General features: G+C 39.4%; 12 protein-coding genes and 2 long non-coding RNA genes across 19 annotated transcripts; 8 read left to right on the forward strand and 6 right to left on the reverse strand.

The window, feature by feature from the left end:
* The first annotated feature begins 1527 nt into the window (after nt 1–1527).
* prdm11 (PR domain containing 11) lies at nt 1528–10359 on the forward strand. Of its 2 annotated transcripts, XM_037768007.1 has the most exons (7): nt 1528–1737; nt 2829–2892; nt 3060–3319; nt 3564–3631; nt 4738–4925; nt 6494–6988; nt 7287–10359. In XM_037768007.1, exons 2-7 carry the CDS (start codon nt 2865–2867, stop codon nt 9437–9439), a joined length of 3192 nt encoding a protein of 1063 aa, XP_037623935.1. In that variant the 5' UTR covers nt 1528–1737; nt 2829–2864; the 3' UTR covers nt 9440–10359. The 2 variants fall into 2 exon arrangements, with proteins under 2 accessions (XP_037623935.1, XP_037623936.1); XM_037768008.1 differs by lacking the exons at nt 1528–1737; nt 2829–2892; nt 3060–3319; nt 3564–3631; nt 4738–4925 and adding an exon at nt 5071–5231.
* Nucleotides 10360–14597: 4238 nt separating this feature from the next.
* cd59 (CD59 molecule (CD59 blood group)) lies at nt 14598–24576 on the forward strand. Its single transcript, XM_037767993.1, has 4 exons — nt 14598–14906; nt 19625–19694; nt 22210–22311; nt 24201–24576. Exons 2-4 carry the CDS (start codon nt 19640–19642, stop codon nt 24407–24409), a joined length of 366 nt encoding a protein of 121 aa, XP_037623921.1. The 5' UTR covers nt 14598–14906; nt 19625–19639; the 3' UTR covers nt 24410–24576.
* A 1188-nt stretch (nt 24577–25764) lies between these two features.
* Nucleotides 25765–26841, forward strand: LOC119487269. The gene is made up of 2 exons (XR_005206675.1): nt 25765–25907; nt 25983–26841. It is a non-coding gene; the product is annotated as an uncharacterized LOC119487269 (long non-coding RNA).
* A 2146-nt stretch (nt 26842–28987) lies between these two features.
* On the reverse strand, nt 28988–45300 carry LOC119487270. The gene is made up of 3 exons (XR_005206676.1): nt 45290–45300; nt 43741–43746; nt 28988–29145 (listed from the first exon to the last, which is right to left on the reverse strand). It is a non-coding gene; the product is annotated as an uncharacterized LOC119487270 (long non-coding RNA).
* kcnj11l (potassium inwardly rectifying channel subfamily J member 11, like) lies at nt 29141–34939 on the reverse strand. The gene is made up of 6 exons (XM_037767987.1): nt 34803–34939; nt 33478–33640; nt 32295–32534; nt 31943–32212; nt 30494–30701; nt 29141–29674 (listed from the first exon to the last, which is right to left on the reverse strand). The coding sequence occupies exons 2-6, from the start codon at nt 33634–33636 to the stop codon at nt 29232–29234; spliced, it is 1320 nt and encodes a 439-aa protein (XP_037623915.1). The 5' UTR covers nt 33637–33640; nt 34803–34939; the 3' UTR covers nt 29141–29231.
* On the forward strand, nt 37210–42686 carry LOC119487266. Its single transcript, XM_037767991.1, has 4 exons — nt 37210–37351; nt 40041–40134; nt 40222–40309; nt 41523–42686. Exons 1-4 carry the CDS (start codon nt 37324–37326, stop codon nt 42588–42590), a joined length of 1278 nt encoding a protein of 425 aa, XP_037623919.1. The 5' UTR covers nt 37210–37323; the 3' UTR covers nt 42591–42686.
* Nucleotides 45301–45412: 112 nt separating the features above from the next.
* Nucleotides 45413–57534, forward strand: LOC119487258. Of its 2 annotated transcripts, none has more exons than XM_037767982.1 (13): nt 45413–45996; nt 46735–46828; nt 47148–47235; nt 48057–48393; nt 48536–48629; nt 50095–50182; nt 51252–51600; nt 52061–52154; nt 52818–52905; nt 53850–54168; nt 55630–55723; nt 56088–56175; nt 56758–57534. In XM_037767982.1, exons 1-13 carry the CDS (start codon nt 45936–45938, stop codon nt 57325–57327), a joined length of 2364 nt encoding a protein of 787 aa, XP_037623910.1. In that variant the 5' UTR covers nt 45413–45935; the 3' UTR covers nt 57328–57534. The 2 variants fall into 2 exon arrangements, with proteins under 2 accessions (XP_037623910.1, XP_037623911.1); XM_037767983.1 differs by having other exon boundaries at nt 51294–51600.
* Nucleotides 57535–61801: 4267 nt separating this feature from the next.
* Nucleotides 61802–64222, forward strand: LOC119487262 (nuclear factor 7, brain-like). Its single transcript, XM_037767986.1, has one exon. The coding sequence runs from the start codon at nt 62467–62469 to the stop codon at nt 63859–63861; it is 1395 nt and encodes a 464-aa protein (XP_037623914.1). The 5' UTR covers nt 61802–62466; the 3' UTR covers nt 63862–64222.
* Nucleotides 64223–65953: 1731 nt separating this feature from the next.
* LOC119487264 (muscarinic acetylcholine receptor M4-like) lies at nt 65954–70201 on the reverse strand. The gene is made up of 2 exons (XM_037767988.1): nt 70080–70201; nt 65954–67517 (listed from the first exon to the last, which is right to left on the reverse strand). Exon 2 carries the CDS (start codon nt 67510–67512, stop codon nt 66211–66213), a length of 1302 nt encoding a protein of 433 aa, XP_037623916.1. The 5' UTR covers nt 67513–67517; nt 70080–70201; the 3' UTR covers nt 65954–66210.
* A 4511-nt stretch (nt 70202–74712) lies between these two features.
* LOC119487259 (nuclear factor 7, brain-like) lies at nt 74713–76820 on the forward strand. The gene has a single exon (XM_037767984.1). It carries the CDS (start codon nt 75391–75393, stop codon nt 76789–76791), a length of 1401 nt encoding a protein of 466 aa, XP_037623912.1. The 5' UTR covers nt 74713–75390; the 3' UTR covers nt 76792–76820.
* Nucleotides 76821–79000: 2180 nt separating this feature from the next.
* Nucleotides 79001–80347, reverse strand: LOC119487267 (muscarinic acetylcholine receptor M2-like). Its single transcript, XM_037767992.1, has one exon. The coding sequence runs from the start codon at nt 80339–80341 to the stop codon at nt 79106–79108; it is 1236 nt and encodes a 411-aa protein (XP_037623920.1). The 5' UTR covers nt 80342–80347; the 3' UTR covers nt 79001–79105.
* Nucleotides 80348–87112: 6765 nt separating this feature from the next.
* Nucleotides 87113–89184, forward strand: LOC119487260 (nuclear factor 7, brain-like). The gene is given in 1 exon segment (XM_037767985.1): nt 87113–89184. A coding segment is annotated over 1 exon segment (1398 nt). The 5' UTR covers nt 87113–87412; the 3' UTR covers nt 88811–89184.
* Nucleotides 89185–90774: 1590 nt separating this feature from the next.
* On the reverse strand, nt 90775–92508 carry LOC119487265 (muscarinic acetylcholine receptor M4-like). Its single transcript, XM_037767990.1, has one exon. It carries the CDS (start codon nt 92484–92486, stop codon nt 91185–91187), a length of 1302 nt encoding a protein of 433 aa, XP_037623918.1. The 5' UTR covers nt 92487–92508; the 3' UTR covers nt 90775–91184.
* A 5479-nt stretch (nt 92509–97987) lies between these two features.
* On the reverse strand, nt 97988–132390 carry ambra1b (autophagy/beclin-1 regulator 1b). Of its 4 annotated transcripts, XR_005206480.1 has the most exons (20): nt 132063–132390; nt 124695–124900; nt 122478–122536; nt 121980–122163; nt 120894–121066; nt 120045–120111; nt 118451–119967; nt 117031–117117; nt 116438–116623; nt 114822–114902; nt 114542–114642; nt 113310–113420; nt 112535–112723; nt 112197–112351; nt 110984–111123; nt 109780–109884; nt 108351–108538; nt 107749–107889; nt 103376–103518; nt 103003–103141 (listed from the first exon to the last, which is right to left on the reverse strand). XR_005206480.1 is itself a non-coding variant. In XM_037766087.1 (19 exons), the coding sequence occupies exons 2-19, from the start codon at nt 124824–124826 to the stop codon at nt 102624–102626; spliced, it is 4134 nt and encodes a 1377-aa protein (XP_037622015.1). In that variant the 5' UTR covers nt 124827–124900; nt 132063–132390; the 3' UTR covers nt 97988–102623. The 4 variants fall into 4 exon arrangements, 3 of the variants coding, with proteins under 3 accessions (XP_037622015.1, XP_037622017.1, XP_037622016.1); XM_037766087.1 differs by lacking the exon at nt 103376–103518 and having other exon boundaries at nt 97988–103141; XM_037766089.1 differs by lacking the exon at nt 103003–103141 and having other exon boundaries at nt 103448–103583.
* Between the last annotated feature and the right edge of the window lie 3412 nt (nt 132391–135802).

Genomic DNA, 135802 nt, shown 5'->3' on the forward strand with positions numbered 1-135802 from the left:
ATATTATATTGTATTGTATTATATCATATTATAATTTATTGTACTATATTATATTATATCATATTATAATTTATTGTACTATATTATATTATATTATATTATATTATATTATATTATATTATACTATATTATATTATATTATGTTATATATTTTATAATTATATTGAGTAGCAGCAGGTCTCCAGGTGAGGAGGTGAGCCCTCAGGTGAAACTGTCCACATTGACTTATTATATTATATCATATTATATTGTATTATATTATATCATATTATATATTTTAAAATTATATTGAGTAGCAGCAGGTCTCCAGGTGAGGAGGTGAGCCCTTAGGTGAAACTGTCCACATTAACTTGTTATTATATTATATTATACTATATTATATCATATTATATTATATTATATCATTATATTATATTATACTATATTATATTATATTATATCATATTATATTATATTATATTATATTATGTTATATATTTTATAATTATATTGAGTAGCAGCAGGTGAGGAGGTGAGCCCTCAGGTGAAACTGTCCACATTGACTGTTGTTATTATATTATATTATATTATATTATATTATATTATATTATACTATATTATATTATATTATATTATATTATATTATACTATATTATATTATATTATATTATATTATATTATATTATATTATATTATACTATATTATATTATATTATATTATATTATATTATATTATACTATATTATATTATATTATATTATATTATATCATATAATATATCATATTATAATTTATTGTACTATATTATATTATACTATATTATATTATATTATGTTATATATTTTATAATTATATTGAGTAGCAGCAGGTCTCCAGGTGAGGAGGTGAGCCCTCAGGTGAAACTGTCCACATTGACTTATTATATTATATCATACTATATTGTATTATATTATATCATATTATATTATATTATATCATATTATATATTTTAAAATTATATTGAGTAGCAGCAGGTCTCCAGGTGAGGAGGTGAGCCCTTAGGTGAAACTGTCCACATTGACTTGTTATTATATTATATTATACTATATTATATCATATTATATTATATTATATAATATTATATCATATTATACTATATTATATTATATCATATTATATTATATTATATTATATTATGTTATATATTTTATAATTATATTGAGTAGCAGCAGGTGAGGAGGTGAGCCCTCAGGTGAAACTGTCCACATTGACTGTTGTTATTATATTATATTATATTATATTATATTATATTATACTATATTATATTATATTATATCATATTATATTATATTATATTATACTATATTATATTATATTATATTATACTATATTATATTATATTATATCATATTATATTATATTATATTATATTATATTATATTATGTTATGTTATATATTTTATAATTATATTGAGTAGCAGCAGGTCTCCAGGTGAGGAGGTGAGCCCTCAGGTGAAACTGTCCACATTGACTAGTAAAGTGGAGTTTCTGCGCACCGTCTTTCCTCCGTTCTTTATGTCATTTCCTGTGATGAAAAATGGTGGTCACAGCTTCATGAGGCGACTGAGTCTCTGCAAAAAAATTAACGGGAAACTTTGCATCGGCGGGCGGCCAGGCGCGGAGCCAGCGGCTGGGACTCGGTGCTCGGCGGCCGGGGAGGAGACAGCGGAGCTTCGCCCGGGACGGAGGGTCCGTGTGCCCGCTGCATCTCTGCTCAAGGTGGGTGTCTGTGTCGGTAGCCACTGTGGCCAGCGAAAATGGCTTCCGAAAACAGCAGGCAGATTGCCAGTATGATGTCTGCAGAGCGACGGCGAGCAGAGAGACGTGGCGCAGATTAAAACTGAGTCCCAGTTCACATCTAATCCGAGATTATCTGGAGACACCGAGTCTTTAAAGTTAAACACAAGTTTAGTTTCAGAGTGTTTGACAAGTGTTTAGTGTTCACACTGCAGACAGGAGGAGGAGGAAGACCACAGTTCATAAACCCTCAATATTCACATTTATATATAATAAACTATACAACTACACATTAACAGTCTATGTAAGGAGGAGTCTTATAATAAGATCTATAACTAGTTATTACACATTAACAGTCTGTGTAAGGAGGAGCCTTATAATATAATAATATCTATAACTAGTTATTACACATTAACAGTCTGTGTAAGGAGGAGCCTTATAATATAATAATATCTATAACTAGTTATTACACATTAACAGTCTGTGTAAGGAGAAGACTTATAATGGAATAAATTTACAGTTACCCCAGAGCTCCACTGGTGCTGTATCTATGAGTGAAGGCTGATATATAAAATATAAAATATACTATGTGTATATATACAGAATATATAGGTTCTATACTGTTTGTTTTTACATAAACGTCTTTGACTATTATTATTAGAGTTATTAGAGTCACAATTGTGATATTTAGAGCTGAAACAATTGGTAGATTCACAATAAAAAAAATAATCAGCAGCTGTTGTGATAATTGATTCATCATCAAAGTATTTTTTCTAATAGAAATAATAAACAGTCTCTGGTTCCCAGTTCAGAGTTTCTGTTTACACCCAGGTGAGAATAATCACACACAGGAGAATCCCAGGAGAAACCTGTTTTAACACTTACAGTAATTGACTTATTATAATTTCTACATGACACAACATGCAGCTTTTCTTCACATATATACATACATACAGTATATATAGTTTATATAAATATATATATACAAACACCTTCATCACTGTGATGAAGGTGTTTGTTGCTGAGCTGTTCCAGCAGCACTAACTGATGGTTCTTCTGTTGTTGTTCTGCAGAGCTGATGTGCTGATTTCTACCAACATGGTTCCACCATGAGCGATACGTTGTTGGACCTCTGGTGTAAGTTTCACTGTGAACCAGCAGTAAACCAGTTAACCAGACTGAGTCTGCAGCCGGTTACAGGTTTAATGGGTTAAAAGTCTCTGTATATTTAATAACTGGTACATTAGAGGTTGAACTAAACCGTGACGTTGACACTTGGTAAAGATGAGATGTTTGTCCTCCAGTCTGCGAGCAGTGCCAGGACTATTTCCAGAAGGAGTGTCCGTCCCACGGGCCTCCGCTGTTTTTCCCCGATACACCTGCGGTGCCGGGGTCGGCCAACCGGGCGGCGCTCACTGTCCCGTCGGGCCTGGAGGTCTTCACCGTGGGGGACGAGGTGGATGTTCGCTGCCTGGATCCAAACATCCCCAAGGGGGCGGTCTTCGGTCCATACGAGGGGGAGCTGGTGTCCAAGGACAAATCCTCCGGCTTCTTTTCCTGGATAGTGAGTTCAAACCGTCCCACACCAGTTTAGAACCAGTCTAAACCTGTTTAGAACCAGTCACATACCAGAAGAAACCAGTCCTACACCAGTTTAGGACCAATCTAAACCAGTTTAGAACCAATCCTACACCAGTTTAGGACCAATCTTAACCTGTTTAGAACCAGTCCCACACCAGTTTAAAACCAATGTAGACCAGTTTAGAACCAGCTCTGAACTAGTTTTCTGTGTTTTTGTGACGTTCCAGATCGTTGATTTTAACAACACGTATCAATCCATCGATGGCAGCGATGAGACCAAAGCCAACTGGATGAGGTAATGCTTTTTATTTAAACGAACTCTGCATGTGTCTCTAATAAATACTGATAATAAATAATAATACTGATAATAAATAAAGAGTATGAAACCATCAGTCGATGGACAGAAAATGAACCGCTAACAACTGTCAAAATGTACCTTAAAGGGAGATTTGTCAAGTATTTAATACTCTTATCAACATGGGATTGGACAAATATGCTGCTTAATGCAAATGTATGTATATATTTATTATTGTAAATCAATTAACAATACAAAACAATGACAAATATTGTCCAGAAACCCTCACAGATACTGCATTTAGCATAAAAAATATGCTCAAATCATAACATGGCAAACTGCAGCCCAACAGGCAACAACAGCTGTCAGTGTGTCAGTGTGCTGACTTGACTATGACTTGCCCCGAACTGCATGTGATTATCATAAAGTGGGCATGTCTGTGAAGCGGAGACTCGTGGGTACCCATAAAACACATTTTCAGTCACATATCTTGAGGTCAGATGTCAAGGGACCCCTTTGAAAATGGACATGACAGTTTTTCCTCGCCAAAATTTAGCGTAACTTTGGAGCCTTATTTTACCTCCTTCACTGATTGGTACCGATGGATTCATTAGGTTTTTCTAGTTTCATATGATACCAGTATCTTCACTCTAACTTTAAAACTCAGCCGCTACAACCTTAAAATCACAAATTATGTTAATGCATTAAAGAAATTAGTGGCATTAAAACAAAGTTTGCATTAATGCATTATTAACGTGTTAACTTTGACAGCCCTAATTCCACTATTCCACCGTTGTCTTCCAGCAACACGTCACCTCGCCAGATTTCAAACGAGACTTCTCCTTGAGCGAGACTTTTCCCATAACGTCAGACACTTATAGCAACAATCAGAGCCTGTCATGGCAGAAACAAGCACTTTTAGTAAATGGCTATGCCAGCCTGACCCAATAGGATTACATTACAGCCTGTGAGCAGCTGCCGTCTACAGCGCTCTCCCTCAGTACTGGACCAGTTTCAGATGTTGTTGTCCCCATTAGTCACAAAAACATGAGAACATAGGGTCCAGTTAGCCTCTAAGTGTCCCTGCTGATGTTTGCAACCTGCAGGTTTGTCCGGACCTCGTCAGAGGAGAGCGACAGGAACTTGACGGCGTTTCAACGTGGTAAAAACATCTACTTCAGAGTGAGTCGGACGCTGGCGGCAGGAGAGAAGCTGAGGGTCTGGTACAGCGACGACTACATCCAGCGACTTCACTGTGTCTCTCAGGAGAGCATCGACCGCAACCTGGACTCAGGTGAGCCGGATGATGGTGACCAGGTGTCCCACTTTATGAGGGACTGCACAGCATTTTTATCCTTTGTCAGACGCTTTTTAAAATCTGTCTTTTATCCAGTGGCTGTGAAGAAAGCAGGGAAGGCTGTCATCATGTTTGCTGTCAAACTGAGCACACATGGGTCAAGTGCAGGTTAACATTTCACCGTCTTTGCTACGCTACGCCCAAAGGAGAAAACTACGAGTCACCACAAAGTCACAAGCTATGCAGATGTTATTTTTCAATTTCACACACAGGCGGAATACGACATGAAGCGACACAGTTCATGTGAGTCTCACAAGAAACGTTTGGCTCAAAAAGAGATGTACCGATCTCTGGATGCATTCAGGCATTGAAGCATAAAGATGTTACAAGATAAGGGCCAGAATAGAAATGTTTATTATTTAAGTTAGATAGACATTATATCTAAATAGTAGACTAGCTCTCAGCCTTGGTAATATAATATGACATAATATAATAGAAAATAATATAATGAAATATATTATAGCATAACATAATAGAACATATAATCATATTATAGAACATAATATAATATAATATAATGTACAATGAAATGACTTCCTCCGTTTTAGCGATCATGCTTTCAGTCTATAGGCTACCACTAACACTGCTACTGATATTACTATTATGTACATACTAATAAGAGCAATCAGAATAACAGGCAAATAGTAGTACATAAATAGATAATGGTAACAATAAATATTAGTATAATAATATTAGCTATGATCTGAATTCCTTGAAATAATGGTGATAATACAGCAATTATAAAAAACGAAATAATCTAATAGTGTAGTTGTTAACGACATACCATCAGTTTTATTGTTTGCGATATTAGACACATTGTTTTTAATACGTATTGTACATTTCATGTTTTAAACACGATATTATGTTATATATAAACATCAATAAGTTAACATTAGTTAACAATAAGGAACGTTAGCTAGCTCTTATTTGATGTTACAGAAGAAAACGTTTTGTAAAGATGTAACGTTAACTTGAACAGTTGATAATGTGAAATATGCTTAAAGGAAAATGTGATATGATAGTAGGGCCTACTAGTTTTTAATAATTACCTAATATGTATACGTTAACGTATTTAACAGTTTTTCACCAAAATCTTTGGGAAAAAAAATAAAATCGTAACGTTGACTTATGTTACTCCTCGTAGATCATAAACGTTTGAATATAAAACGACACGTTGAAATCGGTTGAGAAATGTAGACGTTATAGTGCTTTTTATCCAGAAAAACAGCAGCTCCCCCGTTCACTTCTATAGGGTTACAGGCCAGTCTGGCCAGGTCCAATATGGCGCCCACGTTTACGTACGATCCAGGGGTCAATGCAGCATCTATGTACAGTATTTATGTCTATGTATATACTGTACGTCTATGTTGACTGCTTGCAGAGTATTTTACATGTTTGACTCTGATTTGAGAGGAGGAAGCAGCTCATTGTTTTAGTCAAAGATCGGCTCAGTGGGATGACATGAGTTGCAGCTTTCTAAAGCTAAGAACCCTGTTTTGTTCCAGATACCAAGACGCTGTCGGTCCTGCCCAAAATTCAGGAGGACTTCAAATCTCCAGCTCTGCAGGGCAAACCCAGCCCCAGTAAACAACCCAGTGAGGAGTCAGACGGCCAGCCTCCTGCCAAGAGGAAGAAGATCGACCTCATCTTCAAAGACGTCCTGGAGGCCTCTCTAGAGGACTCCTGCCAGTCCAGGTCCCAGTCTTCCCTCCACAGCGACTGTAAAGCACCAGTCGGCTTTAACCTGTCTGACGGCAGCTTTACGGTTCTGAACCTGAAGGTGGAGGAGAAAGAGGAGGAGAACCAGAGCATCGAGGAACCCTCCACCTCCTTCTGCCCCAACTGTGTCAAACTGAAGAGGAGGATCCAGGAGCTGGAGGAGGAGCTGTCCCGTGTCAGAGGACAACGGGGGGACCGGGTTGGCCCGTCAATGTCTGGACAGACCCAACGGGATCAGGCCCTCCCCCATCCGGAGCAAGGCCCCGTCGAGGACTTTCAAGGTACGCTCTGAAAAATGTAACCCTGTCCTTTCAAAATGACGCTCCCATACAACTAAACTACACTGTGAATGTTTTTTGACGTATCACAAATACGTTTGTAATGACAATCTGCATCCTGAGGGGACCACGAATGTCTTTACAAACGTTCATGGCAATTCATCCAATAGTTGTTGAGATATTTTAGTCTGGACCAACAGATGTTACCATGTTACCCTCCACAGAGCTGTCCCGTTAGCACAGCTAAAAATGATGTGACCGTAAAGCTGCTATCAGAAGTTGAATGTGTTTCTCTTTGCAGGTATGGAGCCCTTGACGCCCACTCAGGTGGTTCTTGATGAGGACGACCAGGACGTGGACTCGGCTGATGAGTCGATTGCTGCAGATCTGGTGATTTCTCCAGAAGACCCGTTGAAGCTTTCCTCTGTAGGAAGCCGGCGGATTCGTCGCTTCAAGCAGGAGTGGCTGAAAAAGTTCTGGTTCCTTCGCTACTCGCCAACCCTCAATGAGATGTGGTGCCACGTCTGCCGCCAGTACACCGTCCAGTCATCCCGAACCTCTGCCTTTATCATCGGCTCCAAGCAGTTTAAGATCCACACCATCAAGCTCCACAGCCAGAGCAACCTCCATAAGAAGTGTCTGCAGCTATATAAGCTGCGCATGCATCCAGAAAAGACAGAGGAGATGTGCAAGAACATGATGATGCTCTTCAACGCAGCGTACCACTTGGCCCTGGAGGGGCGGCCCTTCTCTGACCTCCGCCCCCTGGCAGAGCTCCTGAAGAGGTGTGAGCTCAAAGTGGTGGACCAGTACATGAACGACGGAGACTGTCAGATCCTCCTCCACCACATCGCCCGGGCTTTAAAAGAAGACCTGGCTGAGAAGATGCGGCTGTCTCCCTTCCTAAGTGTCATAATGGACGCCCAAAATGACGACCTTTTCTCAGACATGGTGGCAGTCTATGTCCAGTTCATTACCAACGAGGGCTCCCCGAACACAGAGTTCCTGTCCTTGCAGAGGCTGAGCATGGCAAGTGTGGACGGATATCTCCAGGCTATGGATCGGGCCTTTGGTGTCCTTGGCCTCAGGTTTCAGGACTTGCTGGTGGTGAGTCTGGGAGTAGATGGCACCAACATCTCTTCAGGAATGAGAGCCAATCTGTACATAGCTGTACAAAAGACTTTTCCTTGGATTCTCTGCCTTCCTATCATGATCCATCGACCCCATCTGGAGGTGTTGGACGCCATCAGTGGGAAAGAGCTCTCCTGCCTGGAGGATCTGGAAAACAACCTCAAGCAGCTCCTCAGTTTCTACCGCTACTCCCCTCGCATGATGGCCGAGCTGCGATCCACTGCTCCAACACTGTCGGAGGAGACAGAGTTCCTCGGAGACATTAGAGCCATTCGATGGATCATAGGGGAACCAAACGTCCTTAACGCGCTCATCAAAGATTACCTGGAGGTCGTGGCCCATCTGAAGGAGATCAGCAGCCAGACGCAGAGGGCGGACGCTGCAGCCATCGCCCTTACCCTCCTCCAGTTCCTCATGGACTACCAGTCAGTGAAGCTCATCTACTTCCTTCTGGACATCATCGCTGTTCTCTCACGATTAGCCTTCACCTTCCAGGGAGAATACCTGCTGGTGTCACAGGTGGAGGCCAAGATAGAGGAGGCCATTCTGGAGATTGGCCAGTTGGTGGACTGCCCCGGAGAGTATCTGCAGGAGTTTGAGGAAAACTTCCGCGAAAATTTCAACGGAGTTGCTCTGAAGAACCTGCGTGTTGCCGAGTCCAAGTTTCAGTCCATCCGAGAAAAGATCTGTAACAGGAGCCAGGGCATCCTGTCTCAGAGACTGGACCTGCAGAGCCGCTCATTTGCCAAAGCCTGCAAGGTCTTGGACCTGTCCACCTGGCCTCACAACCGGGAGGACCTACAAGCTTACGGGGAGGAAGAAATCCAGGTGATATTCAACCATCTGGAGTCCATTCCCTCTGGGGGTCAGGAGACCAGGACGGAGGCCAGGGGCAGCTTGGTGGTGGAATGGAAGGATCTGAAAGCGGACTACTACAGTATGAACGGTTTTAAAGAGGTCATCAGTCACATCTGCAGGTACAAGCAGCGTTTTCCTCTGCTGAATCGGATCGTGCAGGTCGTCAGGGTCCTGCCCAGCTCCACAGCCTGTTGCGATAAAGGCCGGGGGTCTCTACAGAAGATGTGTAAGAACAGTCGTTCGCGGCTGACTCTGGAGCAGATGAATGACCTGCTGACGGTGGCAGTTAACGGACCGCCCATCGCCAACTTTGATGGGAAGCGAGCGTTGGACAGCTGGTTTGAGGAGAAGTCTGGCAGCAGTTACTCTCTGTCAGCTGAGGTGTTGAACAGGATGTCAGCTGGTGACCAAAAGTCTGTCCTGCACAGCGTTGACGTCAACACGGAGTTCTACCCCGACGTCTAACAAGCTGACCCAGTGGTGTAGTACTACTACAACACAACACCAATACCAACGAGAATGACACCAGTGATTCCCAACCAGGAGGTTTTTCTGCAGTTACCAGGGTTACAGGGAAAGATTTGAAGCTCAGCAAATTAGAAACTAACATGATTTGAAAATATATCCACATATTTATGTTTAGGAAAAAAATCGACACACACATTTGGATTACAGGATTGCACAATGCTATTTAGTATAGTTATTGTCACAATAATTTACCAACTATGGTGGTCTGACTAGTCAGTCGTAAGTCGATTAAAACTGCAGAAAAGTTACTTAGAAAAAACACAAAAAAGCTAAATGTAAAGATTCTGTAAATGGTTGAAACATCCAGTTTCTGGCAGTAGTACAAAAGTAAAAGACCAAGCCTAAACAGAAACAATTACTGTATTGTATTTCCCTGCAGTAAAATACTATTAATACCATGAAGCCATCCCATCTATGAGACGGGTATGAACAGGGCTTACTGAGGTAGTAGGGACTGGGAACCACTATGCTGCACCACTGGGCGAACCTCTGTCTATGAGAAACTCCCATTCAGCTGGATGGATCGATTACAGAACGGGCCTACCAAGGGGTTAGCGTCCCCTGGGCTTCACCTGCAAAATGTCTCTAAGAGAGACACAAAACGACTACAAAGAGACGCAAAAAGACCACAAAGAGACACAAAACAGCCACAAAGAGACACAAAATAACCACAAAGAGATGCAAAACAACTACAAAAGAAACAAAACCAACTATAAAGAGACGTAGAACGACCACAGAGACACAATACAACCACAGAGAAGCAAACGACCACAGAGATGCAAAACAACCACAAAGAGATGCAAAATGGCTACAAAGAGGCACAAAACGACCACAAAGAGATGCAAAACAACTACAAAGACTCACAAAACAATTACAAATAAATGCAAAACAACCTCAAAGAGACGCAAAACGACCACAAAGAGACACAAAACAACTACAAAGATGCGCACAACAACTAGAAAGAGACGCACAATGACCACAAAGAGACACAAAACAACCACAAAGATGCAAAATGACCAGAAAGAGGCGCAAAACAACTACAAAGAGACGCAAAACAACCACAAAAGACGCAAAATTACTACAAAGAGACGTAAAACGACCACAAAGGACGCAATATGACTGAAGAGACACAAAAAAGCTAGAAAGAGACACTAAACGACCACAAAGAGATACAAAACGAACAAAGAGATGCAAAACTGCTACAAAGAGATGCAAACCATCAACCACGAGACACAAAACGACCACAGATGCAAAATGACTGAAAAGAAACAATATAGAATCTCAAAGCGACCACAAAGAGAGACAACGTGACCACAACAGCCACAGAGACGTAAAACAACCACAAACAGCTGCAGCTACCAGCTACTACGCAGCCGTGTTGTCGTGGTTTTTCTGCTGGTACCGTCTCAGAACCCGTCCATGTTCAGCTGGATGTTGATCTGAACTCTTCGTACTCGGACTGACTGATGAACATTCTTAAAATGAGCTCTGCTGAGTGGCCTTGCTCTCGCTATAAATATAATAATAAAGCACTTGTTGCCAGAATAAAAGTCAGTTATACGTTGGGAACAATCAGTTAGTGTCAAACTACACGTCTATTGAGCCGCACTCTGCTTCAGCTTATTTGCCAGTGGGATAGTGAGTCATGTAGTGCCTGACAGAGAGTGTACGGATGTATAAAGGCTTTATATTTCTATTAGAAATGCAGACATCCCTGCTTCACACTGTATATATTGTATAAACTGTATATATTGTAAATGCTTTTGAGCCTGTTTTTAAGGAGAGTATTTTTCTCTTGAATTAGATGATTGTGCCATAATGATCGAATGCAAGAACCGAAAGAAAAAGGTGCTATCCTGCTATATGCCATACTGTATTTTGCCATATTTGTTTAGATGTTTACTGCTGCGAGTTCTATATTTGAAATATGTTGTTTTTCACCGATGCATCGGCTTCATGTTTGAGTGTTTCCAGCCAAAGCTCAGGCTTAAAATAATTCAAATAAGTTTAAAAAACTGCATGATGATACTAAACTGTTGCTTTTAGCTCACACTTCAGTAGAAGTTTATAATGTTACGATATCTGTATTTAATAAATGTAAGATGGTGGGAATACAGTGAGCTGAGACAGGAGGACCTCAGTAGGCAGACAATCACGTTTTTTGTTTTTTTTACAAAAGTTTTGTCAAATCTGCTAGTCAAGTTGTACATTTTGGGAAATACGCTTAATCACTTTCTGACGGAGGGTCTGATGAGAAAATCTGTATTAGCGTCATGTCATTTGGACCGAAATTACATGCAGCCAAACAACTATTCAGCCTTCCACTTGTAATCCTGACTAGATTTTTGACAGCAACAATATCTCCAGAGGTGGAAGAAGTACTCTCTTTCACTCTTTTACTTCAGTAACAGTACAAATACCACAGTGTAGAAATACTGTGTTAGAAGTAAATGTCCTGCATTCAAATACTAACTTAAAGGAATAGTATGTAGCATTTAGGGGGATCTATTGGCAGAAATGGAATATAATATTAATAAGTTTTCTTTAGTGTACAATAACCTGAAAATAAGAATCGTTGTGTTCTCATTACTCTAGAATATAGCGTTGTCACGATACTTGAATTTCTAACTTCGATACAGTACCTTGAAAAATATCGACATTCGATACCATTTTCTATACCATGGGGAAAAATTGACACAATATTGAGGGCATAAATTATTTTATTTTTATTTAAGATGAACAGCAGTATGTGTGTGATCGAAAAGTGGCTGATGGTGTGCCACTGTGGTTCAGCGGCACAAGCCGGTCCCTGTCATACCAGCACCGGCTCCTGATATTTGTTTCTGTCTTTATTAACAGCACAGTGCCGTAAATATAAATATATGAAGTAATACTTGCCGACCAGCCAATGGCTCACGGCTAGCGTTAGCCAGCCGTCTACTCCTCCTGAAGTAGTCTCCAGCGGTGTAGGGGTCGGCTAATCTGGTCCCATTCGTTAATGTTAAATTTATCTACTAACACTTGTGATCCTGGAGAGAGAGTGACAGCACATATTGAGAGAAACTAGTATTTTCTTCAGCCATTGTTAAAAAAAACAAGCCAACAATACTTGCTAGCCAGCGTTAACTAACGTGTTCAGAGAATTATTCTGCCTCCACTTAAATACCTCATCATGGTTACTAACAGAGAAGAGGGCTATACTGCTGAGTAGTTTAATCTATAATAATATATCATCATTTGTTTTAATAATCTGAATCTGCAAAGTAATAAATATATAACAGTTTCCATGATGGAGGTGTTGGTCAGAGCCAAGATAGCCATTTCCACCTGCTTCCAGTCTTTATGCTAAGCTAAGCTAATCGCTCTAGCTCCACACTTCTTCTCTAACTTTCAGCAAGAAAGTGAATAAGTGTATTTCATACATTTCTCTAAACTATTTCTTAATGTTTGCTGTATGGTTAGCTCTAAGCTACTTCATTTCACTGAAAGATGAAACCTGTATGCCTTTGATTTCGTTCATCCAGTATATAAAGTATAGTGCATGTCTGTATCGTATGCATGCAGTTATTACTTTTTCAACCCACCTGTTGTTGAAAGCATCATGTCAGGATGCTGTTGTCAGACTGATGATGGATGATAAATGATTGATTGATCACATTTCATTTCAATCCAAAAACATGTGACTTCAGAATGCCGACATGTTGTGTTATGCCTTATTCTGTATCAGTGTTTTAACGGCTGTTCATGATCTTTATACCGACGTCTGGCTGATTGTACTCTGACTCCAGAGCTGAGTGGAGGCGCCTTTAACTTGTTCATTTTTCACTGCTGGAGTTGAACTTTGGTTACAGATGAAACACAAGAAAATAAGTGGTGACTTGATTTCCCTGTTTTCTTCTGTTTCAAATGCTTTAAAAAAACAAATACACTTTAAAAGACATTTGATCTGAAGTAGTTTTGTCAGTTGAATGAATTCTGTTGCTGTCGTCAACTTTTTTGGGAAGTAAAAAATAGGCTTGTTTTAGCTGGATGGCACTGAAGCTTTGACACAATCCAAAGTGCTTTGTCTCAACTGAAATTAAAAAAACTTTAAAAAAGTTTCTATTCTTTTAATTTTGATTTTAATGTTTATGTTTTAATGCATTAAGATTAGATGAAATAAGATGAGCCTCTACTGATCTCCAGAGGGGTATTTCAGGTGTTGCACCAGCAAAAAGACAGAAATAATTTCAGACAGAGAAGTGAAAACATATATAACGTAAAAATAAAGACTATACAAGCAATTAAAGACAACATTAAGAGGTAATTTATCTCAAATGTGTCTGAAAGCATGAAAAGCCTCCAACAGCAGAGCTTCTAGACTTTCACCTGAAACTGCTGTTTGCAGAGTGTTAGCTCAGATATTAGCATGTTCCTCCATTGTTGATAGATAGATAGATAGATAGATAGATAAATAGATAAAAAGAGATTGACTTTATTGATCCCCGAAGGGGAAATTGAGGTGTGAAAGCAGCAATGTACATACATCCCAGAAACGTCACTCATCGTTGTATATGAGTCCAACCATGACATAAAGCACAAGTCACAATATCCAATAAAACTATAAAACATTTTTTTAAAAAAAGATTACCGTATGATTTTTAGCTAAATCGGGAATATCCAATGTTACTATTTAAAATTGTTTTTGAGTGTCCACTGGTTCTCAACATAGTAAACATCATTATATGAATGTAGAGGAGAGTGTCAGTAACAGGAATATAAGAACCATGGTGATGAGGCATTCATAGTATCAGTAATGTGTATATATATATATATATATATATATATATACTGTATATGTAATTAATTATAAAATAATATTAATTATAAAATAATTTTACTGTATATATATCATATTCTACCGAAATGGCCTGTGTTGAACAATAAAATAAAATAAATATAATAAGCGTTTTCAGTCCAAAATGGCGGTGGAGTTTCATCTGCTCGCTTCTATACTCTTTGAAATATCTACGGTGTCTAGAAGGTAACTATGATGTGTAGATCTTATTATACATACAGGAAGGTAACCCACAAGTTGCGAAACTGTCGCGAAAGAGTCTCGCGAGAGTTTCTTCTTGACACAGCCGTTAGCTGTGGTTAGCTGTAGCCTTACTACATCTTCAACCCCGTTATTTTTTAGCCTGTTTACATCTAGTCTCCATTAAAAGTATGCCGAATAGTCTATTAGCAGCTCCTGTTTGCAGTGTACTCATGGATGTACAGACAACTACCACTGGATTACTGTGATACCGAAGAAAACTTAAAAACACGACGATTCTCAGGCTAGTTCTGCAGCGTCTCTCTTCCTCTGATTTCGGGGCGAATTCGTGGACGTTTACTCAAGATAAAGATATCCTCAGAAAGTGTAAGTCACACTAAATCTAAAATATCTGTGTATCATGTCTGTGTGTTTGGGTTGGACTGAGTTTAGAAGAAGTGGACTGTCTTAAAGGTCCCATATCATGCTCATTTTCAGGTTCATATTTGTATTTTGTGTTTCTACTAGAACATGTTTACATGCTGTAATGTTAAAAAAAAACTTTATTTTCCTCGTACTGTAAGCCTGAATATACCTGTATTCACCCTCTGTCTGAAACGCTCCGTTTTAGTGCAGTTCAATTGAATTGCAACAGAATTGCGTTGCTAGGCAACAGCTTGGGTCCATGTTTACATCCTGTCAGCTGGTTTCATTAACATACACTGCAACCAGGAAATAAACTGGGACACATTTAGAATGTTTACGTTTAAAACCGTGTAATGGTCTAAATATTGTATATTTGTGACATCACAAATGAGACAGAAACGGCTTGTTTCAAACGCGCAATTTCTTAATAAGGGCTGTGTGTATTTCTCCGTATATTGAGCGTTTTGATAATTTAACAGTATTGATATAGCACTTAAACCTGCTTTATAATGTAAAAGACCTGAAAATCTCACTTTTTACAATATGGGACCTTTTAAAGGGACTGTTTGTAACTTCTTACACGTATAAATAACCCGGGTCGGTGTCCCATGCACCAAAACCGCTAAGTTATATCTAGTAAAGCCTGTCTTGCAAAACAGTGTTGGCCGCGGTGTGAGGACGTGGGGGAGACCGTAGCTTTGGTCTCCAGGGCCGAAGTCTCTGCTGTTATCTAATCCTCTGCCTGCTTGCCTTCACTCAGCTCACTCCACCTGACGTGCATGCGCGCACACTACACACTGCAGAAGAGTTAGTAGCTCTGAGAATATCTAGTGAATGTACAGTGGACGTTTGTGCAGAAATAAATGCTGCAGCTCCTCCAGACCAACAGAGGTTTTCCGTGTCTTGTGAAGTGATGGGGCTGCGCAGCAAGAAACGTTATCGTCTCCGACCGGTTGCCGGTGTCTTCCCTGTTCCCTCCGGCCGCGGTCGGGAGGCTGAAGCAGGAAAAGCCAACACTAGGTTCAGCATTGATTCATGGAGAGACCTCCGTCTGATCAGCTAACATTACTGCCAAGCAGGTGAAATGTAGAGTGATATTTTGGTTTTAGCTGACGTGTGTCGCCTCACTGTTTTGAGAGATTCTCGTTCATGGCTATTTAGAGCGAGTACAAGCGCGAGCCTGACGTTGACTTTCGTTGACTTAACGGCCACAAGCATTTCTGATTCTTACAAACAGTCCCTTTAAACAAATAAGAGTATTTGCCAAAATGTTGAACTATTCCTTTAATACAACCCACAGTCTACAGAGGAAGCCAGTAGGAGGTAAAGGGGGTCAGGAAACAGACCCCGGGTGGGTCAAAGGTCACAGATCAGGGTGGAGAGGCTGTTATTTAATGGTGAATTACCCAGTTTATGCATCACAGCTAAACAGTTTATCCCTTTAAGTTATTTAGTGTGAGGGAGGAAGTGAGTGTGAAAACAGAAAGTGTCTCCTGCTGAGTTTAACAGCCGCCTGGACTCAAGTCTATAGAGACGGAAGGAAATGTGTCCTCTAGACTGGATGGATCAACTAGCACAGACAAAAGAGGGCAGCAAGAGATCTGACACCCCATAATATACTCTGAATATGTTCATGTATTTGGAGCCAAAACTGCTTTTCAGCTTAACTTTTACAACTGTGGAGCAGTGATGTGCTGCTGCTGCCATCTCAATGTGTCAGAGAGTGAATGGACGCTGGCTGGTGGTGAAACTGTGACCTCTTTGTCTGCTCAGTGTTGACCAATGAAATGACCTTTTGTCTGCTGGCGTCTGGTAATGTGTTGTTGACCAGTCTGCAGCTGCCTGAGGCTGACATCACCTGCTGAACCGACACACTGCATTCACACTTGTATACATATATATATATATATATAGATATACATACTGTATCTATATATATACATATACTGTGTATATATATATATATCTATATATATGTATACAGATTTATAAAAAAATTGCATTTGATTGTGCTTTCTCTATTTAACACATGCTCATTAACAGAGGTACAAACTACGATGGAGTATTAGGGCCACATTGAGGGAAAAACTAAATCTCAGATTTCGATGAATAAAGTCATAATATTACGAGAAAAAGTCGTAATTTAATGAAAATAAAGTCAGACTATTTCAAGAAAAAAGTCGTAATATTATGAGAATAAAGTCATAACTTTACGAGAAAAAAAGTAATCTCCTCCTCCACAAAAGAGGCAGTTTCCCCAGCAGGTCCGTGTGGTTCTTTCTTCGGAATAAACATAGAATCTTGCACTATCTTTTCAAAGTCCTGATACTTCTGATAATCTGGCTGATGTACCAAAAGATGAACTATTTTGTTATTTGTGAAACCTAAACTAAAGTATAACTTCACAAGAAGCTCCTCGTTCCTCATTTTCACCCTATTTCCCCTTTAAAATAACACGTAAAATTACTTCTTTATAATACTAAAAATATAAATAATAAAACAACAGTTGTCAGTGTGTCAGTGTGCTGACTTGACTATGACTTGCCCCAAACTGCATGTGATTATCATAAAGTGGGCATGTCTGTAAAGGGGAGACTCGTGGGTACCCATAGAACCCATTTTCAGTCACATATCTGGAGGTCAGAGGTCAAGGGACCCCTTTGAAAATGACCATGACAGTTTTTCCTCCCCAAAATTTATCCTAAGTTTTGAGCGTTATTTTGTATCGTCACTCTAGCTTTAAAACCGATCCTGCTAGAACCTACAAATTGCAAGTTTTGTTAGTGCGTTAAATAAATTTGTGGTGTTTAAATGAATTTCCATTAACTTTGACAGCCCTAATGGGATCGTAATTTTGTGGGAGACAGGGTTGGTTGAATGACGTTTTAGCTCCAGAAGGCGTCCTGATGGAGGATTAGGGGAAAAGGTTCTGCTGTGTATTTCCCAGATCGGTTCTCTGGTGACTTAAGGGAAAGTGAAGTAGTTTAAATGAGAAACAAATGTTTGGACAAACAGGCGTCCATGCAGCTTCAGACAGCAGCTGGACGCAGACACAGTCGCTCCTCTGTGTGACCGTCCCGTGTGTCACAGCCTGGGACTGATTCACATCCATCCACACCAAACCCCAGCACAGTGAAGTCTGATTTTACTGTCTTCACCACACAAGCTTATGCACAATGTGATGCTCTACTAGACTGTTTTAGATTTCATTTAGTTAGAGATCTCTGCAGTGTATCAGAAACAGAACACAGCAGTTAGGGTTCGTTAATGATAGTTTGTTTAGCACAAACTCAGCTACAGTCTGACGTCTCATTTTGTCCAAATATTATTGTAGAGCAGTTGAAGGTTATACAAATATTGGGCCTCATGCTAGAACATTTTCTTATTCTTAGTCTTAACTGTCTCCTAACTTCAGGTAACTGTGTAAATGACCTGCATAAACATGATGTTTATCATACTTTTATTGAATTTTATTGATGAATACTATGAGCGTTCGTTCATGTGGATTGAACATTAGCATAATTAACGCCCTAATGATACCATATATGGCTACGCATCCTGCCCCATTCATCTCTCTCTGCCAATATATCAGCACGCCATCTAAAGACGCGCTCTCTTCATGACGCTCATGGTTACACTTCCTGTTGATCTTATTATGTAAAGAGACAAATTAACCTCCAATTAGTGTGTAATTTATGTTGTTTTGCGGTTTGAAATGTTCATATTGATTTTGTATACAATAGCATCAATGGCCAATTTAAATTAATGATGATATCGTTAGGTTATATGGATACATTTGGAATTATATTATAATTCGAATTGCAGATACAGCCTTTTATTATTATTAAATTAAATTATATTAAATTATATTAATTTAAATTAAATTAAATTAAATTATATTATATTATATTATATTATATTATAATATATCAATTATAACAGTCAGTCTGCCTATAAAGCAGCTGTAACTTCATATCATTAATATTTAGTAATGATTGACTCAGCAGCTAAACCAGCGTTAATGTTCGACTAGTTGAGTTTCACATTTAAAGAGAAGTTAATGTTGGACTTTGGTTGAAGTCCACTGTTGTTCTGGTTTCTAATGTCACATTATGTGATGGAAGGTAACACTTTCCATACCCAGTACCCATGAACAACAGACTTTAGCTAATGTGAGGCAGCATGCTAACACCTCTGTTAATGACAGTATTAATAGACTGTCATTAATAAAACCTGAACATTGAATCTGTTGTAATTCTGCCTTTTTTAACAAATCAGATAACAAAGGCTGGATTTTAGATTCAACTTTAAAAAATTTGTAAAATCTGGATGAATTGACAGAGTTTCTATAGTCTAACTGTAATATTTTTATATATCTGTGCAGACTATTAGAAGGTTAATTAGGGTCAGAGACAATAAGAGATAACAATCATCATGTCCATAACTATACAGCAGAGACACAATGTGACTATAAAAGACCTTTAATAGATGAAAAGCAGCACACATAAACATGATAAAGACTCAGTGAGGCGGTGGCCAAGTGATTGTTGGAGGAGGAGGAGGAGGAGGAGACAGGGAGTCTTTGTGGTCCGCTGGACAAAGAGCTGTCCTCAGTTTACTGCCGCCTGCCTGCTGGAACGCATCGCACGCCAAAATCTGACTCCTGTCTCTGGTTTTAGCCCTGGTCTGACAACATGAAGCGCTGCCTCGGATTATTCCTGCTGGTTTGTTGTGGGATGCTTCATCTGGGTGAGTGGACCAGGACACATCACAGACACTCCTTCAACATTTATATTCATAAGTAATATCAGCCCTTATAAGCTCCATATATACATTTTATAAATACTTTATAATACAGATAGTTAGATTAAAGAGTCAGCGGGCCGTTTATCTCCTCTGAGGACCTCTTCAGAAAAGATGTCAGAAATCAGGCAGGAAGAAACACATGCAGCACCAAAACAAACAAAACTAGTGGTGGAAGAAGTACTCTGATATTTTACTGCAGTAAAAGTACTAATACCACAGTGTAGAAATACTCTGTTTCAAGTAAAAGTCCTGCATTTAAAATTTAACTTAAGTAAAAAGTATTTACCAAAAAATATACTTTAAGTAGCAAAAGTAAAATTCTGCAGAATAATCTATATCATATTATTGTATTATAATTATTGATGCATTAATGTGTTCATCACTTTAATGTTGCAGCTGTTAAATGTGGAGCTACTTTTAATTCTTTTTTGGATATTTTACAAATAAGTTTTTACATATTTGACTAATTTGTGTCTGATAATTTATTAATATTTGTTGATATTTAACTTATATTTTTATTTTGTTACTTTTCTGATATTTTACGAATGTTTAAAGGATATTTTACTAATATTTTTGGAATATTTTACCAATATTTTAAGGATATTTTACTCAAATTATTTTGGATATATTACAAATGTTTGTCTGATACTTTACTAATATTTTCTGCTATTTTACTAATATTTTTGGGATATTTTATTTGTTCATCACTTTAATGTTGCAGATAGTAAAAGTGGAGCTACTTACGAATTACGAATTTGTGTCTGATCATTTATTAATATTTATTGATATTTAAGTTATATTTTCTGATATTTTAGTAATATTTTACCAATATTTTACCAATATTTTACTAATATTTTTGGAATATTTTACCAAGCTTTTTAGGATATTTTACTAATATCTTTGGAATATTTTACCAATATTTTTAGGATATTTTAATAATATCTTTGGAATATTTTACCAATATTTTAAGGATATTTTACTAATGTTTTTTGGATATATTACTAATATTTTATATGATATTTTACTCATATTATTTTGGATATTTTACAAATGTTTGTCTGATATTTTACTAATATTTTGGGATATTTGTTAAACTACTTATAATACTAGGTCTAAATGTGTTTCGGAGGTCGTTGGGAGTTTCTGGAGATTTGCTGCCCCAGAAGGTGGCAGTATAATCAAAGTGACACTGAAGTATATCAGCCAGAATATTTTAATGGTGTACTGTCTATCAGGGATATACTGTAGATGTGTGCTACGGCTTCTCCTGAGAGCTGATAATCTCAAATACAACCTGAATTAAAGCTGCAAGCAGCGATGAACAGTTTAACAACTTTCTGAGCACTGTAAGGCCCTCAAACATACGATTCATTTTAATAATAATGATAAAAAAAATATGAATTCTTTCAGTTTCAACAGGGCCTTCACTGCCCGACGTTGTCGGTGCTCAAGCCGTAATAATAATAATTACCAGCAGTTTTTGCTGCTATTTCTGACTGATCTACTTTAACTAAACGTTCTGGATATTTTCTTTATTTTGACTAAATACAAAAGGAATGGTGAAGAGATCTTTTATTTATGATGTTAACAAAGAAAGAGATCACATGAGCAGATAGATTATTATTATTTAATAAAAGGAATATGACTCTACCCTAATGGACCAGAAAGCATCCATTAACATCTGCTTTTCACACACTAATGTAGCTGTGAGCGGACACAAGTGTTTATTAATGTATGTGTGTTATATATACATTTATATGCTGCTTAATGTAAAGTGTTACCCAGCCCCCCTTTAAAATAGAGTTGTTGTTTTTTTTAAACAGATATTTATTGATTTTATACATTTAACACATTGTACATACAACACCAAACCTTCCCCCAAATTGAACATATGGCAGTGTCTAAAATAATAATAATATAAAAATGATTATAAAAAGATCTTAATTGAAAGTAAATAGCTAAACATTAAGTTAAAATGATATATATTTACAATTAAAATATAATTAAGTAAATCTAATAAAAAAAACGAAATAATTAAATAAAAATAAATAAATAAAATCAATTAAATTAAGAATATGGTCACAAACATAGAACAAAGCACAGCACACATTCCTCACAATAGATTAGTCATTTTTACTCTAACTTCACCCTTCTAGTAAGGGAGTTATTAATGTTGGATAAGAATACATTCATTTTACATTATCTTTTAAATAACACCTTAATGTTTGTCATATATATGTTTGTCAGTGAGCGCACAAATGGACAATAAAGTAAAATGTTTGTTAAATGTTTTCAGTGTTTGAAGGTTGTCTCACTTTCAACATTAAAAGTATTGTTACTGTTTTATTTTGTAATGATGAGAAAATAAAGCTGTTCATGACTTGATGTGTATATGAACTCTGAATGAGCTGAATACAACCTTCTTCTTCTTTTTCTTCTTCTTCTTCTTCTTCTTCAGGTTCTGCACTTCGCTGTTACAAGTGCTCTGATTACACCGGACGCTGTCAGAATGTGCAAGAGTGCACGTATGAAGACTCCTGTATATCTCTGAGTGAGAGAGGTGAGCTCAACCACTGATACTCAAGTATTTAAGCTGCTGTGTGTTGATTTATATGCGATGGAAGTATTTTTTACTCAGGTAAAAGTAGTAATACTACAGTATAAAACTACTCTGTTTCAAGTAAAAGTATCAGCATCAAAATGTACTGAAAGTATGAAAAGTACTTGTTATGCAGAATGAGCCCACTCAGTGTATTATATATATATATATACTATATACATTATTGAACATTATTATTGATGCATTCATATAAGTAGCATGAAGCCAAGGCTTTTTCTTTTTTTAAATCATGCTTTTTATTGTTTCCTTAAGAAAAATGACTACAACAAACCATAACAAAGTATTCAACAACAAGGGAGGAGAAAAGAAATGTAATAATGATAATAATAATAATAATAATAATAATAATAATAATAATAATAATAATAATAATAGAAAAATAATAAAGATTCTAAAATAAAATAGTTTTTTAGATTAATAATAATAATAATAATAATAATAATAATAATAATAATAATAATAATAAAGCCACGGCTAATTTATTTCTTTTTAAAAAGCATGCTTTTTATTGTACTTAAGAAAAATGACTACAACAACCTAAACCATAACAAAGTATTCAACAACAAGGGGAGGAGAAATAATAATGATGATGATGATGATGATAATAATAATAATAATAATAATAATAATAATAATATAAAAAATAAATCTAAATAAAATAAACATATTATTATTATTAATAATAATAAAAATAATAATAATAATAATAATGATGATGATGATGATAAAGCCAATTTTTTTTTTTCAATCATGCTTTTTATTGTTTCCTTAAGCAAAATGACTACAACCTAAACCATAACAAAGTATTCAACAACAAGGGAGGAGGGAAATGTTTTATAATTATAATAATAATAATAATAATAATAATAATAATAATAATAATAATAATGATATAGTTATAATAATAATAATAATAATAATAATAATAATAGAAACAAATAATAAAAAATCTTAAATAAAAATAAATAAAATAAAATTGTTTTTGAGATAAATAATAATAATAATAATAATAATAATAATAATAATAATAATAATAATAATAATAAAGCCAAGGCTAATTTCTTGAACTTTGCATGTTCCACTTTGCTCAAGTGTGTTTCCTGAAGAAAAATAATTCCTCCTTCTTCTCTCTTAAGTTTTTGGAGTATCCGCTTCCTTTTTATTGGATGATTTAGGTCCATTTGTATTGAGAGAAATTAATTTAAGGTTCCCCATTGCAATTACTTGGATGAGCTTTTTTCACTATTTGACTATTTAAACAGTAACAAAATAAGAGTTTTGTGTGCAAAACAAGCATGAAACCCTAACAAAACAGCCAACAATGAGCTTAAAAAGCATCCCCTGTTTTATGGTCTATTTGACTCTAAATGGGACCATAATTTACTAAATGAACATCATGCTGTATTGAAGAAGACTTGAAACTAGCGATTGAGTCCATAAACTCATGTTTACAATGTTTACTGAGGTAATAAATCAAGTGAGCAGTAGGCTCATTTTCTCATAGACTTCTATACAATCAGAGGAGTCGCCCCCTGCTGGCTGTTAGACAGAATGCAGGTTTAAGGCTCTTCAGCATTGGCTTCACTTCTCAGACCCGGAGGTCGACCACTGGTCATATGTTCATCCACTCAGTGTGTGTGTGTACTTGTATATCTATCTTTGTGAGGACCAGTTTGAGTTTTAAACCCTCAGATTGAGGACATGTTGGTTGGTCCTCACTTCTTCAGAGGTTCAGACTTTGTTTAAAGATCAGGTTAGAATCAGGTTAGGTTGTGGTTAGGATAAGGGTCTAGGGGGAGTGTCCTCACTGTGTGTGTGTGTCCTTCCAGGTGGGAAGACCATTCGTCAGTGTATCAGGTACACCGACTGTGACAACTCTCGTCTCAGCCAGATGTTCCCGGCGATCTCCGGCTTCACCTACCGCTGCTGTAGTAGCAACCTGTGCAACTCTGGCATCACTAACGCGGCCCCGCCGGTCCTGACTCTGGTTCTGGCTGTGGCGGGATCCCTGCTGAGTGTTTGGTGGTTCTGGGTCTAAAATATCGGTTTAGTGTTTCAGGATTTAATGACTGTAAAGTTAACATGAATTAAACTGAGTGTTTGTGTTTAGTCTCCTGTGGCTCGTACAGGTTCTCAGGTCAATAAGGAATGACTTTTTCATTTTATACTTTTCCCAGTTTAACAATAAATACAAGAAGAAATAAAGATGATTTGTTTTGTTTTATTTTTGCATCAATTTCACATTCTAGTCTCTTCCTGTAACAACTCAGGCAGGGCTCTAAACTAACTTTTTTCACCTTCCTCCCAGAACCGTCCTGAGATACAACCTAAACCGTCCCAAATTTAGAATCTTTGTTTTTCTACATCATCTTTAGTTATCCATTCAAAGTGACCTTTCACATAAATAAAACATCAAAAGTGGTTTATTTTTGTTAATTAAAATATAATTCATCCCAAAACATTTTTTTTTATAAAAGTAATTTATTGGTTTGTTATTTATAAATTTTTTTAATTTTTAATTTTGATGTTAACGATGCAGCTAAGTTAAATCAAAATATTTTTTTGTGTGTAAAAAGTAACATCTGGTCAAAAGACAAGATTTTGCATATGGCCCCCCCAAAAAAGCTGGAACCGGCCCTGCTAGCTGGAACCGGCCCTGTTAGCTGGAACCGGTCCTGTTAGCTGGAACCGGCCCTGTTAGCTGGAACCAGCCCTGTTAGCTGGAACTTGGAATTTTCATCCTTCCGACCCTATTTTTTTCGTCCCCGGGACGAAGCCCTGAGCCCTGAACTCAGGCCTATTTAATGATGACTTAAAACTTGAGACGGCTCTGCACGAAGTTAGCCGCCATGTTTCTACAGTAGCCCAGAACGGACAAACCAAACACTGGCTTTTACGCATCAGGACATTTACGCTTTGGCGTCGGCCACCGTAGTTCTCCTACATGTTTGGCACACGGGAGGTTTCAGTTGGTTGCAATCTGCAACCTCACCACTAGATGCCACCAGATCCTACACACTGCACCTTTAAGACTCTAAACATGGAGTCTGGTCCGTGTCAGGACCCCTCCAACAAGGTATTTGCCCCATTTTCTAATAATATACATGTTTGATTCAACTTTAAATAATGTGTAAAATCTGGATGAATTGAAAGAGTTTCTATAGTCTGTAATATTTGTGTATATGTGCAGTCTCACATGCTGTATATACTGTATGCTTCTACCAGTTTATTTATTATATATGTGAGTTGTTGGGTCTGGCAATTTAATCTTTTTATCTTGCTTTTATTCTTTTTTGTTAGCGTTGGCCAAGTGATTGTTGGAGGAGGAGGAGGAGGAGACAGAGAGTCTGTGTGGTCCGCTGAACAAAAACAGCCATCCTCAGTTTACTGCTGCCTGCCTGCTGGACTCCTGTGTGTGGTTTTAGTCCTGGTCTGACCTGACTCCTGCTCCTGTCTGTGGTTTTAGTCCTGGTCTGACAACATGAAGCGCTGCCTCGGATTATTCCTGCTGGTTTGTTGTGGGATGCTTCATCTGGGTGAGTGGTCCAGGTCAAAGTTTCAACAGACATGAATTGATGTTAAATGTCATCAGTCTCCTTCTTCTTCTTCAGGTTCTGCACTTCGCTGCTACAACTGCTCTGATTACACGGGACGCTGTCAGAACGTGCAAGAGTGCACGTATGAAGAAGACTCCTGTTTATCTCTGAGTGAGAGAGATGAGCTCAACTACTAATACTCAGATATTTAAGCTGCTGTGTGTTGATTTATATGTGATGGAAGTATTTTTTACTAATGTAAAAGTAGTAATACCACAGTATAAAACTACTCTGTTTCAAGTAAAAGTGTCAGCATCAAAATGTACTGAAAGTATGAAAAGTAAAGTACTCATTATGCAGAATGAGCCCACTCAGTGTGTTATACATATATACTATATATATTATTGGAATATTATTATTGATGCATTTATGTAAGCAGCATTTTAATTGTGGTTGTTATGTAGAGCTAATTTAACTACTTAATTCACTGTTTTATAGTTTTATTTATGAATTTATAATATGTTTATAATACGTACAGGTTCTCAGGTCAACAAAGAATGACTTTTTCATTTTATACTTTTTACCAGTTTAACAATAAATACAAGAAGAAAATAAGATATTTTTAGTATTCCAGTATTGTAATCATGAACTTTTAGATATTCTATATACCTTCTATATCTCTATATTGACTGTCCTTTAGGCTGACTCCAGGTCAGTGTCCTCCCGGCTCCACAGGTTTCACAACTCCACATCTGGTGTTCATCGAGCTTTGTGTTGCTCAATGGACACACTGATGGCTGGGAGGGTCTCAACTCACACAACATCTGCCTTCACACATATAATCAGTCGGACGTGTTCTTGGCAGATTCTCTGGTTGTTCTTTGTACACGGAGACTCCGTCCACATGTGTGAATAAATCAGCCTGAACCAAGAATCTCCTCGTTGCCTGATTGATTTCAACTTCCTCAAGAAATCTTCCTTTCACTACACTATGCTATATTTCCCTCTGAGATGTCTGAGAGTAAAGTATTAAGACCAAGTACCTCAGCATTATAATTACGCAGAAACAGGGCCGGCTTAAGACATAGGCCAAATAGGTGGTTGCCTAGGGCGCCACCTTCTAGGGGGCACTGACTGCCCTCTAAAAAAATGCAGGTGGGCGCCCTTCCTCATTTTCTGTATTGAGGTAACAAATGAAAAAATAAATAAATAAAAATAAAATAAATTTAAAAAAATGACACTTGGCACAAATGAGGTCGTTTTGTGTCCCTGGGTTATTTTTGTCTCTTTGTGGTGGTTTCGCGTCTCTTGGCTATTTGTGTCTCTTTGTGGTTGGTTTGTGTCTCGTTGTGGTTATTTTTGTCTCTTTGTGGTTATTTGCGTCTCTTGGTCATTTTGTATCTTTGTGGTCGTTTTGCATTTATTTTATATTTATTTTAAATGTCTGTATGTATTTATTTATTTGCATTTCACCCCTTATTTATTTCCCCAAACTTATTTATTTCTCTATTCTTTTCTTTATTCATTTGTTTTTACATTTCTTTATGCACTTCTGCCTCCTTATGCAAATGAGGGGGCTGTCACTCAATGTGTGTGTTGGGGTCACAATAAATAAATACATTTCAAAATTAATAAAAATAAGTACATAAATAAATAAAACAGAAAATTAAACAAAAGAGTAAATAAATAAGGGAATTAACACAAAGATAAATAAATAAAGAAGTAAATTAAAACAGAAATATCAATTTATGTCACATTTTATCAATTAATTAATGGCTAAATTAATTTGTAATATTATTTCTGCTACATTTAATGACATTTGTTTATTTATCAAGTCATTTATTCATTTATTTTTGATTTTGGCAGCATCCGTCCTCCATAGTGTCCCAGTTGGTCTGCATACTGAGGAACACTTGATTGTTCAATGTGCTGTTAATGGACACGCCTAACATGCAATACACACAGGAAGTGTGTGGGAGCGGTTCACAGCTGGAAAACATTAAAACAAACTATGTAGAAGTGGCTCACAGCTGGAATACATAAAAACAAAACAAAACTGGAAAACAGCCCCAGGAAAAACAAATAAATAACTTTAGTTTCTTTGTAGTTTTTTTCCCTTCTTTTTGGTCGCTTTGTGTCTCTTTGTGGTTGTTTTGCGTCTCTTTGTTGTTGTTTTGTGTCTCTTTGTAGTCATTTGTGTCTCTTTCTGGTTGTTTTTGTATCTTTGTGGTTGTTTTGTGTCTCTCTGTAGTCATTTTTGCCTCTCTTGGTAATTTGTTGTCTCTTCTTGGTCATTTTGCGTCTCTTTGTGGTCGTTTTTGTCTCTTTGTGTTAATTTTGCATCTCTTTGTGGTTGTTTTACGTCTCTTTGTGGTCATTGCGTCTCTTTGTGGTCATTTTGCATCTCTTGGTTTTGCCTGTCAAAGAAATAACTTTTACATCCTTGAAGGATCTCTTTGTTTAGTTTAATCGAGTGCTGGAGGGATAGACCAACAGAATGTGTGATCATCTCCCTGGTTCCCTCCACTAACAGGAAGTGATCATCTCTCTGGTTCCCTCCACTAACAGGAAGTGATCATCTCCCTGGTTCCCTCCACTAACAGGAAGTGATCATCTCTCTGGTTTCCTCCACTAACAGGAAGTGATCATCTCCCTGGTTCCCTCCACTAACAGGAAGTGATCATCTCTCTGGTTCCCTCCACTAACAGGAAGTGATCATCTCCCTGGTTCCCTCCACTAACAGGAAGTGATCATCTCTCTGGTTTCCTCCACTAACAGGAAATGATCATCACCCTGGTTCCCTCCAAGGCCTATGGAAAGGAGGCTGGGTCACGCGTCATCAACGCGTCATATCTTAAGGGGTACAACACATGCGCAGTAAAATCCTGCCTGCACTTGCCGAAATTGAGCCAATTGCAACGCACGACCGCAGCTTCAGTTACACTGCGCTTGTGTCATACCCCATACCCAAGACCAATGTCCGCCCGTGACCCATCCTACTTACCATAGGCCTTGTCCATTAACAGGAAGTGATCATCTCCCTGGTTCCCTCCACTAACAGGAAGTGATCATCTCCCTGGTTCCCTCCACTAACACCCAATGGGATTGTTCCATTTGGTTTTAGATTATTACAGAAAATAATCTCTGTGGCAAACACACGTTTATGACACTGACATGTTTTGTTCAGTAAAATAATCTCCACTAATAAACATCACTTTATGATTTATGAAGTGTGAATCTGAATGGGGCTGAAGACACTGAATGTATTGTATATAATCCCAGTATGAAGTGTGTTACTGGGACACGCTGTCTGTTTACTAGTTCTCAGTCGCTCATCTCTCCAAGTACGTCCTCTTCAATCTGTCGTCCAATCACCTCCAGCTGCACCTTCTTCTTCTGCCCTCTCTGCTCCACTTCTCTCTCCGGCTTCTCTGATTGGGTGTACCAGGGCTCAGGGGCGGAGGTGCCATCGCAGGCCCGGCCTCCTCCTCTGCGGAAGCCCCCTCTGCCGGCTCGGACCAGCCCCCAGCCCTGCAGGTTGACGGGGTCGGAGGAGCCGCCCTCCTGGACGCCCCTGGTCTGGTCCAGCTCCTTGGCGCTGAGAGACGACATCCTGACGGGTACCGTGTTGCCGAACTTTGAGTAGTCGACGCAGTAACGGCCGTCCTCCTCCGTCATGATGGAGACGAAGCGCCTCCCCCACAGGATCTCCTCAGGAGTGTAGGAGGTCCGGGCCTGCATGGTGATCCCAGTTGTTTCCACCACACCTAAAAGAAGAGAGAAACTGATGATGGCGACCGAAATTCACTTCCTGTCTCAGTGTTTCCAGCAAATACTGAACACACGTTGGATAAAACGTTATATTATACTTTATTATATTATATTATACTATATTATATCATACTATGTTGTATTAAACTATACTATATTGTATTGTATTATATTATATTACATTACATTACATTACATTATATTATATTATACTATATTATACTATATTATATTAAACTATACTATATTATATTATATTATACTATATTATATTATATTATATTATATTATATTATATTATATTATATTAAACTATACTATATTATATTATATTACATTATATTATATTATAATATATTATATTATATTACATTATATTATATTACATCCTATTATACTATATTATATTATGTTATACTATACTATACTATACTATGTTATATTATATTACATTATATTATATTGTATCATATTACATTGTATTATATTATATTATATTATATTGTATATGACATGATAATATATCACATGATACTACATCAGAGCTCTGAGTGTTTCTGCTCTCTAGTGAACAAAATTACTTCATGCGGCCTTAAGCTTATTTTAAAATTTTCAGATGAATTTTCATCTTTTGAGTCGACACAAATATTCTGTTTGTATTTTATTCACAGTAAGTCCTGTAAAATGTGCTATTTTCATTTAAATTTGTATTTATTTGTTCATTTTCAAGGTTTTTATATGTCGACATACTGTATCTCTAGAAGAACTGTGTCAGTATGTATGTTCGTTAGCAGGAGGTCTGCGTGGTTGCTGACCTTCCAGGACGACGATGATCTCCAGGTCCTCGGAGGCCAGCGACTGGGCGGACAGCTCGTACAGGGGACTCCCTCTCTCCATGGTGTGGCTGATGATCAAAGGGGAAACCAGGAAGATGCCGTTGCTCCTCAGAGGGTTTTCCACCTGGATGTCCAGCTGGCACACCGGGATCACTTCGCCCTCTGCTGTCACCGTCCGCCGGATGACCTGGAGGGAAAACGTCCAAACAGAGCGTGAGTGTCTTTAACAACCTGACAGCTGGACGGAGACTCGCTGGTACAAAATAAGCTTTGCAGACTTTCTGATGAACGTTAAGTTTTGAGTTCTGACAGCATTCAAAGTTTTTAAAGGAATAGTTCAATATTTTGGAAAATATGCTTCCTGGTGTAGAGTTAGATGTTCAGATTGAGACACTCTCCTGTCTGTAGATAAATATGAAGCTACTGCCAGCAGACAGTTAGCAGAGCTTAGCATAAAGACTGGAAACAGGGGGAAGGTAGCCTGCATCTCTTTGTGGTCAGTTTTGTCTCTTTGTAGTTGTTTTGCATCTTTGTGTGGTTGTTTTGCGTCTCTTTGTAGTTGTTTTGTGTGTCTTTGTCATCGTTTTGTGTTTCTTTGTAGTTGTTTTGTGTGTCTTTGTCGTTGTTTTGTGTTTCTTTGTAGTTGTTTTGTGTCTCTTTGTAGTTGATTTGTTTCTATTTGCTGTCATTTTTGTATATTTGTGGTTGTTTTGCATCTCTTTGTAGTTGTTTTGCATCTTTGTGGGGTTGTTTTGCGTCTCTTTGTTGTCATTTTTGTATCTTTGTGGTCATTTTGCATCTCTTTGTAGTTGTTTTTGTCTCTTTATAGTCGTTTTGCATATCTGTGTAGTTGTTTTGTGTCTCTCTGAGGTCATTTTTGGATATTTCTGGTCATTTTGCGCCTCTTTGTAGTAATTTTGCATCTTTGTGTGGTTGTTTTGCGTCTCTTTGGAGTAATTTTTGTCTCTTTGTAGTTTTTTTTTCATCTTTGTTTGGTTGTTTTGTGTCTCTTTGTGGTAATTTTTGTCTCTTTGTGGTCGTTTTGCGTTGGACTTCAGTATTTAGTTTAACACTGGAAATGAAGAGAGGCTGTCCAAAGACAATCCACTCTAACACTCCTCTGAATGATATTAATGCTAAAGCTCACTAGACTGAATACTACAGGACATCGCAAAGAAGCCTGAGATTCCGCTGCCTTACTGATTTTGTGTAACTGTAATGTTACTGCAGTCTGCTGTGCAGCCGGAATATGAAATAAACAACAACAGATATTGGATTGGGTTTGATTGAGAGTTGCTCAAATGTTAAAAGACTCAGATCAGATCAGGAGCACAACCACACGATGAGGACGTCCCTACTTTTAACTGAGCTCTGGGACTTTCCATGAAGACATGTTAATCACTTCACTTCCAGTGTGTCGGGCGTCACCTGCAGCTGGACGGTGGCAGAGATGATCATACTCTTCCTCAGGTCTCCAACTCTGAACATGAAGGTCGGCCGGCCGTTTCGAGAAGCGATGACGGCGTTTCTGGAGAAGATAAGTGTCTCTGCTCGGCGGTTGGCCTGCGCCGTCTTCATGAACACGCAGCCGAGCATCACGGCGTTGATGATCAGCCCCAGAATATTCTGGATGATCAGCACGGTGATGGCCAGAGGACACTCCTCCGTCACCATCCTGCCTCCAAAACCGATGGTCACCTGCAGCAGACGGGACGTCAGCGTTCACACCACAACCAGAAACAACAACACCTGGATCAGTGGGACCAGCGACAGCTCTCACCTGGACTTCGATGGAGAAGAGGAAGGCCGAAGTGAAGGAGTGGATGGCGGTGACGCAGGGCACGGGGCCCGGCTCGCCGTCAGGGTCGCGGGGCTCCAGGTCTCCGTGAGCGAAGGCCACGAGCCACCAGATCATAGCGAACAGCATCCAAGAGCAGAGGAAGGCCGAGGTGAAGATGAGGAAGGAGTGCTGCCACTTCAGGTCCACCATGGTGGTGAAAACATCCATCAGGAAGCGACCCTGAAACACACCCAAGGAGAGGAAGGTGAGTAGAACTGACCACAAGGAAAGAGGGACTGGGTCTTGAACTTGTGTACACGCTGTATGTGCAGAAAGCAAATTGTCTAAAATGTACTTTTCTCGATTTTATCAGCTCAAAAGCATCTTTATATTTCAAAGATAGATGGGAATCATTCATATTATTGGAGAGTAAGCGTTGAAACAAGTTTGCTTTCATCGAGCCTGGACACAGAGAAACCACAGGATCTGTACTGATTACCTTTTTTATCATTCATATCTTTAATTAGTGTGATTGACAGTTATGCTGAATGAAATATGAAATAACTGTTTGTGTTACTGTGTTTGGGGTGATTCTTGTTTCTTTGTGGTAGATTTGCATCTCTTTGTGGTTGTTTTGCATCTCTTTGTGGTTGTTTTGCATCTCTTTGTGGTTGTTTTGCATCTCTTTGTGGTTGTTTTGCATCTCTTTGTGGTCGTTTTGCATCTCTTTGTGGTCGTTTTGTGTCTCTTGGTCATTTTTGTCTCTTTTAATTAGTAAACAAATAAATGTTTCAGATGATGTCAGGATATGAAGTCAAAGTGATGAGAGTTATAACATACTGGTTCAGGAAAGGAACAACACTTTATATATCTGTTAATGGCTGTAAATGTGTATATACTGTATATACTGTATATACTGTATGTCAATGATGGAAGACGTATTCAGATCTTTACTTAAGTAAAAGTAGTAATACTACAGTGTAGACATACTCTGTTAAAAGTAAAATTCCTGCATTCAACATCTTACTTAAGTATAAGTACAAAAGTATTAGAATCAAAATATACTTACTTCTACTTATACTATACTCATTATGGAGAATGTTCCATATCAGAATGATAACCTACTGTATATGTTGTATTATTTGATCATCGTATGTTTCTGTATGTTCTCCCTCTCCTCTACCTGCTCCCTGATGTTCTTGTGAGCCACATTGCAGGATCCGGTCTTAGTGATGAAGCGGGCTCTCTGGGATCTGGAGCGGCTGCGGTTCGGCTGGTTCTGGTCCTCCGCCAGACGGGTCAGCAGGAAACCGTCCGGCAGGAGGCCCTTCCTGGCCAACATGATGCTGCATACACACAAACATTATTATATTAATATTATATGATAATGAGTTAGGCTTGTATCTGAAGACAGAAATCCTTTTTCTCATTAGTGCAGTAAGTATTAAAACTGTCTTTGATTTCACATGGAACTCGTTTAAGGTCAAATAAGTGCATCATGTTATTAACCTGTTTTGATCTATTAAGTCAGACTGCATGTCAGCACCAGGTACTGTAGTTTAGGCCTGCATGTCCCTCTACACCAGTATTACAGGTGATATTATTGGCACTAACGCTGTTATCCAACTAGTTTTCGAGAAACTTCAGCTTCTGTCAGGAGGCCAGATGTAACGAAAGCTGCTTTTTGTAAATCATGGGGGATGAGGGGATGCCAACTCAAAATAACAAAAATCAATAAATATCAGCAGTGTAACTGTGCTGTTTATTGATTAATCCATGGTGCCGTCTGTGGCGCTGAAGTAGGAGAGTCCCGCCCTTCTGTCAGTTTCATCTTGATTTCATCTATAATATTCTCTAAACTATAGACTATAAATACTCAATTATATACTATATCTTAGCCTATAGCCACTTTCTACACTATTTTATAGAGTATATAGGCTATATAGTTATAGATATTACAGCTGCTGCTGGTAGTCCTCCTGTCTGTGGTATTTAATGTGAATTTATTTCATAAATGTTAATATATAGTATGATTTATATAATATGATTTAATATCTGACAGCGTTTCTGGTCCACGATCTGTCTTCTCAGTTGAGAGTGAGAGAACAGATTTAGATAAAAGGGTGATCATTTATTTATTTATTTTAATGAATGTCAATCCAGCAAACAGTGGAATATTTGAGCCATAATTGTAGTTTAAGGAATAATTGTCACCAAAATTGTGCTATTTTTTTTTAGCAGGATATGCCTTGAGGTATGTGTAATAGCAATATAATAGTTTATTATATTACAAATTATTATTGAAGAGACAGAATGAGGACCAAAAACGTCAAATATCATTATATAAATCATACTATATATTAACATTAATTAAATATATTCTACCAGCAGCAGTTGTATAATATCCATATCGTTGCCTCAGAATGATCAACATGGAAGGTGTTTATTATCAGATGAGCGTCACATGACGTCAGAGTAAACGCAGGTGAATAAACTCAGTAAAGTTACCTGTTCAGGAAGCAGCAGCTCCAATAAAAACCTGATTTATCTGATTTATTTACGTCGACGTGAAAAACAACAAGGACTCCATCATCCACCCATCAGGTTCTTCATCTAACCTCAGCACCAGGACCAGGGTCAAGGTAGAACCGGATACCTGGCACAGAATCCGGTCAAGACCTACAAAATAAAATGCTAACACACCCTTTTTTTTCTTCCCAAGTAGAGGACAGATGTCACATGCGAAAGCCAAATGTTCAAGCAAAAATACATAAATTAATGAAGTAAAATAATAATAATAATAATAATAATAATAATAATAATAATAATAATAAATAATAATAATAATAATAATAACTAAATGAATTGTAATGTGTCTTGCAAATGTATCTTTATTAAACATGCTAACAATTGCACTGAGTCACATTTAATTAGGCTAGTTTGTGTTGAGGATAAAATAAAATAATAATAATAATGATAATAATAATAATAATAAAAAGAAAAAAAGAAAATTATAATAAATCAAATTATAATAATAAATTACATTTTCATGTGTCTTGAAAATGTATCTTTATTAAACTTTATTAATTATACTAACAATTGCACTGTGAGTCACATTTAATCAGGCTAGTTTGTGTTTATACTGTTATTGAAGTGGAGGGTTGCCAGATCTGGTGGAATTTGTTTTCACTCCTTCTCAATGACAATTTCATTTTTTCGTAATCCAGGTGCTGCTCTGATGCGGACAGGTGAGTCAGAGTCTCTGCTGGCTTCCAGTTTAGTTTCAAGGAATTTAAATAAAAAAATAAAAATACTTTATTGTGAAATATTTGACTCGTTTCCGGTGTTATGTGATCGGATGTTTCGATCTTGACAGCTGCTCGTGCTGCAGGATGCTGAGGTTCACACTGCAGAGGCTTCCTGCCGCCCATAGAGGGCACGAGAGACCTGTTGACTTCCGGTAAACAGTGAAATAAATCAAGTTAATTATTCACAGAAAAACTGAGTTTGAGTGATATTTATTTGATAAAAAAAAAATCACCCTTTATGAATTTTAATCAATTAATTAATCAATTCATTATTTTTCACCATCAGAATATGTAATTTCCATAGAAACCAGATGTGTTTGGTGTTGAATAAAACTTTTACTATGGTATTTGTTCAGTGTGGCGGTAAGGACTCAGAAGTGTGGGACAGGTGCATTTAGATGAAACAAAATCATATAAATAATTAGTAAACAAATAAATAATGTTAATATGGTTTAGAGTAATGTGAATATGAAATAATGTCATATTATAATTGAATTAGATCATTTATCTCAGCATTGAAAACACAGTGGGACATGAAGAAAAGTGGTGTTTGGACCCATAAAATGCTTCATAATTTTTATTAAATCACAATATTTAGTAATTATTTATTTTTTATCAAGATGGGTAATAACACGGTGTATATATTTATCAAGCATTGCACTGCAAATTTAAACATAAAATTTCATTCCTGGGACTTAAAGTTTTTCTCAGTCGCTTTTGCTCATTTTCTGAAACAGTCTTAACTTTCTCTAAACTGTACATGAAATTATCACAACTGTTTGATGGGACATCACAACTCTATTGCATGTCTGCAAGACGTAGTAACTCACCTACAACACTTCATTCATGTTTCAAAACCAGTTATTGTGTCAGTAAACTGACAAAATGAAAAGTTGTTTTGTCATCGTGTGAGCCGTATACTGGTCAAAATGTTTATATGTTTTTTCACTACAACAGTCAACCCTGTAAATGTTTCTTATCCGAATCTTTTTTTTATTGTTTTTTTATTTTGCAGACATGGCAAAGGTCATCTCATCAAATGCAGAACATTACTCAGTGCCTGTGACATGAAATAAAAACAGAAAATCTGTCATCTCTATCAGTCCAAACATGTTTGTGCAATGGATTGTCAAAGTTGTATTAACAAAATTCAGAAATAAACTCTGTTTAAAAAAAAATAGTAATAAAATAATTTTAAAAAGTAAATAAAATAAAATAAAATAAGATAGGATAAGATAAAATAAAATAAAATAAAATAAAATGAGATAAAATGAGATAAAATGAGATAAAATAAAATAAAATAAAATAAAACAAAATTAGATAAGATAAAATAAAATAAAATAAAATAAAATAAAATAAAATAAAATAAAATAAGATAAGATAAGATCAAATAAAACAAAATAAAATAAAATAAAATAAAATAAAATAAAATAAAATAAAATAAAATAAAATAAAATAATACTGTAAAAACGCTCGGAGTTGCAGAAACACCGTAATATATATATATATATATATATATATATATATATGTATATTGTATATATATATATACTGTATATATATATATATATCCGCCTGTAGGTGGCGGAAAGCGCCGCCGGCGAGTCTCAGCTGCCGTTCATATACAGAAGAAGAAGAAGAAAAGCAGTTCCTCTTCCGGTCTCCACCGGATGTTTTGGTGTTTTGGAGGGAGGAACCTGAATCACCTGAAAGCGTGAAAAATGGCAAAAATGGAGAGCACATACAGAAGTAATGTGATTTAAACATATTTATTTACATATTAAAGATGATGTTTTGTGATAATGGTTTGTGAACAGACTCACAGATGTTTAATTAAACATGTATTTTGAGTCGTTGGTGTTGTGATGGAGATGCTACTGCTAGCTAATAGTGATAAAACACTGTTGTGTTTCTAGATAACGTTCCTCTTACTGGGCAGGTGACTTAGCTCATTAAACATGTAGTGACAGGGACATCAGAGGGTTTAATAACATGTTTATGTTAATGATTATTATTATAACCAGTGTTGGAGGAAGTACTCAGATCCTTTACTTCAAGGCAAGGCAGCTTTATTTGTAGAGCACATTTCAGCAACAGGGCAATTCAAAGTGCTTTACATAAACATTCAAGAACATTGCTACAAAGTGCAAAAGAACATTAAGACATAATTAAAACAGTTATAAAAACATTAAAGATTAGAAAATAAAAACAAGCTAAAAATAAAAGCTAGGATAGAAGCTAAAATAGAGTATAACAAACAAGAGTAAAAGCTCTAGTGCAGTATAAGATCATTATCTGGTTTAATAAAAGGCAGCAGCAAACAGGAAACTGTTAAGCTTTGATCTAAAAGAACTCAGAGTTGGAGTTGGTCCTGCAGGTTTCTGGGAGCTTGTTCCAGATATTTGGTGCATAAAAACTGAATGCTGCTTCTGCATGATTAGTTCTGACTCTGGGGACACTAAGCAGACCTGATCCAGATGACCTGAGAGGTCTGGATGGTTCATAACATAGCAGAAGATCAGAAATGTATTTTGGCCCTAAACCATTTAGTGCTTTGTAAACCAGCAGGAGTATTTTGAAATCAATTCCCTGAGAGACAGGGAGCCAGTGTAGAGACCTCAGAACTGGACTGATATGATCCACTTTCTTGGTCTAGTGAGGACTCTAGCAGCAGCAGGTTCTGAATCAGCTGCAGCTGTCTGATCCATTTTTTAGGAAGACCAGTAAAGTAACGGACTAATATCAAACAATATAAAACTGGGAGGCTTATGTTTAAAGTTTACAGCAGAGATTTTACTATTTACACTGACTCAGGATGTTTTATTCTACCAGGCTGTATTAGAGAGCATATTCAGGTAGGGCTGCACGATTATGGCGACAACATATTTTACTGCACTTTCACATTAAAATAAACAGAGCACTGTTTTCACCTCTATGCTGTGCTACATTCCTGTTAATGTACATTTAGGGCTGCACAATGTTGGAAAAAACTCACATTGCAATATATCTTTTCTGCTATATTTATTCCAATATGAAAAAAATACAGGAATATTCACCCTACCCTCTTGTTAGCTACATTTTAAAGTTAAATGCTTCAATGTGGTGCACTTTGAGAGCACAATTTGGAGGCAATTTCTGTTGAAAAAGGACTCAAAAACAAGAGAGCATCTTTCAGAGTTTTAATACACACTTGCAAGTGGGCACAACCATCAACATAGAATGTTCAGGGCTGAGAGCACTGAGTCTCTCAGTTTAGCGACATTTATAACCTTGCATGAATGCTCACAGTCGTATATCTCACATTGTCCTCTCTGTCTGACACTTCTGTCCATTTAAGGTAGATATCTCAGGCGATCATGTTTATTTAATTGTGGAAAGCCAAAATTGTGAACGTTATTAATATTCAATTAATTGTGCAGCCCTATATTCAGGTAACGTTATGGGATGTCAGCATGGCATGGTAATCTCTCTGTAACGCCACAGAAAAATCTCATTCTTGCTCGTCTGGTACAGACTACCATGAAGGTCATGGGGAGGAATGAACTCCAGTCCCTCCAGTCAATATATGAGTTGTTCTCTCTAGCAGCACAGAGAATATTGTTTTTTATTTTTCCACACCGATTATGAGCTCTTACCCTCTGATAGACGATATCTGGGGAATGAAACTAGCACCTGCCACCTGCCAAATACAGGCTAAATGTTGGCTGTGGCAGGTTAAAATTTCAGGTCACCTGCCACCATGACAGATATGTTTTCCTTATATTAAATATTATTTTTTAAAAAGCAATTCCTTAATTAAAAATAGTCAGAAAATATAGAATATCGCAATATTATGTTTTATGATACTGTATCAATTCTCAAAACCTTGTATTGATTTCTAATTAATAGGAGAAATAGACCAGAGATAAGACACAACAACAACAACAACAACAACAACAATAGCATGAGAAACAATCAGACACATCTCTAAAATGTTCAAAATGAAAAGTTTAAATTCATCCAATGGGATTAACTTTCAGGTTTTAATGTTCAGTGTTCACTGGTGGGGTCTTAAATTAGAGAAGACAGCTTTAGTAGGAGACATTCATCAACTCAAATGTGTTTCATACACAGTGATACAGTACACAGTTATGATATTTATGTCCTGTAATGAAACGCAGGGCACAGTGGTAAACTAAAAGGATGAGCAGGGAGAGGACAGACGTGATGTTTGATCACACAGTGGTTTTCCTCAAAGTCTTCAAGAGAAAAACAGGTTTTATTCTGATATAAGAAATTATCTTTATGATGAGAGTGTTGCTTTAGTTACAGATACTGAAGTCCTCTTTGACTTTCAGTAGGAAACAGATGACTCTAAAGACGAGGCAGCTAAATGTAATAATAATAATAACAAATCTGAATGACAGATGTCAGGCTGATGATAAATGTGTTTCCATAGTGACAGACAGAGACATCAAACTGATGATACAGCTTCGTGCCGCCAACGCCAACATCTTCACGGGAAGGAAGAACTCAGCCATGAGAGGCTGGAGGTCAGTCTGGTCTGGGTCCAGACTACATTCAGATCCTGTATCTGTGTGATCCACATCACTGATGATGGACTCTCTGCTCTGCTGCAGGGCCATAAGGAAAGAGATGGGCATCCAGGGGATGTTGTCAGCACAGCAGCTGAAGAAGAAGTGGGACAACCTGAAAGATAAGTACCGGGTCAGTCCAACTGTTCTTGTTGTGTTTACATTCACTGTTTCTCAGTGTGTTTCCTCGAGGTCTCAGACTCACATAGATTTAGTGTGTAGTCTGGATTTGGGACTACCGTCTTCTTGGTATCTTGGCTGAATCAAAATGTGCACCTCAGTGATACGCATTGTGACGTGTTCACCGTCATCACATCAAGACTGTGAGGAGGCTGAGCTGCAGAGGGATAACATGTGATGGGAGGCGGACTTAAAGGGATAGTTCATTATTATTATTATTATATATACATTATAAACGTGGACAAATTATAAGAAAATATAAACTAGAATGGCACTCTGAGAGCACAGACCTCCGCCCCCCGTTCAGCTTGCGCCATCATCCACGTGTATTTTTGTTTATGATAAGATCAGCTGTACGCAGCGGAGCATCGTAAAACACTTTATTCAAACTGGACAGAAACCAAGTGAAACGCATCTTAAACCGTCGTCGTCACTTTTTCCAACAATCACCAAGTGTGCTTTGGTCAAACTCAACTGTAATTTCACCAAGTTTAATGTGAAAAACGTTGAATCTACAGTTGTCGCCCCCCTCCCATCCCCCAGTTACACTGTGCATGTGTTATACCAAGAGGTCCTAATGTTGTGGCTGATTGGAATCCAAAAAAAATCCTGAATCCGGACCATGATCTGGATCGCCACCAAAATGTAATAGATGGTTCATTGTACCATACCCCACCCCTCCATAAAATTTCATTCAAATCCATTGCGGACTTTTGGAGTAAACCTCCAAACGGACAAACAAACAAACCAACGCCGGTGGAAACATAACCTCCTTCCTAGGCCTTCGGTCTTGGCGGAGGTAATAAGAAATATGTAAAACAATAGTGCAAATGATAAATAAATACGAATATTTGTCATGTTAATGTTGTATTAAGTCAGTATTGCACAGTTGACGCATAATAAATTGGTTTTCTTCATGTTTTAATGACGCCTTACTGCCACCTGCAGTCAGCAAGAACATGTTTCACACTACCTTCATGCTTGTGTACGGGGAACCGTTCATCAAACCATCGCTCCATAGTGCCACTCTCAGTTTTTATGGTCTATATTTTTTAACCTCTATGTTTCATGTTCTATGAGCTGCTGTTGTCAGTTTAAATAAAGTTATATAAACTAATGAAACTCCACAAGGTTCCTTTAGATTCTCACGTCCTTTTCCTGTGTAGGCGCTGAAGAACCCTCCACTGGGCATGGAGACCCTGGCCCAGACCAGCTCGTGGCGCTGGTTCCACCTGATGGACGAGGCCATGAGTGGCCGCCTGGCTGGGACCGCCGCCATCGTCCAGCCGTCCCCTCTGAGCGAGGACGAGGAGGCCTACGCAGCCCTGCCTACGCTCATTCTTCCAAAAACAGAAGCAGTTTTTTCTGATCTGAGTGTAGTTGAAACAGGAAGTCTGGAGGGCGTCGAGATGCTCGGGGATGTCCTGGAGCTCAGTGGGATGGAAGCATGCGGGAGCGTCGAGGCGATGAGCAGAACACAATCACCCGCTGAGGCTGTTGACGGAGATCAAATGAGAAGAAGCCCTGAGTGCGAGACGCAACCTGTGATGATCAAAAACCAGACTGCCGTATTGTACTCCAAATTACTGTCTGCCTGCACCTTCCAGACCAGCAGGACGCCTTCCTCCTACAGACCCACAATCAGGGAGGACGCCGGCAGGGGGGACGCCATCAGGGAGGATGCCTTCAGGGAGGACGCCGTCAGGGAGGACGCCGAGGACGACGGGAAGCTGGTTGAGCTGCAGAGAGAGTGGCGGGCTCTGGAGAGAGAGCAGGCTGAGTTCGACAGAGAGCTCATAGCTTTAGAAAGAGACCGAGAGATGCTGAACAGAGACATGGCCACACTGGAGAGAGGCAGAGTGGTTCTAGAGAGAGACAGAGCGGCTGTAGAACGAGACAGAGCGGCTGTGGAGAGAGACCGAGTGGTCCTGGATCGTGACCGAGCCTTTCTAGACAGAGACCGGGCGTTTTTAGACAGAGACCGGGTGTTTCTAGAGAGAGCCAGAGAGGATTTAGAGAGAGAGAGAGCGCTGTTGAGGAGAGAGAGGGCCGTCCTGGAGAGGGAGGGGGCGGCGGCGGTGGACGGACATCAGGTCGAGATGACCACAGAGAAGGAGGTCGTGCTCCAGACCAGGTTCTACCAGAGTCTGATGGCTGCAGATCTGGATCTAGAGCAGCTGGAGACCAGACAGAGACTGCTGTCTTTGTTCCAGAGGCTGGTTGAGAAGCTGTGAGCAGAGGATGTATTGATTACATGTCACAGATTTTCTGATTCTGTTTCCAGCCGCTGCTCATGTGTTAATAAAGACTCTGATTGGTGCACCAACTTCCATTTAAGACCTCTTTACTTTCCTCCGTGTGATTCTGCAGGGCCGGCTCTAGCTCATGAAATTTGGATTTGGAGGGTTAAGCTGGGGACACACCAACCCGACATCAGAGAACTAGCGGCGACGAAGGCCGACTGTTGAGTCACCTCACGATACCTTTGTTTTGGCCGACAAGTTGCACTTGATCACATCACAAAGATAACAGTCGACAGCCGGTTAGCACGTACGTTCTGTGCCTTCGTGAGTGGAAATAACTCTCCACACCAGCAGGTGGAGGTAGTCTGTATTCATCATTGAAAAAATGAAACAGGAAGAGCGAGGACGGCGGATATACAAGCCGTTGTTATGATGCGTACATGAAACAAAGGGAGTCTGCCGACCATTTTCACACCACTCTCACTCACCACTTAGCTTCATTCCCGATGTTCATGTTGCTATGAAAATATCCGTGTGTTGGACAAAGCCGATGGAAAGGAGGCTGGGTCACACGTCATCAACGCGTCATATCTTTGGGGGTATAACACATGCGCAGTAAAATCTGGCCTGCACTCGCCGAAATTGAGCCAATCGCAACGCACGGCCGCAGCTTCAGTTACACTGCGCATGTGTCATACCCCATTCCCCAAGACCCATGTCCGCCCATGACCCAGCCTCCTCTCCATAGGCCTTGGTGTTGGAATGCTCAGATGAGATGAAGATAAAAAAATAAGAAGAGTCTTCTGTGTTTATCCAAGTGTGCTATTATAACTGTGTAACAAATGGTATCAACCCAAAAATTGCTGCAACAACTTATGAGACATAATAGAGCATGGGGATGACCATCATATACTTCTATCATCATGTTCTAAGAACCCTATACACTTTCACTATTTATTTTAATTAATTCATTAATGTTTATTTCTTATTAATGACTAGAACAACTTGACACACAGTGCTGAGCTTTATCTCAAATTAATCTTCCAGTTCCCAGCTTTCAGATGATGTACACCACTTCTATGTGACATCTACTGTTGATCTGCTATCTCTCCCTAAAGACCCCCTGCACCCCCCTAAAGACTAAAGACTAAAACAGGTCTATCGTGGGTCTCAGAGGGTTAACCCTTGTGAAATGATTCTGTTGTTTGTAGGATTATTTACCCCCTTCCCTTTTTTAACAGTTTTTATTATGGAATATTTGTTTTTTATCTATGGTTTTATTTTGTAATCAGTGCTGTAATTCAAATGATTCTACTGATGAATAAATAGACTGATTCATTTATAAGTCAACCAACAGAAAACTATGGTTATAATTTATTTATTTTTTAAGCAAAAATATCCTCTAGTTTTTTCTTGTTCAATTGAAGAATTTTTTTTTTTTCTTTGTATTATATCACAGAAAACTGAACAACTTTGAGTTTTGGACTGTTGGTCAGACAAAACAAGATGTCACCTTGAGTTTGATTGCTAAGACTTAAGCATGGCACAACATGAAAGCATGAAAGCAACGCCCCCGCATTTGCATAATGAAGCAAAAATGCATGAAGAAATTTAAAACAAATGTATGAATAAATGTATAAAGAAAAAAATACAGAGACAAATAAGTTTGGGGAAATAAATAGGGGTTAAAATGCAAAGGGAAAAATCATGCATACATAAATAATTAAAGAAATAAATGCTTAAACATATAAATAAATACATACATATAATGAAGAATAAATATAAAATAAATAAAAACAATAAATGCATAGATAAATAAAAATGGGTGAAATGCTAAGGGCAAATCATGCATATATAAATAAATGCTTAAACACGTAAATAAATACATGTATTTAAAAATAAATATAAATAAATAAATGCAAAAATTAATTAATTAATTAAAAAATTCATAATAAAAATAAACACATAAATAAATATTCTCTAGTTTTTAACAGGTCTATTGTGGGTCTCAGAGGGTTAATTAATTGTTATTATATTAACTAAAATCGTGTTTCAATAATCACTCTTAGTGTTTTAAGCATTCAGGGGGAAAAAAACTAAAAAAAAATTTTATTATTATCATACACCTTAAAGGGACTGTTTGTAACTTTTTAAGCGTATAAATGTACCGGGCGGGACACATGCGCGCTCTCGCATAACGCTCTCGTGTGTGGCTGGAGTCTCTGCTCCTCTGCCAGCTCGCCTTCACTAACACACCGCGCGCGTCCTCGCTGTCTCGCTCCACCTCTAGACGTGAACATGCGTTCACTCCACACTGCAGAAGAGTTAATTTAGCTCTGAGAATATCTAGTGAATGTACAGTGGACGTTTGTGCAGAAATAAATGCTGCAGCTCCTCCAGACCAACAGAGGTTTCCCGTGTCTTGTGAAGTGACGGGGCTCCGCAGAGAGAAACGTTATCGTCTCCGACCGGGTGTCGGTGTCTCCCTCCGGCCGCGGTCAGGAGGCTGAAGCAGGAAAAGCCAACATTAGGATCAGCAGTGATTCATGGAGAGACCTTCGTCTGGTCAGCTAACATTACTGCCAAGCAGCTGAAATATAGAGTGATATTGTGGTTTTAGCTGACGTGTGTCGCCTCACTGCTTTGAGCGATGCTCGTTCATGTCTGTTTAGAGCGAGTACAAGCGCGACGCTGACTTTAGTTGACTTAACGGCCACAGGTGTCGCTGTCAACAAGCATTTCTGAAAGTTACAAACAGTCCCTTTAACTGTTTCTGTTTAACCCCGCCCTCCCCGGTTGTAGGTCACGTGATGGACGGCATCTCCAGAGCGGGTGATCGAGCGCACCCTCTCCTCTCAGACAGAGCGCTCCGGTAACGGTGCGGTGCTAAGCTCCGGTAACGGTGAAAACGGCTTTGTTTACCGCTATATTCACTCCAGCGACGATGGCACACAATCACGTTAGACGACAGATGTCGGAATCAGCCCTAGCTAACGGAAACCGGTGTCGTTGTGTGGCGGGAAGGTGTTTGTTGTTTAGCTTAGCTTAGCTTAGCTATAGCTGCTTGTTTTTAACGGTTTACCGGGAGTTAGTTAGCCTCGGGAGGAGACAGATAACCGGTTCAAGTTAACGGTTAAATCTGTACCGGGACTGCTCCACGTGATGGACGGAGGAGCGCTGCTGCTTTGGGACAAACGGAGCCGGTAAAACCTGCAGGATGCTAACTAGCGGATGTAGCTAGTTAGCATCAGGCCTGAGTACCAGCACACTTCCTTCCTTTCCTTCCCTCCTCTCCTCGCTCCCTAGCTGCCCCAGGAGTACAGACCCTCTTCTTCCATGATCACGATGGAGTCAGCCCTGAACCCGCTGCCACAGTTCCCAGAAAACTCCTATAAAAGTAAGTCATCCTGGAATAAACTGTATGAAGTTCATCCTTATTCTCCCAGTGTCCTATTCTCCCAGTGTCCTATTCTCCCAGTGTCCTATTCTCCCAGTGTCCTATTCTCCCAGTGTCCACTATTCTCCCAGTGTCCACTATTCTCCCAGTGTCCTATTCTCCAAGTGTCCTATTCTCCCAGTGTCCTTATTCTCCCAGTGTCCTTATTCTCCCAGTGTCCTGTGCTCCCAGTGTCCTATTCTCCCAGTGTCCTTATTCTCCCAGTGTCCTGTGCTCCCAGTGTCCTGTTCTCCCAGTGTCCTTTGCTCCCAGTGTCCTATTCTCCCAGTGTCCTATTCTCTCAGTGTCCTGTGTTCCCAGTGTCCTGTGTTCCCAGTGTCCTATTCTCCCAGTGTCCTGTGTTCCCAGTGTCCTGTGTTCCCAGTGTCCTGTGTTCCCAGTGTCCTGTTCTCCCAGTGTCCTGTGTTCCCAGTGTCCTGTGTTCCCAGTGTCCTATTCTCCCAGTGTCCTATTCTCCCAGTGTCCTATTCTCCCAGTGTCCTGTGCTCCAAGTGTCCTGTGCTCCCAGTGTCCTGTGCTCCCAGTGTCCTATTCTCCCAGTGTCCTATTCTCCCAGTGTCCTGTGTTCCCAGTGTCCTATTCTCCCAGTGTCCTGTGTTCCCAGTGTCTAGTGTCAGTGAACTGATGCATCAGATGATCTCGACCCTAACTCTTGACCTTTGACCCCTCTACCTGCAGTGACTGAGGAGGATGTGAAGAGGCTGATTGAGTTCAGGGCGTCCAACGAGGCTCTGTTCACGGGGAAACGAAACTCTGCCAAAATAGCGTGGAGGTATGAACCAAAACTTCTCTGTTTAACTAAGTACATTTACTCAAATACTGTATTTAAGTACAAATCTGAGGTACTTTACTTGAGTATTTTCTTTTCATGCCACATTTATCTGCTTTAGTTACTAGATTTCTGCACATAAAACATATAAAGAGCTTATAAAGTATGATGTTTCGGTATAAATCAAACTCCCCACACACAGCTGAAACCATTAGTCCATTAATTAGTTAGTCCATAAATTAATTAAGGATGTGAATACTCCCTCCCCCGTGGTCTGTTGGTGAGTGTTTCCTCTCAGCTGACGCTCCTGTTTGTTCCTCAGCACCATCTTAAAGGGCCTGGGTCTGGAGGGGAAGCTGACAGCTGACCAAATCGCCAAGAAATGGGACAACCTTCGGACAAAATACAAGGTAACGTTGTGATACGCTGAGGCTTTAAGTTAGTCACAACCATCTGTGTTTATCTGAAACAGCAGCATGTACCACCATCACAGTTTGTTAAAACTGCTCTCTGAAATAGAGAGGCGAAGTCCCGCCCCTTCAGGTGGACCACCATGGGTGTGGTGAAAAAATATGAACGGTAATCAACGGAGAGCACAAATATTTTTTGATCCCGTTTGAATTGCTCCGTGGGGACCTGATCTGATCTGTTGGTCACACTTTTGACAATAAAGAGTTAAATAATTGTACATGATAAAATACACAACAGAATATAATAGGTACACTTTTAAAAAAGAAAAGATTTTACTATGATATTATAAAGGGAATTTGTCATTTGAACACTGAAATGTATGAAATTTACTTGCCTCATAAATAGACTATATACTGTATATACTTGGATTGAAAAAAAAAATGTTTTAATTGAAATGAGTTTCTAAATTAAAGCTAAAGGATTAAAGTCATGCAATTAAATCTGCTTCATTAATGCACACATCACTCACAGTCTAACAGCATTCACTCATAATAACTAACTTTATAACAATAATGGAAGTGTCATCAAATGAGACTTAAGGCCATGAATCTGTTGTTCATGATCAGCCAATCATATGAAAGTTGATCATGTTGTCTTTATTTCAAAATAAGAGCGCACTGTTGGTCAATATAACTAGATTCAGGGTTAACAAATCAATCCTTTAGCTGCGTTTGAAGAGCCAAGTTAGCTGGATGAGTGTTAACAGAATCATGTTAGCCTGGAGGACGGGGTGTCTGTAAGTCTTTGCTGTGTTTTGCAGGACCTGAAGCAGCCCTACCAGGGCCAGGACCACATCGGGGGTGTCGTCGAGTCGTGGCCCTGGTTCCACATCATGGATGAAGCCATGCACGGTCGCCTCTACAACAGCAACCTGGTGCTGAGCCCGGAGACCGCCGGTAACGCCGGCCACCGCTGCAACAACCAGCCCAGCCAGAACCAGGAGAACACCGACATCCTGGAGTTCCTCATCAAAACGGAGATGGAGGACACGGTGGCGCAGGAGGCTGCAGAGCATGATGGGACGGGCCACGCGGAGGCTGCTCCTGCTGAGGGAGTCCCTATGGGCTGGAGGAGAATGAGCGAGTGCTCCTATAAAAGTAGGTTTTACCGCGATACAGAGACACACAGTGGGTGGAAATATAACTCACATTTAATCTATTGCAAAGTTATTTTCTTTCTCTTCCAATCGGTTTGATTCTCTTAACCATCGTAACCAAAAACTGTTGTTCTGGTTCACAGTGACCGAACCAGAAACGGAAAGAATGATCAAACTTCGAGCTGCGAACGAAGCTCTCTTCACCGGCAGGAAACATTCAGCCAAACCAGCCTGGAGGTGAGTCAGGTTTCCCTCCTGTGTTCACTACCTGCACCAGCAGAACAGCTTCCCCTCACTCATGTAGAGCTGTGAGACATTTAACAGGCAGACAACCTTGTCACCTTTAGACAAAATGCGCTGTTTTGAATCCAAAATAGGTCACCTACAAGATTTGTGCAGACAAACAAATGATATTAAAGCCCCCCTCCAGCTAGAGGTACTTCCTGTTTTTTGGTTAACGTTCTTTCTCAAACAGAGAATGGGGGTGTGGTTAATAGTCAGACGTAATTTATTACCATGGCAACCAGATTGCATAGTTTTTCAACCCAGTTTAGATGAAACCAGTTTCGATGAATTTCCTGTTTATCAGACCCCAAATGAGACCAGAATTATCTCAACACACCGACTCTCTCTCACTCACTCGCTCTCTTCTTCACCGCCTCCTCTTGGCGAGGCGGCCATTTGGCTGCTGCTGCACCGAAGAGCCGCACTGCCGCACGCTGGCCACAGCGCACCGGAGGACAGATAGACATGTTGCTGAGGTCCGACGTTTGAAATGCAGTTTCGGGACTTTTTGGAGGTTCACCGTCTTCTCACTTCCAGCACCGACACCGCACCGGGCTGCACTGAGATTCGCTCATTTCTATAACGGGACTTTTATCTGGTTTTCTTTTGGGTTGAAAGTTGCGCTCCCCGTCGTTCAGACCTGTTAGAGGCCCGCAAACCTCCGGTATCGGCTGCTTTCCGTTAAGTTTCCTCCAGCAGGAGGAGACGGTAAAGAAGAGAGCGAGTGAGAGAGACAGTCAGTGTGTTGTGTTAATTCTGACGTATTTTGTGTAATTCACTGCGTTTATTTCACTCGTTCACCACACACACACATTCCATTGTGAAAATAAACACACTAAGCTAAGGTGGAGGAAACTAAAAATAAAATGAAAACCCTCAGTTAATTAATGCAACAAGTTGGACTAGCTAACTAGGTAACTTCCTCTTCTATGTCTCTGGCAACTCATCAGATAATTAGCAGGCCTGTATTTAATAGTGGTGCAACGGTTCAACAAGGTTCGGTTCAGTTCGTACAGTCATTGAACGGTTAATTTTTTTACGGTTCGGTTTTAAATCCCTAGTAAAAATATATATATAATATATATATATATATATATATATATATATATATATATATATATATAATATAAACTGTATCATCTTAAAAAAAACTTTTGAATATTCATTGTTGTTATTTAGTGGAAAGGCATGTTATTTAAAGACACAGCGTCATCTAGTGGAATTCTTTTAGCATAACGTACCTAAACTGAGCGGTAGAGAGGCTCAGGTTCAGCACATTTTTCTATTAGATATAGTGACTCAAAATGTGCTCTACCAAACAGTCGAGCAGAACATTAAAGTGTTAAGAAAGGCAAACCATGATTTATTCATTTACAGCCTTCAGTCAGGGATTCACCCTTCATGTGGTTTCTTTCAGAGCCATCCTGTACGAACTGGGTCTGCAGGGGAAGCTGACCACCGATCAGTTGGCAAAGAAGTGGGACAACCTGAAGAGGAGATACAAGGTAAGTCCTACCACCTCCCACTCCACAGACCACTTATCCACGACTCGTAGCGACGTCTCTGTTTAGGTGACACTGGGCTTCGTGCAAGAACCGCTCGTACCAACAGATTCCTTCTTTAGTGGAACGCATGAGAGAATTTAGAGAACTTGGAGAACAAAGTTGAGAAGTGGTGGAGTACAGACAGCCTACCTCTCTTCACATGGGGAACACACTAGTTTGACTTGTTAATTATAATGCCTTAAACTGAGTGAATTTGGAGTTTAAATATGATTAACTAAAATAAGATGTATAGTTGGGCTGTCAATCAATTTAAAATATTTAATTGCAATTAATCACACATTTTTTATCTCTTCAAAATGTACCTTAAAGGGAGATTTGTCAAGTATTTAATACTCAACATGGGAGTGGATAAATATGCTGCTTTATGCAAATGTATGTATATATTTATTATTGGAAATCAATTAACAACACAAATCAAGTAAGGGATAATGTACAGTGAGCCGGTTGTTATTGCGAAATGAACCCCGACCAGATGAGCAGGACCCTGACACGAAGCGGAGTACATAGTGGACTACGTAGCCATGTAATAAGCAGCTACGTACTAAAGAAATCAATAATTTAACACAAATATTGATTTAAAAAATAATAGTTTTGCTTATAAAAATAGTCCGTTCGACATGGTTCTCACCAACATTTCAAAACCAAACTATATCAGTTCTACTGATGATCAGATCTCTAGAATGGTCTCTGACTCATGAACGTTCATCAAGTTGAAACGAGCGACTTAAGAGAGTTTGGTGAATTTGACTTGGAACAACCGTACAAACAGGAAAACGCAGAGAGGTTTAGGATAAGAGGTTCTTGCATGATGCCTGATGTTCGAGGGTTAATTCCCCTCATTACTTCACAGCCTGTGACCAAATCTTCCTGCCATCACCATCACTTTTTAAATACGTGACATCCTTTTGTTACGGTGCACAAATTAAAACGGTTAATGACTTGATGGTGTAGAGACGCAGTGATGTCGCTGTGAGTTGTGGATAAACAGGAGTGTTGACAGGAGGATAAGGTCCCTCTGTGGACGATCTGTAGAGCTTTCTGTCTCTACCAGGAGCTGAAGTTTCCCGCTCGAGGTGTGGAGACCAACCCGAGCTCCTGGCCCTGGTTCTACCGAATGAACGACGCCATGGAGGGGCGCTTCGCCGGGGGGGCGCCCATCCTCACGCCTATCGTGGAGGATGAAGATGAGGACTGTGAGCCGCTGTCGCCGACGCCCAAGAAACGAGCCCGCCGCAGCCGAGGGGGGATGGCGGAGTTCCTGACGGAGTCGGAGATGGACCTGCTGGTTGATAATGAAGACAAGAACGGGTCCACGGCTCTGGGAGATCTGCAGCGGATGGCCGAGTTCACTTATAAACGTAAGAAATGCTAGAAAAACTATTTACCCTTTAATGCTCTGCTCTGAGCACATTTTGAGTCACTATATCTTAAAGGGGTGGGAAAAAATTCAATTCACCTATTCATTCATTCATTTGTTCATTATCCGTAACCGCTTATCCCATTCGGGGTCGCAGGGCGGCTGGAACCGATCCCAGCTGACATTGGGCGAAGGCGGGGTACACCCTTGACAGGTCGCCAGACTATCACAGGGCCGACACATAGAGACAGACAACCATTCACACTCACGTTCACACCTACGGTAGTGGAGTAGAAGTATAAAGTAGCATAAAATGGAAATACCCAAGTAAATAAAAAATATGCTGGGTGTTCTCAATGACTGCTGGAATCATTCATGTTGAAGTGATGAGATGTTCATCTGTTAGCAAACTCTAAAATCAGAACTGTAATTGAGTTTTTGACCTTTAACCTTCATTCCAGTGACAGAAGAAGACACCAGGCGACTAATTGAGTTACGAGCCGCTAACGAGTCTCTGTTTACGGGGAGGAGGAACACTGCCAAGCCGGCCTGGAGGTAAAGGAGCACTAAGTATAATCTCTTTAAAGGGCAGTCCATCTGCGTTCTGTTCTGGTGTTTTCAGATGGAAAAACCCACTCAACTGTTAGCAGAGAGCAGTGATGTAGGTTACCACAGTAGACTAATCAATAAGATTAGGAATTATGTGAAGCACTAGCTTCAACGTTAGCTGTGCTAAGTTTGAAAATAACTGAAAGGGTTCAGATCTTCTGAAGTGGGGTTGCTTGTGTACTCCCGTGTTCTGAGAGGTAAAATTAATGTTTTTGTGAATGGAGTCTGGTGGCTTTGAAGACGGCTTCAGTTCCCCGTCAGAAAGGGCTGTCTGACAGCAAGGTAAAGCGGCCGTGGACGGGAGCAGCAGAAAAAACGGATTTCAAACACTTTAAAAAATCAATATCAGTTTAAGTGTACGCTATATTTAGAATATTTTCACAGCATTACCTGGCCATCAGACAGCCCTTTCTGACAGCGAACTGAAGCCGTTTTATCGCTGCATTTAACCCATCCTTAGCTCAAGGAGCAGTGGGCTGCTGTAAAGAATCATTCCTATACAAATGCTGTTTAAATGATTCTCTTATAATCCCCATCCAGCTGTAAATAAAGCCAACATTGTGAATAATCCTGTTTTTATGTCATTAATTAGTTTTGTTTTGTCCTCAGGGGGATAGTGAAGGAGATGGGTCTGACGGGGAAGATAACACCTGACCAGGTCGCCAAGAAGTGGGACAACCTGAAGACCAAATTCAAGGTGACGACAACTAATAGTCTTACCTGTACAGGAAGGTTGGCAGTATTTATTTATTTAAGGGCGATAACGCGTTAACGCAAATTTGTTTTAAGGCCACTAATTTCTTTAACACATTAACGCAATCGATATTTCGGAGGTTGTAGCAGCTCAGTTTTAAAGCTCGAGTGAAGATACTGGTATCATATGAAACTAGAAAAACCTAATGAATCCATTAGTACCAACCATGTCATACTAGCTTGTCAAGAAGGAGGTTAAATAATGCTACAAACACATTATGATAATCACATGCCGTTTGGGGCAAGTCATAGTCAAGTCTGACACGCTGACAGCTGTTGTTGCCTGTTGGGCTGCAGTTTGCCATGTTATGATTTGAGCATATTTTTTATGCTAAATGCAGTACCTGTGAGGGTTTCTGGACAATATTTGTCATCGTTTTGAGTTGTTAATTGATTTCCATTAATAAATATATACATACATTTGCATAAAGCAGCCTATTTGTCCACTCCCATGTTGATAAGAGTATTAAATACTATCTCCCTTTAAGGTACATTTTGAACAGATAAAAAATGTGCGATTAATTGAGATTAATTATGGACAATCATGCAATTAATCACGATTAAATATTTGAATCGATTGACAGCCCTAATCTATTTACAATGAAACATCTTGTGTCCTGTTTGCACAAATGTAAGATTAGAGCTGCAACGATTAGTCGATTAATAGATTGTTTGATCGACAGAACATTTTTTTTATATTGATTTAATCGTTTAAGCCATTTTTCAAGATCAAAGATTTGATGATTCCAAGTTCTCAATGTGAGAATTTGGTCTTCAGTTATGTTAAACTGGAGTTTCGATAATCAGTTAATCGTTAAAGTCCCTGTTAAACATGTGCTGCTTCCAGCTTCTCCTCTGTAAAGACTGTGTGTGTGTGTGTGTGTGCAGGACCTGAAGTTCCCTCCTCGAGGGATGGAGGGCCAGACTAACCCGGCCTCCTGGCCCTGGTTCCAGCTGATGAGTGACGCTCTGGAGGGACGGCTGGCGGGAAAAGCTCCCAGAGTGACGCCCGTCTGGAGCAGCGAGGAGGACGGTGTCTTCGGCTCGTCTCCGCCTCCCGACAGAGACTGTCTGATGGCGGAGAGGAGCAGCGTGTCGGAGCTGGAGAGCATGGTGGGGGGCGACACCGCCGATGCTGATGGGAACGTAACCTACATCGACGCCAGTGGAGAGGAGTGTTCGACGCCCTCAGACCTCTCCTATAAAAGTAAGATGGCTCCTTCTTCATTAGTAGAAAATGTCTCTGATACAGATGATTTTATTTAGTGTTTTATTTGAGTGTATCTATATTGTTAAAGACCTTTTATAGTGTTTTGTGTGTTATATTCTATTTTATGGATATTTAGATTTTGTCTTTTAACATGGGCGATCCCGACAGACTTTTCTGTCTTTCAGAGGCTTTAGCAGGTTCAGTCTAGAGTGAAGGTGAAGGAGGTTAAATAACGCTCCAAACTTATGCTAAATTTTGGCTAGCAAAAACTGTCATGGCCATTTTCAAAAGGGTCCCTTGACCTCGTGAGGTGAATGAAAATGCGTTCTATGAGTACCCACGAGTCTCCCCTTCACAGACATGCCCACCTCATGCTAATCATATGCAATTTTTATGAATGCAGTAGAAATGTGTTGTTGTCTCATATTCTAAAATAGTTTATCTGAATATTTCTGCATACTGGCGTCCATAAACAGTCTTGAATTACATAAATTGGGTATCACTGTAAAGCTGAGACTTTTGTGGATCCAATGAGCCCAACTGTATTCATGTGTGATGATGTTAGTCCCCATAGTAGCCATTTCATTGGAGACCTTTTTTTTTTTAAACTTGACATCACTGTATAAAATGACCTCTGGTGACCTCTAGGATGATCACAGCCTTATGAAACTTTACAGCCAAAAACTAGAGACCTAGAGCATTCAGAGGATGGATGGCTTTCCTAGCTAGATTGACAATAAGGGGGTTTCTGAGCAGTTTACACAATACAAGTGCTCGCCATCCAATCACCGAAAAATAAGTTTGGGGAAATAAATAAGGGGTAAAATGCAAAGGGAAAATCATGCATAAATAAATAATTAAAGAAATAAATGCTTAAACATATAAATAAATACATACATATATTGAAGAATAAATATTAAAAAAAAAATAAGGATGAATTGCTAAGGGAAAATCATGCATACATAAATAAATAAATGCTTAAACACATAAATAAATACATGTATTTAAAAATAAATATATATAAATAAATGCAAAAATAAATTAATTAAAAAATTCATAATAAAAATAAACACATAAATAAATAAAAGTGGAAATTAAACAGAAGAGTAAATAAATAAGGGAATTAATACAAAGGTAGATGAATAAAAAAAAATTAATACAGAAATATCAATTTGTCACATTTTATCAATTAATTAATGACTACATTTATTTTTGATATTATTTTTGCTACTTTCAATATTTATCTATTTATTGAGTCATTTATTTATTAATTATTATTTTGTTAGGTTCTCTCCTCCATACAACCGGTGTGTGTTGCTCTTAACTTTGTCTTCCATGTTGAAAATTGTCTTGGGCTTCACCACACAGCATACATTCAATAAGACCGGCATCAAGCTGACATTTAGCAGCTGTATGTTGTTTCTGAGCCTCTCTGATGTTTGTTTCTGTCGGCCACAGTGACGGACCAGGACACCAGGAGGATGATCAAACTGAGAGCTGCTAACGAGGCGTTGTTCACCGGGAGGAGAAACGCTGCCAAAGCTGCCTGGAAGTAAGAGGCTGTCTGTTATATCAAGAATACATTTAATGGTGCCGTCAGTTATATCGTGAATACATACATATAATGGTGCTGTCTGTTATATCGTGAATACATACATATAATGGTGTTGTCTGTTCCTGTAGAGGTACAACAGTCTCACATCAGTCTGAGTCTGTCTTGGTGTTCATGGTGTCTCTCCTCTCCTCCCCTCTACTCCCCTCTACTCCCCTCATGGTGTCACTCTACTCTTCTCTCCTCTCTCCTCCTCCCTCCCACTCCTCCTCCTCTCACTCCCTCCACCTCCGACTCCTCTCACTCTTCCCTCCTCTCCTCCTCCTCTCTCTCGTCTCTCCTCTCACCTCTCTCCTCCTCTCAGGGCCATCCTGAAGGAGCTGGGGCTGCAGGGGAAAGTCTCAACCTACCAGATGGCAAAGAAATGGGACAATCTGAAGAGGAGATACAAGGTTAGATCAGACTGATGTTATTCTCTCTCAAACCAACAACATGTTGTTCCGTCCCTCTGTACGGTCTGACTTCCTGTCTGTTGGTCCGTCCCTCTGTACGGTCTGACTTCCTGTCTGTTGGTCCGTCCCTCTGTACCGTCTGACTTCCTGTCTGTGGCTCTCAGCTCATTGGTTCCTACTGAAGATCTTTAAAAACACTGATCCATCAGTGATCTCCTCAAACAGCTGCTCACTGTAGTTACATCAAACCAACAGGAAGAAATAGTGACTTTGTTGAGGACTATTTTCTCTCCTTTATTTTTCCTCTGTCCTCATCTCCACTCCTCCTCTCCCCTCCTACCCTGTCCTCCCTCTCTCCCCCTTCTCTCTACTCTCCTTTTTCTCCCACCTCCTCTCGCTACCTCCTCTCTCCTCTCCTCTCTCCACCTCCACCTTCTCTCTTTCCTCTCCTTTCTCCCCACATCGTCTCTCGTCTTGCTACCTCCTCTCTCTACCTTCTGTCTCCTCTCGCTCTCTATCTCTCCTCCTCTCTACTCTCTCTCCTCTCCCTAACCCCCTCTCCCCTCCCCCTCCTCCCTGTAGGATCTGAAGTATCCTCCTGTTGGGATGGAGAACGTAGCAGACAGCACGTCCTCCTGGCCGTGGTTTAACCTGATGAATGAAGCCATGGAGGGCCGCCTGACGGGCAGCGCCCCCCTCCTCACCCCCGTCACCCAGGACGACGAGCAGCACCCCGACCCCGCCCCCAGACACAGGTCCAGGCCCGCCCCTCCCCCTCCCCCCTCATCCTCCTCGGACTACGGACAGGAGGCGTTCAGCGACGCCGGCGAGCAGAACCAGCGCGTCTCAGAGGCGTGTGACGGGCCGCTGGGAGGACTGGAGAGGGAGTGGGAGATGGTGGAGAGGGATAGGGCAGCGCTGGAGCGAGACAGGGAGATGGTGGAGAGAGACAGGGCGTCGGTGGAGAGAGAGAGGGCGGCAGTGCAGGCCGAGAGGCTGTGGCTGGAGAGGGAGAGGGCGGCGGTGGAGCGGGACAGAGCCATGGTGGAGCAGGAGAGGGCCACGCTGGGCCGAGAGAGGGAGGTGCTGGACCAGAGGGCCTTGATGCTGAACTCTGTAGGACACTCTGGACACCTCAACTCCCTCATGTAGTCCAGCTGGGGACGTAGACCGTCCCTGTAGAGACATTCTGGTCTGTGGTGGAGGTCTGGACCTTGTAAACCTCACTGACAGACCACACAGGAAACATAGACCTGGTTGGTCTTCCTCACAGAGCTGGTCTTGGAGACGTACACCACCTGTGGATGTAGACCATTTCAACAGGAGGGCTGCACACTTCATTAAATCTCGTTCAGCCTCGTTCGTCTAAGGTATGATTTTAATTTTTTAGGCCAATACGGAAAATTTAAAAATCTTTAAATCAACCAACACACTGTTATTGGATCTTTTTTAGAACATATCAATATATATTAGGGCTGTCAAACGGTTAAAATATTTTATTGCAAATTAATCCCACATTTTTTATCTGTTCAAAATATATGTTAAAGGGAGATTTGTCAAGTATTTAATACTCTTATCAACATGGGAGTGGACAAATATGATGTTTTATGCAAATGTTTGTATATATTAATTATTGGAAATCAATTAACAACAAAAAAACAATGACAAATATTGTCCAGTAACCCTCACAGGTACTACATTTAGCATTAAAATATGCTCAAATCATAAGATGGTAAACTGCAGCCCAACAGGCAACAACCAGCTGTCAGTGTGCTGACTTGACTATGACTTGCCTCAAACTGCATGTGATTATCATAAAGTGGTCCTCGCCAAAATGTAGCAAATGTTTGTAGCGTTATTTAACCTCCTTCTCGACAAGCTAGTATGACATGGTTGGTACCAATGCATTTCTTAGGTTTTAGATACTAGTATCTTCACTCTGGCTTTAAAACTGAGCCGCTACAACCTAAAAATCACAAGTTGCGTTAATGTGTTAAAGAAATTAGTGGCGTTAAAACAAATTTGCGTTAACGCGTTATTAACTGGTTAACTTTGACAGCCCTAATATTTATCAAACATTTTTACAGCTGAAAAATCAATTTGTCAGTTTTCTCCATTTGGCATTTTTGTTCTGCATTTATTGGCCGATATAAACTGACACTGACACAATAAGCTAATATCGATTTATTGTTCTTACTCTAGTTTGGACATCCTGAGCTCAGGTGGTATGAGTTACTCACCGGTAAGAGGACATCATCTGAAAGAAAAGCCACCTAAATGTAGCGTACACTTTTTAAGTGTCTAAGGGTTCTCTCACAAGCCAACATTTAGTCCGTTTTAATCAAACTATGGTGTGTTGTTTTTTTGGGCAGTTGTGAACGCAGTAATCGTACAATGGTGCGGACCAAGACAACTGGTCCGAGAGGTGGTCTCAGACCGCTTCCAAGCAAATCAAAACGCAGGCTGCCTGTGTGGGCATTTTTTCTTTTCCCCAATTTAAAAGCTTTATAACTTGATGTATGAAACTGATTGTTATATAACAAGATGATGATTTACACAAAGGCAGGCAGTATATATATATATATATATTTATATATATAAAAAATCACTGGATTTAAAAACATACTAGTCATGTGTGGCGGGCTGATATGTTTGACAGTTTAACATTTAAAACAGATTATTGTACTTAAACAATTGTGCAGCTCTACCTGTTGAAGTTTAATACGACCCTACATGTGTACACCAGTGTTACCAGTGGACCACCACTGTACATAGACTAACCTGGGATATAGACCACTTTGGACTGATTATGTGGAGCCAAACAAAGGACATCAAACTAGATTAATATACAAACTGTAACGTGCATTCAAGCGTTTCCTACTCACAGAATTTATTTGGGCGGTCCACCCAAAGAGAGTTTCCCCATTTTTGTATTTATTTACAAAATGTTCTTTTGTATTATTTTTTATTTAAAAGTGGTGATGACAGACAAAGCTACGTTTGTTCCTCTCATGTACACTGAAGTCACGGAGCGAAGCATCAGAAAAATAAATACCTGAATGTTTATACAGAATCCTCAAAAGAAGAAAAATATTCTGTCTGCTGCAACATGAACACAATTTTTAACATGTTTAACAAGTTTCACCTCTTGTTTCCTCCAAACAAAGACTGAACTGACTTCTCTTTCTCGCTCAGTTTGTACGACATGAGATTAAAAAGTTTCATTATCGCTTATATTTGTCTGTGGTGATGTTACGTGTCTTTATTTTAGAGAGCAGGAAAATAACTCCACTTTGATTGTTTATTCATGCGTTGCACGAACGTTTTGGCCCTAATGCTGCATTCACGTGCTCCTCAGATGGTCCCGTTTCCCGAGTTAAAATGTCGTTCTTTTGACTTTGAGGTGTTCATGAGCTTTAAGTCGTCATGTGGAAACAACATTGATTTTATTGCTCAAAAGCGTTTAAACAACAAGTTGATAGTTGTGTGCAGTATTTACGTGACGATGAAAATAAACTCTTGCTTTACATGACGTCTTATCAGGGTTAATGTCAATAAATACATTTTTCTAACTAATCTAGGTCACTCCACGTACTCTCATAGTATAGTATGTCGAAACAAGTCATTAAAAAGTCAAATAGTATGTGGAGAAAAGTCATAAAAATGTCATTTATTTTTATGTCAAAAGAAATCCTAAAAAAGTCATAGTATAGTAAATTGAAAAAAGACATAGATCAAGCATAGAATGTTGAAAAAGTCATAAGTCATAGTATAATATGTAGAAAAAAGTTTTTTCATGAAAAAAGTCATAGTATAGTAAGTCAGAAAACTTCATGAAAAAAGTCATTGTCTGTCAAAAAAAAATTATGGAAAAGGTCATAGTATAGTGTCGAAACATTTTATGACAAAAATTCATAGTATAACATCGAGAGAGAAAAAATAGTGTAGTATGTCAAACAAATTCATGGAAAAAGTTTTTAGAAAAAAAATTTATGAAGGAAAGTCGAAAAATGTTATGAAAAAAAGTCATGGTGTAGTATTTCGAATTTTTTTTTTTTTAAAAAGTCATAGTATAACATGTTGAAAAATTTCATAAAAAAAAGGAATAGTATAGCATGTGGAAGAATGTTATTAACAAGTCATAGTATATTATGCAATAAAAAGTCATAGTATAGTATGTTGAACATTTTCAGTATAAAGTATAAAATAGTATACTATACTATGACTTTTTTTCACTAAATTATTCGACGTACTATATTATGATGTTTTTTCATGAAAACTTTGGACATTCTATACTATGACTTTTTTTCATGAAAACTTTGGACATTCTATACTATGACTTTTCCATGAAATTTTTCAAAAAGACTACTATGACTTTTTCATAAAATGTTTCGACATACTATACCATGACTTTTTTTCACTAAATTATTCGACATACTATATTATGATTTTTTTTCACTAAATCTTTGGACATTCTATACTATGACTTTTTTTTCATAAAATATTTCGACATACTATACTATGACTTTTCCATGAAATTTTACGAAAAGACTACTATGACTTTTTCAATTAAATTTTTCGACATACTATACCATGACTTTTTTTCACAAAATGTTTCGACATGCTATACAATGACTTTTTCAACGTATAATACTATGACTTTTTTTCACGAAATCTTTGGACATTCTATACTATGACTTTTTTTCATAACATTTTTCAACATACTATAATCTAACTTTTTCCATGAAATTTTTGACATACTATACTATGACTTTTTTTCACAAAATGTTTTGACATACTATACTATGACTTTTGCATAAAAGTTTTCGACATACCATACTATGACATTTTTTCCATAACATTTTTGACATACTATACTGACTATTCTTCCATGAAATTTTTCGACATATTATATGAATTTTTTCATAAAATTTTTCGACACATTAAACCGATGTTTTTCATAAAACGTTTCAACATAATATAATTTTTCGACATGTTATACTATCACTTTATCCATGAAATTTTTCGACATGCTATACTATGACTTTTTTCCATAACATTTTTGACATCCTATACTGACTATTCTTCCATGAAATTTTTCGACATATTATAATATGAATGTTTTCATCAAATATTTTGACATACTAAACTTTGACTTTTTTTCATGTAATTTTTCGACTTACTATATTATGACTTTTTTCACGAATTTTTTCAACATAGTTTAACAATACTGTCTTTTCATAAAAGTTTTTCGACATACTATACTATGATTTTTTTCATAAAATATTTCGACATACTATACTATGACTTTTCCATGACATTTTTTAAAAAGACTACTATGACTTTTTCAATGAAATTTTTCGACCTACTATACCATGACTTTTTTTCATAAAATCTTTCGACAAACCATAGGGCTTTTACCATCAAGCTCTCTATAGTGAATGCACCCTGTTCAAAATGCACCTTAAATGGAGATTTATCAAGTATTTTATACTCTTATCAACATGGGAGTGGACAGATATGCTGCTTTATGTAAACTTATGTATATATTTATTATTGTAAATCAATTAACAACACAAAACAATGACAGCTATTCTGGTATGATACCAGGATCTTCACTAGCTTTAAAACTGAAAGACAGTAAAGTTGGTCCGGTCTCAGAGGGTTAATAAAAAAAGCATGTTGTGTCAAATAAAGGCAGGGTGTCATACTAGCCTACTTTACGGGTGAGAATTACAACTCTGCAATTATTTAAAGATCTTTAATAAAAGACCATAGTATTTGAAAAATAGAAATCATACCCAAAAAGTTCAGTCAGTCCGAGTCCACCCAAAGAGCACCTGAGTGGGAACCATCCCTTTATTTCTAGCACCCTCTGCTGTAACCCTCCAACATCACAGCTCCAGTCACACTGAGCATGAGTCAGAACTCCACGAGGTCAAAGACGGCGTATCAGCCTTCATTTAATATCCTCTGGACAAACCAGGAAACAGATTGTTATTCTGCCTCACTGAGACGACACACACACACACACACACACACACACACACACACTGAGAGACGGACGATAAGATTCACCTTCAGACCAAAACCACCACTTCCACTGAGAGAGGACATCTACAGGAGGGAATACTGGTAATACTGGAATACTACCACTTCAACCAGCTGCTGAATCCACAAACTGAACCAGAGTTTTACAAGAACAAAGACTCAAAGTGAAAGTAGCTTTCAGGGAACAGGGAGTGTCTGAGCCGTCTGCCTGCTGTGTTTTCAGCTTCACTCAGAGACTAAATGGCTTCCAGATTAGAGGACGATCTCTGCTGTTCTGTCTGCCACGACGTCTTTAAAGATCCTGTCATCCTGTCATGTAGCCACAGCTTCTGTAAAGTCTGTCTGCAGAGCTGGTGGACAGAGAAACACGTCCAAGAGTGTCCACTTTGTAAGAGAAGATCTTCAAAGGATTTACCACCTTCTAACTTGGCTTTAAAGAACCTGTGTGAGAGTTTCTTACAGGAGAGAGCTCAGAGATCTTCAGAGGCTCTCTGCAGTCTGCACTCTGAGAAACTCAAACTCTTCTGTCTGGACCATCAGCAGCCGGTGTGTCACATCTGCAGAGATTCAGAAAAACACACCAACCACAGATTCAGACCCATCGATGAAGCTGCACGACAACACAAGAAGGAACTTCAGGAAACTCTGGAGCCCTTAAAGAAGAAGTTAAAGGTTTTTGAAAGAGTCAAAGTGAAGTTTGATCAAACAGCAGAACACATGAAGGTCCAGGCCCGACACACAGAGAGGCAGATTAAGGAGCAGTTTAAGAAGCTTCACCAGTTTCTAGAAGAGGAAGAGGAGGCCAGGATGGCTGCACTGAGGGAGGAAGAGGAGCAGAAGAGTCGGATGATGAAGGAGAAGATGGAGGCTGTGAGCAGAGAGATAGCAGCTCTTTCAGACACAGTCAGAGCCACAGAGGACGAGCTGAGAGCTGAAGACGTCTCATTCCTGCTCAACTACAAGGCTGCAGTGGAAAGAGTCCAGCAGCGCCCCCTGCTGGAGGATCCACAGCTGCTCTCAGGAGCTCTGATAGACCAGGCCAAACACCTGGGCAACCTGACCTTCAACATCTGGAACAAGATGAAGGACATGGTCTCCTACACTCCTGTGATTCTGGACCCAAACACTGCTGATCCAGAACTCATCCTGTCTGAAGATCTGACCAGTGTGAGACGAGGAGAGAGACAGCAGCTTCCTGATAATCCAGAGAGGATTGATTACTACTGGTCTGTCCTGGGCTCTGAGGGCTTTAACTCAGGGACTCACAGCTGGGACGTCCAGGTTGGAGACAGTATATTCTGGTTCCTGGGTGTGTTAGCAGAGTCTGCCTGGAGGGAGGGAGACATAGAGTCTGGATTATGGAGAATATGGTTCTATGATGGTGAATACGATGCATTCTCCCCATCAGATCCATCCACTGATCTCGTAGTGCAGAAGAAGCTCCAGAGGATCAGAGTGAATCTGGACTGGAACAAAGGAAAGCTGTCGTTCTCTGATCCTGATACTAACACACACATACACACCTTCACACACACTTTCACTGAGAGGATGTTTCCATATATTAACACTGGTGATGTTCTCCCACTGAAGGTTTTACCAGTGAAGGTCTCTGTGACTGTAGGACAACAGAAATAGATGATGATGATGATGATGATGATGATGATGATGATGATGATGATGATGATGATGGTGGTGGTGGTGGTGGTGGTGATGGTGGTGGTGGTGGTGGTGGTGATGATGATGATGACCAACACCACTGCCTTTAACAGGAAACAGCGGCGTACAGAGCTTCAGAGAGCAAGATTATTGATTATATCTTTAATGTGAAGTTTCTGTGTATTTGAACAGCAGGTTCAAACGTTGATTTGTTTATTCATGTAAAGTGTTAAAGAGATTTTATTTCACATCATCTGTTCACTGTAATTCTTCATTAGAAATGAGATTAAAGCTTCAACTGGAAAATTAAAGTGACTCATGAAGCAGAAACTGACGGTGCTTTTGTTTTTGATCTGAGGTTGTAACTTTAAAATGTAATATATAGTGTATATATATATATATATATATATATATATATATATACACTATATATATATATATATATATACACATATATAATGGCTGAAGAGTTTCTGTTCTAGTCCTCAGTAAAACTACCTGTCAGAGTCAAAGCTTTAGTAAATGTTGCTTTATACATCAGGCTTCAGTCACACAGTCGTGGAAACCTGCTGTTAGTAATCTGCTGCAGTCAGATGTGTGAGAGGACGGCTCTATATGTCTGAATGGTACAACGTCCTCTTTACTAATACATGTTATTTACTTCAGTTTTCAATTATTTTACACATATTTATCAGACATTTTTCACATAATTTACTAATAATTTTCTGATATTTTTCACATTTGTCTGAATGGTAGAACGTCCTCTTTACTTATGTTTAGTTTAGTTTTCTTATATTGGACACATATTTGTCAGATATTTGTTCACATATTTTACTATCATTTTCTGATATTTGTCAATATTGTTTTTCACATATTTTACTATTCATTTTTCAGACATTTTCTTTCCGGATATTTGTTCACATGTTTTATATTCTCCTGGAAGGTGTTCACATAATTTTGTTACATCACTCCACTCCTTTTTATCGTCTCTAAGTACTGAAAAGAAAACAAACAAAATCCCAGTCAAACTGTTCATCAACAAATTAGAATTAAAGTTTATTATTATGCTGATTATTATTTGTAGTAGGGCAGTCAATCAATTAGAATGTGTTATCACGATTAATTGCATGATTCTCCATAGTTAATGATGGTTAATTTCAAATTAATCACACATTCATTAATGTGTTCAAAATGTACCTTAAAGGGAGATTTGTCAATGCTCTTATCAACATGGGAGTGGACAAATATGCTGCTTTATGCAAATTTATGTATATATTTATTATTGGAAATCAATTAACAACACAAAACAATGACAGATATTGTCCAGAAACCCTCACAGGTACTGCATTTAGCATAACAAATCTGCTCAAATCATAACATGGCAAACTGCAGCCCAACAGGCAACAACAGCTGTCAGTGTGTCAGTGTGCTGACTTTGGGGCAACTTTGACTTGCCCCAAACTGCATGTGATTATCATAAAGTGGGCATGTCTGTAAAGGGGAGACTCGTGGGTACCCATAGAACCCATTTTCATTCACATATCTGGAGGTCAGAGGTCAAGGGACCCCTTTGAAAATTGACATGAGTTTTTCCTCACCAAAATTTAGCACAAGTTCGGAGCGTTATTAAACCTCCTTTCATGACAAGCTAGTATGACATGGTTGGTACTAATGGATTCAATAGGTTTTCTAGTTTTATATGATACCAGTATCTTCACTCTAGCTTTAAACCTGAGCCGCTACAACCTAAAAATCACATTAATGAGTTAAAGAAATTAGTGGCGTTAAAATAAAAATTGACGCGTTATTTTTTACGTTAATTTTACGGCTCTAGTTTTTTTTTATCACTTTTTTTAACATATGGTGTTCAAATATGATGCATTTCATGTCATGTTCAGGAGCTGCACAAAACAGAAAAAGCTTCAGTCATAAAGTGTATCAATACAGGATTTAATCAGTTTTATTGATCAGGATCATGAACATCAATCAGCTGTGAGGAACATCGACGAGATCGTTCAGAGAAAACTGTAAAAAATGTATTCAAAGACTAAATACTTGTGGAACCGGCGGATTCAACCACTCAAGTGTCAGAAATAAATCCTCACATGTCCTGTCACGTGGCGGCGTCATCGCAGCTTCCTTCGCCAAGGCTTATGGAAAGGAGGCTGGGTCTTGGGGTATGGGGTACAACACATGCGCAGTGTAACTGAAGCTGCGGTCGTGCGTTGCGATTGGCTCAATTTCGGCAAGTGCAGACCAGATTTTACTGCGCATGTGTTATACCCCCAAAGATATGACGCCTTGATGACGCGTGACCCGGCCTCCTTTCTATAGGCCTTGCCTGCCGCGGCAGCGCAGCAGGCTGCAGAAGGTCTTCCTGAAGGTGACGTTACAGAGGGCGTAGCAGCCCGGGTTGATGGCGCTGTTGATGTAACAGAGCCAGTAGCCCGCCGTCCACAGGTCGCTCGGGATGCACACGTGACAGAAGGCGGCGACCACCGCCATGATGTTGTACGGCGTCCAGGTGAGGATGAAGGCCAGCAGGATGGCCAGGATGGTCTTGGTGACCCTCCTCTCCCTCGCCATCACACGACGCCTCCGTCTCTCCTGAGACTTGAAGCTGGGGCAGGCGGAGAACGCCGCCGACGCCGTCCTGTGGAGGTCAGCGTTGGACGAGGAGTCGGTTTCCATCTTGTTGAAGTCTTTGTTGGTGGCATGGCGGGCGGCGGTCTGACACTGCTGAGGCTCTTTGGTGTCACCTGGACTTCTGGACAGCTTCCGGTTCCTTCTGGGCTTCGGGGTGCTGGATTCTGATTGGTTCAGAGACACGTCCGAGCACAGGTCGCTGGTCACCCAGCTCCGTCGTTTCAACACGAAGTCTTTAATGGACGGACTGGACGTCCTGGGTGGACCCTGCTCCGACTGGAGCGCGCTCAGTCGACTGTGGCTGGCGGCGGACAGACGGCTGTACAGGATGACCATGACGAGCGCCGGCAGGTAAAAAGAAGGAAGCGTCGTGCCCAGGGTGACAGCGGGACTGGCGAGGAGCTGCGTGTAACACTCTCCATCGGGGACGACACGTTCGCCCCCCAGCGTCTGCCAGCAGAGGATAGCGGGGGCCCAGAGGACGAAGGACACCAGCCAGGCAGCGCAGATCATCAGACCAGCCATACCGCCCGTCCGTCGTGCTGGGTAGCTGAACGGCCGCGTCATGCAGAAGTACTGATCCAAACTGATGATCAGCAGGTTCATGACGGAGGCGTTGCTCACCACGTAGTCCACAACGAGCCACAGGTCGCAGACGGCGGCCCCCAGCGGCCAGCGGCCCTGCAGCAGGTAGAGCGTGTACAGGTTCATGGAGAGCACGCCGATGATCAGGTCGGCCACCGCCAGGCTCAACACGAAGTAGTTGTTGACGGTCCTCAGGTGGCAGTTGACTTTGATGGACAGGATCACCAGCGTGTTGCCCAGGACGGTGATCACGCTGAGGGAGGCGGTTACCATGACGATGAGGACCAGCTGGACCGTTTTGTACGGACACGCCGCTCTGACTGGAGGCTGACAGGAGGTGTTAACACAGGGGCGGAGCCACAGGGAGGCGTTGAGGTCGGGATCAGGAGCTCCTCCCATGTTCCCTGAACACACACACACGCACGCACACACACACACACAATTCTAATAATGATAGTAATTATAATGATTATATTAATATTAATAATAATAATAATAAAAAAACAGTAATAATAATAATAATGACAATATTATTATTATTAATAATAATAATGATAATAATAATATAATAATTCATAATAATAACAATAATTAATATTAACTATAATTATAATAATAACTTTAATGATATACCGCCCTCTCTCATCTACATATATCATAATTGTCATGTTCCTGTATAAACAAAGTATAGTAAGTAAAATAATAAAAATCATGCAGGCTGCTTCACTACAATCAAGAAAAATCACTTGATTCCAAAAAAAGTTTTTCTTTTTATGTTTTGGAAACAATCAAACGATTTTTCAATTTAATAATGGACTAAACTACTTCATCTCTATCTGGATTATGTTAATTTATGCAGGATGTTCAGTTCAAACTATAGAAACTCTTTAATGTCGGTGAATATTAATAAACACGTTGACGTTTTCTGCATGAGCACAGAGCTGTGAGAGTTGCTACCAGCTCATGTTGTGTTGGAAAACTAATGAAATACTGAACAATAAGTTCACATCTACCGATATGTTCATTTACATTTCCTAGTTATGTTGAAATAAAAAAAGGATCAAGTTTCCTTTAAAAAATGTGTTTGCCTTTTTCCCTGGAATCATGTTTATAGAGTTAAGAGTGTCCACAGACGAGTTGTGTTCCAGGACAGTAATAAAAAGCAGGAATTCATTTTGAGTTAAACAAATCAAGAGGAGATCTTCCAGACGGCTGAAGCATCGTATTATAGAGTTTACACTGAATGTAGTGGAGCATTGAATATTCACATCACTGAGATATAAAACATAGAAAAACTGAAAATCTGAAACATTTGAGAGTGTGGAAGCAGATTGAAGATGTTAAATCGATATCGGATCATTCGTCAATTTTAATACACAATAACTAATTTCTCCACTAAAACACAGCTTGATCTATAATTCACTCTGTTTAATAGCAACCTTCAGTAGAGCTGCAACGATTAGTTGATTAATTGATCGACAAAAAGTTAATTAGCAAATATTTTGATTAAAATACGATGGTTCCAAACTGTCAGATGTGATAGCTACGTTTCCGCTCTTATTATTAGAATAAAGTGAAAATGTGAAGAGTTCACACTGAGCTCTGGTAAACTGGGATTTTTTTTATTTTTCAGTCTTTTATTAAGATTCATCAAGAAAATAATCGTCAGATTAATTGATGATGAAAATACTTGTTAGTTGCAGCCTTAAACCAGTCGACCACAGTATTATATTTTATTTTATATATACAATATTTTATCTTCTGCTATTAGATTCTCATATTATTTAAACATATATTTATTCATTTTACACATTTAACACATTGTACATAAAACCTAGAAACCTCCCCCGAATTGAACATATGGCAGTGTACAAAATAATAATAACAAAATAACAATAATAATAAAAAGAATAATTTGATTATTAATAATAATAATAATAATAATAATAAACCCTTGAAAGTAAATAGTTAAAGCTAAAGTTAAAAACAATATAGATTTATAATGAAAATATAATTAAGTTAATTAATTGAATAAATAAATAAATTTCATCTCCACCGACTGCTTCTCTCTGATCGTTGTGACCACAAAAATAAAGAAATTAAACCTGAAATTAAAATTCAGTCATCGCTGTTTCTCAACTTTCAACGACCACCAGAGGGCCCCAAACCTACGTTAGGAAACCCCAAAATAAAGGACTATATCAACATGACATTTAAAAAAACATATTTAAATTAGGGCTGTCAAAGTTAACACGATAATAACGTAAATTTGTAGCGGCTCTGTTTTATAGTGTAGATACTGGTATCATGTGAAACTACAAAAACCTAATGAATCCATCGGTACCAGCCATGTTATGGAGGTTAAATAACGCTCCAAACTGACGCTACATTTTGTCGAGGAAAAACTATCATGGCCATTTTCAAAGGGGTCCCTTGACCTCTGACCTCCAGGTATGTGAATGAAAATGGGTTCTATGGGTACCCACGAGTCTCCTCTTTACAGACATGTCCACTTATGACAATCACATGCAGTTTGGGGCAAGTCATAGTCAAGTCAGCACACTGACACACTGACAGCTGTTGTTGCCTGTTGGGCTGCAGTTTGCCATGTTATGATTTGAGCATATTTTAATGCTAAACGCAGTACCTGTGAGGGTTTCTGGACAATATCTGTCATTGTTTTGTGTTGTTAATTGGTTTTCAATAATAAATATATACATACATTTGCATAAATCAGCATATTTGTCCACTCCCATGTTGATAAGAGTATTAAATACTTGATAAATCTCCCTTTAGGGTACATTTTGAACGGATACAAAATGTGATCCATTTGTGATTAATCGCGATTAAATATGTTAGTCGATTGACAGCCTCCATATAAATACTCAAAATTAAAGAAAGAACAAAACAATTTTCTGATAACATGAAGCAAGAAAAGAGCAATAAGTGAGTTCAATTTAACTTACTGGAGATGCTGGACCTGCTGATCCTGGACCTGCTGCTGATGCTGGACCTGCTGATCCTGGACCTGCAGTCTGTGCTCTCTTCTCTTCCTGAGCTCCGTCTCCTCGGTCAGTCACCAGCAGCATTTTATATGCAGCGGAGGAAAGCCTCAGTCATCAACAGAGAGGATACTCCGCCTGCTGCTGTAGCGCTCCTCAGAACAGATCTCAGACCAGAACAGATCTCAGACCAGAACAGACCTCAGATCAGATCTCCGATCAGACTCATGTGGGATGTTATGACTCCTGACTGAGAACAGATGCTAGTACAGCCTGCAAACAGTCTGCAGGCTGTATCTGGATCAGTTATGAAGGCATGCCAACACCTATAAACACACCATAAACACAACGCTCAGCAGTCAAACCATCAGGGAGGGTGGACAAAATAATGGAAACACCTCAGGGAGAGGAACTTAGTGTCTAAAAAAGTCAAACTCTCTCTCTGTAAATCTGATGTATAAAGTCTGAGAAAATAAATATAATAATTTATAGAAATAATAAAATTGGAGATTGTGGAATTGACATTCAGCTGCATTATGGGAAATGAAGGATCCTGTATGTTTGGACTAAATGTCTTCCATCATTGTTTATATTTCCTGTTTGTCTTATTATGGTACATGTCCACAGGGGCGTTTCTATGGCGAGGGATCGCCTCGCTACCCAGCATTGGACTCTTGATGGGCTGGCTCTAGTAGGGAAGCGCCGATACCGGATCAGATATGCATGTGATTATCATAAAGTGGTCCTCGCCAAAATGTAGCAAATGTTTGTAGCGTTATTTAACCTCCTTCTCGACAAGCTAGTATGACATGGTTGGTACCAATGCATTTCTTAGGTTTTAGATACTAGTATCTTCACTCTGGCTTTAAAACTGAGCCGCTACAACCTAAAAATCACAAGTTGCGTTAATGTGTTAAAGAAATTAGTGGCGTTAAAACAAATTTGCGTTAACGCGTTATTAACTGGTTAACTTTGACAGCCCTAATATTTATCAAACATTTTTACAGCTGAAAAATCAATTTGTCAGTTTTCTCCATTTGGCATTTTTGTTCTGCATTTATTGGCCGATATAAACTGACACTGACACAATAAGCTAATATCGATTTATTGTTCTTACTCTAGTTTGGACATCCTGAGCTCAGGTGGTATGAGTTACTCACCGGTAAGAGGACATCATCTGAAAGAAAAGCCACCTAAATGTAGCGTACACTTTTTAAGTGTCTAAGGGTTCTCTCACAAGCCAACATTTAGTCCGTTTTAATCAAACTATGGTGTGTTGTTTTTTTGGGCAGTTGTGAACGCAGTAATCGTACAATGGTGCGGACCAAGACAACTGGTCCGAGAGGTGGTCTCAGACCGCTTCCAAGCAAATCAAAACGCAGGCTGCCTGTGTGGGCATTTTTTCTTTTCCCCAATTTAAAAGCTTTATAACTTGATGTATGAAACTGATTGTTATATAACAAGATGATGATTTACACAAAGGCAGGCAGTATATATATATATATATATATTTATATATATAAAAAATCACTGGATTTAAAAACATACTAGTCATGTGTGGCGGGCTGATATGTTTGACAGTTTAACATTTAAAACAGATTATTGTACTTAAACAATTGTGCAGCTCTACCTGTTGAAGTTTAATACGACCCTACATGTGTACACCAGTGTTACCAGTGGACCACCACTGTACATAGACTAACCTGGGATATAGACCACTTTGGACTGATTATGTGGAGCCAAACAAAGGACATCAAACTAGATTAATATACAAACTGTAACGTGCATTCAAGCGTTTCCTACTCACAGAATTTATTTGGGCGGTCCACCCAAAGAGAGTTTCCCCATTTTTGTATTTATTTACAAAATGTTCTTTTGTATTATTTTTTATTTAAAAGTGGTGATGACAGACAAAGCTACGTTTGTTCCTCTCATGTACACTGAAGTCACGGAGCGAAGCATCAGAAAAATAAATACCTGAATGTTTATACAGAATCCTCAAAAGAAGAAAAATATTCTGTCTGCTGCAACATGAACACAATTTTTAACATGTTTAACAAGTTTCACCTCTTGTTTCCTCCAAACAATGACTGAACTGACTTCTCTTTCTCGCTCAGTTTGTACGACATGAGATTAAAAAGTTTCATTATCGCTTATATTTGTCTGTGGTGATGTTACGTGTCTTTATTTTAGAGAGCAGGAAAATAACTCCACTTTGATTGTTTATTCATGCGTTGCACGAACGTTTTGGCCCTAATGCTGCATTCACGTGCTCCTCAGATGGTCCCGTTTCCCGAGTTAAAATGTCGTTCTTTTGACTTTGAGGTGTTCATGAGCTTTAAGTCGTCATGTGGAAACAACATTGATTTTATTGCTCAAAAGCGTTTAAACAACAAGTTGATAGTTGTGTGCAGTATTTACGTGACGATGAAAATAAACTCTTGCTTTACATGACGTCTTATCAGGGTTAATGCCAATAAATACATTTTTCTAACTAATCTAGGTCACTCCACGTACTCTCATAGTATAGTATGTCGAAACAAGTCATTAAAAAGTCAAATAGTATGTGGGGAAAAGTCATAAAAATGTCATCATTTTTTATGTCAAAAGAAATCCTAAAAAAGTCATAGTATAGTAAATTGAAAAAAGACATAGATCAAGCATAGAATGTTGAAAAAGTCATGTCATAGTATAATATGTAGAAAAAAGTTTTTTCATGAAAAAAGTCATAGTATAGTAAGTCAGAAAACTTCATGAAAAAAAGTTATAGCATAGTATGTCGAAAAATTGTCTGTCAAAAAAAAATTATGGAAAAGGTCATAGTATAGTGTCGAAACATTTTATGACAAAAATTCATAGTATAACATCGAGAGAGAAAAAATAGTGTAGTATGTCAAACAAATTCATGGAAAAAGTTTTTAGAAAAAAACTTTATGAAGGAAAGTCATAGTATAGTATGTCGAAAAATGTTATGAAAAAAAGTCATGGTGTAGTATTTCGAATTTTTTTTTTGAAAAAAGTCATAGTATAACATGTTGAAAAATTTCATAAAAAAAAGGAATAGTATAGCATGTGGAAGAATGTTATTAACAAGTCATAGTATATTATGCAATAAAAAGTCATAGTATAGTATGTTGAACATTTTCAGTATAAAATAGTATACTATACTATGACTTTTTTTCACTAAATTATTCGACGTACTATATTATGATTTTTTTTCATGAAAACTTTGGACATTCTATACTATGACTTTTTTTCATAAAATGTTTCGACATACTATACTATGACTTTTTTTCATAAAATGTTTCGACATACTATACTATGACTTTTCCATGAAATTTTTCAAAAAGACTACTATGACTTTTTCATAAAATGTTTCGACATGCTATACAATGACTTTTTCGACATACTATACCATGACTTTTTTTCACTAAATTATTCGACATACTATACTATGACTTTTTCAACGTATAATACTATGACTTTTTTTCACGAAATCTTTGGACATTCTATACTATGACTTTTTTTCATAACATTTTTCAACATACTATAATCTAACTTTTTCCATGAAATTTTTGACATACTATACTATGACTTTTTTTCACAAAATGTTTTGACATACTATACTATGACTTTTGCATAAAAGTTTTCGACATACCATACTATGACATTTTTTCCATAACATTTTTGACATACTATACTGACTATTCTTCCATGAAATTTTTCGACATATATGAATTTTTTCATAAAATTTTTCGACACATTGAACCGATGTTTTTCATAAAACGTTTCAACATACTATAATTTTTCGACATGTTATACTATCACTTCATCCATGAAATTTTTCGACATGCTATACTATGACTTTTTTTCATAAAATTTATCGACATATCAACTCATTTATACTCTTATCAACATGGGAGTGGACAGATATGCAGCTTTATGTAAATTTGTAAATTTATTACTATACTATGACTATGACTTTTTCCATGAAATTTTTGACATACTATACTATGACTTTTTTTCCATGAAATTTTTCGACATATTATAATATGACTTTTTTCATAACATTTTTTGACATGTTATACTATCACTTTATCCATGAAATTTTTCGACAAGCTATACTATGACTTTTACCATGACATTTTTTAAAAAGACTGACTTTTTCAATGAAATTTTTCAACATACTATAAAATGACTTTTTTTCACAAAATGTTTCGATTTACTAGATTATGACTTTTTTTCACTAAATTTTTCGTCATAATATACTATGACTTTTCCATGACATTTTTTAAAAAGACTACTATGACTTTTTCAATGAAATTTTTCGACCTACTATACTATGACTTTTTCCACTAATGTTTTTGACCTACTATACTATGACTTTTTTTCATAAAATCTTTCGACAAACCATAGGGCTTTTACCATCAAGCTCTCTATAGTGAATGCACCCTGTTCAAAATGCACCTTAAATGGAGATTTATCAAGTATTTTATACTCTTATCAACATGGGAGTGGACAGATATGCTGCTTTATGTAAACTTATGTATATATTTATTATTGTAAATCAATTAACAACACAAAACAATGACAGCTATTCTGGTATGATACCAGGATCTTCACTTTAGCTTTAAAACTGAAAGACAGTAAAGTTGGTCGGGTCTCAGGGGGTTAATAAAAAAAGCATGTTGTGTCAAATAAAGGCAGGGTGTCATACTAGCCTACTTTATGGGTGAGAATTACAACTCTGCAATTATTTAAAGATCTTTAATAAAAGACCATAGTATTTGAAAAATAGAAATCATACCCAAAACTTTCAGTCAGTCCGAGTCCACCCAAAGAGCACCTGAGTGAGAACCATCCCTTTATTTCTAGCACCCTCTGCTGTAACCCTCCAACATCACAGCTCCAGTCATACTGAGCATGAGTCAGAACTCCACGAGGTCAAAGACAGCGTATCAGCCTTCATTTAATATCCTCAAGACAAACCAGGAAACAGGTTGTTATTCTGCCTCACTGAGACGACACACACACACACTGAGAGACGGACGATAAGATTCACCTTCAGACCAAAACCAGCACTTCCACTGAGAGAGGACATCTACAGGAGGGAATACTGGGAATACTGGAATACTACCACTTCAACCAGCTGCTGAATCCACAAACTGAACCAGAGTTTTACAAGAACAAAGACTCAAAGTGAAAGTAACTTTCAGGGAACAGGGAGTGGCTGAGCCGTCTGCCTGCTGTGTTTTCAGCTTCACTCAGAGACTAAATGGCTTCCAGATTAGAGGACGATCTCTGCTGTTCTGTCTGCCACGACGTCTTTAAAGATCCTGTCATGCTGTCATGTAGCCACAGCTTCTGTAAAGTCTGTCTGCAGAGCTGGTGGACAGAGAAACACGTCCAAGAGTGTCCACTTTGTAAGAGAAGATCTTCAAAGGGCTTACCACCTTCTAACTTGGCTTTAAAGAACCTGTGTGAGAGTTTGTTACAGGAGAGAGCTCAGAGATCTTCAGAGGCTCTCTGCAGTCTGCACTCTGAGAAACTCAGACTCTTCTGTCTGGAGCATCAGCAGCCGGTGTGTCTCGTCTGCAGAGATTCAGAAAAACACATCAACCACATAATCAGACCCATCGATGAAGCTGCACGACAACACAAGAAGGAACTTCAGGAAACTCTGGAGCCCTTAAAGGAGAAGTTAAAGGTTTTTGAAGAAGTTAAAGTGAAGTTTGATCAAACAGCAGAACACATGAAGGTCCAGGCCCGACACACAGAGAGGCAGATTAAGGAGCAGTTTAAGAAGCTTCACCAGTTTCTAGAAGAGGAAGAGGAGGCCAGGATGGCTGCACTGAGGGAGGAAGAGGAGCAGAAGAGTCGGATGATGAAGGAGAAGATGGAGGCTGTGAGCAGAGAGATAGCAGCTCTTTCAGACACAGTCAGAGCCACAGAGGACGAGCTGAGAGCTGAAGACGTCTCATTCCTGCTCAACTACAAGGCTGCAGTGGAAAGAGTCCAGCAGCGCCCCCTGCTGGAGGATCCACAGCTGCCCTCAGGAGCTCTGATAGACCAGGCCAAACACCTGGGCAACCTGACCTTCAACATCTGGAACAAGATGAAGGACTTGGTTTCCTACACTCCTGTGATTCTGGACCCAAACACTGCTGGTACAGAACTCATCCTGTCTGAAGATCTGACCAGTGTGAGACGAGGAGAGAAACAGCAGCTTCCTGATAATCCAGAGAGGATTGATGGTGACTACTCTGTCCTGGGCTCTGAGGGCTTTAACTCAGGGACTCACAGCTGGGATGTCCAGGTTGGAGACAGTACATACTGGGAACTGGGTGTGTTAGCAGAGTCTGTCCAGAGGAAGGGATACATACCGTCTGGATTATGGAGAATATGGTTCTATGATGGTAAATACAGAGCATTCTCCCCATCAGATCCATCCATTGATCTCGTAGTGCAGAAGAAGCTCCAGAGGATCAGAGTGAATCTGGACTGGAACAAAGGAAAGCTGTCATTCTCTGATCCTGATACTAACACACACATACACACCTTCACACACACTTTCACTGAGAGGATGTTTCCATATATTAACAATTGGGATGATGATGAGCTACCACTGAAGGTTTTACCAGTGAAGGTCTCTGTGACTGTAGGACAACAGAAATAGATGATGATGATGGTGGTGATGGTGGTGGTGGTGGTGGTGGTGGTGATGATGATGATGATGATGACCAACACCACTGCCTTTAACAGGAAACAGCGGCGTACAGAGCTTCAGAGAGCAAGATTATTGATTATATCTTTACAGTGAAGTTTCTGTGTATTTGAACAGCAGGTTCAAACATTGATTTGTTTATTCATGTAAAGTGTTAAAGAGATTTTATTTCACATCATCTGTTCACTGTAATTCATCATTAGAAATGAGATTAAAGCTTCAACTGGAAAATTAAAGTGACTCATGAAGCAGAAACTGACGGTGCTTTTGTTTTTGATCTGAGGTTGTAACTTTAAAATGTAATATATACTGTATATATATATATATACTATATATATATATATATATATATATATATATATACATATATAAGGGCTGAAGAGTTTCTGTTCTAGTCCTCAGTAAAACTACCTGTCAGAGTCAAAGCTTTAGTAAATGTTGCTTTATACATCAGGCTTCAGTCACACAGTCGTGGAAATCTGCTGTTAGTAATCTGCTGCAGTCAGATGTGTGAGAGGACGGCTCTATATGTCTGAATGGTACAACGTCCTCTTTACTAATACATGTTATTTACTTTAGTTTTCACTTATTTTACACATTTTTATCAGACATTTTTCACATAATTTACTAATAATTTTCTGATATTTTTCACATTTGTCTGAATGGTAGAACGTCCTCTTTACTTATGTTTAGTTTAGTTTTCTTATATTGGACACATATTTGTCAGATATTTGTTCACATATTTTACTATCATTTTCTGATATTTGTCAATATTGTTTTTCACATATTTTACCATTCATTTTTCAGACATTTTCTTTCCGGATATTTGTTCACGTTTTATATTCTCCTGGAAGGTGTTCACATAATTTTGTTACATCACTCCACTCCTTTTTATCGTCTCTAAGTACTGAAAAGAAAACAAACAAAATCCCAGTCAAACTGTTCATCAAATTAGAATTAAAGTTTATTATTATGCTGATTATTATTTGTAGTAGGGCAGTCAATCAATTAGAATGTGTTATCACGATTAATTGCATGATTGTCCATAGTTAATGATGATTAATTTCAAATTAATCACACATTCATTAATGTGTTCAAAATGTACCTTAAAGGGAGATTTGTCAAGTATTTAATACTCTTATCAACATGGGAGTGGACAAATATGCTGCTTTATGCAAATTTATGTATATATTTATTATTGGAAATCAATTAACAACACAAAACAATGACAAATATTGTCCAGAAACCCTCACAGGTACTGCATTTAGCGTAAAAAATATGCTCAAATCATAACATGGCAAACTGCAGCCCAACAGGCAACAACAGCTGTCAGTGTGTCAGTGTGCTGACTTTGGGGCAACTTTGACTTGCCCCAAACTGCATGTGATTATCATAAAGTGGGCATGTCTGTAAAGGGGAGACTCGTGGGTACCCGTAGAACCCATTTTCATTCACATATCTGGAGGTCAGAGGTCAAGGGACCCCTTTGAAAATGGCCATGCCAGTTTTTCCTCACCAAAATTTAGCACAAGTTCGGAGCGTTATTAAACCTCCTTTCATGACAAGCTAGTATGACATGGTTAGTACTAATGGATTCAATAGGTTTTCTAGTTTTATATGATACCAGTATCTTCACTCTAGCTTTAAACCTGAGCCGCTACAACCTAAAAATCACATTAATGAGTTAAAGAAATTAGTGGCGTTAAAATGAATTGACGCGTTATTTTTCACGTTCATTTTACAGCTCTAGTTTTTTTTTATCACTTTTTTTAACATATGGTGATTCAAATATGATGCATTTCATGTCATGTTCAGGAGCTGCACAAAACAGAAAAAGCTTCAGTCATAAAGTGTATCAATACAGGATTTAATCAGTTTTATTGATCAGGATCATGAACATCAATCAGCTGTGAGGAACATCGACGAGATCGTTCAGAGAAAACTGTAAAAAATGTATTCAAAGACTAAATACTTGTGGAACCGGCGGATTCAACCACTCAAGTGTCAGAAATAAATCCTCACATGTCCTGTCAGGTGACCACTGGACGCGTCACGTGGCGGCGTCAACGCAGTTTCCTGCCGCCAAGGCTTATGGAAAGGAGGCTGGGTCTTTGGGTATAGGGTACAACACATGCGCAGTGTAACTGAAGCTGTGGTCGTGCGTTGCGATTGGCTCAATTTCGGCAAGTGCAGACCAGATTTTACTGCGCATGTGTTATACCCCCAAAGATATGACGCCTTGATGACGCGTGACCCGGCCTCCTTTCTATAGGCCTTGCCTGCCGCGGCAGCGCAGCAGGCTGCAGAAGGTCTTCCTGAAGGTGACGTTACAGAGGGCGTAGCAGCCCGGGTTGATGGCGCTGTTGATGTAACAGAGCCAGTAGCCCGCCGTCCACAGGTCGCTCGGGATGTACACGTGACAGAAGGCTGCGACCACGGCCATGATGTTGTACGGCGTCCAAGTGAGGATGAAGGCCAGCAGGATGGCCAGGATGGTCTTGGTGACCCTCCTCTCCCTCGCCATCACACGACGCCTCCGTCTCTCCTGAGACTTGAAGCTGGGGCAGGCAGAGAACGCCGCCGACGCCGTCCTGTGGAGGTCAGCGTTGGACGAGGAGTCGGTTTCCATCTTGTTGAAGTCTTTGTTGGTGGCGTGGCGGGCGGCGGTCTGACACTGCTGAGGCTCTTTGGTGTCACCTGGACTTCTGGACAGCTTCCGGTTCCTTCTGGGCTTCGGGGTGCTGGACTCTGATTGGTTCAGAGACACGTCCGAGCTGGACACGTCCGCAGTCGACTGGAGCACGCTCAGTCGACTGCGGCTGGCGGCGGACAGACGGCTGTACAGGACGACCATGACGAGTGCCGGCAGGCAAAAAGAAGGAAGCGTCGTGCCCAGGGTGACAGCGGGGCTGGCAAAGAGCTGCGTGTAACACTCTCCATCGGGGACGACACGTTCGCCCCCCAGCGTCTGCCAGCAGAGGATGGCGGGGGCCCAGAGGACGAAGGACACCAGCCAGGCGGCGCAGATCATCAGACCGGCCATGCCGCCCGTCCGCCATGCCGGGTAGCTGAGCGGCCGCGTCATGCAGAAGTACTGATCCAAACTGATGATCAGCAGGTTCATGACGGAGGCGTTGCTCACCACGTAGTCCACAACGAGCCACAGGTCGCAGACGGCGGCCCCCAGCGGCCAGCGGCCCCGCAGCAGGTAGAGCGTGTACAGGTTCATGGAGAGCACGCCGATGATCAGGTCGGCCACCGCCAGGCTCAACACGAAGTAGTTGTTGACAGTCCTCAGGTGGCGGTTGACTTTGATGGACAGGATCACCAGCGTGTTGCCCAGGACGGTGACCACGCTGAGGGAGGCGGTTACCATGACGATGAGGACCAGCTGGACCGTGCTGTACGGACACGCCGCTCTGATTGGAGGCTGACAGGAGGCGTTAACGCAGGGGCGGAGCCACAGGGAGGCGTTGAGGTCGGGATCAGGAGCTCCTCCCATGTTCCCTGAACACACACACACGCACACACACACACACACACACACACACACACAATTCTAATAATGATAGTAATTATAATGATTATATTAATATTAATAATAATAATAATAAAAAACAGTAATAATAATAATGACAATATTATTATTATTAATAATAATAATGATAATAATAATATAATAATTCATAATAATAACAATAATTAATATTAACTATAATTATAATAATAACTTTAATGATATACCGCTCTCTCTCATCTACATATATCATAATTTTCATGTTCCTATATAAACAAAGTATAGTAAGTAAAATAATAAAAATCATGCAGGCTGCTTCACTACAATCAAACCAAAAAAAGTTTTTCTTTTTATGTTTTGGAAACAATCAAACGATTTTTCAATTTAATAATGGACTAAACTACTTCATCTCTATCTGGATTATGTTAATTTATGCAGGAGGTTCAGTTCAAACTATAGAAACTCTTTAATGTCGGTGAATATTAATAAACACGTTGACGTTTTCTGCATGAGCACAGAGCTGTGAGAGTTGCTACCAGCTCATGTTGTGTTGGAAAAATAATGAAATACTGAACAATAAGTTCACATCTACCGATATGTTCATTTACATTTCCTAGTTATGTTGAAATAAAAAAAGGATCAAGTTTCCTTTAATAAATGTGTTTGCCTTTTTCCCTGGAATCATGTTTATAGAGTTAAGAGGGTCCACAGACGAGTTGTGTTCCAGGACAGTAATAAAAAGCAGGAATTCATTTTGAGTTAAACAAATCAAGAGGAGATCTTCCAGACGGCTGAAGCATCGTATTATAGAGTTTACACTGAATGTAGTGGAGCATTGAATATTCACATCACTGAGATATGAAACATAGAAAAACTGAAAATCTGAAACATTTGAGAGCGTGGAAGCAGATTGAAGATGTTCAATCGATATCGGATCATTCGTCAATTTTAATACACAATAACTAATTTCTCCACTAAAACACAGCTTGATCTATAATTCACTCTGTTTAATAGCAACCTTCAGTAGAGCTGCAACGATTAGTTGATTAATTGATCGACAAAAAGTTAATTAGCAAATATTTTGATTAAAATAAGATGGTTCCAAACTGTCAGATGTGATAGCTACGTTTCCGCTCTTATTATTAAAATAAAGTGAAAATGTGAAGAGTTCACACTGAGCTCTGGTAAACTGGGATTTTTTTTATTTTTCAGTCTTTTATTAAGATTCATCAAGAAAATAATCGTCAGATTAATTGATGATGAAAATACTTGTTAGTTGCAGCCTTAAACCAGTCGACCACAGTATTATATTTTATTTTATATATACTATATTTTATCTTCTGCTATTAGATTCTCATATTATTTAAACATATATTTATTCATTTTACACATTTAACACATTGTACATAAAACCTAGAAACTTCCCCCGAATTGAACATATGGCAGTGTACAAAATAATAATAACGAATAACAATAATAATAAAAAGAATAATTTGATTATTAATAATAATAATAATAATAATAATAAACCCTTGAAAGTAAATAGTTAAAGCTAAAGTTAAAAACAATATAGATTTATAATGAAAATATAATTAAGTTAATTAATTGAATAAATAAATAAATTTCATCTCCACCGACTGCTTCTCTCTGATCGTTGCGACCACAAAAATAAAGAAATTAAACCTGAAATTAAAATTCAGTCATCGCTGTTTCTCAACTTTCAACGACCACCAGAGGGCCCCAAACCTACGTTAGGAAACCCCAAAATAAAGGACTATATCAACATGACATTTAAAAAAACATATTTAAATTAGGGCTGTCAAAGTTAACACGATAATAACGTAAATTTGTAGCGGCTCTGTTTTATAGTGTAGATACTGGTATCATGTGAAACTACAAAAACCTAATGAATCCATCGGTACCAGCCATGTTATGGAGGTTAAATAACGCTCCAAACTGACGCTACATTTTGTCGAGGAAAAACTATCATGGCCATTTTCAAAGGGGTCCCTTGACCTCTGACCTCCAGATATGTGAATGAATATGGGTTCTATGGGTACCCACGAGTCTCCTCTTTACAGACATGTCCACTTTATGATAATCACATGCAGTTTGGGGCAAGTCATAGTCAAGTCAGCACACTGACACACTGACAGCTGTTGTTGCCTGTTGGGCTGCAGTTTGCCATGTTATGATTTGAGCATATTTTAATGCTAAATGCAGTACCTGTGAGGGTTTCTGGACAATATCTGTCATTGTTTTGTGTTGTTAATTGATTTTCAATAATAAATATATACATACATTTGCATAAATCAGCATATTTGTCCACTCCCATGTTGATAAGAGTATTAAATACTTGACAAATCTCCCTTTAGGGTACATTTTGAACAGATAAAAAATGTGATCCATTTGTGATTAATTGCGATTAAATATGTTAGTCGATTGACAGCCTCCATATAAATACTCAAAATTAAAGAAAGAACAAAACAATTTTCTGATAACATGAAGCAAGAAAAGAGCAATAAGTGAGTTCAATTTAACTTACTGGAGATGCTGGACCTGCTGCTGATCCTGGACCTGCTGCTGATGCTGGACCTGCTGATCCTGGTCCTGCTGCTGATGCTGGACCTGCTGATCCTTGACCTGCAGTCTGTGCTCTCTTCTCTTCCTGAGCTCCGTCTCCTCGGTCAGTCACCAGCAGCAGTTTATATGCAGCGGAGGAAAGCCTCAGTCATCAACAGAGAGGATACTCCGCCTGCTGCTGTAGCGCTCCTCAGAAAAGACCTCAGATCAGATCTCAGACCTCAGACCAGCCCTCAGATCAGACTCATGTGGGATGTTATGACTCCTGACTGAGAACAGATGCTAGTACAGCCTGTAAACAGTCTGCAGGCTGTATCTGGATCAGTTATGAAGGCATGCCAACACCTATAAACACACCATAAACACAACGCTCAGCAGTCAAACCATCAGGGAGGGTGGACAAAATACTGGAAACACCTCAGGGAGAGGAACTTAGTGTCTAAAAAAGTCAAACTCTCTCTCTGTAAATCTGATGTATAAAGTCTGAGAAAATAAATATAATAATTTATAGAAATAATAAAATTGGAGATTGTGGAATTGACATTCAGCTGCATTATGGGAAATGAAGGATCCTGTATGTTTGGACTAAATGTCTTCCATCATTGTTTATATTTCCTGTTTGTCTTATTATGGTACATGTCCACAGGAGCGTTTCTATGGCGAGGGATCGCCTCGCTACCCAGCATTGGACTCTTGATGGGCTGGCTCTAGTAGGGAAGCGCCGATACCGGATCAGATATGCATGTGATTATCATAAAGTGGTCCTCGCCAAAATGTAGCAAATGTTTGTAGCGTTATTTAACCTCCTTCTCGACAAGCTAGTATGACATGGTTGGTACCAATGCATTTCTTAGGTTTTAGATACTAGTATCTTCACTCTGGCTTTAAAACTGAGCCGCTACAACCTAAAAATCACAAGTTGCGTTAATGTGTTAAAGAAATTAGTGGCGTTAAAACAAATTTGCGTTAACGCGTTATTAACTGGTTAACTTTGACAGCCCTAATATTTATCAAACATTTTTACAGCTGAAAAATCAATTTGTCAGTTTTCTCCATTTGGCATTTTTGTTCTGCATTTATTGGCCGATATAAACTGACACTGACACAATAAGCTAATATCGATTTATTGTTCTTACTCTAGTTTGGACATCCTGAGCTCAGGTGGTATGAGTTACTCACCGGTAAGAGGACATCATCTGAAAGAAAAGCCACCTAAATGTAGCGTACACTTTTTAAGTGTCTAAGGGTTCTCTCACAAGCCAACATTTAGTCCGTTTTAATCAAACTATGGTGTGTTGTTTTTTTGGGCAGTTGTGAACGCAGTAATCGTACAATGGTGCGGACCAAGACAACTGGTCCGAGAGGTGGTCTCAGACCGCTTCCAAGCAAATCAAAACGCAGGCTGCCTGTGTGGGCATTTTTTCTTTTCCCCAATTTAAAAGCTTTATAACTTGATGTATGAAACTGATTGTTATATAACAAGATGATGATTTACACAAAGGCAGGCAGTATATATATATATATATATTTATATATATAAAAAATCACTGGATTTAAAAACATACTAGTCATGTGTGGCGGGCTGATATGTTTGACAGTTTAACATTTAAAACAGATTATTGTACTTAAACAATTGTGCAGCTCTACCTGTTGAAGTTTAATACGACCCTACATGTGTACACCAGTGTTACCAGTGGACCACCACTGTACATAGACTAACCTGGGATATAGACCACTTTGGACTGATTATGTGGAGCCAAACAAAGGACATCAAACTAGATTAATATACAAACTGTAACGTGCATTCAAGCGTTTCCTACTCACAGAATTTATTTGGGCGGTCCACCCAAAGAGAGTTTCCCCATTTTTGTATTTATTTACAAAATGTTCTTTTGTATTATTTTTTATTTAAAAGTGGTGATGACAGACAAAGCTACGTTTGTTCCTCTCATGTACACTGAAGTCACGGAGCGAAGCATCAGAAAAATAAATACCTGAATGTTTATACAGAATCCTCAAAAGAAGAAAAATATTCTGTCTGCTGCAACATGAACACAATTTTTAACATGTTTAACAAGTTTCACCTCTTGTTTCCTCCAAACAAAGACTGAACTGACTTCTCTTTCTCGCTCAGTTTGTACGACATGAGATTAAAAAGTTTCATTATCGCTTATATTTGTCTGTGGTGATGTTACGTGTCTTTATTTTAGAGAGCAGGAAAATAACTCCACTTTGATTGTTTATTCATGCGTTGCACGAACGTTTTGGCCCTAATGCTGCATTCACGTGCTCCTCAGATGGTCCCGTTTCCCGAGTTAAAATGTCGTTCTTTCGACTTTAAGGTGTTCATGAGCTTTAAGTCGTCATGTGGAAACAACATTGATTTTATTGCTCAAAAGCGTTTAAACAACAAGTTGATAGTTGTGTGCAGTATTTACGTGACAATGAAAATAAACTCTTGCTTTACATGACGTCTTATCAGGGTTAATGCCAATAAATAATTTTTCTAACTAATCTAGGTCACTCCACGTACTCTCATAGTATAGTATGTCGAAACAAGTCATAAAAAGTCAAATAGTATGTGGGGAAAAGTCATAAAAATGTCATCGTTTTTTATGTCAAAAGAAATCCTAAAAAAGTCATAGTATAGTAAATTGAAAAAAAGACATAGATCAAGCATAGAATGTTGAAAAAGTCATAAGTCATAGTATAATATGTAGAAAAAAGTTTTTTCATGAAAAAAGTCATAGTATAGTAAGTCAGAAAACTTCATGAAAAAAGTTATAGCATAGTATGTCGAAAAATTGTCTGTCAAAAAAAAATTATGGAAAAGGTCATAGTATAGTGTCGAAACATTTTATGACAAAAATTCATAGTATAACATATCGAGAGAAAAAATAGTGTAGTATGTCAAACAAATTCATGGAAAAAGTTTTTAGAAAAAAAATTTATGAAGGAAAGTCATAGTATAGTATGTCGAAAAATGTTATGAAAAAAAGTCATGGTGTAGTATTTCGAATTTTTTTTTTGAAAAAAGTCATAGTATAACATGTTGAAAAATTTCATAAAAAAAAGTAATAGTATAGCATGTGGAAGAATGTTATTAACAAGTCATAGTATATTATGCAATAAAAAGTCATAGTATAGTATGTTGAACATTTTCAGTATAAAATAGTATACTATACTATGACTTTTTTTCACTAAATTATTCGACGTACTATATTATGATTTTTTTTCATGAAAACTTTGGACATTCTATACTATGACTTTTTTTCATAAAATGTTTCGACATACTATACTATGACTTTTCCATGAAATTTTTCAAAAAGACTACTATGACTTTTTCATAAAATGTTTCGACATGCTATACAATGACTTTTTCAACGTATAATACTATGACTTTTTTTCACGAAATCTTTGGACATTCTATACTATGACTTTTTTTCATAACATTTTTCAACATACTATAATCTAACTTTTTCCATGACATTTTTTAAAAAGACTGCTATGACTTTTTCAATGAAATTTTTCGACCTACTATACTATGACTTTTTCCACTAATGTTTTTGACATACTATACTATGACTTTTTTTCATAAAATCTTTCGACGTACCATAGGGCTTTTACCATCAAGCTCTCTATAGTGAATGCACCCTGTTCAAAATGCACCTTAAATGGAGATTTATCAAGTATTTTATACTCTTATCAACATGGGAGTGGACAGATATGCAGCTTTATGTAAATTTATGTATATATTTATTATTGTAAATCAATTAACAACACAAAACAATGACAGCTATTCTGGTATGATACCAGGATCTTCACTAGCTTTAAAACTGAAAGACAGTAAAGTTGGTCCGGTCTCAGAGGGTTAATAAAAAAAGCATGTTGTGTCAAATAAAGGCAGCGTGTCATACTAGCCTACTTTACGGGTGAGAATTACAACTCTGCAATTATTTAAAGATCTTTAATAAAAGACCATAGTATTTGAAAAATAGAAATCATACCCAAAACTTTCAGTCAGTCCGAGTCCACCCAAAGAGCACCTGAGTGGGAACCATCCCTTTATTTCTGGCACCCTCTGCTGTAACCCTCCAACATCACAGCTCCAGTCACACTGAGCATGAGTCAGAACTCCACGGGGTTGAAGGGGTTAATTTAATATACCTGAGACAAACCAGGAAACAGGTTGTTATTCTACCTTCACTGAGACGACACACACACACATACACACACACACACTGAGAGACGGACGATAAGATTCACCTTCAGACCAAAACCACCACTTCCACTGAGAGAGGACATCTACAGGAGGGAATACTGGGAATACTGGAATACTACCACTTCAACCAGCTGCTGAATCCACAAACTGAACCAGAGTTTAACAAGAACAAAGTCTCAAAGTAACTTTCAGGGAACAGGGAGTGGCTGAGCCGTCTGCCTGCTGTGTTTTCAGCTTCACTCAGAGACTAAATGGCTTCCAGATTAGAGGACGATCTCTGCTGTTCTGTCTGCCACGACATCTTTAAAGATCCTGTCATCCTGTCATGTAGCCACAGCTTCTGTAAAGTCTGTCTGCAGAGCTAGTGGACAGAGAAACACGTCCAAGAGTGTCCACTTTGTAAGAGAAGACATTCAAAGGACTTACCACCTTCTAACTTGGCTTTAAAGAACCTGTGTGAGAGTTTGTTACAGGAGAGAGATCAGAGATCTTCAGAGGCTCTCTGCAGTCTGCACTCTGAGAAACTCAAACTCTTCTGTCTGGACCATCAGCAGCCGGTGTGTCACATCTGCAGAGATTCAGAAAAACACACCAACCACATAATCAGACCCATCGATGAAGCTGCACGACAACACAAGAAGGAACTTCAGGAAACTCTGGAGCCCTTAAAGGAGAAGTTAAAGGTTTTTGAAGAAGTTAAAGTGAAGTTTGATCAAACAGCAGAACACATGAAGGTCCAGGCCCAACACACAGAGAGGCAGATTAAGGAGCAGTTTAAGAAGCTTCACCAGTTTCTAGAAGAGGAAGAGGAGGCCAGGATGGCTGCACTGAGGGAGGAAGAGGAGCAGAAGAGTCAGATGATGAAGGAGAAGATGGAGGCTGTGAGCAGAGAGATAGCAGCTCTTTCAGACACAGTCAGAGCCACAGAGGACGAGCTGAGAGCTGAAGACGTCTCATTCCTGCTCAACTACAAGGCTGCAGTGGAAAGAGTCCAGCAGCGCCCCCTGCTGGAGGATCCACAGCTGCTCTCAGGAGCTCTGATAGACCAGTCCAAACACCTGGGCAACCTGACCTTCAACATCTGGAACAAGATGAAGGCCATGGTCTCCTACACTCCTGTGATTCTGGACCCAAACACTGCTGGTACAGAACTCATCCTGTCTGAAGATCTGACAAGTGTGACACGAGGAGAGGAACAGAAGCTTCCTGATAATCCAGAGAGGATTGATGATTACTACTTCTCTGTCCTGGGCTCTGAGGGCTTTAACTCAGGGACTCACAGCTGGGATGTCCAGGTTGGAGACAGTACATACTGGTCACTGGGTGTGTTAGCAGAGTCTGTCCAGAGGAAGGGATACATACCGTCTGGATTATGGAGAATAAGGTTCTTGGATGGTGAATACAGCACATTCTCCCCACCAGGTCCAACCACTGTTCTCGTAGTGCAGAAGAAGCTCCAGAGGATCAGAGTGAATCTGGACTGGAACGAAGGAAAGCTGTCGTTCTCTGATCCTGATACTAACACACACATACACACCTTCACACACACTTTCACTGAGAGGATGTTTCCATACATCTACAATGTGGATTATCTCCCATTGAAGGTTTTACCAGTGAAGGTCTCTGTGACTGTACGACAACAGAAATAGATGATGATGATGATGATGATGATGGTGATGATGATGATGATGGTGATGATGATGATGATGGTGATGGTGATGATGATGATGGTGATGGTGATGGTGATGATGATGATGATGATGATGATGATGATGATGATGATGATGATGATGACCGACACCACTGCCTTTAACAGGAAACAGCGGCGTACAGAGTTTCAGAGAGCAAGATTATTGATTATATCTTTAATGTGAAGTTTCTGTGTATTTGAACAGCAGGTTCAACCATTGATTTGTTTATTCATGTAAAGTGTTAAAGAGATTTTATTTCACATCATCTGTTCACTGTAATTCTTCATTAGAAATGAGATTAAAGCTTCAACTGGAAAATTAAAGTGACTCATGAAGCAGAAACTGACGGTGCTTTTGTTTTTGATCTGAGGTTGTAACTTTAAAATGTAATATATACAGTATATATATATATATATATATATATACATATATAAGGGCTGAAGAGTTTCTGTTGTAGTCCTCAGTAAAACTACCTGTCAGAGTCAAAGCTTTAGTAAATGTTGCTTTATACATCAGGCTTCAGTCACACAGTCGTGGAAACCTGCTGTTAGTAATCTGCTGCAGTCAGATGTGTGAGAGGACGACTCTATATGTCTGAATGGTACAACGTCCTCTTTACTAATACATGTTATTTACTTTAGTTTTCACTTATTTTACACATTTTTATCAGACATTTTTCACATAATTTACTAATAATTTTCTGATATTTTTCACATTTGTCTGAATGGTAGAACATCCTCTTTACTTATGTTTAGTTTAGTTTTCTTATATTGGACACATATTTGTCAGATATTTGTTCACATATTTTACTATCATTTTCTGATATTTGTCAATATTGTTTTTCACATATTTTACCATTCATTTTTCAGACATTTTTTTTCCTGATATTTTTTCACATGTTTTATATTCTCCTGGAAGGTGTTCACATAATTTTGTTACATCACTCCACTCCTTTTTATCGTCTCTAAGTACTGAAAAGAAAACAAACAAAATCCCAGTCAAACTGTTCATCAACAAATTAGAATTAAAGTTTATTATTATGCTGATTATTATTTGTAGTAGGGCAGTCAATCAATTAGAATGTGTTATCACGATTAATCGCATGATTGTCCATAGTTAATGATGATTAATTTCAAATTAATCACACATTCATTAATGTGTTCAAAATGTACCTTAAAGGGAGATTTGTCAAGTATTTAATACTCTTATCAACATGGGAGTGGACAAATATGCTGCTTTATGCAAATTTATGTATATATTTATTATTGGAAATCAATTAACAACACAAAACAAATACAAGTATTGTCCAGAAACCCTCACAGGTACTGCATTTAACATAAAGAATATGCTCAAATCATAACATGGCAAACTGCAGCCCAACAGGCAACAACAGCTGTCAGTGTGTCAGTGTGCTGACTTTGGGGCAACTTTGACTTGCCCCAAACTGCATGTGATTATCATAAAGTGGGCATGTCTGTAAAGGGGAGACTCGTGGGTACCCATAGAACCCATTTTCATTCACATATCTGGAGGTCAGAGGTCAAGGGACCCCTTTGAAAATTGACATGAGTTTTTCCTCACCAAAATTTAGCACAAGTTCGGAGCGTTATTAAACCTCCTTTCATGACAAGCTAGTATGACATGGTTGGTACTAATGGATTCAATAGGTTTTCTAGTTTTATATGATACCAGTATCTTCACTCTAGCTTTAAACCTGAGCCGCTACAACCTAAAAATCACATTAATGAGTTAAAGAAATTAGTGGCGTTAAAATAAAAATTGACGCGTTATTTTTTACGTTAATTTTACGGCTCTAGTTTTTTTTTATCACTTTTTTTAACATATGGTGTTCAAATATGATGCATTTCATGTCATGTTCAGGAGCTGCACAAAACAGAAAAAGCTTCAGTCATAAAGTGTATCAATACAGGATTTAATCAGTTTTATTGATCAGGATCATGAACATCAATCAGCTGTGAGGAACATCGACGAGATCGTTCAGAGAAAACTGTAAAAAATGTATTTAAAGACTAAATACTTGTGGAACCGGCGGATTCAACCACTCAAGTGTCAGAAATAAATCCTCACATGTCCTGTCAGGTGACCACTGGACCCGTCACGTGGCGGCGTTATCGCAGCTTCCTGCCACCAAGGCTTATGGAAAGGAGGCTGGGTCTTGGGGTATGGGATAAAACACATGGGCAGTCTAACTGAAGCTGCGGTCGTGCGTTGCGATTGGCTCAATTTCGGCAAGTGCTGACCAGATTTTACTGCGCATGTGTTATACCCCCAAAGATATGACGCCTTGATGACGCGTGACCCGGACTCCTTTCTATAGGCCTTGCCTGCCGCGGCAGCGCAGCAGGCTGCAGAAGGTCTTCCTGAAGGTGACGTTACAGAGGGCGTAGCAGCCCGGGTTGATGGCGCTGTTGATGTAACAGAGCCAGTAGCCCGCCGTCCACAGGTCGCTCGGGATGCACACGTGACAGAAGGCGGCGACCACGGCCATGATGTTGTACGGCGTCCAGGTGAGGATGAAGGCCAGCAGGATGGCCAGGATGGTCTTGGTGACCCTCCTCTCCCTTGCCATCACACGACGCCTCCGTCTCTCCTGAGACTTGAAGCTGGGGCAGGCGGAGAACGCCGCCGCCGCCGTCCTGTGGAGGTCAGCGTTGGACGAGGAGTCGGTTTCCATCTTGTTGAAGTCTTTGTTGGTGGCGTGGCGGGCGGCGGTCTGACACTGCTGAGGCTCTTTGGTGTCACCTGGACTTCTGGACAGCTTCCGGTTCCTTCTGGGCTTTGGGGTGCTGGATTCTGATTGGTTCAGAGACACGTCCGAGCACAGGTCGCTGGTCACCCAGCTCCGTCGTTTCAACAGGAAGTCTTTAATGGACGGACTGGACGTCCTGGGTGGACCCTGCTCCGACTGGAGCGCGCTCAGTCGACTGCGGCTGGCGGCGGACAGACGGCTGTACAGGATGACCATGACGAGCGCCGGCAGGTAAAAAGAAGGAAGCGTTGTGCCCAGGGTGACAGCGGGGCTGGCGAGGAGCTGCGTGTAACACTCTCCATCGGGGACGACACGTTCGCCCCCCAGCGTCTGCCAGCAGAGGATGGCGGGGGCCCAGAGGATGAAGGACACCAGCCAGGCAGCGCAGATCATCAGACCGGCCATGCCGCCCGTCCGCCGTGCCGGGTAGCTGAGCGGCCGGGTCATGCAGAAGTACCGATCCAAACTGATGATCAGCAGGTTCATGACGGAGGCGTTGCTCACCACGTAGTCCACAACGAGCCACAGGTCGCAGACGGCGGCCCCCAGCGCCCAGTGGCCCCGCAGCAGGTAGAGTGTGTACAGGTTCATGGAGAGCACGCCGATGATCAGGTCGGCCACCGCCAGGCTCAACACAAAGTAGTTGTTGACGGTCCTCAGGTGGCGGTTGACTTTGATGGACAGGATCACCAGCGTGTTGCCCAGGACGGTGATCACGCTGAGGGAGGCGGTTACCATGACGATGAGGACCAGCTGGACCGTTTTGTACGGACACGCCGCTCTGACTGGAGGCTGACAGGAGGCGTTAACGCAGGGGCGGAGCCACAGGGAGGCGTTGAGGTCGGGATCAGGAGCTCCTCCCATGTTCCCTGAACACACACACACACGCACACACACATACACACACACACACACACAAAATAATAATAATAATAATAATAATTATTATTATTATTATTATTATTAATAATAATAAAAAAAAAATAATAATAATAATACAAATTGTAATAATGATAGTAATGATAATGATAATATTATTATTATTATTAGTAGTAATAATAATAATAATACTGATAATGATAATATTAATATTAATAATAACAATAATAATAATGATAACAATAATAATAATAATAATAATAATAATAATAATGTTAATAATAATAATTAATAACTATAATTATAATAATAACTTTAATGATATAGCGCACTCTCTCGTCTACATATATCACCATTTTCGTGTTCCTGTATAAACAAAGATAATAAAAATCATGCAGGCTGCTTCACTACAATCAAGAAAAATCACTTGATTCCAAAAAAAGTTTTTTTTTTATGTTTTGGAAACAATCAAACGATTTTTGCAGCATTTTTGTAGATTTTTCAACTTAATAATGGACTAAACTACTTCATCTCTATCTGGATTATGTTAATTTATGGAGGAGGTTCAGTTCAAACTATAGAAACTCTTTAATGTTGGTGAATATTAATAAACACGTTGACGTTTTCTGCATGAGCACAGAGCTGTGAGAGTTGCTACCAGCTCATGTTGTGTTGAAAAACTAATGAAATACTGAACAATAAGTTCACATCTACCATTTTATTAACCAGTTCATTAACATTTCCTAATTATGTTGAAATAAAAAAAGGATCAAGTTTCCTTTAATAAATGTGTTTGCCTTTTTCCCTGGAATCATGTTTATAGAGTTAAGAGTGTCCACAGACGAGTTGTGTTCCAGGACAGTAATAAAAGGCAGGAATTCATTTTGAGTTAAACAAATCAAGAGGAGATCTTCCAGACGGCTGAAGCATCGTATTATAGAGTTTACACTCAATGTAGTGGAGCATTGAATATTCACATCACTGAGATATGAAACATAGAAAAACTGAAAATCTGAAACATTTGAGAGCGTGGAAGCAGATTGAAGATGTTCAATCGATATCGGATCATTCGTCAATTTTAATACACAATAACTAATTTCTCCACTAAAACACAGCTTGATCTATAATTCACTCTGTGAAATAGCAACCTTCAGTAGAGCTGCAACGATTAGTTGATTAATTGATCGACAAAAAGTTAATAAGCAAATATTTTAATTAAAATACGATGGTTCCAAACTGTCAGATGTGATAGCTACGTTTCCGCTCTTATTATTAAAATAAAGTGAAAATGTGAAGAGTTCACACTGAGCTCTGGTAAACTGGGATTTCATCGGTACCAACCATGTTATGGAGGTTAAATAACGCTCCAAACTGACGCTACATTTTGTCGAGGAAAAACTGTCATGGCCATTTTAAAAGGGGTCCATTGACCTCTGACCTCCAGGTATGTGAATGAAAATGGGTTCTATGGGTACCCATGAGTCTCCCCTTTACAGACATGCCCACTTTATGATAATCACATGCAGTTTGGGGCAAGTCATAGTCAAGTCAGCACACTGACACACTGACAGCTGTTGTTGCCTGTTGGGCTGCAGTTTGCCATGTTATGATTTGAGCATATTGTTTATGCTAAATGCAGTACCTGTGAGGGTTTCTGGACAATATTTGTCATTGTTTTGTGTTGTTAATTGGTTTACAATAATAAATATATACATACATTTGCATAAATCTGCATATTTGTCCACTCCCATGTTGATAAGAGTATTAAATACTTGATAAATCTCCCTTTAGGGTACATTTTGAACGGATACAAAATGTGATCCATTTGTGATTAATCGCGATTAAATATGTTAGTCGATTGACAGCCTCAATATAAATTCTCAAAATTAAAGAAAGAACAAAACAATTTTCTGATAACATGAAGCAAGAAAAGAGCAATAAGTGAGTTCAATTTAACTTACTGGAGATGCTGGACCTGCTGCTGATGCTGGACCTGCTGATCCTGGTCCTGCTGCTGATGCTGGACCTGCTGATCCTTGACCTGCAGTCTGTGCTCTCTTCTCTTCCTGAGCTCCGTCTCCTCCGTCAGTCACCAGCAGCAGTTTATATGCAGCGGAGGAAAGCCTCAGTCATCAGCAGAGAGGATGCTCCGCCTGCTGCTGTAGCGCTCCTTAGAATAGATCTCAGACCAGAAAAGACCTCAGATCAGATCTCAGACCTCAGACCAGCCCTCCGATCAGACTCATGTGGGATGTTATGACTCCTGACTGAGAACAGATGCTAGTACAGCCTGTAAACAGTCTGCAGGCTGTATCTGGATCAGTTATGAAGGCATGCCAACACCTATAAACACACCATAAACACAACGCTCAGCAGTCAAACCATCAGGGAGGGTGGACAAAATACTGGAAACACCTCAGGGAGAGGAACTTAGTGTCTAAAAAAGTCAAACTCAGCCTGTAAATCTGATGTATAAAGGGGATGATGAAAGTCTGAGAAAATAAATATAATAATTTATAGAAATAATAAATTGGAGATTGTGGAATTTACATTCTGCTGCATTATGGGAAATGTAGGATCCTGTATGTTTAGAATAAAAGTCTTTCATCATCATCGTTTATATTTCCTGTTTGTCTTATTATGGTACATGTCGATAGAAGCGTTTATATGGCGAGGGATCACCTCGCTACCCAGCATTGGACTCTTGATGGGCTGCCACTAGTAGGGAAGCGCCGATACCGGATCGGATATCGGACTGATACTGACTCAGATAGCTGGATCGGGTATCGGTGACAATGAAGCTGATTTATTAAATTTTATCTATGTTTATTAGGGCTGATCCAAACGCTTCAAAGCTGCGACCGTTGCCATGGTAATCGACCTTCAAGTCACTATTCGAATGCTTTGTTTCTTGTATATACAAGTACGTTATCATAATGTATAAATCCCAAATGGAATAAGGAATAATCCCACATTATTAATGATTTATATTCAACATTAATTATTATGTTTGTTATGTGTACAGTAGTACGGCAGACCTAATGTTTATATACTATCTACATTATATACTGGAATTTTAGTTCCTGTTGAAGTTTTGACCGATTTGTTGCTACATTAAAAAGATTTACACCTGAACTGTAATTCATGTTCATTTTGAAGATTTTGCTGGTGAACGATTTATTATTTTAACAATAAATAACAATTCAGTAGATTTATATCTATGTATTTATTTTTCACATTTTGTTTTACAAAGTGAGAAAAGTAATTTTAAAGTCCAAACTGATGTTTCCTTACACATACCAGAATGATCCAGTCACATCCACACAGTGAGACATACAGCTGATTAATTAAACACTGGTATCAGATCGGTACTCGGTATCGGCCGATACTCAAAGCCAAAGAGAAAAAGTTGTTTCTTTAACCACTAGACACAAGGCTCCTGATTGGACGAACGCGTTCCCACGTGGGCTGCTGCTCCCAGCTTTCAAACCAGAACCAACACGGCGGCTTGTTTGGAAACTTTCTTCTCTTATATCACGAAAATAGTTCACTGAAATGTGTTTCTGAAAACATTTTACGTAGAAATGATCCATGTTGATGAATCCGTCTTCATTTTAGATCAACAACGGTTAGTTTAAAAGTTTCTAGGGAGTTTCCAGAGGCGGCGAGTCGCATTGGCTGCTCCTCATTTGCATAAAGTTGAGGTCACGGCTACTTTATGCAGATTAGGGGCGTCCGACGCAGACAGAGTTACAGCAGCTGATGTTTCTGTGCTTCTTGTTGCACTACGTGACTTATTATGTAACTGATAAGTTATCAATAAACTGAATAAAACAGTTCTTATTGTTGCCTTTGACTGATAAATATTTGGGTTTGAGACTCAAATCATTGATATTGTTGATGTTTATCAGGATTTGTCATACGGCGTTGAATACTCGATTCTGATTGGTCAATCACGGCGTTCTGTGGTCTGTTACTTCTTTATAACAGATCGTTGCTATGTATAACAGACCGTTGCTATGGGCGCAGTTCAGATGTCGGACTCTGGCGGACCGTTTTTGTGTCTAAGTATTGATTTCTTCAGTAAGTAGCCGTGTAATAAGCAGGATAATGTACAGCTAGCGGGTCATTGTTGTTGTGCATCCCCCTGTCGGGTTTCTATCCCTTACATTATCCCTTACTTACAGACCTGTTATTCACATCATAACCTGCAGTTGATTAACCCTCTGAGACCCACAATAGACCTGTTATAGTCTTTTTTAGGGGGGTACAGGGGTTGTTTAGGTGGAGATAGCAGGTCAACAGTAGATGTCACGTAGAAGTGGTGTACATCATCTGAAAGCTACCTGAAGATTAAGTTGAGATGCGGCTCAGCACTGTGAGTCAAGATGTTCTAGTCACAAATCAGAAATAAACATGAATTAATTTATTATTTTAAACAAGGCAAAAGTGAGCATGCCTCACATACCCCCGCTCACCGCTTGAAGGTTAGGGCCAAAGGTTTTGCCCATTGGGAACTAATGTAATTAGTCTTATGAGCACAATGTAGCTTTTTATCACTTTCCTCAAGCCCAGGGTGGCCAAAATTTCTGAAATTTTGATAATTTTGATGGTTGATACCATTTGTTACACAGATTTGGTGCTAAATTTAACCATATTTACCACTGGAGAATTGGTAAAAAAAATTATCAATAATCCCTCCAAGATACCACATTAAGACACCAAGACCTTGAGGAACTCCATAGAAAAAGCCATGCTGTGATTTGGGATCAAAAACTTTGGCATTTGGAGATTGGATGGCGAGTACTTGTGTTGTGTAAACTGCTCAGAAACCCCCTTATTGTCAATCTAGCTAGAAAAGCCATCCATCCTCTGAATGCTCTAGGTCTCTAGTTTGTGGCTGTAAAGTTTCATGAGGCTGTGATTATCCTAGAGGTCACCACAGGTCATTTTATACAGTGAGGTCAATGAAATGGCTCCTATGGGGACCTTTTATGACTTTAATTTTGAACTTTTGGAATTCGTTATTAAATCCATTTCTGTTTAGATGTTAAACAACTTAAAGAGTTTATTAACTCAAACACGAACAAACTCATGTTAATTATTTATTATCTAATCTAAATGCCTTCCTGAGTGTTCTTACATCAGTCTGCTAATAAAAGACATTTAATTCTTTTACTTTTTTTTAATTATTTAAATTTATTAAAAAAAAAAAGTATTTTATTGATTAATTTTTTTCTTTCCCTTTTGTGTGACCAAGACCAACATGGGGTTGGGTTGGGGTGGTCCTTTTTCTGTTTTTTATTTCATGTCATGTACACTGAGTTATGTTCTACATTTGATAAAATGACCTTTACCATGTCTGCAAATAAAAAAAAACCAAAACCTTCAATCCTTCAATTATTGGATCGTTAGTCTCCTGTTTTACACATCGTGGTCCAAACGGAACCAGCTGATGGTCTAAATAACGTCCACCAGTCACAGAGGAACTCTCAAAGCTCTTTAATTACATCACGTCTAAAAGTCAAAGCAAAGAATCGAGCTGTACAAACTCAGGGGTCTGCTGACACAGTTGTACCTTTGTTATTGACCGGGTGCATCGTTGAATACGGCGGCGGCGCTCAGTTCATCATTCACAGGAAACGGGGGGCAGAAACCGCCCCCCCAATAACCCCGACAAACACACACACACACACACACAAAACAGACACGAGATCACCCAAACACATGGTTTTAAAATGTTCATGAATCAAGTATAAAGCCAGGAGGAGCATTCAGATCAGTTTGTTTCTTACATGCAGCCGCTGTCATCGCCTGGTCTCACCTGGACTAACCTGTTCTCACCTGGACTAACCTGTTCTCACCTGCAGAGAATAAAGGTTAAATAAAAAATAAAAAGTAAACAGCTCTGTCTCGAATCACACAGTGTCTCTGCAGTTCTTCCTCCTCCTCTTCATGTTCATAGGTCCGTTAACCCCCCTCTCCCCCCATTATAACCCCCAAACACACACATAAACACTACCAGTACATGAACCTCTATGCAGCTGTGTGTGTGTGTGTGTGTGTGTGTGTGTGTGTGGAGAAGCACATGTGGAATAAGAATAAAAACAGATTAAAAGCAGCACAGGGCTTTACAGTCTCAGACCGGCTGGAGAGGAAGAGGAGCGCCTGATCTATCACTCCTCTTCTGCAGGAGTCTGAAGGGAGGCGGGTGGAGTCAGGAGGGGCGGGGTTTAGTGTGGAGGCACCAATCACAGGCCTTTTCCACCGCAGGAAGTTAACGAGCCGAGGCTGAAGGTGGATCCATCGCGTGGAGCGAGTTCCTGGAACTAAACCTGGACTCTGGATCCTGGATCAGGTGCTTTCAGGTGTTTGTTAATAACAAAGAGTAAAGAAGCAAAGAGACGAAAGTCCCGTGTGTTTCTGACAGCGGCTACCGCCATTTTGGACTGAAAACGCTTATTATATTTATAATATTTTATTGTGCAACCGAGGCCATTTCAGTGAATTTGCAAGTTTTTTCTCGTAAATGTATGACTTTATAGCCTCAGAGATTATTTGAATTTTTTCTTGTAAATTTATGACTAATCTTAAAGAATATTTGAGTTTTTTCTTGTAAATAAACCACTTAAATTTCAAAGAATATTCAAGTTTTTTTTCTCGGGAATTTGTGAGTTTTTTCTTGCAACTTTAAGACTTTATAACCTCAGAGAATAATTGAGTTTTTTCTCGTAAATTCACCACTTTAACTTCAGAGAACATTCAAGTTTCTTTTCTTGTGAATTTCTGATTTTTCTTCCTCACAAAGTTATGACTTTATAATCTAAGAGAATATTTGAGTTTTTTCTCGTAAATTTACCGTCCTGTACAGTAGAGACAATAATAATAAATAATATGACAATAGAATAGAAATAATTTGGTTTTACTTTGAACAGCACTTTGTAGGCGAACGTTTTCCTGGCGTCTGGTAGTGGCTTTCAGTCCAAAATGGTGGAAGCGTAGCTCTGCTGCTGCTCTAATGGAACAAACAACCGGCTTTCACTTCTTAGCGATATACGTTCTTTGTTAATAATGCAGGACACGTGTTCCAGATAAACACTGAGAGCAAGACGCCATATTTTCATTCTCCACATCAACATGTGTGTTTTGCTGTTTGTTCTGGGTTAAAAGTTGAATTACATTTCCCAGTAACGGTCAGGTAGCGCTGGTATTTCTGTAACATTCCCAGTACCGCCCTTTCAGTGGTAAATCCAACGCTACCATCACGATATTTTATTTTCTCCTGAAGAGAAAAGATTCAGAAACTATTTCCTCCGCTCGGTTTCTTCACCGTCTTCTTCGTCGCTTTACGTTTCTGTTCAAAGAAAAAGGAATAAATAAATATTGATCGGAGCGATCACGGACTGATTTGTCAGCAGGATTACGAATCATGAGGCGGATACACACATTATTTTTCACTTTCGTTGACATTGCGAGATAGAACATTTGGCGTTGGTGTGCGCTCTCAGAGTGCCCTTCTAATTACAGTTTATAGTCTGTAGTGTGATAACGAACTGAAAATAATGAGGAAACAAGAATAACTTCTTCTGCATTTACAACCACAGAGCAGTGTTTCTATTTGCCGACAGAGCTGCAAATCCATCAGAGCAGCTGGAGATGGAACTGAAACGTGGTTCAGGCTTCGATAGAAGTGAACAGAGCGAATATTCATAGGAGGAGAACAGAGCGGTACTGAGCAGAGAGTCACCTGACCTCCAGGACTTCATTCAGCTGACCTCCTGCTGCAGATAGAGCTCTAGAGTTAATGGAACAACACTCACGTTTAACCACGTGGAAACGTAAAGAAATTCTCTATTTGCGCCACTTTTTCAATTATTGTTCGTCCCAGAACTCGCTGACTAAACGGAACATAAAATGAGGACGTACGTCCCTCCGTCGCCTTTTCAGTGGCGTTTATCTTAAACGTTCTGGTTTGTAAAAAAAAACAGCTTCAGGTTCCAGTTCCTGCAGCGGAAAAAGCCGTCAGATGGGGACCACGCCGCCAAACTGATGACATGAAGGAGCTGAGAGACGCTACATCCTGCCCTCCCCACAACTACACACTACTGCACACACCCACTTACAGGAGCACGCTCAGTACACACGTTCCCATCCGGCATCTTTTATCATCTAATAGTTTCCTCTGTGTGAGCAGATTTCACTTCAACGCTTATATTTTGCTGAATTTTCAAATATAGGTTAAAAAAGTGACGTGGTTTCTTGACAAAAAACCCACTATCAGCTTTTTCTTGCTAATTTGTGATTTTTTTCTCGTTAAAATTTATGACTTTATAATTTCAGAGAATTTAAGTATTTCTCTCGTAAATTCGTGTTTTTTTCCCGTAAATTTATGACTTTATAATCTCAGAATATCCACATTTTTTATTGTAAATTTGTGAGTTTTTTCTCGTAAATTCACCACTATAATTTCAGAGAATATTCATGTTTTCTCGTGAATTTCAGATTTTTCTTCCTCTAAAATGTAGGACTTTATAATCTCAGAGAATATTCAAGTTCTTTCTCACAAATTTCAGAGTTGTTTCTCACAAATTTATGACTTTATAATCTGAGAATATTTTTTTTTTTCTCTCTTAAATTTACCACTTTAATCTGGAAAGTTTTTTCTCTGAATATTATCCCTCTCTCTCCTGGCTCTGTATTGTTGTTTTTTTACCTACAATAATCCTGATACGCCGTTGTAATAATAGTTAGTTGCAGCGATCATTAAACTTTCTGCTCACACAGAACATGAAACTTTCCTGGCGGCTCCAAACAAACACAAACACACTATAGTGCAACTGGGTCGGTGGTTTTAGAGGGGTGGGGGGTTTGGAGCAGGTCATGATGAACTGGGTCGGTGGTTTTAGAGGGGTGGGGGGTTTGGAGCAGGACATGATGAATCTCTCTCCAAACAGGAAATTGTTCTTCAGCCTTTAAATAAAATGTTTCATGATCTGCAGCATTATTGAACAGACATGCAGTAGATTTAGTTCAGTCATCGATGATCTGTTCTCCTGGTGGGACACAGTAACTTCCTCCATGAGCTGCACGCTATGATCCAGAGTCCTGATCCAGAGGCGCGATCCAGAGTCACAACCCAGAGTCTTGAACCAGAGTCAGGATCCAGAGGTGCGATCCAGAGCCTCGACCGAGAGTAACGACCCAGAGTCGCGAGATCCAGAGTCAGGATCCAGAGGCGCGATCCAGAGACACGACCGAGAGTAACGACCCAGAGCCGCGATATCCAGAGTCGTGATCCAGAGTCACAATGATCCAGATTCGCGATCCAGACTCACTGGGTTGTGTCATGCCAGAGTTAGAATGCAGAGTCAGGATGCAAAGTGGTGATCCAGAGTTGCGATCCAGAGTCTTGACTCAGAATCTCGACCCAGAGTCGCAATCGGTCCAGAGAAAGTGACCCAGAGCCACAATCCAGAGTCCTGATCCACAGTCGTGATCCATAGTCCTGATCTAGAGTCCTGACCAGAGTCCTGATCCAGAGTCCTGATCCAGAGTCCAGCCTCAGGCACACGCAGCCTCCGTTTCTTCTTTTCAAACATCATAATTACACACGGTACAAAAACAGGCTTCAAAATAAAGTAGTGCTGAATTCACTTTTTAAACACTTCAATCACGCACTATTTCACATCAAGTTTCAACATCACATGGCACCGAATGCAGTACGTTGGAGTAAATGTGACCCCCCCCCCTCAGACATGGCACTGTGATAAACCTGGTCTTCCATCATGCTGACACTTGGAGAGATTCGGGCGGAGAGGAGCTCAGCGTTAACTGGCCTCCGTTCAAGTAGAAGCCCTTTCTGACGAGGAATGATCGCGGTTCAGCTTCAGTCCAGTTTGTATAAGTGCAGAGGAAGTGCACGCCAACGCCAGGGAGGGGTGGGTGGTGGGTGGGTGTTGGGGGGTGGGGAGGTGAGGCGGGGTTCTTGTGTCCCTTCTTTTCCAGGCAGGAGACCCTGTGCAGAGTCAAAGCAGCACCCATTTCTTTGTGAATAAGGCTTTGAGGAGCGCCCTTTGCTAAACCCGTCGGCCAACGCTCTGCTTCTCTTGGCCAATAGGAGAACTACCTGCTGTACGGGTCGCCGGGGTAACTGTTGGAGGCGCCCCCGCCGCTGCCGGGGAGGGGGCTGTGAGAGGAGGAGGAGGAGGAAGAGGGGGAAGACAACAGCAGGGAGGAAGAGGAGGGACCCGGCAGGGAGTCGTCGTCTGTTCGCCCCCCGTCGAACACGTCGTCCATGTCCACGGCCAGAGAGAGGCCTGCGGGCTGGCGGGCCCACGAGGGGGCGAGCTGTTCAGACGGGCTGGAAGCCTGGGGAGGGGCGTAGGTCTGGGTGAGGAGGAGAGGACCTGAGGTGGAGGGGGCCGTCATGGTGGGGTCCACGGCGGGCCTGGAGGCCCCCGCGCCCGTTTGGGAGCCGCGGTGGATGCGATGACTGACGATAATGTTGTTTCCGAAGCCGCCCATGGAGGCCATGGTGGTGCTCTGCTCCCGCTGGACCACCGCCGTCATACCGCCTTCAGCGATCAGCCGGCGGATTCGTGCCAGAGCATCTTCACCCGAGCCGAACTCTGGAGACTCTCCTGGACCAACGAGAGGTCACATCAAGGTTAAACGGTTACTCAGAGTATTTAAACGTCATGTTACACACATTTTATCCTTCAGTGTCTCAATGATCTGATACAAAGACAAACACTGTGAGCTCACACAAAACTCACATATTATTATTATTATTATTATAATAGTTGGTAGATAATCCTGCTCTAAGCTTTGGAAATACAGTTCCCATGTTGCTCCAACTTGACCCCCGTCTTCACCTATATTAGTCTCCATGTAGTCAAAGTGTCTCCATTCACAGACGGATCTGTGATCAGTCTATTGACTGAAACTTCTTCTTTCTCTGATTTCTAAGGTGATTTATGGACGTTTATTGTGGATGGACATCAGAGATAATGACATCCTGGGGAAGAGGAAGTCACACTTCGTCATTATATCATGGTAAGTTCTGATTTGTCTGCGTTGACTCTGAGAAGAAGAAGAAGAAGAAGAAGAAGAAGAGCTCCAAGTGTTTTAAGTAAGTCATTACTCATTGTTGTGAAATAAACCCCTTCTCGCCCTGAAGGGGTTTATTTCACAACAATGACCTGCTAGCTGTACATTATCCTGCTTATTACACGGCTACTTACTGATCAATAACTTGACACAAAAAAACTGTCCGCCAGTATACAACATCAGAACTGCGCCCATAGCAACGGTCTGTTATACGTAGCAACAGTCTGTTATACTTAGTAACGGTCTGTTATACATAGCAACGGTCTGTTATACATAGCAGCAGTCTGTTATACATAGCAGCTGTATGTTATACGTAGCAACTGTCTGCTATACGTAGCAACCGTCTGCTATACGTAGCAACGGTCTGTTTTACGTAGCAACGGTCTGTTATACGTAGCAACGGTCTCTTATACGTAGCAACGGTCTTCTATAAGTAGCAACGGTCTGCTATAAGTAGTAACGGTCTGCTATAAGTAGCAACGGTCTGTTATACGTAGTAACGGTCTGTTATACATTGTAGCAACGGTCTGTTAGACGTAGCAACGGTCTGTTATACGTAGCAACGGTCTGTTATACGTAGCAACAGTCTCTTATACGTAGCAACGGTCTTCTATAAGTAGCAACGGTCTGCTATAAGTAGCAACGGTCTGTTATACATTGTAGCAACGGTCTGTTAGACGTAGCAACGGTCTGCTAGACGTAGCAACGGTCTGCTAGACGTAGCAACGGTCTTTTAGATGTAGCAACGGTCTGCTATAAAGAAATAACAGACCGTAGAACGCTGTGACTGACCAATCAGAATCAATTATTCAACAAAGCTGTGTAATAAAGTACATTAATCTCCTCCATGTCATGCATCTGGTTTTAGTAGCTTGAACTGTTGATTGTAGAAGAAATATTTTTGTTGAAGAAAACTTCACTCATGTCCAAGTTGGAGAAAAGAATCTTTACTAAAGCTTCAGAAGAAAACACAGATCATGAGCATTCATGCGGCATGAAGAAAAGACACATCTGCACCTTTCTGCATCCGGACAGCAGCAATTTTAAACAACCTGTTGTCTGTGGTCACCAACAGGTGAGATCAACAAAGGCTAATGTCACCTTCACACCAAGACCGAAGTGAATTTTTGTTCATTCGCTCTAGACCTGCCAGAGAAGGAGGAGGAGCTTGTCTCCATAGATACACCAACTTTTCTTTCCTCCATTTCCAGTCTGAATTCATGCTTTGTCAGGTCTGTCCACAAGATGACAAGCAAACAACTTTTAAAATGCTTGTTTTCTGAATGGAGTTTGGAGGGATCAGTGCCAGGCTATGCAGCTGCTCCATCAACACTCAACATAAAGTCATCTAAGCATAAATACGGCAGCAACGTTGTTGTTTCTACCATAGACAGTCTGTGATTTGTACACAGAGTTTGGGTTGGTCTCTGTACAGATATGATGTACTATCGTAGCTCTGGGTGACCACAGACACACACAAGATTTATTTCCTACATTTCTGATTCAACAACGTCAGGACGACAGGAGGACAATCTCAATGCTGAAAGGCTGTCATGACACAGCGTCACGCAAATTTCTCGCTCCAGCTGAACTATTTTAACTCCCGTGGATAAACGAGTGATGCAAATTTGCATCTATTCGCCTCTTTGCATTGACTTTGTATGTAATCGCGCCTCACGAAGAATTCGCTTTGCTCTTGGTGTGAACACACCATAACACACGCCTGGTTCACAAGGTCTCCTGGGTAAGACAATTTACACCTCAGAGTTACTTAAAGGGATATTTCAGGTGTTTCTCAGTGTGGTTGTATGAGCTACCTCTCCATAGTCAGTGTATTACTACAACAGTAGATGGAGTTTGGAACAAAGCAATGTACTGCTGTGGACGGGGGCAGCAGCTAAACACATTTTAGACAAAAAAAAAAATCGATATCAGTTTAAGTTTACGCTATATTTAGAATATTTTCACCTCTTTACCTCGCTGTCAGACAGCCCTTTCTGATGGGGAACTGAAGCTGTTATCTATGCTCTCTTCAAAGCCACCAGACTCCTTTGACAAAAACAGCAATTTTACCTCCCAGAAATTCCATCTACTGTCAGTAATACACTAACTATGGAGAAGCACCTCATACAACCACACTGAGAAACACCACAACTATCCCTTTAAGCTGCTATTTTAAATACAAAAGATCAAAAAGGGAGATTCTTGATCAACTCCTTAAAAGCAGGCACTTAATTCAGAATACACAAAGACGATATTCGATATTACATTTTTTTCTACATGCAAAACATCCTGCGCACCTCTTCTGCAATATCTTCAGACAAGATGAGAATCAGTTGACCTTTTAATACCTGCCCTGTGTTCAGCAGCATTGTAGCAACAAATTGGTTATCAATATGAACAAGAGTAGTATCAGTCACGCAGATGTCTATCTATTATTCAATTAAATTTATTTATATATATATTGCGTCAAATCATAACAGAAGTTATCTCAAGACGCTTTTCATATAGGGCAGGTCTAGACCATACTCTATTATAGTTCAGTAAGTCTATAATCACTACAGTAGGGCTGTACCGAATAGTTCGAAGATTCATTCACATCTGAATGCTACGCAGCTTTTTTTTTTGCATGTCTATTCAATGTGTTCATCGGTATTTCTGTAGTTTCCGATAAAGATCAGGCTCCACTATTATCATTAGCATGATACTATTAGTAGGATTAGATTCTGGTGGTGGCTGCGTAGGATTGTTTCTGACTCTTTGATCCAAACATTTCCAATAACTCCAGAGCGTTGTAAAGTCCAAAAGTCAACATTTATTGAAAAAAGATAGATGTAATCATTTCAAAACTCACAACATGTTTTTATCGAAACGAAATATTCTGCTTCAATCCATATTTGTTGGCGTTTAGCATTTCAAAAAATGTTCACCGAGGTCAAAAAACACAAAGGGAGTCATGCACCTGTATTAACAAAATTAACAAACAAAATCTATTTTTTCTTTTTAGGGTGATGACCTCATAAAATATGACGACAGACATTCGAAGCTTCATTTGAAAACCTCAATAGAAGCTTTAAATGTAAAAACAATGACATTCGGTACAGCCCTAATACTAACTCTATAATACCTCCACTGTATATACTATATATATAAGTCCAAAAGTCCACATTTATTGAAAAAAGATAGATGTAATAATTTCCAAAATTCACAACATGTTTTTATCTAACGAAATATTGTGCTTCAATCCATATTTGTTGGCATTTAGTCTTTCAAAAACAACATTTTCACTGAGGTCAAAAAAACTGTTTACTTTTCCACTCGCTGCAGACAAAGGATGCACCTGTATTAACGGGGCGGTCTAACAGCAACCTAACAGCACCATAAATAACATTTATATAACCACAATAACACAAAATCTATTTTTCTCTTTTTTTTTTAGGGTGATGACGTCATAAAATATGTCGACAGACATTCAAAGCTTCATTCCTCAAATAGAAGCTTCAGATGTAAAATAAAACATTCGGTACAGCCCTAATTATCAGTATAAACAAGAGTAGAATCAGTTACGCAGATGTTTATTAAATAATTGATCTATCATGGTTAAGTAAGTCTAAGTCTGGGAATAAACACCGTCAGTCATTTATCGGTTTTAAACCAGAGATATTATACAAGAGGTTTATCACATTGGAGTGACTTAAAGTGACACATGATATTATTTCATCAGACAAGTTGTTTTAGAGACGACAGCAGAGCTCAACGAGAACACAAAAAAGACGTCTTTCTATCCAGGGAATGAGGATCTGTAACTGAGCTTTAATTAGGTCAAACGCGGGAAAGTGATCAGACAGCAGTGAAATGAGGCCCGAGATGGCAGCAGACAGCACAAACCTCTGGATATCAACATCTAACACAGCTGTCAACAGTCTGATCATCTAAGAGCCAATACAAGACCACAGATCCACAGAAAGAAAAACATATAAATGAGATCAAATCAAGACGTACTTTCTCAAAACACACGATAGTCAATTTCACGCACACGACTATAAAAGTATTTTGGAATACGGAAACCGGTTTAAATTAAGCTGCAAAGTGTCAACAGAAGTGGTGTTAAGCCGTCAGTGTGGCTGAGTAGCAGTACCAGTACTAGCTGTGGATGTGTTGGCCTCTGCTGAAGCTGCTTCTCCCTGGCTGCCCCCGCCGTCCGTCGCCCTGCTGGTCTGAGACGCCTCGGGCTGCCCCGGAGCTGCTCGGCTCGTCGACGGAGTCTCAGGAGGAACAGCTAAGGAGAGAAGAAACATCAATCAATTAGATATCATGGGATACTTCCTACACTGTGTTTTCAATGACTATTTCTTACAGTGTTTTATTGATACTAATGATTCCTGCAGAGACCGTACAACACGTAACAATATGTTCACCTGACTTCAAAACAAAAGACGGTAACAGTTCATAATAACCATCATTAATAAATGGTAAATTGATAATTAATTAAACTTAGTTAAGTTATTTTACTGTTAAAAAAACAAAATTAATGTTTACTAATGATTAGTAATGCCACAATTTATGTTATTTTAACAGTTTATTGTTGAACACATTATAACATTTTATATACTGTATTAAGTAGGAGAAGAAAATAAAGTAAATTGTTGATTTAGAATTTGAATGTCAATGTTGGTACAGCTAAACTATTGGTACAGCCCTAGTTAGTATTATAATGAAGGTAATATAGAGGATCAGTACTGGGTGCAGGCTGGGGGACGCTGGGCTCTGATAGGTCCCTCTCTGTTTGTGTCTCGGCGTTCTGCAGCTGGATGATTGGCGTCTGGGTTCCTTGTGATGTCACTGAAGGGGTGGGGTGTCGGGGCTGAAGACCAATCGCATTCATCAAACCCATGTCTCTGTCCAGTCTCCAGCCAGAGCGATTTGGTCTGAAATAACATCACAGAAGGATGATATGTGGGTTAGTGCAGCACAAATATAAACAACTAACAACAGTTAGTACTTCAGGTTCTTTAAGATGAGGAGTGGTTAAAAACCAAATGTTACATTGGTTCATTTTTGGTCACATAAACACTCATGCTTTGTGGAAGAAGTTGACATCCAAAAGCATTTCCTCAAATGTGACTCAACTACCAGGCCAACATGTTGTGATCAGCTAAAATGATCCAGTTTATTCTCACCCACATAATTTGGTTCTTTGAACGCTTTTATTTGTTGAATTTGGACGGCTGTAGCTTACCTTGAATAATAGTGTGCTCTTATTTTGATGTCGTACACTTCAGTTACTAGGGCTGGGATGGTTCAACGATCTCCGAATTCGATACTATCACAATACTTGGGTGCCGATTCGATCTGTATTATGATTTTTAAGTATTGTGATTTGATATTGTGATTTATTGTAATTTCTGTTACCTTTTTTAACACTAGACCATGGGAACAAGTTGAATCATACACTTCTAGGGACTTTTACTTTGGAAAATATCTAAATTAATCCAGTAAATTGTTTTGACTTTCAGCATGGATGTAGTCAGAGATGTCCTGAAGTCTTCTTATTAAAAATAATTCAAAATTAGCATCCCTAGTAGCTGTATTGCGGTCTGGGTGGAGACAGTAGAGCAAGTATTAACAAGCTGTACATCGCCAGAAACATGTTGAGATAATGGAAATATAAATATTTGGATGTCTGCTTGTGTGTGTGTAATCATCTTCTCTCTCTCTTTAACATCCTTTTTAATATTTTATTATTTTTTTATATTTGATGACGGTATTCACCGGAGAGTGCCCTGATCAAGCCCCTCCTAAGGTTTTTTGTACCTCTTCATCACATTTGTTGTCGTTTATGTAATATCAACTTGTACCTTTTTATATGTGTAAACAAATAAAATCTGAAATCTAAAAGGAAAAAGAAAATTGTGTGAAAAATTGCCATAAATAGTGAGAAATACGGGAGAGTTGTGACCCCGGGAGGAAACCGGGAGAGGGCGATGAAAAACGTGAGTCTCTCGGGAAAATCAGGAGGGTTGACAAGTATGATCATTAGTTGAAAACTTAAGGGCAAACCTTAGTCTCAGTGGTTTTATTGGACTTCAACAAACACTGAATTATATGATGTGACATTGTTGAACCTGAAAATGAGAAAATCTGAGTATTGGTGTTTCCAGGTTCTCACCCTGGTCTGTCAGAACCTCGGGTCCGGCTGGTTCCACTGTTGTTGACGGAGAATAAAGGCTCGCTGCTTGACTCCGCGGGGCTCTCACCGTCGCTCCGGTAGAACCTAAACACACACACACACACACACACACACACACACACAAACACACGCTTGTTAATTCACTTCTATTCAGGAAGTCTTAAAAGCAGAGGAGGGACACAGACCACAACCTCATTAACAGCACTAATTGACCTTCTCCAATTAATGGTCTTCCTGTTCAGAGTGACCATTAGGATAATCGCATCAGCTGAGTTCTTATTGTGGAGGAGGTGGAAGGGAAACCCAACAAACCACGGGGACCACTGAAGTCACGCTGACATCTGTATTCATTCTAGTTCAATTGCAGCGCTTTCTCTTTGAGTTCGTGTGGAAGCACAAAGGGCTAAATCCAATCAGGTTATTAATAACTCAGCTAAACAGAGAAAAAGGAGACCAGGGTCCATATTTATCACATAGAAAATTACTCCTCACTGGACAGGAAAGCTCAAGACTGACGCATTTTTACTGCTAGAACGAAGAGTAAAAGCATTTTATGAACTTTACAACTCAGGATATGACTCCAATGTCAACCAAACTTCATGAGAGGCATCTTCACCTGTACAGAGGCAGAGATCCTCTATAAGAAGAGAGGTGTTTTGGGTACACTTGATATTATTGTGACTGAGTTTGTGCAAGATGCAGAGTGAGAAGAGATGTGTTCATGTTGTTATGGTGTATTTCCCAACACACATGACAGACATAAGACCTTCCACCAACGTCCATGTTCTTTACGGCTGGGACGATTCACCTATCTCCCGATTCAATACTATCACGATACTTTGGTGCCGATTCAATATGTATTGTGTGTTATTTGTTATTTGCGCATAAAATGTACATATAAAAAACGATGCCATTTTCACTGCATACATGCACACATGCATGTTTTACTTAAATCCTCATCTAATACTCTAAAACTACCACACATCATCATTTCTACTTTGTCACACTCATTGTAGGAAACTTTATACGTAACTCTCAGTTCTACTCTGAGGTAGAAGTGGTTTCAGTCCCACATTAACTCTAAACATGTTTGATAGATGGCGGCCCAGCGTAGGAAACCCATATTCACATGTGTGACAGCTAACAGCTGAAACAGGTCTCCGTCAGGAGTTATGAGACTCACACAGGCCGGCAGATGACCAGGTCTCCCTTGTTGGTTCCATAAGCCAGACCCATCCCTGGATCCGGCAGCCAGCGAGCTGAGTTGATGCTGACATGGCGCCGCTGGTCTGGAGCCATCGGATAAACCACGTTGAACACCATCTGAAACACATCGGCACACACACACACACACACAGACGACACACAGATATTCAACTACTGCAGTTGCCAAATTTACTCAAACAGTTGTTTTTTTTAAAACTGAGACAATTTTCTGAGACATTTCCAAGACAGGAATATGATAACATGATTTATCACTGAATTGATATATTTTAAGACTGCATTCAACAATCATTTTCAGTATCAATTAATTTGTTGATCGATTTAATTGGTTCATTAACAAAATGTTAGAAAAGAGTGAAAAATGTCGCTCACAGAGCTTGAGGTGATGTCTTGGTTTAGCCAAGTCTATTTTATGTATATAGCACCAAAGTTTAATGTCAATGAGTGAGAAATGTTCTCAAATTAACACCCAACAATAAGAGGGGTCTTCAGATTGCTGTATTACAGTATTAATAGTCATGGTGTTAGATAACTTCTATAAGCATTAGTATTAGAAGTAGGGCTGTAATAATAATAACGTGTGAACTATCAAAGATGGTGACATCCAAAAAAAAACAAGAAAGTGACGGCCAAAAACGCAGTAGTTGACGGCCTTAAACCAAGATGACGACAGACAAAAACCAAGATGGCGACGGACAAAAAAGAAGAGGGCGACGGACGAAAACCAAGAAGGTGATCTCAGGAATCCATTAGTACTGACCATGTCATACTAGCTTGTCATGAAGGAGGTCAAATAACGCTGCAAACTTGCGCTAAATTTTGGCGAGGAAAAACTGTCATAGTCAAGTCAGCACACTGACACACTGACAGCTGTTGTTGCCTGTTGGGCTGCAGTTTGCCATGTTGTGATTTGAGCACATTTTTTATGCTAAATGCAGTACCTGTGAGGGTTTCTGGACAATATCTGTCATTGTTTTGTGTTGTTAATTGATTTCAAATAATAAATATATACATACATTTGCATAAAGCAGCGTATTTGTCCACTCCCATGTTGATCAGAGTATTAAATACTCGACAAATCTCCCTTTAAGGTACATTTTTAACAGATAAAAAATGAATATAAACAAATATAAACTGCAGCAGTAATAACAGGACTGGTTGTTGTGTCTCACCCTGATGGAGGTCTCTCCTCCATGTGGCTGCTGCAGGCGGAAGACTTGCGCCACCATGTGGTCGGTGGTGGGATGCAGCAAGATCCTGCGAGAGGCCAGGCCGACCATCACATAGCAGCCCATCGGAGACAAGCTAACAGAGATAGCATTCGGACCTGTTGAAGGGACAATAACAAACCTTCTCATTTCTATAATCTGACAAATCAGAGAGATTTATCTTTGGGGGGTTTCATTAAAAATGAATGCAAATTGGACTTTTATGTGATTTAGCATTTCTGCATAATTAGTTTCATAAAACATAAACATGTTCACACAGTCTGTGTCGAGGGCTAGTGTACCGAATCTCTTGGTGTAGAGCATCTCTCCCAGGTTGTGTGGAGCCAGAGAGTAGATGGCCAGGATGCCCTCGTCTGGAAAACCCCGCTGACTGCTGGGAATGAAGACCGCCAGCAGCTGACCGTCTGCAGAGATGTCGCAGCTCGCGTCGTTGTATATTTTACAGTTTGGCACCAGGACGTTGACTGAAGCTGGAGAGGAGACAAATAAACACAAACACATCTTCTCTTCAGCATTTTCCACACATGTTCATCATCGATGCATTATATCTGTAGATCATCTGTATAGATGATTATATTGTAAGAATAAAGTAAAGACATTTCATAATAAACACAATTTAGTGTTGCTTTAATCCTTTGATCATATTGTTACCCATCAGTCCCGACCCTAGGCCTTTTTCACCTTCCGATACTGAGATAATTGAAAATGCTGCCCAGTGTATGTGAATGGTCATGTGGTATGCGTTTCCAGGCGTGGTAGAAAGGATGGAGATTAATTCTGAAACGGCCCTGAAACGCTCGTCTGGACAGAGATTGTTTTATTAGTGTGGACGTAGCCTGAATGTAGGGTGACCTATTGAATGTAAGTTCATCTATGGGGAACGACACTGCTGCCACTAAATAAAGAACAAATGGACATAAATGGGATTAAAAAAGGCATAAATAGAAACGTCCCAAGAAACCGCCCTCATTTCAACTAAATGTCAGTAATGCTGCATCATTAACAGCCTCAGACTACAGGACAGAGCGAAAGGTGCAGGTGGAGGAGCTGTTGTACCGTTGCTGATCTCCGGCAGGTCAAATTTGGTGAAGTCCCACCACTGCAGACGGTAGGTGGTGTTAGCGATGTTGCTGGCGACTGCAGACTGACCGTCTCCGATAGATGCACCTGAAAAACAACAGCCAACACTGTCAGTGTTAAATACTGGGGACATTCACACAGAGGAGACATGAGAAAATAAACAAGTTTTATAGGGTTTTTCCTGCATATAGAGAATTACGACACGGCCGCCACCGTTAAATTTAGCCCCGCCTACAGCTCCTGACAAAACTCTGACGGGTGTCTTCCTGGAAAACACTATTTTCTAACAAGTGTTGCACTTAGTGGATTTCTGTCATTTGTAACTGCAATTTCGGCATTACGCAGATGTGTTGGCGCTGTATCATAATCAGCACAGTGGACCAGCTGGACCGCAGCAAAGCGGACACAACAGTAAAAGTAAAACAACAGTATAAAACAGAATAATCTATATTATATCATTTTAGTTATTGATGCATTAATATGTTCATCAGTTTTATGTTGCAGCAGGTGGAGCTACTTTAAACTACTTTAATATACCTATTTATATACTACTTAATAATACAACATAGTTAATTTCTTGATTTATATTTTGCATTAACAATCTGAATCTGCAAAGTAGCCAGTAACTAATATTGTCAAATAAATGTAATGAAGTTAAAAGTACAATATTTCCCTCTGAGATGTAGTGGAGTAGAAGTGGGCTACAAAGTTACATCAAATTAAAATACTCTAGTAAAGTATAAGTATCTCAAAATTGTACTTGTACTAGCCTAAATGTACTGGTAACATTCCACCACTGCTAGAGCACAAAATTGTTTGATCTGGCCTTTTAATTTTGCTCTCAAAGTGCTCCAGATTGATGCACTTAACTTTAAAATATACAAAATGTGGAGCATGACCCCGTACCCCCCTAGATGGGCCGAGGTCCACCCAGAACAGTCTTATAAAATCGTGGATGGTACCATCTCTGCCTCATTTTGAGCCAGGAAAATACAGCTGGTCAGGCTCTTGTCTGATCAAATCTAATTAAAATACAAGAGTTACTGTTTATTTTCACTGTGCTGCCAGTTGGCTAGACTTCAGAACTGAATATTTCTGGTTAACTGAACAACATGCACCAAACCTTATCAGCATTTGGCATTCAGCTGGTGGTGATTTCCAAACCTAAAATGGTGCTTTTCGTAGCGGAGCAAAGTGTGTGTGTTTACCAGCGAGCACTCTGTTGACAGAGGAGTGTGTGGCAAGGCCAGGCTGCCCTCTTTCATGGAAGATCCCAGCGTAGGGCAGATACTCCGGGAGGAGGAAACGCCTGAAGGACGACAGCACAAAAGATACAAAACCAAACCTGGTTTAAAGTCTGCACACAGAACAATGAAAACTAAAACATGCTCATCCAAGGATATAAACAAGTTGAGGTATTTCTTCATCTTTTAAACTCCAAGGATCATTACAGATAGTTAGATCTATTAGATCTTAGAGCTGACTCACCGTGGGACAAAGCGACCCAGCGAGGGTGCAGACATCCTGGCGTTACGTGGAGACCTGTGCCTCGCTCTGTCTCCATTATCACTGGAACAAGGAAAACAATAAGGCTACATAGAAGAACAAAACTACAAGCACCGCTTCACAGAGTACAGGTTATATGCTAGGAAACGTCTTTGCTGCCAATACAAAGTAATTATAGAAACAACATCTCCTCCTCCTGACAAAAATGGAAGAAAACCTATTTAAAGTTTGTGTTGACAAGTTACAAGTGGACAAAACTAAAATCTTAATACAGCAGTTTGCTGCCAGTTACCGCCAATGATCATCAATGTAGACGGCAGAGAAATCAGTTATGTTGCGTTCACACCAAGAGCAAAGTAAATTTTCTCCTCGCGTGAGTTGGACCACCGGTGTCATTTCTGTTCATTCGCTCTAGATGCACCGGAGAGGAGGAGGAGCTTGTCTCCATAGATACCAACAACTTTTCTTTCCTCCATTCCCTCCATCAACCATGGATGGAATAACCATTGTTGCTGCTTTATACATGTTGTGAAAGTCCCAGATATGTCAGAAAACCAAACGCCATCATGTCTGGGTTCATAACATCACCCGGCGGCAAGCTGTATTTACATGCAGTGACATTGCACTGACTGTATCTAGCCGCCACACGTCGCTACTGCAGTATGAACCCAAAATAAACAGATTGTGCTGTGATTTAATATCAATAAACAGATCAAAATGATACTGAAATAATTACATAATGATGCTGATTAGTAAAAAGTCTGAAGTCATGCTTTGTCAGGTCTGTCCACAAGACGACAAGCAAACAACATTTAAAATGCTTGTTTTCTGAATGGAGTTTGGATGGATCAGTGCCAGGTAGCTACAAGATTTATTTCTTCCATTTCTGATTCAACAACGTCAGGACGTCAGTGATGACAGGAGGAGGATCTCAACGCTGCAAGGATTTCACCACACAGCGTCACAAGAATTTCTTTGGTGTTGCAGCACTGCTCTCCTCTACAACAACAGCAGCTCTCTGCATATCCAAGTTAAAATCAGTGTCTGTGTGAATATAGAAAATGATTATGCTACACCGTCACGTTCACCAGTTAAAATGACAAACGTCAGGTCAGTTTCAGGAGTCGCATTCTGTCAGTTAATCTTTCATTCATATCAGACCAAAAATGTAACCTTATAAATTTCATATTTTTCAATCAGAACGTTCAGTATTTTTAAAGTATCTACAGCTGTTATTTCAACGTGTCAGATACACATTTAACTTAATTTAAGCAAATATTAAGTATCAGACTCGGATCAGAACATCCCTACTAATAACATTATAGGTGATAAAGCAGCATGTAACATTAGAGCAGTATAAATATAACAGTGTGACATCAGTTGTGTTGGCAAAACTCAACCACTTGCATACCATAACGCTTCAACTCCCTAGAGCTGCTGTTTTGATAGAATACCAGCTCGTCTTTGTGCAAAGCAAACAGTGTTTATCTCTCCGGCCTCAGACAATGTCCACACTCCGTCGGATGAAGCTGATGAGGCAAAATATATGATCACATCTGAGAAAAACTAGTTTAACCCATGTAAGAAATTAAACTCACTCAAGCTCCTCAAAGTCCACGTCGCTGTTGTCCATGGAGCTGGATGGGTTGCTGGCAGGACTATCGGATGAAGACGACATGGCCCGCAGGCGGTTCTGCTGGTAGCGAAGCGAACGCTGGCGAATGCTGTCCCGCCTCGACAGATACTGGATCATTCTCTGGGCGTAGTAAGCAGCTGGAGAGAGCCTGGACAGCACAGAGGACGTTAGACCGGGTTAGTAAAGGTAATACTGAGGTAAATGAAGTGGACTAGTGTACCTGGCTAGATCAGGGTAAATGAAGTGTATTAGTGTACCTGGCTGGATCAGGGTAAATGAAGTGTATTAGTGTACCTGGCTGGATCAGGGTAAATGAAGTGTACTAGTGTACCTGGCTGGATCAGGGTAAATAAAGTGTATTGGTGTACCTGGCTGGATCAGGGTAAATGAAGTGTATTAGTGTACCTGGCTGGATCAGGGAAAATGAAGTGTACTAGTGTACCTGGCTGGATCAGGGTAAATAAAGTGTATTGGTGTACCTGGCTGGATCAGGGTAAATAAAGTGTATTAGTGTACCTGGCTGGATCAGGGAAAATGGGGTGTATTGCTGTGTACCTGGCTGGATCAGGGTAAATGGGGTGGTCTCTTGATCCTGACATGTCATAGCGAGACAATGATAATAGAGATGATTCCAACAGTCGCCTGTATGAAAGAAACAGGACAGGTGTTACAAGAGAAATAGTTAGTAAATAAAATGATTTGGATAAATGTTAATATTTAACTTACCCTGTGTATGTCAGCCATAAATGGTTGACAGGCTGTGAAACAGAAACTGCCCCAAAGCCAGATACACACAGTAGGTCTACTCATCACACAAATGTGGTCGAGTGTTGTCACAATACCAAAATTCTTGACTCTGATACGATACCCTGCCTAAAAATCTCGATACCGATACTGAAACAATACCACGGCAAAAATCTAAAAGATCAGGAAAAGTAATGGAATAATAGATGACAGAACATGGACTTACTTTTATTTTTCTTATAACTTATCTATGTTTATATACTTTTTTATTCTAAAATGGAACAACTGTAATCTTCACCCCCGGGAATCAATAAAGTGTTTCTGATTCTGACGTCACTTATTAAACAGCGGTTAATAAGGCTTTTTTTTTTGTAAAACAGCGCCCCCCGCTGGCACATTAGTAACAGTTCAGGCGGAGAGTGGTACTGCAGCACGGGAGACGACGAGAGGCTCCAAAACAAAAACCTCCAAAACAATAATAAATTCAGATGAAGTTCTGTGAGAAGTTGATGAGAGAAAAGCCGCTAAAATCAGGAAGACACCACAGTAACTGTAGAAAGAGCTGTGTTGTGTTGAAGTGGTGTGAAGAGAGAGAAGAGTCACTCTCACCGGACTGATTTTCCTCTCCGTCCATTTCACATTACAGAGACACACAGTAAAATAAGACTTTACACGTGCTCTTTTGTGGATTATGTGTTTGTTGAATTACAGGAGATGTTTGGATTCAGAAAAGATGGTGAATCTAATGTTATCGGTACATTTGATCGGTAATTAGAGCTACGCTGTTATTTCCTTTTTTTTTTTTTAAGGGAGTTCTGCTGATAGAGACACCAGCTCAGAGTGAGACTGTGGTTCATGAGCTGCTTTAATCTTCACTTATTGACACCATCCTTCTTGGTTATCACTACAGTTTTGTTTTTGACCGCTCGCTCCACCAGCAGTAAAGTTATAACTTCCTGCTCCCTAGGGATCCCAATTCTAATGGCGTCCTCTAACGCAGAGCGCTGCACAAACACACGACCCTGCGATCGCAGTTCATTCTTAAAGTATTGGTACTAATAAAACGGAGTATCGTACTATTTTTAACGGCAGGGTGTCGGGACACCTTTCTAGTATCGGTATACGGTGCAACACTAATGTGGTCACTTGAATCTCAGGCTTCATTTTCAGTGATGATTGTAATCAAAGTAAGAGCGCTGGTATCAGCCACTGACAGACACAAAGATCGTACCTCCTAAGGGAGTCCTCATCTGGGGGGTCAACAGGCATTTCTTGGCTTAAGGCCTCTGGTGGCTCTGCCGATCTGCCGGCAGCGGCCTGCCGGTACACCCTCTCCCACTGCGCCGTGTCCTGGTTGTACACCAAACCCACTGTCTGCTCTCCAGTCTGGCTTGGGGACGGGGCTATCGGGAAGGCCACTGTTCCTGTTCCTCCACCTCCAGGGGGAGGCGGCTGCTCGCTGGGATCTGGAGGCACCCGACTCTCTTGAGGTTGGGCTTCTAGTGTCCTCCTGCCCTCCTCAGGCTGCCAAGGGGAAGAAGAAGAAGTAGGGAAGGAGGAAGAGGAGGAGGGCTCCAGAGTGGAGGCAGAGGTGGAGGAGGCCTGGTTGGTTCGCTCCCAGCGCTGAGAGTCATGGTTGAAGGTCAGCAGGTTGTGGCAGGCCCGGCAGCGGTTCAGATGGCCTCTGGAGGCCGGGGGAGGAACATTGTTCTCCAGGTTGTGGGGGGCAGGAGGAGGGGGGAGAGGAGGCTGGTAGTGGATGATGGTAGGGGCGGAGGTAGAGGAAGAGGAGGAAGGCCCAGGTCTCTCTGGGTCCATGTTATTATTCAGCAGCTCTTGGCTCTGCTCCTGACTTCCGTCCGCAATGCCGCCCCCTAGCGGCGGCTCCAGGTCCTGCATGCGGTCAAACTCCATGAAGTAGCGGCTCAGGTTGCACTGCAGCACGTTGCGAAAGGAGGCCGTGTTGCTGCGAGAGCCATCCCAGAACGGATGGTGCCCACTGCTAGTGCCGGCAGCGTCTCGGGCGCCGGGCTCTCCTGGTTGGGGGAAACCCCGTCCTTCAGAGGCAGAGGTGTAGACGGGGGAGTGGGAGGAGCCGTCCTGCTGACGGAGCACTGAAAGGAGGCTGATGGAGGAGGATGAGGTTCGGGGAGGCAGCATACCTGGACCGACCCCACCCTCCCTCATACTTAGCAGGTTGCGTGTCCAGTCAGGTCCCGGCCTGGAGGTGGAGTGGGACTCCATGCCGCTCGGTGCAGAGGGGTTAAGAGAAGTGCCGGCGCTGTAGTAGACTGAGGTAAAGGCCGAGGGTCGCTCTGAGGGCTGTCTGGGCTCCGTACGGGCTGAGGAAAAAGTGGAAGCTGGAGGAGGCTGGGGGGCGTCAGATGTGGCCCTGGGATCAGAGGGGGTAGGATCGGCAGCCAGGGAAGGGTTGCGACTGACGGAGCAGCGACTACACAGACAGACCATGCCCAGGTGCTGGGTGCAGCCCGGGAACGGAGGCACGCGCTCAGAGCTGGGGTACTGGGCCAGAGGCATGCTGGGAGATTCTCCCACATTGCTCACATTATCACCGAGAGCGCGCGGCTGCTCGCCTCCCGCCTGAGCCCCCGGGGAGCGAGACGACAAAATATGGAGGAAGTTGTGGAGGATGGGCGTGCGGCGAACTGGTTGGGAAGGCAGGAAGGAGCGCTGACGGAAGTGAGGCATCTCAACGCTGTCCATGGGAACCTCAGAGTCCTCCTCGTTCTGGAAGAGAGGCAACAGCTCTGAGAACGCCACTCAAACATGCGATTAACATCAGAAACACAGTTGACGGTGCTCACCTGCTGATTGGACGGATTAACTATCGCCGTCAGTAGGTTGTGACCAAGAGGATCAAACCTCACCAACCTGAAAGGAACACAGGTACAAAGAAATGAAAAAGGACAACACAGGTTTATGTGTTCACACTTTTTTACCACCAGTACAAACAAATAAAGACCAGTCGCTAATAAAGTACAGGCAAAACACTGAGAGGGGTGTAATTATCACTGGGACTAGGCACCTAGACCACAACTTTATGCAAATCAGGAGCGGCGAACGTGATGCCCCGTCTTCCGAATCACGCCGCCACACTACAAGAATGCATTGCACGGCTGCTTACATAGACAATGAATGGGAAAGGACGGAGGCTGTGGACACGTACCATCACTGGCTTTAACATTATAGACATGACCACTGACTATTAGTGTAACAATTTAGCCATAAATTCACAGACTGACCGTCACATCCTGTATCTCTACACTTATAGGAAGGCTGCATTTGCAGTTCTGTGTGAACATGCTAATTTGGATGCAGTGTGTAACTAGTTTTAGATTAAGGTTCTAATAATGTCATGAAAGTCATGAATTAAGTTCAAGGTTAACGTAAATTTATATTATCATTTCATTTTATTAGCATTTTGTGTTGATTTTGGGGGTCCCTACGGACAAAAGCGGTAGTGTTTCCTATCACCAGAGTCCCTTTAGAAAACCTCTTATTTTACTGCAGCAGGGTCTGACAGTCTGTCCCGCTCAGTCCTGGTTCTGGTTCTGGTTCTCCTGTGCCTCCCTTCACTCCAATAACGAGAACGTGACGTCGTAGTTACACAAGACAGATCCTTTGTAGCCGGAACCCGGCTCTGCCTAACTCACCGGACTCTCTCCGTGTCACTGCCCGTCTTGACCACGGCGAAGGGCTCCGGACGGCTCCAGTCCCAGAAGTGGAGCTCGTTGTTGGTGGCGATGAGGAGGAGCTGAGCGGTCGGGTGGAAGGCCAGCGATGCAATGGCCACATTGCTCTCCGTAAACCAGTTCTCACTACCGCCCTGCAGAAATAAAACATAGTCCTCTTTAACACTGCAGATAATCAAAAACGTGTGCATTTATTTTATTTTATTAACTTCAGAGCAAATCTCTATAGCTGCAACTAATTAACCTGATTATTTTCATTATCGATTCACTTCTTGATTAATCATTTAGTCTCTGAAATGTTAAAAAACAATGAAAATGCATCACAATATCCTAAAGTCCACAGTGATGTCATCTGATGTCTTGTTTTATCTGACCAACAGTCCAAAGATATTTTAGTTTACTACAATACAAGACAGAGAAAGGAAACAAAAGCAAAGCTTGCAACAAAGGATGTCAAAATACCAGAAATGTATCAGTTGGTACCAATACCAGTGAGATTCCACGATTCTCAATCGAACCAGTTCAACACCACAGTAAAAAACAAAAATAAAACAATAAATCCCATGTACTTCAACATCCACTCCTCTATTACCATTTGCATTCTGTTTTTTGTTATGAAGTTAAACAGGTCATAATTCTCTCTATTATCTATTTTATAATGCTTTGAACACGTCTCCTTCAAACTACTGGATTCATTCAAGTTTCTCACCAAAAACTTCATTTTACAAGTCACATTTGAACTAGGGCTGTCAATCTATTAAAATAGTTAATCACAATTAATCGCAAATGAATCACACATTTAATCACAGTTAATTGATTTACAATAATAAATATATACATTTGAATAAAGCAGCATATTTGTCCACTCCCATGTTGATAAGAGTATTAAATACTTGACAAATCTCACTTTAAGGTACATTTTGAACAGACAAAAAATGTGGTTAATTTGTGATTAATTGAGATTAAATATGTTAATTGACCGCTCCAATAACATTACTTGGTTCAGTAGACCTCAGAGGTTACACTTCTTCAGAGAGTAATACTCACATGCAGGTCCCAGATGCGGACTTCACCATCAAGGCACCCGGAGGCCACCAGGCCGGGGATCGTGGGGTGAAAGGTCACACACCAGGGGGTTCTACGGTGGCCCACTAAGGAATGTAGGCACTTTCCAGTCTTCACCTCCGTTATGTAAATGTTGTGGTTGACGTGAGTGGAAGCCATGAGGGTCCTATGAGAAGCAAAAAGAGTTCACACTACTATAATTAAAGAACTACTGAACTAATATTAGCTTCAGCTCTCTGTCGCTATGCTAATAACAGCTCTGTTTAAACACACAACCAGCATGCACATCTCAACATGAAACTAATTCACTCATCATTAAAGACAGGCTTTTTCTACTGAAGCTACAAGGCGATAAAAGAGCTGGAACTGAAACACTCACTGTGCTCTTTACTACTAATTTAGTCTGACAGTGTTCCAGCTCGAATAAATACTTTTTCTGAAATGTTCTCTACTTTTCACAGTGTGGGTGGATGTTCTCACCTGTCGGGGCTGAACGCCAGCAGGAACGTTGACCGAGGGCTGTCCGGCAGCTCCACTTTCTGTCAGGGACACAAACATGTTTATACTCAGTTAAGTAATAGTTATAGAGAAACAAGAGACAGTATTATCAAAACCAGGTGAACCGCACGGTCAATAATATTCAACACTAGAGCCCCGATGGAGCTGTCTCCTGATTCGATACTATCACGATACTTGGGTGCCAATTCGATATGTATTGTGATTTTTAAGTATTGCGATTCAATGTTATGATTTATTGTGATTTTTGTTAACTTTTTTAACACTAAAACATGGGAAAAAGTTGAATCATACACCTCTAGGGACTTTTACTTTGGATACATCCTGACACAAGTTTCCTGTGTGGTAGTAAAAATAATTACCACTCACATCACACACAGCCACACAGTCAGTCAGTCAGTCAGTCAGTCAGTCAGTCAGTCAGTCACACATCATCAATGACTTGATCACAACACCCCAGCTTATTATCACATCATGAACTGGTCTTCATGTGAGCCCTGCAGCCTGGACTCACACACTGGACTTTTATTCTGAACAGGCCTCAGTGGGCAACATGTGAATAGTGTCGTGGTCTGACCCGGCTTCAGAGGTACATACACAATAAGACCAGTGTTGGTGCAGAGACAGAGCGAGAGAGGGGACGAACTGTTGGTTCAGAGTCTGGCTCATTTTGGTCTGAAATACACCGACGACAGAGCTCAAGTTAACAACACTGAAGTGAGACATAATTTGTTGCACTTTGAACAACATTAATGACGTCTGAAGCAGCTTGTGATGAAGAGAAAGGACGGCCATTGTTGGCAGAAATAGGACGCCGTATCACTGACTACGTTTACATACAATGTATGTAATATAATATAAATTTTTTGCCCTTATTCAGAAAAAGACAATATTCCTACTAAGGATGTCACAAGAAACGATACTTCAGTACCAAGTCGATGCCAAGATTGTGAAAACTAGGGGTGGGAAATTTTTTTTTTTATTATTATAGGGCTGTCTTAGTTAACGTGATAAGGCGTTAACGCAAATTTGTTTTAACGCCACCAATTTCACGTCACACTAGCTTGTTGTGAAGGAGGTTAAATAACGCTCCAAACTTACGCTAAATTCTGGCGAGGAAAAACTGTCATGTCCATTTTCAAAGGGGTCCCCCTTGACCTCTGACCTCCAGATATGTGAATGAAAATGGGTTCTATGGGTACCCTCGAGTCTCCCCTTTACAGACATGCCCATTTTATGATAATCACATTCAGTTTGGGGCAAGTCATAGTCAAGTCAGCGTCAAGTCAGCACACTGACACACTGACAGCTGTTGTTGCCTGTTGGACTGCAGTTTGCCATGTTATGTTTTGAGCATATTTTTTATGCTAAATGCAGTACCTGTGAGGGTTTCTGGACAATATTTGTCATTGTTTTGTGTTGTTAATTGATTTCCAATAATAAATATATACATACATTTGCATAAAGCAGCATATTTGTCCACTCCAATGTTGATAAGAGTTTTAAATACTTGACAAATCTACCTTTAAAGGTAAATTTTAAACAGATAAAAAATGTGTGATTAATTGAGATTAACTATTTTAATTGATTGACAGCCCTAGTTTTTATAAAATGAATTCTGCAGCCTGTTTTTTATCTGACAGAGCACATTAATGACAAGCTGTTACGTTGCTCTCGTGCTGAATTTAAAGCATTTTGCAGGACATTCCTTTATTCATCCACACAGTTAGCATGAATGAAAAGTGAAAATATAAGGAGACTGTTGGTCAGCTTATTAGTGGTTAAATTGGTTTTCACAGCGTTTCCTAGTTTATCAAACTGATTTTCTTTTCTTTTTGCAGTACAGCTGAAGATTGGGATATTATATTTATTAAAATTATCATAGAAGATGGAATCTCTCTCTCTGCGTTTAGCTGCTGCAGTCTTTACATTACTCTGACATCATTCAGTTCAGACTTGAGTTGAAGACGTTTCAGGTCCGACAGTAAGATTGTCGTAGGGACTTTTACATAAAAGTGTCGTGTGCTCATTTACACATGAGACTGGCATGTTAAACTACCATGATATTAACGTGCAGGCTCTGAAAGGGCCTAAAGATTACTTCTAGTGATCTCAACACATTTGAATGAATACTAGAATAACATGATCAAATATTAGTAGTAACTGATGTTATTTTCATACCTGACTCTGCCATTTCATCCAGCGGACTTTCTCCTCCACCAGCAGCTGCAGGAGCCTCTGCGAGCCGAAGGTCTGAGAGCCTCGCTCCCGGCTGGACAGGATCCGGACCGAGTTCCGCTGACGGGACGCCATGTTGCTACAGGTGGCCTTGGCTGATTGGCTGCTCACTCCCACTGCTGCCAGTCCGTCGCCATGCAGAGTCTAGGCTGAGAGAGAGTGGTTCAGTGTGAATACATATGAGAGGAAGTTGGCCACGGTGTCATGAGCGCGGGTCAAGTTGCTTAATAAACCAAACACAAACACAAACAGATGAGAAAACTCAGTTAAAGGAAATCTAGTTTATCTGACAGTGTGATGCTGTAATAAGTTAATTTAAGGATGTTAAACCATATTCAGATATCTCTGGACAGACTTCACCCTGCGTCAGTCAAACTCTGAGTTTAACACAAAGACAAGATTTGAATATTAAGACTAAGATTTAAAATCAAATCAGTCAAAACTAAGGAATTAATTTTGTTTTGATTTGATTGGCATTAGTAGTTTTAATTTATGTAGGAGCTATTTATTTGAATAAGTAGTATTGTTTGATTTATTATTCTAGATCAGGGGTGCCCAATACGTCGATCGCGATCTACCGGTCGATCGCAAAGGTAGTGTGGGTAGATCGCATGGCATTAAAAAAAAAAAAAAAAAAAAAATTTTTTTTTTTTAAATAGACGTCAGCCAACAAATTGCAACACTGTTTCACCTGAACTCATCTGGAGTGGAGGATGAGATTTTGACACTACAAGCTGACATTCAGCTTCAGTCCAGGGCTCATGGACAGTTCTGGAACTTACTCACAGAGGAAAAGTACCTCAACATGAGGAAATGTGCTACCTCCTTGACTGCATTATTCGGCTCCACTTATTTATGCGAGTCAGCCTTTTCCCACATGAAGATTATTAAGTCCAAATACCGTTCCACCTTGACTGATGATCATTTGGAAATGTGCTTGAGGCTGGCTATCAGCAGCTACTGTCCGGACTATGCATCCCTGGCTGATTCCATTCAGTGCAAGTCATCAGAGTAAGGTAATGACAAAAAATGTACAGAGTTATATTGTACAATATGGGTTCATGCAGTTATGCAAGGTACACCAACATATATTGTACATACAAAGAATACTCAATATATTTATAAATAAATATATGTTTTGCATTTTTATAGTAGGTAGATCATTTTGACTTTGTCATTTTATAAGTAGCTCGCATGCTGAAAAAGTGTGTGCACCCCTGTTCTAGATGTTTACTTTATTTAGATATCATTTTTGATAGTGTTTTCTTTTGCTAGTTATTTGTTTAGTTGTTTAGTATATTTAGTTTTTTGCATAATTAGTATTTTGTTTTCTTTTGTTTATGAATTGGGTAAAACTGTGGGCATCCGTGGTTATATAGGCAGGTAGGACCAGCAAGCACCTGGGTGGGCTTATGGTTTTTCACCAGAACAAGAGAGGCAGCAACATCCATGTTTTCTTTGTGCTTCGTTTGTTTGCTTTGGTTAAATAAACCATCAGAAACACATACATTTTGCATGGACAATGGACTATTTTGCCTGCGTAAACCCCATCATACCCATGATGCATCAGTGGCCCTTTGATTTAAGTTTGATTTTGATTTCCAACAAATGGCCACTACAATGTATTATAAGCTGTTTAGAGCTAGTGTAAGGAGGTTAAACAGGTCATAATTCTATTTATCTATTTTATATTGCTGTGAAAACATCGCCTTCAAACAACTGGATTTGTTCAAGTTTCTCACCAAAAACTACATTTTACTAGATTACATTTGAACGCATCATGATAACGTTAGAATTTCGCCCAGTACTAATTTTTACTGAATAGAACCAGAACATGAGCACCATAATGCAACTCAATGGAACCTCTGTTAATGTTAGCTGTTAACTCTGTTATTTAGCTAAGCAGGACTGTGCTGCGCTGGGATGATTCACCTATCTCCCGATTCAATACTATCACGATACTTGGGTGCTGAGTCAACACCTTATTTTGAAAACCGAACGTAGTCACGCGTGTTTTTCCTCTAACTTGTTCAAGGTGGTCTCTAGCTCTCCCGTCAGCTCCATTCTCTTTATACATCCATGGTCAGCTCCATCGGGGCCGTTTGAATGCATTTAACATAAATGTCAGTATATGGGTGATCTACAGTTGTAGCGTCGGCCCATTTGACCACAGAGATAAGAGTGGCGACCGGTTTGACCGCACGCTACCGCGATACGATAACATTTCCTGTCCATTACAGAGTTAGCATGCAGCTTTAGCCATGATGTCTAGCTCTGCTTTTCCTGCAATGTGTGAAACCCAAAGTGTTTCCATACTTTACTGGATGTGTAGAGTTTACCACTTTGGATTTAACATGGGAGGGTGCAGGTCGTATCCACGCAGACCCTCCGCCGTTTTCTACTTTCTCGTTTCAGCTCGCTGTGGTTTGTTTCGGTTGACGGATACGGAACGGATATGACGTCAGTTTACTCAGACAACAATAAAAGCGGTAACTTCCTTCTACCTCCACAAATGAAGCAAATATATCGATTCTGGCATTAAAACACATATTTCAACATCGTAAGAAAAAGAAAAATTGCGATACATAAGTGAATCATTTCCCCCCCCCCACCCCTATTAACTAGCTCTCCTCCTGCCGATTTCAACACACATTTATTGATTAGCGGCACCACAAACCCATCAGAGACTCAGTGAAAAGTGTTCCTGTGATCTCCATTAGAGAGATAAGATAACTGAATGTTGGTCAGCCAGTTAAATTCACTGTAAAGCTGAATATACTGCAGCCAACGCCTCCCACTGATGGAAACATGTCCTGTTTCCCAAATGTGATTCACACCTTGATGCTGGAACAGAAGGCACACTGGGAGGAGGGCTGTACTTATTTCAGCCTTTAGTTACAAGCAAATGATGAAAACTAAACCTAATAAGATTTGATATGATAGATAAGATGAATTTTAGGGCTATCTAACAATTATTTTCACTATCCATTGATCTGCAGATTATATTCTCATTTAGATTTATTGTTTAATGTCCAAAATGCCATCACAGTTTCTCAGAGCACAAGGTGACGCCTTCAAATGCCATGCCTTCAAACTCAAAGATATTCAAGTTACTATAATGTAAAATAAGGAAAAACAGCTAATCATTACAGCTAACAATTACTCAAACAAACAATCACTTAGCAAAATAGTGGCAGATTAATCGATCAGAAGAAAGTTATCTATTCCTTTCAGCTCGTCTCTGCTATCAAACCTCGTCTCTAGTCAACATTAAGAGATTATTTTTGTCTGTTTACATCTGTTTAAAATCCTGTATGTCTTGGTTCAGGTGTGATTTCTCTTCATTTGGTTTAAACTTGACATCATTAGGCAATTAATCGATTAGTCAAGCAATAGGAAAATAATCAAGTATTTTTAAAATGGACAAATCGTTTTAGTCATTTTCAAGCAAAAAATATTGAAAAAGTCTGCCCAGGCAGGTTTGTGTTCTTCACAGATATTCTTCACTGAGTTTTGGATCATTTCTTCAGTTTGGCTGCTGCCAAAAATCCCAGCATGCAACACTGCAGAGATCAGATATGAACCCTCACAAAGGGAGAGCTGAATCTCCGAAGTTATGATTCTAAAGAGCTGCAACAAACACTAGAGCTGGGACGATTCACCTATCTGATTCCATACTATCACGATACTTGGGTGCTTATTCGATATGTATTGCGATTTTTAAGTATTGTTATTCTATATTAGGATTAATTGCTGTTTTTGTTAACTTTTTTTAACACTAGACCATGGGAAAAAGTTGAATCATACACTTCTAGGGACTTTTACTTTAGAAAATCTCTAAATTAATCCAGTAAAAATGTTTGATTTTCAGCATGTATGTAGTCAGAGATGTCCTGAAGTCTAATATATCAGTCATTGTCAGGAAGTATTTATTACATTTATTATCATTTTTATCATAAATATCTAGTGTTAATTTTGTGAAAATATATCAGAGACTCTGCAAACAAATTGTTTTGTAAAAAATGATGCAAAAAATTAATGTGAGGCAGTTATTCCAGTCCGCAATATTAGCATTAATAAACAGATGTAGTCAGATCAACAGCACCATGCTCCAGAGAGAGCACATTATCATTGCTACTCTATGACACAACACATCACAAACTGAATTTAGATTGAGCAGTGTCATTTAATGTCAACGTGTCTGTTATGGTCTGAATTTTAGAGAAGAAAACATGGGAGGCGAAGCAGCGCAAGTTAACGAGGAACAATCTGTCAACAGCCTCCATCAGGCCGTCCTTGATCCCACCTGCTCCAGTGCTCACACTGCTCGCTTCCCACTGGGAATGTTTGGAATATTTTGGAACAGTATGACTGTGGAGGGGAGTGGGGCTGAGAGCAAAGAGGAGTTCAATCAACTCTCACTAGTTTAAATAAAGCACAACAAGAATGTCAATTCAACTAGAGTTTACTTTAGGGCTGCAACTTATCGATTCATCTGTTTCATTCATTTAATAACTGTCTGGGTGACAAGACGTCTGGTTTTGTTTGGTCAACAGTTTATTATGATATTAAACAGAAAAAAAGACAAAACGCTCACAGTGGAGATGCTGGAAACAGCAAATGTTTGTTTGTAAATGATTTAAACTATGAATTATCAAAACCAGGGCTGTGTATTTGCAAGAATCTGACGATACTATACGTATCATGATTCAGGGGTTACAATTCAATATATTGCGATACTGTAAGCAAGGCGATATATTGCGATTAGGAAACTGTCATAGTATAAATAACACACATGTGAATAAAATCTGAGTAAAAAAATGCTTTTTTTATGCAATCAGAACAGTGGAATCTGCATTTGCATTTAACACAGTCCCTGTAACATCCAACATCACAGCACCACTTTGAGATGACACATACATTGAGAGGACGCATATCTTTGCAAATAAAATAGTATTGACTGAGTTAATCTTTGCATGTACACTATTTATTAAAAATCAATAGAGTTTTTGAGAATCAATACAGCATCACAAATCATAATATTACAATATTTGATTTTTCAATATTCTCATACACCCGAAAGAAAGTCAGTTGACTAGGGGTGGAACGGTACACAAAATTCACGGTTCGGTATGTACCTCGGTTTTCATGTTTTCGGTAAAACGAAGAACGCCATTTAATTAATATATTCTTTTACTTTTATTTAAAAAATGTAAACATTCAACAGTGGCTCATTGGCCATAATTCTTACTGTAAACATTTAAGGCACTCAAATATTGGCATATTGGCAATAAGAAAAAAATAAATAACAGAAATAAATATGTTATAATGTAAAATTGTGCTGATTTATACAAGGCAGGCACAACAGACTAAAATGCATACGTGAAGTAGGGCTGCACAATTAATCGAATATTAATCGCGATCACAATTTTGGCTTCTCACAATTATATGAACATGATCGCCTGAGATATTGACATTTAAAATGCACGTTCTGCTCATAGAAAACTCTGCTCAAATCACACGCTTCCTAAACTAACAGCCAGCCGGTGATCCAGATGTTTTGGCTTCACTTTTGGGGATAGATATTATCTATACAACCAATGTGTTTATGTTTAAATTGAGAACATAAAATGATTTATCTAGCTTCTTAATGTTGCTAATTTTGCTCATAAAGTGCACCACATTGAAGCATTTAACTTTAAAATGTAGCTAACAAAAGGGTAAGGTGAATATTCCTGTATTTTTTTCATAGTGCTGACAGAAAGTATTGCAATGTCAGTTTTTTCGAACATCGTGCAGCCCAAAATGTACATTAACAGGAATGTAGCACAGCATAGAAGTGACAACAGCGCTCTGTTTATTTTAATGTGAAAGTGCAATAAAAATATTGTCGCAAGATTGTCAAAGAATAATCGTGATAAATAATCATGATATCAATATTGATCAAAATAATCGTGATTATCATTTTTGACATAGTCTTGCAGCCCTACTGGGTATTAGTACTTTTACAATAACAAATTATTTTTACAGTGTGGTATTAGTACTTTTACTGTAACAGAGTATTTTACAGTGTGTATTAGTACTTTTACTATAGAATAGTATTTTTACAGTGTGGTATTAGTACTTTTACTATAACATAGTGTTTTACAGTGTGGTATTAGTACTTTTACTGTAACAGGGTATTTTTATCATGTGATTTAGTACTTTTACTTAAGTAAAGGATCTGAATAACGTTACTTTCTCCATCTCTGCCTTCGAATACCAATATTCAATGCTAATAATAATTCTCCCTGACCCTTACTAAAATCAATGGGCAGCTCATTAATATAATATCTAACTTGATTTAGCTGTGTAAAAGTCTGACCTGTGTTTGATTAATTGCACGTAAAAAAGAGACACATAAGCCATTTCAGATACCACACAATCCAAAATAAACACAGTCTCAGTTGTATATCACATTAACACTAATAATGTGTTCCTGTGGCAGCAGTTTTTATAATGTTAGCTGAATGTGTGCTTTTATTTAGCTTTACAGTTAGCTCTCTGGCTAACATGACAGCCAGCTAAACGTTAGTTTTAACAGTAAACAACCACCTAAACAGGGTATTTTTATAGTGTGGTGTTAGTACTTTTACTGTAGCAAAGTATTTTTACACTGTGATATTTGTACTTTTACTGTAACAAGGTATTTTTACAGTGTAATGTTAGTACCTTTACTATAACATAGTTGTTTAACAGTGTGGTATTAGTACTTTTATTATAACATTGTGTATTACAGTGTGGTATTACTACTTTTACTGTAACAGGGTATTTTTACAGTGTGGTATTAGTACTTTAACTTAAGTAAAGGATCTGAATAACGTTACTTTCTCCATCTCTGCCTTCTAATACCAATATTCAATGCTAATAATAATTCTCCCTGACCCTTACTAAGATCAATGGGCAGCTCATTAATATAATATCTAACTTGATTTAGCTGAATGTGTGTTTTTATTTAGCTTCACAGTTAGCTCTCTGGCTAACATGACACCCAGCTAAACGTTAGTTTTAACAGTAAACAACCACCTAAACAGGGCACTGTAGGCGGTGTCAGCTCGCCTTTAAAACAACCAGGCAGCTAACAGAAGAGCTAACGTTAAATTAGCCCTTCCCGGATATAGATAGCTTTAGTTACCAAGCCAACCACAAACGGGGGACATGAAACATGACTTTATCTAGGAGGTTTAATAAGATTGGCGTTAACTTCCAACCATAAACACATTATAAACGTTCATATACTGATATAAAAGAGTAAATAACTGTGTGGCCTACCTTCCTTTATGGACTCGCTCCTCGGCTGTGCCATCATAGGCGTTGCTAACAGGCTAGCAATAGCAATGCTAAGCTAGTTAGCTAGTTAGCTAGCTCGGCCATAAAACGGTAAAATGTGACCGCGGTGAATAACGAGCTCTCACCGGGGATTTACGGTTACTCTAACGAACCGTGTCCATCTAATTAAATGGACAGCATTCTTATTAATCCTAGGGAGAAGGAGAAAAGATGTTTTCTAAGGCATTGGTCCAAATGTTTCACTAGCTGCCCGACGAGACGCTGCTACTGCGTAACTAGCTAGCTGCTAGGAGCTAGCCACATACACACACACACAGGCTTATCAACAGAGCGACGATCACAACTAATCGAACGCAACCACTTCATTCAACACATTTTTATGCTGTTATCCAGTAACGAAACTAGAAATATATGTTCTGACTACTTCTAGAAATATTGTTATATTATAATATAATATTTTTATTATAATATAATATTATAATTATAATTATTTTGAGATATTAATACATTTAAATCCACTGGGTGGGAAACACCATAATAACAGGACAGATAATAAAGCACTATATTCAGTTTTAACAGCCTCTTCTGCACTATACTCATTTTTAACAGTCTCTTCTGCATTATACTCACTTTCTAACAGTCTCTTCTGCACTATATTCACTTTTTTAATAGTCCTGTATCACAGTTGTTACCCTGCACTGTATTCACTTTTAACAGTCTCTTCTGCACTATATTCACTTTTTTAATAGTCCTGTATCACAGTTGTTACCCTGCACTATATTCACTTTTAACAGTCTCTTCTGCACTATATTCACTTTTTTAATAGTCCTATATCACAGTTGTTACCCTGCACTATATTAATTTTTAACAGTTTCTTCTGCACTATATTCACTTTCTAACAGTCTCTTCTGCACTATATTCACTTTTTTAATAGTCCTGTATCACAGTTGTTACCGTACGCTATATTCAGTTCTAACAGTCTCTTCTGCACTATATTCTCTTTTTTTGATAGTCGTGTATCAGAGCGGTAACCCTGCACTATATTCAGTTTTGACAGTTTTTTTCATCTCCTTGTATTTTTATATCTTTATCTAAAAATATACCAGATATAAAAATTCAAGGAGATGAAGAAAAACTGTTGAAAATGAATATAGTGCAGGGTAACAGCTGTGATACACGACTATTAAAAAAGTGCAGAAGAGACTGCTGTAATCCAGTAACGAAACAAAATATATGTTCTGACTACTTCTAGAAATATTGTTATATTATATATTATTATAATTATTTTGAGATATTAATACATTTAAATCCACTGGGATGGAAACACCATAATAACAGGACAGATAATAATGCACTATATTCATTTTTAACAGTCTCTTCTGCACTATATTCACTTTTTTAATAGTCCTGTATCACAGCTGTTACCCTGCACTATATTTAGTTTTAACAGCTTTTCTTCATCTCCTTGTTTTTTTATATCTGGTATATGTTTTGTACTTTACACTACTAACTTTTTTACTGCTTTTTTACAAACGTGTTTTGCACTATGGAACTGTGATGCTGGAAACTTGAATTTCCCTCAGGATCAATAAAGTTACTATCTATCTATCTATCCATCTATCTATCTATCTATAGATCTAATTTGTGCCAGCAAGAGGCTACTCTTGCATCGACTAGAAACCCTGGAAGTAGTTGCTTTTATCAAGCTGTCAGTTTTTTTATGATATTGAAGAAATAATGATATGGTTTCCTTTATTATTTTGAATCATGAAGTAGTGGTAATTTATTTCGGTCCCTATAAACAATTTTACAAAAAAAAATTACAATAAGAATTAATTAAATCATTATAATACTATAATTATTTTGAGATATGAATACATTTAAATCCACTGGGTAGGAAACACCATAATTTGTGCCAGCAAGAAGCTACTCTTAAATCGACTAGAAACCCTGGAAGTAGTTGCTTTTATCAAGCTGTCAATTTTTTTATTATATTGAAGAAATAATGATAAGGTTTCCTTTATTATTTTTAATTATTTAGTAGTATCAGAAGTAGTAGTGATTTATTTCGGTCCCTATTAACAATTTTACAAAAAGAATGCAAATAAAAATAAATAAATTACAATAAGAATTAATTAAATCAGAATCAGTTTTATCAGCCAGGTATGTATACATATACCAGGAATTTGATTCATTTTTATATATTTTTGCTGTCATTGTACATACACAGAAATAGAAATACAGCTACAAACAAGAACAAACATAAACATTCATAAACATTTAGCTATTATGTATAACATACCAATGAACAAAATGTATCTTAAAGGGAGATTTGTCAAGTATTTAATACTCTTATCAACATCGGAGTGGGCAAATATGCTGCTCTATGCAAAAGTATGTATATATTTATTATTGGAAATCAATTAACAACACAAAACAATGACAAATATTGTCCAGAAACCCTCACAGGTACTGCATTTAGCATAAAAAATATGCTAAAATCATAACATAGCAAACTGCAGCCCAACAGGCAACAATATATATATATATATATATATATACTGTATATATATACTGTATATGTAAATTATACTGCGTTTTGAATTGAATCTTGAATACTTTGTGAAGGTGTACAGTTTTTATTGCTCTCATCTGCTGCTGTGCTCAGATGAGTTTACTGCTTTCTGCAAACAGTCAGAACCTATTAAGACCAGTACATTCACTCAAGTACTGTTTCCAAGTGTTGTTGTTGTTTTATATACTGTATATATATATATATATATATATATATATATATACATACGTATACTTTTTATATATACTTATTCTGTACATAGCAGTTAAAGGTTTATGTTTGTTCAGCTTTGTTGTCCTTGTTTTTAGCTGTATGTCTGTTTCTGCGTAAGTACATTGAGGGCAACAAAAAAAATCCTTGGGTGTGTTCACTTGGCGAATAAAGCTGATTCTGACACGGTACTTTGCACAGTAATGAGGTATTTGTGTTGTATTTTACCTGAGTATTTCCACTTTATACTTCTACTCTACTACATCTCGGAGAGAAATATTGTATTTTTTACTGCACTACATTTATCTGACAGCTGCAGTAAGTGGTTCACAGACGTCTGAAAAGGTTCTTTCCTGTAGAGCTCTGCAGTTTTCCTGCAGTGATGCTGACGGATGTTCTCTCTCTCTCACACACACACACACACACACACACACACACACTCTGACAGAGACACCTGCACAGGTGATGTCAGCAGGATGACAGGTGTGAACATACTGCAGGTGCATTTCAGCTTTTATTGCTCTCATCTGCTGCTGTGCTCAGATGAGTTTGCTGCTTTCTGCAAAAAGTCAGAACCTATTAAGACCAGTACATTCACTCAAGTACTGTTTCCAAGTGTTGTTGTTGTTTTATATACTCTATATATATATATATATACATACGTATACTTTTTATATATACTTATTCTGTACATAGCAGTTAAAGGTTTATGTTTGTTCAGCTTTGTTGTCCTTGTTTTTAGCTGTATGTCTGTTTCTGTGGAAGTACATTGAGGGCAACAAAAAAATTCCTTGGGTGTGTTCACTTGGCGAATAAAGCGGATTCTGACACTGTACTTCGCACAATAATGAGGTACTTTTATTGTATTTTACCTGAGTATTTCCACTTTATACTTCTACTCTACTACATCTCAGAGAGAAATATTGTATTTTTTACT

Source organism: Sebastes umbrosus, chromosome 4, assembly GCF_015220745.1.
Source record: "Sebastes umbrosus isolate fSebUmb1 chromosome 4, fSebUmb1.pri, whole genome shotgun sequence".
Taxonomy (NCBI): Eukaryota; Metazoa; Chordata; class Actinopteri; order Perciformes; family Sebastidae; genus Sebastes; species Sebastes umbrosus.

What these genes read in the sequence shown, in the direction of transcription:
- LOC119487259 (XM_037767984.1), top strand. Translation starts at nt 75,391, where the DNA reads ATGGCTTCCAGATTAGAGGACGATCTCTGCTGTTCTGTCTGCCACGAC.
- LOC119487265 (XM_037767990.1), bottom strand. Translation starts at nt 92,486, where the DNA reads ATGGGAGGAGCTCCTGATCCCGACCTCAACGCCTCCCTGTGGCTCCGC.
- LOC119487262 (XM_037767986.1), top strand. Translation starts at nt 62,467, where the DNA reads ATGGCTTCCAGATTAGAGGACGATCTCTGCTGTTCTGTCTGCCACGAC.
- LOC119487264 (XM_037767988.1), bottom strand. Translation starts at nt 67,512, where the DNA reads ATGGGAGGAGCTCCTGATCCCGACCTCAACGCCTCCCTGTGGCTCCGC.
- LOC119487258 (XM_037767982.1), top strand. Translation starts at nt 45,936, where the DNA reads ATGATCACGATGGAGTCAGCCCTGAACCCGCTGCCACAGTTCCCAGAA. An exon ending in CCCAGAAAACTCCTATAAAA is followed by an intron (nt 45,997 to 46,734) that starts GTAAGTCATCCT and finishes CTCTACCTGCAG; the next exon opens with TGACTGAGGAGGATGTGAAG. An exon ending in GCTGCCAAAGCTGCCTGGAA is followed by an intron (nt 55,724 to 56,087) that starts GTAAGAGGCTGT and finishes TCCTCCTCTCAG; the next exon opens with GGCCATCCTGAAGGAGCTGG.
- kcnj11l (XM_037767987.1), bottom strand. Translation starts at nt 33,636, where the DNA reads ATGTTGGCCAGGAAGGGCCTCCTGCCGGACGGTTTCCTGCTGACCCGT. An exon ending in ACAAGAACATCAGGGAGCAG is followed by an intron (nt 32,535 to 33,477) that starts GTAGAGGAGAGG and finishes GGTGTGTTTCAG; the next exon opens with GGTCGCTTCCTGATGGATGT. An exon ending in GATCATCGTCGTCCTGGAAG is followed by an intron (nt 29,675 to 30,493) that starts GTCAGCAACCAC and finishes CTCTTCTTTTAG; the next exon opens with GTGTGGTGGAAACAACTGGG.
- cd59 (XM_037767993.1), top strand. Translation starts at nt 19,640, where the DNA reads ATGAAGCGCTGCCTCGGATTATTCCTGCTGGTTTGTTGTGGGATGCTT. An exon ending in TTGTGGGATGCTTCATCTGG is followed by an intron (nt 19,695 to 22,209) that starts GTGAGTGGACCA and finishes CTTCTTCTTCAG; the next exon opens with GTTCTGCACTTCGCTGTTAC. An exon ending in TATATCTCTGAGTGAGAGAG is followed by an intron (nt 22,312 to 24,200) that starts GTGAGCTCAACC and finishes GTGTCCTTCCAG; the next exon opens with GTGGGAAGACCATTCGTCAG.
- LOC119487267 (XM_037767992.1), bottom strand. Translation starts at nt 80,341, where the DNA reads ATGGGAGGAGCTCCTGATCCCGACCTCAACGCCTCCCTGTGGCTCCGC.
- prdm11 (XM_037768007.1), top strand. Translation starts at nt 2,865, where the DNA reads ATGAGCGATACGTTGTTGGACCTCTGGT. An exon ending in TACGTTGTTGGACCTCTGGT is followed by an intron (nt 2,893 to 3,059) that starts GTAAGTTTCACT and finishes TTTGTCCTCCAG; the next exon opens with TCTGCGAGCAGTGCCAGGAC. An exon ending in CCCCGTCGAGGACTTTCAAG is followed by an intron (nt 6,989 to 7,286) that starts GTACGCTCTGAA and finishes TTCTCTTTGCAG; the next exon opens with GTATGGAGCCCTTGACGCCC.
- LOC119487266 (XM_037767991.1), top strand. Translation starts at nt 37,324, where the DNA reads ATGGCAAAAATGGAGAGCACATACAGAA. An exon ending in AATGGAGAGCACATACAGAA is followed by an intron (nt 37,352 to 40,040) that starts GTAATGTGATTT and finishes GTGTTTCCATAG; the next exon opens with TGACAGACAGAGACATCAAA. An exon ending in TCAGCCATGAGAGGCTGGAG is followed by an intron (nt 40,135 to 40,221) that starts GTCAGTCTGGTC and finishes GCTCTGCTGCAG; the next exon opens with GGCCATAAGGAAAGAGATGG.
- ambra1b (XM_037766087.1), bottom strand. Translation starts at nt 124,826, where the DNA reads ATGGCGTCCCGTCAGCGGAACTCGGTCCGGATCCTGTCCAGCCGGGAG. An exon ending in CTGGCGTTCAGCCCCGACAG is followed by an intron (nt 122,164 to 122,477) that starts GTGAGAACATCC and finishes TGCTTCTCATAG; the next exon opens with GACCCTCATGGCTTCCACTC. An exon ending in GTGGACTTTGAGGAGCTTGA is followed by an intron (nt 114,903 to 116,437) that starts GTGAGTTTAATT and finishes TCCTTGTTCCAG; the next exon opens with TGATAATGGAGACAGAGCGA.